At 38.3% G+C, this 144179-nt stretch overlaps 4 protein-coding genes and 2 pseudogenes across 6 annotated transcripts in view; 3 read left to right on the forward strand and 3 right to left on the reverse strand.

The window, feature by feature from the left end:
* Positions 1-7299: 7299 nt before the first annotated feature.
* On the reverse strand, positions 7300-9510 carry LOC308427360 (mitochondrial glutamate carrier 1-like; annotated as a pseudogene). The gene is made up of 2 exons: positions 9485-9510; positions 7300-8407 (listed from the first exon to the last, which is right to left on the reverse strand). The product of its transcript is annotated as a mitochondrial glutamate carrier 1-like (transcript).
* Positions 9511-14718: 5208 nt separating this feature from the next.
* Positions 14719-106479, reverse strand: CCDC18 (coiled-coil domain containing 18; the record flags this gene model as incomplete). Its single annotated transcript, XM_080925512.1, has 27 exons — positions 14719-15207; positions 20588-20788; positions 24734-24871; positions 26582-26785; positions 30094-30237; positions 37961-38077; positions 39316-39415; positions 45569-45782; positions 47452-47615; positions 49353-49495; positions 50846-51013; positions 53976-54092; positions 61354-61431; positions 61531-61665; positions 65141-65272; positions 68167-68277; positions 71444-71664; positions 73818-73972; positions 74529-74650; positions 76475-76766; positions 79218-79339; positions 84231-84327; positions 95934-96062; positions 99889-99995; positions 103517-103675; positions 105733-105904; positions 106340-106479. The coding sequence occupies 27 exons, from the start codon at positions 106477-106479 to the stop codon at positions 14719-14721; spliced, it is 4371 nt and encodes a 1456-aa protein (XP_080781638.1).
* LOC308427058 (huntingtin-interacting protein K-like) lies at positions 52943-53678 on the forward strand (the record flags this gene model as incomplete). The annotated part of the gene is made up of 2 exons (XM_080925097.1): positions 52943-53032; positions 53234-53678. 2 exons carry the CDS (start codon positions 52943-52945, stop codon positions 53615-53617), a joined length of 474 nt encoding a protein of 157 aa, XP_080781223.1. The 3' UTR covers positions 53618-53678.
* LOC308427059 (large ribosomal subunit protein eL6-like) lies at positions 84923-85772 on the forward strand (annotated as a pseudogene). Its single transcript has one exon. The product of its transcript is annotated as a large ribosomal subunit protein eL6-like (transcript).
* Positions 106480-109059: 2580 nt separating the features above from the next.
* Positions 109060-121138, forward strand: TMED5 (transmembrane p24 trafficking protein 5). Its single transcript, XM_080924942.1, has 4 exons — positions 109060-109423; positions 111538-111635; positions 116998-117181; positions 118289-121138. Exons 1-4 carry the CDS (start codon positions 109235-109237, stop codon positions 118505-118507), a joined length of 690 nt encoding a protein of 229 aa, XP_080781068.1. The 5' UTR covers positions 109060-109234; the 3' UTR covers positions 118508-121138.
* Positions 121139-132717: 11579 nt separating this feature from the next.
* The window catches only part of MTF2 (metal response element binding transcription factor 2), a 20122-nt gene continuing 8660 nt past the window's right edge, over positions 132718-144179 (reverse strand). The window contains exons 6-11 of the mRNA XM_080924677.1: positions 140715-140782; positions 138951-139121; positions 136032-136137; positions 135849-135901; positions 135640-135744; positions 132718-134185 (exon numbers count right to left, since the gene is read on the reverse strand). Coding sequence (XP_080780803.1) covers positions 133828-134185; positions 135640-135744; positions 135849-135901; positions 136032-136137; positions 138951-139121; positions 140715-140782 — 861 coding nt within the window. The 3' untranslated portion in view covers positions 132718-133827. The remainder of the gene's footprint in view (positions 134186-135639; positions 135745-135848; positions 135902-136031; positions 136138-138950; positions 139122-140714; positions 140783-144179) is intronic.

The raw sequence follows: 144179 nt of genomic DNA on the forward strand, positions 1-144179 counted from the left end.
TATGCATCGAAGAACTTCTGGTGGTGTTTTGGCTGCCCTTTGCTGCTTCCACAGACTCTTGGCAGAACCTTGTGGTTTCTTCTGGATCGAGCTGCTACTGTTGATCTGTGTTTGGTGTTTTGTTAGTGGATAGGATTGCAGACAACAAAGATTGGAATCACCCTCCAAGGAACTACTTCTAAACAGGTCTATGTCCCTCTTATCTTATAAGCCATCTTCCTCCCCTACCTTTGGTTGGTAGGCTATAAGGGAGGTTGAAGCATTTAAGAACCCTTATTAAAGTAGGTTTTGAAAAATATATGTCTATAGCCCATTCTGTATTTCCTCCAAAATTTGCAAGTACCTCAGCAGGTCTTGGCTCTTTTCCTAGAGGAATGACCTATGAATATGTTTTTGTCATCCTGCTGGGATTAAGTTGTTGTAGTTTTCCACTGACTTTAATCACAGGACATGAGTAGTTCGAAGAGATGCCCTAGAGGATCTCCTGCACTCCAGACATAATCCTTCTTAGCTCCACTGTGGAGAGGGAATCCAATTTCCCCAAGGTAATCTGGATCTATCACCCTTCCTGACAGTTATTCTTTTCTTAGTCTGTTGGTTTAAGGGCATTAGAAGCCCAAAATGACCAAGGGGAAGCCTGAGCTTCCACTTCAATGGAATGTTTGTTGTGCTTCATAGCAGGAACACTCCCGGCTCTGGAGCCAACTTCTGGGCCAGCAACAGGAGGTTTCAGAAACAGGAGGCAGAAACTTTACTAGTGGGTCACTAAGAGTGATAGTAAATGGAACTATTCCCTTTCCACACCTTGATTCCTGAACCTGTGGATACTGGCTATAGTAGAAACTGTACCATATATCAGATGTCGATTCAAAGCACATACTGCCTTCTGTAGAACCCTGCCCCAGCCCTCCATTCTGCTGCCATGTAATTAGCACTGTAACTGTGTCTTCAAAAGATCATTCCATCTATTCAGCCAGCTGCTTCAGGATGGTGGGAAACAAGGTAAGACCTGTGGATTCCATGATCGTGGGCCTGTCACACTTCTCTGGATGTGAAATGAGTTCCTTGGTCAGAAGCAATACTGTGTGGAATACCATGACAATGGATAAGGCATTTCTGTAAGTCCATGGATGGTGGTTTTGGCAGAAGCACTATGTACAGGGAAGGCAAATCCATAACCAGAATAAGTATCTACTCCAGTAAGAACAAAATGCTGTCTTTTCCATGCAGAAAGTGGTCCAATGTAGTCAACCTGCCACCTTGAGGAGTGGTGCCGTATCTGGGGCTCAGTGCTGGTCTCTGCTGTTGGCAGATCTGGCATTCAGCAACCGCTGTATAATCAGGCCAGCCTTGGTGAGTGGAAGTCCATACTGCTGAGCCCAAGCATAATAACTTCAACTTCTGCCACAATGACCACTTTGTTTATGTGCCCACCGGGCAATGACAAGGATGGCTGGGGAAAGAGGCCTACTGTCCACAGAATGAGTCATCCGATTTCCTTCATTATTTTACTCCTCCTTGGCTTAAGTCGTTTTTTTACACTGGACACAAATATCTTCAAATTCTTTGCTCTCTTGGAGAGATCTATCCACATACTTCTTCCCCAGAGGTCTTCTTATCAATTTTCCAATCATGATCTTTCCAAGTTCCTTTCATCAAGACTTAAGAAATGTATTCTTGGCTGGCCTTTTAATAGCTGAGTCATTTCTCCTCCCCTCACCCAAAATCCCAAAACAAACAAACAAAAAACCCAGGTATGACGTTATGAGACAAGAAACCTCCAAATAAGTCAATGACTTCAGTTTATCTATTCTGATGTGCTGATTTTGTCTTAAATCTTTTTATATTATGTTTGTCAGTATTCCTTTAGAAGCTTGTTTTCTAATGAGAGACAGGAAGGGATGGCTGTGAATGTGGAGGCACTGGGAAAAGTAGAGAGAAGGAAAATCTTAATCAGTATGCATTGTGTGACAAAGTTCCTTCAGTCCTGCATTGAGGGGGGAACAGGATGTTGTGGGAGGTGGAGGGAGAGGGGTACCTGGGAGGAAAAGAGGAGGGGAGGAAATAAGGGGGCAGTATCAGGAACTGGAGATGTGAGAGGACAGAGGGTCAGGAAATCAAACAAGGATATGTAGCAGGGGGACCTGAGGAACTGGGGATAGCCACTGAAGGGTTCCAGACACCAGGGAAATGTGAGGCTACCAGAACCCAATGGGGATGACTTTAGTCAAAATGTGCAAAGAAGGGGGAGATAGAACCTATAGGGACTACCTCCAGTATATAGGCACAACCCTTGGTTGAGGGATGGGGCTATCTACCCATCTCAAAGTTTTTAACCTAGAAATGTTCCTGTTTGAAGAAAGAACAGGGACAAAAAAAAAAAAAAAAAAAAAAAAAGGAATAGAGACAGAAGGAAGGGTCAGTTGGGGACTGCCCCACTTGGGGATCTAGCATGTCTACAGACACCAAACCCAACACGGTTGCCATGGTCAAGAGGTGCTTGATAACAGGAACCTGGTGTGGTGGTTCCTTGGGAGGTGTGGCCAGCAACTGACCAATGCAGATGTGGATGCTTGGAGCATCAGACTGAGCTCAGGGAACCTGGTGGGGGAGCTGGAGGAAGCACTGGAGGAGCAGAGGGGGATTGCAACCCCACTGGAAGAACAACATAGGCTGGCCTGACCACCCAGTTCTCCAAGAGACTAGACCACCAACCAAGGAGTGTACCTGGAGGGACCCATGGCTCTAGATACACATGTGGCAGAAGATGGCCTTGCCTGACAACAATGGGAAGGGAGGCTCTTGGTCCTAGAGATGTTTGGTGCCCCAGCCTAGGGGGATGCTGGAGCAGTGGGACGGGAGAATGTAGGTGGGTGGGGGAGCACCCTCATACAAGCAAAGGGGATGGGGAAAGAAGGGATGTGCAATGCGGGGTTGGTGGAAGGGTAATCAGGAAGTGGGATATCATTTGAGATGTAAATGAATGGAATGATTCATAAAAAAATAAAGTATAAAAGGAGAGTATGGGGGATTAATTTTCAATAAAAGGAAAATCAGAGAATTCTTATGTATTTTGCTTACAAAATTTGTGAAGTCATTTTAATAGCTGAGTAGTATTTTGTGTGAATGTACCACATTTACCCTATCCATTCCTCTACTGTAGGACATCTGGGTTGTTTCCATCTTCTGGCTATTATAAATAAGTCTGCTATGAACATAGTGGAGCACATGTACTTGTGATATGGTAGAGCATCTTTTGGGTATATGGCCAGTAGTTGTATAGCTGGGTCTCTAGGTAGAACTATTTCCAATTTTTGGAAGAACTGCCAGATTGATTTCCAAAGTGGTTGTACCAGCTTGCAATCCCACCAGCAATGGACGAGTGTTCCTCTTTCTCCACATCCCCACCAGCATCACTGTTGCCTGAGTTTTTGATATTAACCATTCTGATTGGTGTAAGGTAAATCTTGGGGTCACTTTGATTTGCATTTCATTGATGACTAAGAATGTTGAACATTTCTTTACAGAGACAAACTGTAGAGAGAATAAGCTAAGACACGGGTGAAGGCAAAACGAGCCAGAGAATGAGAAGGAGCCAGAAGATTAGAACATATTGTAAAAGGTGGTATGAGGCCCAGAAGCTTCTAACCTCTGTACCATCTAGTTTTTCCAAGATGACTGATTCAATCCAGCTTCTCCTGGGGAGGATAGCACTTTATGAGTACATATAACAGCAAACTTCACATTTCAGACTGTGAAGCAGAGAAAGGAGAACAGGAATACTACAATTTCTCTCAAGGGCACACCTCCTGTCTCAGCTAGTCTGGCTGTCCAGAGAGATCCTGCAATCTGTTCTCACCCAACCTGCGGTGGAAGTTAAGGATAGCCACACCAAGCCTCCTGAAATGGGCACAAGGGACTCCGTAACCACTTGATGTATTTTGAATGACAGAGTAGAGTGAATGTTCCTGTTTCTATTGCAACATTTGTTTTCAGCTTGATTAAATATCTCCCTTACTTCTGAAGTTTGTTTTCTTTCAAACCTTGCTTAATTTCTTACAGAGTTGAGCTTATGAACACATTTTGTTTTCCATTACTGAGTAATAATAGGTATAGGTCTTTAAATTGTATCATTCCTTTCTGATAATAGCCATCAATTTAAAAATAAAAATTTAAAACATTTAAAAATATTTTTAAAAATTTTATGTACATGAGTACACTGTCACTCTCTTTAGACACACCAGAAGGGGACATCAAATTCTTTTACAGATGGTTGTGAGCCATTATGTGGTTGCTGGGAATTGAACTCAGGACCTCTGGAAGAGCAGTCAGTAGTCTTAACCACTGAGCCATCTCTTCAGTCCCAAATAAAATTGTTTTATAAATAAAAATTCATATTGGTCCATTGCTACTCTATTAGGTACATTTCTACTGCTGTGATAAAACACCAAAACCAAGACAACATATAGAAGAGTGAATCTGGGTCCAGTGGGGTAACAGTCAATCATGGCAGGGAGTTCTCGCAGCAAGAAGTAGACACGGTGGCAGGAACGAACATCTGAGAGCAAACTGAACAGCACATGGCTATTGAAATGTGACATCCTTCCTCTTGTACCTACCCAAACAATGCCACCAACTGGGGACTAAGAATTCAAGTGCCCAAGACTGGGGAACATCTTACTAAAGCCACCATGTTTACATTCTCACTTTGCAAACACAAAAGTTGTATTCCTACAAGTATACAATCATATGGCAATCATAAAATAAGAACAAGGTGAAATAATTAAAAATTCACCAAAAACACAACATATTCTCATTCATCATGTATGCAACCCAAGTGAAACAAGACTGACCGGGGAATTACAAAGCTCTTCTGAGGACCCTGGAAAAGAACCACCCAGAGAACTGGAATGGAAAAGGCAGAAGAGAATGGCAGCTAGAACTGGTTTTGTTATTAAAATGAAAGGTAAGGGGGAAATGGCAGATTAAACTGTAAAAAACAGACACAAAACCAAAAAAAAAAAAAAAAAAAAAAAAACCTTCATATGTGCCAGTTAGCTTCTTAAGTCCCAGCACCTGGGAGGCAGAGGCAGGCAGATACCTAAGTTCAAGGCCAGCCTGGACTACACAGGACAGCCAGGGCCATATAGAGAAACCCCGTCTCCAAAAAGGAAAAAAAAAAAAAGGAGGATGAGGAGAAAGGGAGAAGGAGGAAAAGGGGAGAGAGAGGGAGAAAGGCCAGGGTAAGTTGTAAAATAAGCCTTTATCTGTGCCAGCTAGCTTCCTTCTTTGGTTATGTATCCCTGCCTGCTTACTATTTCCCCCACTTCTTACACACCACACAGTCACTCTCCTCATCCTTTTAGTCCTCCCAGATCTTTGTCCTTTGCCCATTTTTTTCCACAGTGCTGGGGATTGAAAAAGCGAAGGCACCGGCACCGGCAGATTGGTATCTGGTGAATGTATACTTTCTGGTTCACAGACAATAACTTCTTACTGTGCCTTCACAGTGAGGGCCAGTGCTTTTCCTTAAGTCTCTTGTCTTTAGAAGAAACAAAGGGGGGTTAGGAACACAGATTATGTATAGGGGAGAGTTACTCCCTGGAGAGCCGATTCTCTTTCTCTGATTTAGGCCCTTCTTCTAGGGGTGGTGCTTTTTTAATTTCCGTATCCATCCTCTCTCCCAAGATGTTTCCTGAGTTTGAGGTGTAAGAGATACATTGCAGATACCCATGGTCACTTACTCCTTGCATTTTACCAGCTGTGGATCTCTTTAACAGGCTCTATCTGATGCAAAAAAAAAAAAAAAAAAAAAAAAAAAAAAAAAAAAAAAAAAAAAAAAAAACCTTCTTTGCTGAGCAGTGACAGCTACATTTATCTGTGGGCATGGTCAGCATTGAACACATAGAACTATGAACAACACTAAATGGATTCAGTAGGTTGTGTGTATGTATGCATGCATGTATGCCTAAGCATATATACCTAGATACACAGGTAGATTAGATATATGATAAATGATATAGATAGATAGACAGACAGACAGACAGCAATAGTAAAGAAGTCATAAATTTGAGGGGGAGTGGCACATATAGGAGAAATTGGAAGCAGGAAAAGAATGGACAGAAATTATATACAGTGTTTATGTATGAATTTCTTTTAAATTTTTTTTCTATTTAGAATATTTATCTTTTATGTGCAAAGATACAAAAAGTTACAGCTTCTTAGAACTCTCAAAAGAAAAAATATATAATTCTGTAAGCAGCAGCAGGAGCAGCAGCAGCTTTCAAGGTACAGACATAAGAGGAGGGGTGGCTCCCAGGGGCAATGGTGAACTAGGGGCAGCCCAGAATTGAGTCCTAGGCAGTGTCACCAGGAAGGGGCCTCTACAGAGGGGGTTGGGCTGGAGGGACACAGCACTAGCACCACAGTCAGTCACCAAATACCATCACATGGCCAGGGCTTTGATTCAGAAAAAAGTACTCAGGGCTGGAAGGGTGGGGTTTTCCAAACATGGACAAAGGCCCAGAGAGCTGGAAGACCTGAGCTCCATACTGGCCTTCATGCCCGCCCTTCCCCCACAAGCAATCTCTGTTCAGGAGAAGGGCTCTATCAGAAGAGAAGTGACCAGGCTGGAGAGCTAAATTATTGGACAGGATCAGCAGAAGAGTCCTCAGGTACAAACAGCACACAAGCACAGGGTGCCTGACTCCATGGGGAAAGGCCCTTAGGGGCCCATCTGCAAGTTGCCTGGTCAGCTGACTTCTGGGGATGGTGGAGCAAACTGCCCACCACAGGCACACAAAGACCTCAAGCAATCTGGGTCCCACATGTGTGGGGTGCCTGGGATAATACTTGAATGTGGCAGTACACTCAGCCTAGGAATCCTAAGACACTCCAAGCCTCCTGTAAGGCTGGCTGGGGAGGCAGAGTGGGGTCCTGGTTGAAGTGGGTAGATCAGCAGGAGCAAGAGTGATGGATAGAAGACAGGCAGAGCCACATGGACACAGCAAATTCAATAAATAATTCTGTGGGGGGGGGGGTGTCGTCCCTCTGTAGACTAGAAGAGTCTCAGATACGGGAACCAGTGGATTACAGGGCAGGGTCAGCCTGCCCAGCCCAGGCCTGGGAGCCCAGAAACCAGCTCTGTCTCATGGGGTGTTCAGGCCAGGTGGGACTGGGTTGAGGTATAAGGATGGGACAGAACTGGCTCGACAGGACTGACTTATACAAATTTCTGCCTTTTCTACATAAATAAGACCTTGATCCAAAATTTTTGTCCCTTCAGGACCACATAGGGGCCTATGTGTGCACCACCCATGTGGACCCTGCACCCTTCCCTTGCCTTCCTGTTTGATGATGAGGACTAGGGAGAGACCACTCTTCTTCAGGCTTGTGCTGGTCACTCTCTTCTGGACATAGCTCATAGGCTCTGGCCTGGGGTTCTTGCAGCAGCCCCAGCAGGGACTCAATGCCCAGAAAGTAGACCACCTGGGCAATGCCAAACAGTGGGGCAATGACCAGTGCACGGCAGTACGCGCCTTTCAGGAAGGCCAAGGGACCCTCATGTCTCCAGATTTTCCTTGCATAGTCCTGAAACCTGGAATAAGTGTCCTCATTGACTGAAGCCCAGTCTTCCCCACATCACAAGGGTTGACAGCGACAGCAGCTGCACTCCCAGCCATGCAGCCTGACAGGGAGGACACACAGAAAGGCGACTTCTCAGATGGGCAGCACAGCTGACTCAGATTGGCAAACAGAGAAGCAGACAATGGAGAAGGGGCATGGCCCCCAGTAGAGGCCACAGTGCTATGATTCCACAGCAGGTCCAGGGTCTGCTGGGTGGCTGTGAGCCGAGGAGTGGCTGGAGCCTCGATTGAGGACTGGGCACCTCCCGGGGCAGCCAGAATCTTCTGAGCAGCAATGCGGCCTACATCTTGCAAATGGATTTTCAGCATCTCCACGGGAATGGTCACAATCACTTGGCAGGTGCCAGCCCTGCAGCCTGCCAACATCTCCTTAGGCAAGGTCGGCTTCTGTTCATCCTTAGGGAGCTGACGTCTGAAGAAATCATTAGCTGCCAACTTGGTGGCTTCCTCAGGGGTGACCAGGGTCAGGTTTCCTACTGCTCTCCTGTACATGCCAACACAGCCCTCGGAGCAGATGGTCTTGATGAGGCGGTCAGACATGCTGGCATACACGCCGGCATACACACACTAGCCATTCTGCTGGTTCTGCAGCCCTGTCTTAGCCAGGTCGCTGGGAAACATGCAGGTGACCCCAATTAACCCAGAAATGCCACCATTGATGATGCTCAGCCGGCAGGCTGATCTGCTTATCAGTATTTGCACCAAGTGAAGCAGGAGGCTGACTCAGTGGAGGCACTGACAGGGAGGGGCTGATGTGCTGGCTGATGGTGGGGAAGGGGATGTTCTCACCTTCAGAACAATTTCAAGACTTCTGCCACCTCAGGCCCTGAAGCCGGGAGAGACTGAGGATAGGTAGTAGGAAGTACAGGGGTGGGACCCTTTTTAGATAAAACAGTTACTCAGAAGTAAATCTAGCTTTCAATGAGGTAACAGATAAAATGAATTCAGATTATGTTTATAGTTACTGGGCAGGAAATCATGGGAGTTTTCTGGTTGCCCACTCTTTAAAGCAGGAAGCTCAGTCATCTGCAAAATATGTATACAACTGTGAGGGAGTGTCAAAATGAACTTAGGTTTGACAGAGCAATAAAATACACAGACCACAAAACTTCAAGGTAACAGTGAATAACGCTTATATTAAGGTGAGGTTATGGTACTTTACAAGGAGACCATCAAGATTCACTGGCTTTCATAAAACAGAAATGTATTCTCATGGATACAGTAATCTAAGAATGCTCTAGGTCATATGAGCACCCAGGTTCCTTTTGTTTTCCATCTATGATATTGTCTGTATCTTTAAGACTGGAGTTTGGTTTCACCAATTTATGGCTTGAGGGGAAAGGAAAGACCTTGGGGAATGTATACATAGCATTCTGATATCACTGCCTGAAGTGGTAATACTGTCCTACTCTTATTCTAAGTGTAAGGATTTACTGGAGTGGCAAGAGAAATATAAAACCTGACCTGACCACTGGCCCAGAAAACACTTATGATGAAGGTGAAGTGACTTTAGTGACACTTTTGCAGTCTTTACTCAAGTGTGGCTGAAATGCTCTAATTCACCCACCTCTCTTTTCCTGAAATGGTCTCATTGTGTACCTAGGCTAGTCCAGAACTCGGTATCTCTTTGCCTAAACTCTTCAACAATGGGATTGCAAGTATATGCCAACACACATAATGTTTTCTTTACCAAAAAGCAACAGCTTCAGTATTGAAGGGGGAGGGAAACCAGGGCAGTTGATAGGTTCATCAGTTTCTTCAATTAACTAAAGAACCAGGAATCTTAGCACAAAGGAAGATATTTCCTGTTCACTTATTAAATAGTGTGGTGACCTCACGTTGTGGTGACACCAATGAGAGTCATTTTTGCTGCTACTTCATAACTGTAATTGTGCTACTGTTATGAAACATGATGTAAAATCTGTGCTGATGACCTAAGGCAACCCTGGTGGCAGGGTCATTCACCCCAAAGGGTCGAGACCCACAGGCTGAGAACTGCTGTTCTAAATGTTCAAAGTATAATGATTTACTTAATACCCATAACAAGCATTGAAGGTAAGCACCATCTTTATATTATACAGCTGCAGGGTGGAAAAACACAGAATTAAATAACTTATCCAAAGTGACTGAGAAACTTAATGGCCAGGCTCCAAATTGGTCAGAATTAACCTGGTTCCAGAGCCCACACTCTTGACTCAGGTTTAGAAACCTCAGTGGTAACATGCAATGTCTGTTGAGATCTTGCTCTCTAGTACTAGCATACTGGTCTTTCACATGTGCCACCTTATCTAGTCCTCACTAGACATATCTAAAATAGAGAACTGCTTTTATTTTACATCTAAAGAAACTGAAGTTTAGAGCTCAAAGTCATGTAAAATAAATAAGAAGCTGAAATCAAACCTCTGTGTGTATTTTAAATGTATAAAACTTTTCATTGAAGTAGAATTTATGAGGAGTGAAATTTGTCTATTTTAAGCCAATAACTCAAGAGTCCTGACAAATAAATAACCTGTGTGGCCAACGAATTAATCAAGGCATAGAATATCTCTGTCATCCTAAAGTGTACTTCAAGTTCTTCCTATTCAGTTTTTAACCAGTGGCAACCACTTTTATGTTTTAGTTTAGTTTTTGAGACAGGGTTTCTCTGTGTAGCCCTGGCTGTTCACAAGCTATGTAGTCCAGGCTGACTTTGAACTCAGAGATTCACCTACCTCTGCTTCCTGAGTGCTGGGATTACAGGCATGCACCACCACCTGGCTAGCTGTTCTTGTTTTTATCATACATGTTTTGTCTATTTTTGATATTCTTACCAATGAAATAATATATGGTTTACTATGATTTACTTTATATATGGTTTTCTTCTTTTAGTATAATTTTGAGATTTATCCATGCTATCAAGTATAAAGTTCACTTTTTACAGTGGTTTGTGTTATACCAGTAACATGTGAGTTTGTGTCCACAGGTGTGCTGAGATTAAAACAGTTGTACTAAATGCCTAATTTATACTGAGGTATGGGAATTCATACTCATCCTTCTGAGCCATCTGCCCAGCAAGTGACCTAGACTTTATATGTAATACAGAGTAAATAGTGATGCTCTTATTTTTTTCTTATTTGTCAAACAAATCAAAAACCTTAGTATCTTGTAATAACCAATTAAATGGCTGGAGATACAGATCAATATTCCTTACTTATTAGGTATGAGGTTCTGGGTTTGAATCCCGAAATAATACAGGAGGGAAGGAAGGAAAGAAAGAAGGAAAAAAGAAAGAAGAAAGGAGAAAAGGAGAGATGCAAGTAATAGAGAGGAAGGAAGGGAGGGAAAGGAGAGAGAAAATCAGATGCCTCCGTGGTTTGGCTCTTCCAGAGGACTTGGTTTTAATACCCAGTACCTACATGGCTACTCACAATCATCTGTAACTTCAGTCCCAGGGATCTGATGCTTGATTTTGGCCTCCATCAGCCCCACATGCATATGGGGCAAACATATAGTTAGACAAACATTCATACACATATAAAAATTAAAAAAAACCCAAATCAAATAGTCAAGCATAGTAGTGCACGTCTGTAATCTCATTACTTGGGGAGGCTTATTGTTTGATCAGACTTGATTGGGCAGGCTTATTTATTATTCTGTTTGTAGCATATTAGTGTTTTTATATTTAAAATGTCAAATTGCTGGGCATGGTGGCACGTATCTTTAATCTCAGTACTACAGAGGCAGAGGCAGGTGAATTTCTGTGAGTTCAAGGCCAACATGGTCTACATGGCAAGTTCCAGCCTGCCAGGATTACATAATAAAATTGTGTCCAAAAAATAAAAATAAAGTCAAATCATTTACAATTAATAATTAGAAATCAGCCTTCTTTTGGATGCTGTCTTCCTACATAAGTCTTTTAAAATGTGCTTCTAAGATATTCTTTATATTTTTGGTTTTCAGGATTTTACTACTATATGAATAAGTAGGATGTGTGTGTGTGTGTGTGTGTGTATTTGTCCTACTTAGACTTGACTGAACTACAGGTTCTAGTTCTTTAAGTTTGATGTACTTTCTGCTATAACTCTAAATACTTTTTCTACCCTGTTTTTCTTCTCACCTTTAATGGTCTCCATTTATCTGTATGTTGTTTCCATATGTATCCTATCATTTTTCTTCTTATTCTTCAGACTGAATTTTTTTTTAATTTAAAAATTGGATATATTTTATTCACACTTCAAATGCTATCCCCTTTCTCGGTTTCCCCCTCCATAAACCCCCATCCCATCCCCCATCCACCTGCTTCTATAAGGGTGCTCCCCCACCCCTTCCCGCCTCCCTGCCCTGACATTCCCCTACACTGGGGCATTAAGCCTTGGCAGGACCAAGGGCTTCTCCTCCCATTGATGCCCAACAAGACTATCCTCTGCTACATATGCAGCTGTAGCCATGGGTCCCTCCATGTGTACTCTTTGGATAGTGGTTTAATACCTGGGAGCTCTGGTTGGTTGGTATTGTTGTTCTAATGAGGTTGTAAACCCCTTCAACTCCTTCAATTCTTTCTCTAACTCCTCCATTGGGGACCCTGTTCTCAGTTCAATGATTGGCTCTGAGTATCCACCTCTGTATTTGTCACGATCTGGCAGAGCCTTTCAGGAGAGAGCTATATCAGGCTCCTGTCAGCATGCACTTCTTGGCATCAGCAATATTGTCTGGGTTTGGTGGCTGTATATGGGCTAGATATCCAGGTGGGGCGGTCTCTGGATGGCCTTTCCTTCAGTCTCTGCTCCAAGCTTTGTCTCCGTATTTCCTCCTGTGAGCATTTTTGTTCCCCCTTCTAAGAAAGACTGAAGCATCTGTGCTTTGTTTTTCCTTTTTCTTGAGCTTCATGTGGTCTCTGAGTTGTATCTTGGATAATCCGAGCTTTTGGGCTAATATTCACTTACCAGTGAGTGCATACTGTGTGTGTGTGTGTGTGTGTGTGTGTGTGTGTGTGTCTGTCTGTCTCTGTGTATGTGTGTGTGTGTCTGTCTGTCTGTGTCTCTCTCTGTGTATGTATGTATGTGTGTGTGTGTGTGTGTGTGTGTGTGTGTGTGTGTGTGTATTTGTGATTGGGTTACCTCACTCAGGATATTTTCTAGTTCCATCCATTTGCCTAAGAATTTATGAAGTCATTGTTTTTAATAGCTGAGTAGTACTCCATCGTGTAAATGTACCACATTTTCTGCATCCATTCCTCTGTTGAAGGACATCTGGGTTCTTTCCAGCTTCTGGCTATTATAAATAAGGCTGCTATCAACACAGTGGAGCATGTGTCCTTGGCATATGTTGTGACATCTTTTAGGTATACAGGTAGTACTATGTCCAATTTTCTGAGGAACCTCCAGATTGATTTCCAGAGTGGTTTGAATATTTTCTATTCATCTGTCTTTAAGTCAACTAATATTTCTGTCATTATCAATTGCCATTGCTTTTGTTAAGCTCACACTGGGTATTTAAGCTGTCAAATATATGTTTTGGTTCTAGAATTTCTAAATCGGTGTCACTCGGATAGTACTACTGACATGTGAATGGATAGGGCTGCTGAGACAGTTCCATGGTTATGAGCAATGGCTCCTCTTCCAGAGGATCTTGGTTTGACTCTTAGCACTACATTGTGACTAGTAACTTATTAAGGGCTTAAATGTTCAATGCTTAGTGCTAACAATGTATAAGTGGAGTCACTATTCCAAAACTATCATTTAATACTTGCAGTGATTAACTTTCTTTAGAACATAGAATTCTACCATGTTAAATAATTCTATTTAAAAACAGATATAGGGCTGGAGAGATGGCTCAGTGGTTAAGAGCACTGACTCTTCTTCCAGAGGTCCTGAGCTCAATTCCCAGCAACCACATGGTGGCTCACAACCATCTGTAATGGGATCCAGTGTGTCTTCTGGTGTGACTAAAGACAATGAAAGTGTACTCATATAAAATAAATAAATCTTAAAAAACAAAACCAGAAACTATACCATATCTACTTTATCAGGCTGTCTAGAGGAGCAAAATATAAAAAAATCTAAAATAGTAAATGATAAACAGCAAACACCCAATAAGTAAAGAACTTATTGCAGAATGATTTGTAAATTCATAAAAGTATTATTATAAGCAAATATTTCAAAAATAGCAGAAAATATAATAGCATGACTAAAAATGCAAATACTAAATGTACTTTCAGATATTTCAGATTATTGTTATGTAAGACAAAGATAAAAAAACAGTAATTTTTACCAAAAAATAATCAATAAATTGACTTAATTTTCACTACAAATATAATTATATTTTAAAAGGGTTTCTTTAAATTATTAAAATATAAAATTTATTCAAAAAATAAAATAACAGCTTCTATGAAATATTCACTACATATATATAACAAACAGCACAGTACCAACAATTCCACTTTTCATGACATAGACATCTTCTTTTAATTATAATTTTCCTCCCTAGAATAATATAAAATAATAGATTAATATTAGGAATATTAAAATCATATTGATTTATCATTAAAATCTACCATAACATTCAAGCACAAAATTTAAAGATAAAGTGGGAAATATTTAACCAACTAGAAAAAAAATAAGAAAATGTCAATAATATGGCTACAAAAATGCAAGTTTGGAGATTATATAGAAGCAGACAGTTAAACCAGATTTTAAGCTCCCAGCAAGAGACATAAGAAGAGCGGGCTAAGCAGTTGAAAGACCCGGGTTTGACTACCAGCACTCATGTCTGATGGCTCACAAGGGTCTGTAACTCCACCTCCAGGAGATTCTATGCTTTCTTCTGGACTCTGAAGGCACACGAACGAACACACACACACACACACACACACACTCACTGATAAAATAAATATGAAGAAGTAACATTCAGACATCAATGTCACATTATGGTTTACACTAATATAATCTATATAGCTCCACCCCCCAAAGTAATAAAATTATATTTACTGAATAAGAAATATTACTTTGGGGGGAGAAGGATAAGGATATCCAACTTACAATCATCCTGTTTCCAACTCCTCAGTGCTGAGATTGCAAGTATACAGTAAGTTAATTTATCTGGAAATATGTAAGGCACACACCTGACTTAAACCAGACTGCAGCGAAGGCTTCTTCAGCAGTCTCACTTCTCTGTTTATGTATTTCAGCATTCCACTGAGAGTGCTGAAGTCATTACTTTCAGAGCTATCATCTTCCAGGTTATACGGGAGAGCTTTAAATGACTCTGAGTGGGTTAAAGGTAGGTCCTTATGACCACTTTCTAACGCTGAAGGCTGCTCTAATTGCATTTTCTTTAAGTCCTGTAGCAATTCTTCAGAGAGGTCATCATTACCATGACTTTTTAAACTAAGGTCACTGGCACTGATAGAACGACGTAGTTTTCTGCATTTGAAAAATGATATCTGAGGAATTTTGGCAAACTTTGGATCTTGAGTACTAGGTATAATTTCTGTTAGAGTTGCAAATGGAGCTGGTAGAAACTTGGGGTCTTTTGTCTTCTCATGTCCCAACATTTTGGCTTGCAATCTGGTTAATTCTGATTCCTGTAGAAAAATTAGTACACAGTGCATGCTCAATATATTTCTGCTTAATAAACTACTTTTAGAATCATAGACTCTTAGAAGTCATTTTTGATAGCCTTTGTCTCAATATGAGAACTTTTTTAAAAATTACTTTTATTTACAGTCCAGTTGTTACCCCCTCTGGGTCTGGGAAGTATGAGAACTTTTAAAATAATAGTTCTTGAGAATTTTACAAGTGTTGTTCAAATCTTCTTCTACAGATAATTCCATTTTGTGAAAATTAAATATTTTTATTTGAAAATTGCCCCCAATATGCTAAGGAATTTCACAAAACCTGGATTTTTCTTAGACAATAATTAAATGTTAAAGATTTCAATCTTATATCTTAATCTAACATGGACATACATAAAAGGACTACTTTTAGAATTTACAATAGGAAGTAGTACACATTAGTTATTGTCTTAGTTATTTTTCTACTGCTGTGACAAAGCACCATGACCAAGGCAGTTTATAGAAGAAAGCATTCAATGGAGCTTACATTTCAGAGGTAAGTCTATCACCATCACAGTGAGAAAGTCTAACAGTAGGCAGGTAGGCATGCTACTGAAGAAGTAGCTGAGAGCTTACATTTGATCCACAAACATGAGGCAAAAAAAGAGAGCTAATTGGAAATGGTGTGCACTTTTGAAATCTCAGAGCCCAATCCCAGTGACATATTTCCTCCAAAATGGCCACATCTCTTAATCCTTCCCAATAGTTCCACTAACCTGGAACCAAATATTCAGACATATGAGTCTATAGGGACCCTTCTCATTCAAACCACTTCCACTTCCTGGCTCCCAAAGGCTTATATAAGGCAATATCACAAAGCAAAAGTCCAAATTCAAATGATCTCAGTGTCTTGACAATTTTAAAGTCAAAAGTCTCTTCTGAAACTAAAGGCAATAGTTTACTTAAGTTGCGCTCCTTATAAAATCATAAAGCAAATTATACTTCTAATATACAATGGCATAGGAAATATGTTACCATTCTAAAAGAAAGGAATGAGGGCACAGTGAGGAAATAGTGGACCAAAGGAATACCAAAATCCAACAGGGCAAACTCTAAATCCTGTCAAAAGGCTTAGATGGCTTCACTCTTCACAATGGAGCAAGGACTCCCATGCCACATGCCTAGCCTCTGAGGTTTCCTTAACATGGAGGGAGATTCCTAACCCCTTTATTCCTGTATTCTTCATGACTCTACAGACAGAACCATATGACTGAAGCTGGTTCCCTCCTCCAATTCTATTTGCATAAGCTTTGATTTGTTATTGTTCATTAGAAACGGATAATTCCTAAGCCTCTTTCTTTCCTTTCACAAGCTGCAGGATTACCTGGGTGGGGTTTCACCTCAAGGCAACAATCTGTTTCATTTCTTCTTATGTCTTTCAGTATAAACTTTGACTGCAACATTAAATTTCCTGGTGCTCATTTTCTCCTCTAACTACATTATTCTTGTTCTTGTAGATCAGTATTAAGAGTGGTCACTAATAAACAACATGACAAAGTCAACACCTGGTAGTCTTGAAATCTCTGCCAACAAAGTTAGTTTCAAACTCTTCAATATAGCTTCAGGTAGATTTTTAGGACAAGAGCAAAAAGGAGCCACATTTTTTGCCAACATCTCACAAGAATGATCTCTAGCCCAACTGCTAATATTATTCCTCTCTGAAACCTCTTGAACTGGGCCTCCACAGTCCAGTTGTCAGTGCTACGGTTGTTAAAGCTCATTCTAGGATGACAGATTAAACCCTGCTTATAAGTTCAACCACTTTTCCAGTCCAAAGTCTCAAATTCTTCAACAGACCAACCAACCAACCAACCAACCAACCAACCAACCAACCAACCAACCAACCAGTATTTTCAGGCCTGTTACAGTAGTAGCACTCCCTGGCACAAACTTCTGTTTTAGCTACTTTTCTATTGCTGTGACACAGTACCATGACCAAGACTATTTACAGAAGAAAGGAGTTAGTGGGAGCTTAGTTTCAGAGGGTGAGTCTATAACAATCTTTTTTTTTTTTTTTTTTTTTTTTTTTTTTTGGCATAAGTCTATGCACTTTCTCTTTTATTTAGATCGGACAAGGCAACCCAGTAGAAGGAAAAGGTCCCAAAGGCAGGCAACAGAGTCAGAACAATCTCTGTTTCCACTGTTGTGAGTCCCACAAGACTAAGCTACACAACTATTAGATATGCGTAGAGGGCTTAGGCGAGTCTCATATATGCTCCCTGGTTGCCAGTTCAGTCTCAGCCTCTGTGAGGCCAGGGTACTTGATTCTGTGGGCTTTCTTGTAGTATCCTTGACGCCTCTGGCTCCTACCATCATTCCTCCTCTCTTACACAGGATTCTCCAAGCTCCTCATAGTATTTGGCTGATTTTAAGCTGTACTATAGAGCAACAGTAATAAAAACTGTATGGTATTCATATACAAACAGATAGGTTGATCAGTGAAATTGAATGAAGCCCTTGAAGTAAATCCACACACCTTGGACACTTGATTTTTCACAAAGAAGCCAAAATTATACAATGGAAGAAAGAAAGCATCTTCAACAAATGATGCTGGTCTAACTAGATGTAGGCATGTAGAAAAATGCAAATAAATACACAACACCCTATATAAGTGGATCAAAGATTTCAACATAAAGCTGAATACGCTGAACCTCATAAGAGAAGGTGGGGAATAGTCTTGAATTCATAGTACAGGAAACAACTTCCCAAACAGAACTCCAACAGCCCAGGCACTAAGATCAACAATTAATAAATGGGGCTCATGAAACCATACAGCTTCTGTGAGGCAAAGGACACTACTAATTGGACAACATTCCAGTCTTTGGAATGGTAAAGTATTTTTACCAATTCCAAAACTGATTGAGGACTAATATCCAAAATATATAAAGAACTCAAGATATTGGATAGCAAAAAAAAAAAAAAAAAAAAAAAAACCAAAAACCCAAATAATCTAATTAAAATGAACTATAGCTCTAAACAGAGAATTATCAATAGAAGAATCTCAAATGGCTGAGAAACAAAAAAAATATTCAAAACAACTCTGAGACTCCATCTTAAACCTGTTAGAATGGCAAAGATAAAATTACAAGTGGCAGCTCATGCTGGCAAAGATATGGAACAAGGGAACACTCCTTGTTTGCTGGTGGTAGTGTAAACTTGTATAACTACTTTGAAAATCAATATGGCAGTTCCCTCAAAAATTGGGAATCGACCAACCTCAAGACCCAGCTCTACTACTCTTGGGCATATACTCAAGGCACACTCCATGCTACTGCAAGGACACTTCCTCAAATATGTTTATAGCAGCTTTATCTGTAGTAGCCAGAAATTGGAAACAATTTAGATGTCTTTTGCCTTAACAGTAGATAGCTGCAAAAAAAACAATGACATCATAAAATTTGCAGGCAAGTAGATGGAATTAGAAAAGATCATCCTGAATGAGGTAACTGAAACCCAGAAAGAGAAACAGGATATGTACGCACTTATAAGTATATTATTGACCTTAAAGTAAAGGATAATCATGCTGCAATCCACAGAGGCAGAGAGGCTAAGTAACAAGGAGGGTTCAAAAGGAGGGGGGAGGATGCATAAATGTCACTGTAAAGGGGAGGGGAGGATGCATAAATGTCACTGTAAAGGGGAGGGGAGGATGCATGAATGTCACTGTAAAGGGGAGGGGAAAATGCATAAATGTCACTGTAAAGGAGAGGGGAGGATGCATGAATGTCACTGTAAAGGGGAGGGGAGGATGCATAAATGTCACTGTAAAGGAGAGGGGAGGATGCATGAATGTCACTGTAAAGGGGAGGGGAGGATGCATAAATGTCACTGTAAAGGGGAGGGGAAAATGCATAAATGTCACTGTAAAGGAGAGGGGAGGATGCATGAATGTCACTGTAAAGGGGAGGGGAGGATGCATAAATGTCACTGTAAAGGGGAAATAGAAGTCTCAGGTGTCTGGGGGTTGGAGGGGTCGGGATTGGAGGATGGGAATGGGAACAGAGAGGTCAGGTGGAGAAAGGAAGGAGGAAGAGAGTAGCAGGAGAGACAACAGAAATCAGGAGAGGGAACATTTCTGGGACACGCTAGAAATCTAGGGCAATGAAACTCTCAGAAATCTATATGAGTGACCCTAGCTAAGACTTCTATCAATGGCGGGAGTGGGGTGGGTGGGCTGGAGGGATATGGAGACTGAACTGACCAGATCTTATAACTAGGCAACACTTTCAAAGGAAGGATTGGAATACCAATCCAGCCATAAAACCTTTAACCTACAATTTGTCCTGCTTACAAGACGTGCTGGACAAATGTGGCAAGAACATATGGAAGTAGCCAACTGGTCTATCTTGAGACCCATGCCATGAGCGGAAGCCCAACCCTGACACTACTTGGAAGGCCAGGACCCAGAGGCTGAATAGCCCAGAGACCTAGGATAGAACAAACCACGACTGGACAAAAAAAGTCAATGAGATGATTCCTACTGATATTCTGCTGTACTCATAGATTGGTGCCTGGCCTAATGGTCATCAGAGAGGCTTCATCCAGCAACTGATGGAACACTAGCATGTTCATATGTTCATTCTTAACATACATACACAGTGGTCAGCCTAAATATTCTATTAATGCAAAAGACTAAATCTACAGCATTCTGTATGGTAAACACAACTCAGTCACTGACCTATATTACCAGCTCCTAAATATAATTTTAGATTATATCTATTCACACGTATATAAAAGTAATATAAAAGTTAATTGTATTGCTGAAAAAGAGTGAGTTACTAAGTTAAGCACAAAACTGGAAATATGGAGAAGACATTAGTTGATTTTATGTCTTTTTCAATGACTTCTATCTTGCTACTACTCTGTTCTTTTTAAAGGTCTTCACCAATAACTTTACCTTATATATCAGCAGTTTTAAATGAGGACTGATGCATCCATACTGTTAATTTCAAACTCCATACAAACTGCTATAATCAAAAGAGATGAACAGAGAGCCTAAGCCATTTAAAACCCATATACATTTAAATCCAATTTTTAAAAGTTCTAAATATAATCTTATATTTTACCTCACAATTTTCAAAGTAGCTTTATTGATTTTGAAAACACTTCAACTTTTTTAAGGCTCATCAGGCATAAAACTCAAGAGTAAATATTATAAATAGAAAAAATTTATATTTAAACATATAAATTATTTTGTGGTAATAATATATTAATTATGCCTCATATTTCTTTTCTAAAAAAAGATGTACTTTATTTCAAGTCAATAATTTGTCATGAAGGTTTCTATAAATGAGAGAAGGAAAATATATTTTTCACAGTCTTATTTCATTATTTTTATCTGTTTACTTACTTTAATAAGTAATGCTTCATTTGCAGCTTCAATGACTTCGTTCCTGTCTTGAACCTGTTGATGCAAATTGCTCACAGTATCCTGAGCTTCTTCTAATTCTTGTTTTGCTTTCTCTAGTTGTTCATTTAGTTGTTGAACAGAAGTCTTATGAGAGTCAGCAGAAATTTTCCACTTTGTATGGCTCTCTTGATGTGAAATCATCTTTATAATCCCAAAATTATAAAAAAAACATGATGTAATTGTTTTCAAGAACATTCTAATACCTGCTACTATTATTTTTTCTTAAAAGAGACTATATAGACATAAACATCTGATTTCGCACTAAATACAATACTCAAAGAAAAAAGCTAAGAACACACATTTATATGCACTTAATAGTTAGCTATATATCATACTTGGATTCAAATATATCATACTTGGATTCAAATTTATATAAATAAATTTGAAAGAAATCTTTGAGATTACTGGAGAAATATGAGAAATGACTATATACGTAATACAAAGAAAATCCTCTCATAGTTGGGTGTGGTAGTACATGTCTTTCATCCCGGCACTCCAGGGGCAGAGGCAGGTGGATCTCTTCAAGATCCAGAACAGCCTGGTCTACATAGTGAGTTCCAGGACAGCAGGACTTATATAGAAAGGCCGTCTCAAAAAAGAAAAACCTAATTAAACAACAGCAAAAAACAAAGAACAATGTTGGTGGTGCTGAGCAGCAGGTAACAAACTAAAGATGGATAATGTTGAGAGCACCACCCAGGCCTTGTATTGTGGGTTGGAGGCACCACTACAATAAACACATATGTGACAGAGAGGTAGGAAAGAGAAACACTGAGCAGTGTGTGCTGTAGAGAGAGGCAGAGCTGGGAACTGGAGACGGGATAGCAGTGACAAGATGAGAGGCTGAGGCTGATATGCTGGCATCGCTCAGTAGGGCCCACAGAATTGTGTACAATAGCCTTAAGCTCGTGCAGATGCAGACTCAGCCCCCAAACCTGCCTTCCAGACGGGGAATCCCCCTGGCTCTGGGCAATGAGATTCACTTTCTGGATTGGACCTCTTTGAAGGAACACCACGGTGTGTGATGCCACTGGAAGCCAAGTTGGTGTCTGTGGTCCATGTTGCTTTCCCAGTCAACAATAAAACCGAGATTTACATGAATACTTGTAGTCTGTGCCACCGACTGAGGCCTTAGTGATGTCCTTTGGCTTTGCTGCCAGAGTGAGAGTAGGGATGGGGTGGGTGGGTATCCATCCTGAAGTGAGTGGTATGTGTCACCACCAAGGACATATTGAGGTCCACGATCTGTGAATCTGCTGAGTCATGACTGGGTCAGTGGTCCTGATACAGCCAGGGGCCATGTTGATGTCTGTGATGTGGACTACCACTAAAGCCTTGCTGATGTCTGTGGGTACAGGAGAGCTGGTCCTGCCCCTCACTAACTCATAGCACATTTAGGTAGGCAGTAGAGTAAGCACAAGAACGCTGGCCCTACTCCACGGTGCAGGTTGTAGTGTGGGCACAGGAAAACTGGCTCTGCCTCTCTCCAGCCATATCACAGCTCTCCTCAGTTGAAGGCTTCTGGCATGGATGCAGCCAGAGACTCATCATCCCTTTAGGGGCTGGCCACTAAGAATTTGACCATTGCTGCAAATTTCATGATGTCATTTTTATAACAGCCGAGTAATACTTTATTGTATAAGTATATCACATTTTCTTTACCCATTATTTGGCTGCTGTATCGAGGTTGTTTCTAGTTTCTGACTCCTAAGAATAAAGTTGCTATGAACATAGATGAGCAAGTGTCCTTGGGGTATATGTCTAGGAGGTAGATTCCAGTTTTCTGAGAAACTGCCACCCTGATTTACAAAGTAGCTATATACGTTTGCACTCCCAACAGTAAGGAGGAGTGTTCTCCTTGCTCTGTCTTCTGATCTGCAAGGAGCAGGAAGAGACTATGATATTTCCTAACTGCTGCTCCCTATTGGCTGATAGGGACCTTTTGTTTGGTTTGGGTTTGTTTGTTTTTTGTGAAAAGGTTCCTCTGTGTAGCTCTGGCTAACCTATTTCACTTTGTTGACTAGGCTAGGGAAGCCATTTTTATTCAAACCACCACACAGGGCGTCCAACACCCTCTTCTGACATCCTCAAGCACTGTACACATGTGGGACACAGACATTCAGACAAAACACCCATATACATAAAATTAAAATAAAACCTGGAAATTCCCTTTTAAACTGTACCTATAATGCTATATCTTTTTGTTTGATTTATATGTATACTTATTTTTAGGGTTTTTAAAGACATGGGCACATATAGCTATGTGGCCTTAAAACACTGCTATGTAGCCAAGGATGAGCCGAAACTTCTGATTCTCAAATGCTGAGATTATAGGCATGTGCGAGTGTGCCTGGCTCAGTCCAATCATTGTATATAGAAATAATACACACATCTTAAAAATAAATCTTTGTTAACAGAAAAAATATTTTATATAAATTATATAAATTTGTTGTCATATTTAAAAATATCCCTATCCCCATTTACTAAAAACACTAAAACTTCTTTTTAAAGTATTCATTTTATTTTTAACTGTGTGTGTAATTATGTTAGTAAACTTCTAAATAAGCCAGAGGCATAGAGATACTAGAGCTAGAGTTGTAGGTAGTTGTCAACCAGTGATGTAGGTGCTGGGAATCAAACCAGGGTCCTCTGGAAGATCAATTATGTTCCTAATTGCTGAACTGTCTCTCCAACCTTAAAGGTTATTTCATTTTTTAAGTTTATGTGTATGAGTATTTTGCTGCATGTATGCCTGGTACCCATGGAGGTCAGAAGAGGATGTCAGATCCCTTCAGAACTGATGTTACAGTCGGTGGTGAGCTGCTATATGTAGGTGCTGGGAAATGAACCTGAAACCTCTACAAGATCATCATTCTAGGAGCTCCAGCTCCTGGAACCATTTAAAAAAATTATGAACTATCTGCTTAGAATTAATTTTAGGTAATTTATAAAATTAATAGCTTAAAATAGCTTAAAATGGGTAACTATAGACAATAAATTAGAAAATATGAACAGTTAATGGCAAATACTTGAGATAGACTATAGTTGCCCTTAAAGATTACAAAACATATAAAAAGTGGATTCAGCTTGACAATGTGTTTTATTTTGCAGACACTATGTTTTAAAAGAATCTAAATGCATTTAAATAAGATATAGTTACAAGTCCCCTTTTCCCATCCCCAGTGTCTCACAAATTGTTACTAAACTCTCAATAGGAGTTTAATACAAAGGTAGGAATAGTAGCTAGTGCACACACATTTTTACTCCCAGCACTCAGGAGGCAGAGACAGGTGGGTGTCAGTGAGTTTGAGGCCAGCCTGGTCTATAGAGAGTTCCACAATAGCCAGAGCTGCACAGAGAGACACTGTTCTAAGGGGGAAGTGCAATACAAATGCCCTTTTAACCTTTGTTTTACAGAAAAAAAATACTTTCTTAGCACCAAACACAATATTATTTAGAACATATACAGTGGTTTTTGGTAATGTTTTCAAATGTTTTAAAAGAAAGAAAAAATTCTAATTAGTAATACTGTTCATTTTAATAAAGGTTCAGAATATATTGATAAAATGGCTCTAGTGTTGCTTCTCTAACTATCAGAACAGATGTTAGAAATTACCAAGTGCTGTACTGTATTTTCATATGATATAAAATGGTTTGTGTCTATAATAAGTATTTCAAATTTGTTTTTCACAAGTTCTTCATCAATTATGAGTCAGGCTCTAATCCCAGAACTTACCAGAGTAATTAATTGATTCCTTATGACAGGCTTATGAAATAACTAGTATCATCATATACATCTTGGAGAGATTAAATAACTTATTCAATTATTTAGTTATGAAACAGAATTTGGATTCAGGATGCCTGCCTCAGGAACTACCTCTAGCATAACCAGAGAGTCTTTTAAGTTCAAGGACATTAAGGGTAGGGGATGTATTTAGCTTAAAATGAAGATCAAAATGTATTATAATTACATTACGAATGCATCAAAGATTACAGTGAGCACTTCAGAAACTAGACTCATACTTTCATCCTAGTAAGTCAATTCATTTTAGCAGGAGCTGCTGACACAAATTTAATTTTCTTTACCTCCAAATTATAAGCTTCTTTCAGAGACTCTACTTCGGAAGATAATTTCTTTATTTCTACTTGCATTCTTGCTTCTAAATGAGCTTCACGTACTTGGGAAGCCCCTAGTTCTTCAGCCAAACGATTTCCATGAGCTTCCTTAAAAATGACACATTAAATAAAAGTAATGTAGGTAGCTTATTTGGTTTATCTAGCTAAATCAGCTCAGTGCCTTAACAGAAGCAAGCTAGTCCTCTTGTAAAAACATGTGCTTATTATACAGTATACTTTCGAATACAAACATTTCAGAGATGACCAAAAGAAGTACATTATATTCTACATAAGCTGATGAGTGAATCCTTTCTTGAAACAACAACAACAAAGAAAAAGCATGAAATGCTGAACTTTGGCAAATAATTATCTCCACTTTGGCAAATAAGAGCCTGCTCTCTGGTGTGTCTGTTCATTTTTCTCACCATATAAATTATTTGCTTTTACAAGAATGATTTGTATTTTTTTAATCTGTAGGAATGTTCTGTTCTGAATATATATACACACATAAACGTACACATACACATATGCGCAATTTGTGTGCCTGGTACCCACACATGTTGGATCTCCTGGAACAGTTTTTAATTTTGACAATGGCTTAAACACTTGAACGTCTAAAGTGTTATGTAACTCAATTTATTGAGAACTAGTATGGCCAGAGTTCATTTTTGAAGGTTTTTATAAAATATTATATTATAAGAATTTAAAACCTAACTACAATACTATTAACTTTTTATTTAAAAAATCATAGCAAAATGTACACAACATAAAAGTGACTATTTTTAAAATAGTATCCCACAATGCAGGCCATGTTAGCGTCAACCTAGAGCCTCCCCTTTTTTGGTCAACTAGGTGCTAGGATTATAAATGAGGCTACCTCACTTGGTTCTATTTTAACCATTTCTAAGTGGACAGTCTGGTAACATGAAATATATTATGATATATCTTCACCGTGACTGAAAAGTAACTAAGACAACTGTAGTGGGGACTAGAAAACATATTTCATTAAAAAGTTAATCATGATGGTTTACTACAGAGTAATTAATTATACCAAATATATACTTCTATTTTATTATCACTGTGGTATTTGTCTTAGTTTGGGTTTTGCTGCTGTGAAGAAACACCATGAGAAAGCAACTCTTATAAAGGATATTTTTAAAAGGTTTTTTTAAAAAAAAACTTTTAAAATGTAATTTTAATTTAAAAAGGTTGGTTTACAGTGTCATCAGAGCAGGAAGCATGGCAGTGAGCAGGCATGATGGGAGAGAAGGACCTAAGAATTAGTTCTACATCTTGATCAAAGGCAGCCAGGAGAAGACCGACTTCCAGGCAGCTAAGAGGAGGGTCCCAGAGCCCATGACCTCCATGACATACGTCCTCCAATGGGACCACACCCCTCCAGGGCTACATCTCCTATTAGTGCCACTCGCTGGACCACGCATATTCGAGCCACCACAGTAATGTGAAAGTACAAAGTTATAAAAAGTCCTTGAATTTCTAAAATGTCAAAATAATGTATATATAAATCATTTCTATCACATATTGTGTCAAACCCACCCCAACACCAATTAATTCTCTTACTTCTTTCCCTTCCCCAGCCCCCCTCTTCCCTACTTGTCTCTTTTTCTCCAAGACGCCACATATTAGAATGAATATATGATAATTAAAAAAATATGTTCAAACTATAGTACAACACAGTACAACACAAAAAGGTTAAGTACTGGTGGTTAGTAATGAGCATTATTGTCTGCCTTCTTTTAAGAAGGAATTAAAATTTTAAAATTCTTCAGTAATAGAACATTATTTAGATGGGTTCACCTTCTCTTTAGTGAGTTGCTTTATGTCCTCCAGTTCATCAGCGAGCCTTTCTATTTCTCTCTGTGCTTGGACTTCTTGGCGACGAGCTTCCACCAGTTCTGAATGAGTGTTTTGCATTTGCTCCTGGGTTAGCCTCAATTCTTGCCCCAAATCAATGACCTCCTTGTACTGGGTAGCAATATACTCTTCCTGTTCTTTCATAACCTGAAAAGCATACGACATTTGTGGGTTTCAAAATGAAAATTATAGTTATAAAATATATACTTATGATTTACTATTTTGTTTTCATAAGAGAATTCCCCTAAAAATTATATCTTTATAAAGTCTACAATAAAATGAATATGTACCACTATAAGTTAATGTAGAAAGAGGTGCTGATTCCCTAATTGGTTCTTGAATGTGTCAATAAAGAAGGCCCAGAACCAATTGCTGGATGGAAGAAACAGGTGGGACTTCCAGTTCCCAGGAGAAGAAAAAAAGAGACCCAGAGAAAGAGTGGGATCTTTTGCAAGGCTTTGGCAAAGCTAGCTGGGAGGAGCAAAAGAGAGCAGAGAGGGAGCAGAGAAGAGCAGACAGTAGCTCCCAGCTTTCCAGGATTAGGGGTGAAAGACCAGGATAAAGCCTAACTCCCTAACAGGTAAAGTAGAAGACCCCTAGCAGGTAGAGTAGAGCCAAAAATGTAGGCTAGCCAGTTCTGCAATACTATCCTTCTATTCCAGGAACTGGCTGACCATAAAGAATTTATGACCTTAAGGTCAGGGTGACTCTGTTTCAGAAACTGACTGACCATAAAAACATAAAAGTTAAATAACACATCATAAACAATCTTGAGAAACCGGGTATTTCCCTTACGATTCTTGACTGGTATTTTCGGTATTCTCCAATGACATACTCCCCCCACCCCCATCAAGGTTGTGGTTTTTTACTTTAAAATCCCCTTCTCCCAGTCACTCGGGGTCAAACTCCTCTACCCCTACGTGGGATATGAGTTTCAACCCCAGCGCTGGATTTCAATAAACCTTGTGTGATTGCAGCAAGGACGGTTTCTCATGAGTTCTTGGGGGTTTGGTATCCCGAGACTAGACTGAGGGTCTCCTCTCTGAGGGGGTCTTTCAGGGGTAGTTGATTCCAGGGTTGTAATTGATCCTAATCTAAGCTAGGATAGATCTAAGGGAACCTAGAGAGGTCAGACCACAGGCCAAGCCCCGGGAAGGCAGTAGCGTATTTTTTAAAATTACATGCAACAAGTTAATATTTTAAAAAGCTTTAATCATAATAAAATAACAAATCTCTAACAAAGTGGGAACTTTTTTAGTCTAGGGATTAAATCCAGAGCTTCAACATACTGAGCAAGTGCTCTGCCACTGAGACACATCCCCAGCTGCTTTTTAAAAACTGCATTTGGTATTTGAGAAACAGTTACCCAGACTGGTCTCAAGCTGTAGCCTTCCTGTCTCAACATTCTGATTAGCTAGAAAAACAAGCATGCACACCCACTGCAAGAACTTCATTTACTCATCTATCTTGGGCGATCTTGCCCAGGCTACCTTAAAAGACAGAGAGTAGTCTGGGCTAACCTTCAACTCGAGATCCTTCTTTTTGAGCCTCCAGATTAGAGATATATGTTACCAACTTAGAAGTCTTACTTAAATATTGACTTTAATATATGTAAGTTCTATAACCCTTTACCATAAGGTATATAACATTTATGAAACAATATCAAATACTATGGCCAGAAAGACACACACACACACAAACAAATACCCCAAATCCTAACACTTGACTCTCCAAAGTAACTGGGCTGCACAGAAAAAAGGTGAGAGGAGTTGAGTGTGCAGCTCCTGTGGTAACGCGCTTGACTGGCATACTCACAAGTTGGGTTCTCTCCTCAGCACCACATTAAACCAAGCACAGTAGAGTACACAGTGCAATCCCAGGAGGTGGGGGGAGGAAGAGTCGGGAAGACAGTTTAAGGTCATCTTTTACCACAGAGTTCAAAACTAGTCTGGGCTATGTAAAAACTTGTAAACAAAACAACAACAAAAACCAACAAGTGGATTCTTGAGAATCCTGAGAAATGACCTCTTGAGGTTGTTTAGAGGTTTTACATACATGAGTACATACTCCAAAGATGATTGATAGATAAATAGATAGATAGATAGACAGACAGACAGACAGACAGACAGACAGATAGACAGACAGATGATAGAGAGAGAGACAGGCAGATAAATATTGGTATAGAATATAGAATTACAATTCACTATTCAATTCACTATTTAATTCAAAATTAAAATTCAATCTACACAGCTGGATTGTGAATTCTCTATGAAGGAAACTTGTCACTCCAGTTATTATTCCCTCTGAAATATTATTAAATTGATTGTTAAAATTCCTAGTAAAAGACAGGTAAAGCTTTTCTCATCTCGAATACTAAAAAAACAAAAAAGCAAGAAACAATTTTGTGAGTTTTATTTAATTTGACAGAGGTAGAAAGTTGCACACTGTAAAAGTGTTTGGTAAACTTACTTAAAAGTCTGTAAATTATCTTCCGATAAGATATATATGATAAGTAATGAAACAGTAATTAACTCAGAAACTCAAAATACTAGCTAAAAACCTTTTGGATAATCAACTTGTACTGCTTCTTAGGAAAAAAAACAATACAAAGTCAGTTCTAATTCAGCACAACAAGGCAGGTTAGGGGTGATGGCATTTGACTTCAAGGAGGAAGAGGAGAAAAAGGCAGTGGTATTGGGCATGGAGCCAGGATATAAATGAGCATAATTACCTACGCCATACTTTCAGGTGCTCACTGGCAGGGAACCAACTTGACAGGGCATTAATCACTTCCACCTCACTAGTTTCCATACTTGCTCTTAAGAGTCTCTGCTTGAGTTATGTTTATAGTTGACTCAATACATGCTAGCTTATGCTTACTATATAACAGACAGCTCTGGGTGTTTAGAAAACAGGAATGAAAAGGAGACAAAGTGTCCACCCTAAATCCTATGGGGAGAGGTATAATTAATCAAACCCAATAATTACTGTGAAATTACAACAATTGAGTTTTTGACAATGGAAAAGTTATGTGTATTAGAGATCACAGAAACAGATTCACATTTTAAAAAGACATGGTTTTGAATAGATTCAACAATTAATATACATGAAACTAATATAAAGTCATCAATCACTATGTTCCTCTAGCAACACGGTGCACTTGGCTGAAATAATGCTGTTCTCGTTTTTTTGGTGCTGTGTCTCCAGTTCCACTGCATGGCATGTTTAAACTGAATAAGCATTCAACTGATACTAAAGCAGGTTCTGTGGATTTACTATGTCCTTGCCTATATCAAAGCCAGAAAAATCAAAAAATTTAAAGGTCAAAAGAACTAGTAACATCTGACATAAATAGTTTTAAAAACTTAGAGCACAGTTTCTTTGTTCTCAAACCAAGGTGTTTAATGCACATTCATTGCATTACTTTTCTCTTATGTGGAAAATACTTTACTTACTCTTTCCATTTCTTTCATCCTTTGCTGTGTTCTTTCAATTTCCTTTTTTAGTTGTGATATCTCCTGCTCATTCTGGAGCACTGTAAACTCCTTTTCTCTAAGCTGTTCTTTGGCGTTTTGCAACTTTTCATTTAAACTTTCAACCTGAATTTCAAACAGATGGCCATTATTAACACAACTAAGAAAATATTATTTACTCATATTTGTGTTCTAAATTAAATTTTAACACTTATCTCTAAAATGTCTAAAAAGAGACAGAACATAGCTGTATCCCAGCATTTTAGAGATTGAGGGAGAAGAGTAAGGAGTTCAAAGCCAAGTTAGACAATACAGAGATCCTGTCACAAAAACAACAAGAATAACAACAAAAAGCCAAAATTAAAATAGAAAAATATTTATTTTTCTGGGGCTAGAGAGATGGCTCAATAGTTAAAGTACTTACTGATTTTGCCAGGGACCTAGGTTCAGTTCCCAGCACCCATGTGGCATCTCACAAATGCATGAAAGTCCTGTTCTAGGGGATCTGGTGCCTTCTTCTGGCCTCATGAGGACACATGATGCACAAACATACACGTAAGCAAAACACTCTCTCACATAAACTAAAACTAAATGTCTAGGTTAAACTACTTTTTTTAGCTGGGTGTGATGGTGTACACCTTTAATCCCAGCACCTGGGAGACACAGTAAAATAGATATATATGTACTTTTGAACCCAGCCTGATCTGCCAAGCAAGTTCCAGAACAGCCAAGTATACACAGAGAAATCCTATCTCAAAAAACCAAAAAAAGGTATTTTTTAAGACAAGCATAAATTATAAGTATATAAATTATACTTAATAAGATGATTATACATTTTTCTGCACACTTAAAAATTCACTAAAAGATAAAAATCTAAATTATAATCCTTCCTTTAGTTAGCATACAAAATAATGGGTTCATATGTCATTTTAATAGAAACAGTTCTGTACTTTGCTAATTCATATTCAGTCTGAATTACCTTCTCTTAATATTCCTGGTAACTCTAGTTTGGCTACTTTCTATTCTAAATTTTGTCTTTAGATTTATTTTATATGTATGAGTATTTGGATGCCTTTATATATGTGTACCACATGCAGGCCAGGTACCCACAGAGGCCAGATCCTCTGAAACTAGTATTAAGAATGTTTGTGAGCCACCATGTGGGTGCTGAGACCAGTGAGCACACTATCCACTGAGTCACCTCTCTAGTGTCATAATTCCTCTTTGAAATGATTCCTTCTACAAAAGTAAACAAGCAACAGTTGCTTTTCTGTTTGTGGCTTATTTCCCTTTATATAACAATTTCCATCCATTTTCCTACTGATGACCATAGAATAAAAAATAAATAAATATTCCCACCCGGCGACTCTGAGGCATAGAACAGGGCTGGGCCCATCTGCCACCTGGACCAGTGGAGATCCAGGGACAAAGACCAGATACAAGGGAAAGGCGAGAACATATCACTGACAACAAAATGGCAAGAGGAAAGCGAAAGAGTATATCCCAAGGAAACCAAGAGAACCTGGCAACACCAGAACCCAGCTCTCCCATAAGAGCAAACATCGGAATGCCAAACACTCCAGAAAAAGAAGACGCAGGCCTGAAATCATACCTCAAGATGCTGATAGAGATGCTTAAACAAGAACGGGAGGAAAAGCAAAAAGATTCAGAAGCTTTTAAAGAGGAAACAAGAAAAACACTCAAAGAACTCAAAGAACTAGAGGAAAACAGAATCAAAGAGATGAAGGAATGGAAGAGGGAATTTTAAACGGAAATTGACACAATAAAGAAAACACTAAAAGAGACAACCCTAGAGGCAGAACACCTAAAAAAGAAATCAGGAGTCACAGAAGCAAGCATTTCCAATAGATTACAAGAGATGGAAGAGAGAATCTCGGGGGCGGAAGACAACATTGTAAACATAGACAAAACAGCCAGAGAAGATGCAAAAAACAAAAAGCTCCTAACCCAAAATATCCAGGAAATCCAGGACACAATGAGAAGACCTAACCTAAGGATAATATGAATAGAAGAGGGAGAAGAGTATCAACTAAGAGGCACAGTAAATATCTTCAACAAAATCGTAGAAGAAAACTTCCCTACCCTCAAGAATGAGATGACCACGAGCATAAAAGAAGCCTTCAGAACTCCAAATAGGTTGGACCAGAAAAGAAATACCTCCCGACACATAATAGTCAAAACACCAAGTGCGCAAAGCAAAGAAAGAATACTAAAAGCAGTAAGGGAAAAAGGTCAGGTAACATATAAAGGCAGGCCAATCAGAATCACACCCGATTTCTCAACACAGACTATGAAAGCTAGAAGAGCCTGGACAGACATTATGCACACCCTAAGAGAGCACAAGTGCCAGCCCAAGCTGCTATACCCAGCAAAACTATCAATCACCATAGATGGAGAGACGAAGATATTTCAAGACAAATCAAAATTCACACAATATCTGACCACAAACCCAGCACTACAACGAATTATAGGTGGAAAACCCAATACAATGAGGGAAAATACAGCCTAGTAAAAACAAGAAAACTCCTAAACAAGAAAACTAAAAGAAGAAAAAGACACAGACACAACTCAACCCACAAAAGCAATAATGGCAGGAAACAGAAACAACTATTCCTTGATATCTATTAACATAAATGGACTCAACTCCACAATAAAGAGACATAGGCTATCAGACTGGATACATAAACAAAATCCAGCCTTTTGCTGCATACAGGAAACTTATCTCAGAGACAAAGACAGACACTATCTCAGAGTAAAAGGGTGGGAAAAAAACTTCCAAGCAAACAGCCCCAAGAAGCAAGCTGGAGTGGCTATTCTAATATCCAATAAAGTAAATTTCCAACCAAAAGTTATCAGAAAAGATAAGGAAGGACACTTTTTACTCATTACCGGAGAAATCTGTCAGGAGGAACTCTCAATCCTTAACATATATGCTCCAAATAAAAAAAGCACCTACATTCATAAAAGAAACCCTACTAAAGCTCAAAAAATAGATTTCACCCCACACAATAATAGTGGGAGACTTTAACACCCCAGTCTCACCAAAGGACAGATCGTGGAAACAGAAACTGAACAAGGACATTGCAAAACTAGCAGAGACTTTGAACCAACTAGAATTAATAGATATATACAGAACATATTATCCTAAAGTAAAAGAATACACCTTCTTCTCACCACCCCATGGCACCTTCTCAAAAATTGACCACATAATTGGACACAGAACGAGCCTCACTTGATATAAGAAGATTGAAATACTCCCATGCATCCTCTCAGATCACCATGGTCTAAGGCTGGTCTTTAACAACAACAAAGACAACAAAAAGCCCACATACATATGGAAACTAAACAACGCTCTATTAAACGATAGGAGGGTCAAAGAAGAAATAAAGAAAGAAATTAAGGATTTTCTAGAATTCAATAAAAACGAAAACACAACATACCCAAACCTATGGGATGCAATGAAAGCAGTACTGAGAGGAAAACTCATAGCCCTAAGAGCTTCCAAAAAGAATCTGGTGAGAGCATACATCAGCAACTTGACAGCACAGCTAAAAGCCCTAGAACAAAAGGAAGCAGATATACCCAAGAAGAGTAGACGGCAAGAAATAATCAAAATTAGGGCAGAAATAGACCAAATAGAAACAAAAAGAACCATTGAAAAAAAATCAACCAAACCAAGAGTTGGTTCTTTGAGAAAATCAACAAGATTGATAAACCCCTAGCCAGACTAACTAGAGGGCAAAGAGAGAGTATACAAATTAACAAAATCAGAAAGGAAAGTGGAGACATAACAACTGAAACTGAGGAAATTCAAGAAATCATCAGATCCTACTACAAAAACTTATACTCCACAAAATTGGAAAATCTGGAGGAAATGGACGAATTCCTAGACAGATACAAGATCCCAAAGTTAAACCAGGACCAAGTAAACCATCTAAATAACCCTATAACACCTAAAGAAATAGAAGAAGTCATCAAAAGCCTCCCAACCAAAAAAAGCCCAGGTCCAGATGGGTTCAGTGCAGAATTTTATTAGACATTTATTGCGGACATAACACCAATACTCTCCAAACTATTCCAAAAGATAGAATCAGATGGAATAGTACCCAACTCATTTTTTGAGGCTACAATAACCCTCGTACCTAAACTACACAAAGACCCTACAAGGAAAGAGAACTTCAGACCAATCTCACTTATGAACATTGACACAAAAATACTCAACAAAATCCTTGCAAACCGAATCCAAGAACACATCAAAACGATCATTCATCATGACCGAGTAGGCTTCATCCCTGGGATGCAGGGACGGTTTAATATAAGGAAATCCACCAACGTAATCCACCATATAAACAAACTCAAAGAACAAAATCACATGGTCATCTCACTAGATGCTGAGAAAGCATTTGACAAAATTCAATACCCCTTCATGTTAAAACTCCTGGAAAGAACAGGAATCCAAGGTCCATACTTAAACATAATAAAAGCAATATACAGCAAACCAACAGCCAACATCAAACTTAATGGTGGGAAACTTGAAGCAATCCCACTAAAATCAGGGACTCGACAAGGCTGCCCACTCTCCCCCTACCTATTCAACATAGTACTGGAAGTCCTGGCTGGAGCAATTAGACAGCAAAAGGAGATCAAGGGGATACAAATAGGAAAGGAAGAGATAAAAACATCACTCTTTGCCGATGACATGATATTGTACTTAAGTGGCCCCAAAAACTCCACCAGAGAACTCCTACAGCTGATAAACAAGTTCAGCAAAGTGGCTGGATACAAAATTAACTCAAAAAAATCAGTAGCCTTCCTATACTCAAAGGACAAACATGTGGAGAAAGAAATTAGGAAAAAGGTACCCTTCACAATTGTCACAAAAACTATGAAATACCTTGGTGTGACTCTAACTAAGCAAGTGAAGGACCTGTACGACAAGAACTTCAAACCTCTAAAGAAGGAAATTGAGGAGGATCTCAGAAAATGGAAAGATCTACCATGCTCATGGATTGGAAAGATCAACATTTTAAAAATGGCCATCTTACCAAAAGCAATCTACAGATTCAATGCAATCCCCATCAAAATTCCAACACAGTTCTTCATGGAATTGGAAAGATCAATGTGCAATTTCATATGGAACAACAAAAGACCTAGAATAGCGAAATCCATCCTCAACAACAAGAAAACATCTGCGGGAATCACTATCCCTGACCTCAAGCTATATTACAAGGCAATTGTGCTGAAAACTGCATGGTACTGGTACAGAAATAGGCATGTGGATCAATGGAATAGAATAGAAGATCCAGAAATGAGTCCTCACATATATGGTCACCTGATTTTTGTCAAAGGAGCCGTAAACATTCAATGGCAAAAAGACAGCCTATTCAACAAATGGTGCTGGTCCAACTGGCACTCAACATGCAAAAGAATGAAAATAGACGCTTTCTTATCTCCTTGTACAAAGCTCAAATGTAAGTGGATCAAAGATCTCCACATTAAACCAGATACACTGAAACTATTAGATGAGAAAGTAGGGAAAACTTTAGAACATATAGGCACAAGAGAAAATTTTCTGAACAAAACACCAATGGCTCAAGCTCTAAGGTCAAAGATTAACAAATGGGACTTAATGAGATTGCAAAGTTTCTGTAAGGCTAAGGACATTGTCAAGAAAACAAAACGGCAGCCAACAGAATGGGAAAAGATTTTTACCAACTCCACATCAGATAGAGGCCTAATATCTAAGGTATACAAAGAACTCAAAAAGCTAGACACCAGAGAATCAAATAACCCTATTAAAAAATGGGGTACAGAGCTAAACAAAACGTTCTCAGTTGAGGACTATCGAATGGCTGAGAAATATCTGAGGAAGTGCTCGACATCCTTAGCCATCAGGGAAATGCAAATCAAAACAGCCCTGAGATTCCACCTCACACCAGTCAGATTGGCCAAGATCCAAAAATCAGATGACAGCTGATGCTGGCGAGGCTGCAGAGAAAGAGGAACACTTCTTCACTGTTGGTGGGGTTGTAAACTAATACAACCACTCTGGAAATCACTCTGGCAAAATCTCAGAAAATTGGACATAATACTACCTGAAGACCCAGCTATTCCACTTCTGGGCATATACCCCAGAGACACCTTAGTACACAACAAAGATATATGCACCACAATGTTCATAGCAGCTCTATTTATAATAGCCAGAAACTGGAAAGAACCCAGATGTCCTTCAGAAGATGAATGGATACAAAAATTGTGGTACATTTACACAATGGAATACTACTCAGCCACCAGAAACAATGACTTGACCAAATTCTTAAGAAAATGGCTGCATCTAGAGAATATCATTCTGAGTGAGATAACCCAGTCACAAAAGAACAGACATAATATGCAGTCACTGATAGTGGGATGCTAACCCCAGAGGCTCGCACTGCCCCAGAAACAACTCACAGACTGTATGAAGTCTAAGAAATAAAGAAAAGAAAACAAAACAAAAAAAATCTTTATACAACAAGAAAACTTTGACTATTTCCATGTTACATTTTGTTTTACATGTACTTTATGCTCATTGTAACTATTAAATTTTCAATGCATACTATCAAACCTTTAAAAAAAAATCAAGTACTGACTAAAAAACATATTCATACAGTTTTATGTAAAAATTATTTTAAAATCTGAAAAAAAAGTACTGACAAAAATGTATTGTATAATTTTATGCAAAAAATGCTTAAAATCTGTACATTTATCTTTTTTTGTAAAATAAAGTTGTTTAAAATAAATAAATAAATAAATAAAAGCAAAAACAAAAAAGACAAAAATCATGTAAACTCTGAAGTTAAAAACTGAACAAAGACAGAAATAATAACTAAGTTAAATAAAAGAAAGAGGAACAGGGAGAAAAGAAAGAAGCTATCTTAAAAGGTAAAAATATTAGAAACAATGTGAAGAGCAAGCGATACAAATGCTAATCATACAGCAAAAATTGCTAATCATACAGCAAAAATGTAAACAGAATTAGAGAATAATCTAGTGTAAAAATTAAAAAACTGTATGAGCTGTTCTTAAAATTACATGTTAAAAGTATTGTTTTTTTTTTAATAGAAAATACAGGCACAGAAAAGGGAGGTGTAGAAAGCATTTTTGTTGTTGTTGTTTTTAGAGCCTTGCCCTGTCTTTGATTCACTCTGTAGTCCAGGCTGACTTTGAACTCACAGAGATCCACCTGCCCCTTGCCTCCCAAGTGCTGTGATCAAAGGCATGAGCCACCACACCCAGTCCAGAAAAGCATTTTTAGTTAAATAAAATACAAGCATTGGAATAGGTTTTTTGGGGTCCTCTAGTATTGAAGTTTACCAGGCAGAAAGTTACTCAGTTGAAGTTTGATCTCTTATCTTTTATACTATTGAAGCTGATTCTTGGACTAGCAGTCAGTTGTACAATAAGGCTTCCTTTACTCCAGGGATTTCCCCTTTTTGTATACCAAAAGTTTTACAGCGTGTAGACCAGGCAGAGTCACAGACTCCAAAGACTTCCCTCTGTGGTGGAATAGCTACTACTTTTTCTGGAAGCATTTGCCTAATCCAAGTTTCAAACCCTGCTCAACATTAAACATCCCCCAGGAGGAAAGATTCTCTGAAAACTGTGAGTGTACCAACGGGATCTGAACTTCAGGTTCTGCTGGTAAAAATCCACATGGCAAGGAATTCAAGGCCAACTTGGGTAGCACGGCAACATGCATCATCACAAACAACAAAAACAGTGTGGGGGTGTACATGGTCATGGTGTTATTTTTTAAACAATATAAGATATAAAATTTAAAAATAATTACCTGTTTGTTGTATTCTTTAAGTTCTAATTCTGATTTTTCCAGGGTACCCTCTAATTTGATTATTTTTTGCTCCATTTCTCCTCTGTGTTCACGAATGGTCATATCCAAATGTGTAACCTGAATACAAAAGTAATATCATGCTGGTTGCTCAATTTTATTACAATGCAAACACTTGTGTGGTTAGAATATACATTTACTACAGAAATCAGTAAGTGATAAGCTTATTCCAAATGAAGTATTTTTCAAGTAGGGACTTAAATTCCCATATGTATAGTTATAGAAACTTAAGATGTAAAATAAAATAAAAGGATTCAGGTATCAATTTATATTGATATAAAAACTGCTAAATAATGCCTTGTTCCTCAACATTTAGCTCACAGTAATATGTTCAAACCCATGTTCTTTTGATATACAATAAAAAAAATATACAGGGTTGCAAGTGAACACTTACTCTCAAAAGGTACTCACTAGTTGAGCTAAGTTGTATTTTAATCGTAAAGAATTTACCTCCCAATGCAGGGACAAAGAGTGGAGGAGAGACTGAAGGAAAGGCCATCCAGAGACTGCCCTATGGGTGATTCATCCCATATGCAGCCAACAAACCCAGTTACTACTGATGATGCCAAGAAGTGCTTGCTGACAGGAGCCTGATATGGATGTCTCCTGAGAGGCTCTGCCAGAGTGTTACTGATACAGATGAGGATGCTTGCAGCTAACCATCGGACTGATGCAACCAGGGACCCTGATGTTAGGGGAAGAACTGAAGGAACTGAAAGGGACCCCCATAGAAACAACAATATCAACCAACCAGAACCCCCAGAGCACCCAGGGAGTAAATCACCAACCAAAGAGTACACATGGAGGGACCCATGGCTCCAGCTGCATATGTAGAAGAGGATGACATTGTCTGGCATCAATGAGAGGAGAAGCCCTTGGTCCTGTGAAGACTCAATGCCCCAGTGTAGGGGAATGCCGGGGCAGGGAGGTGGAAGTGGGTGGATAGGAGGGGGCGCATTTTCATAGAAGCAGGGGATGATGGGGGGACCGAGAAAGAAGATAACATTTGAAATGTAAATACATAAAATATCTTATTAAAAAAAAAAGAATTTAGCTTCCTATTCAGTTCCCAGGAGGACAAGTCTTGCAGCCAAGTATCTATATTCCCAGCATTTGGAACTTTGAGGCAAGAGAATTATAAACTCATGGCCAAACTGGTCAAACAGCAATTTGTCTTAAAAAATTAGTTGTATTTCTAACCTTAAATATTTACATCCAGAAAAAACTGGCAATTAAAAAACCCTTTATGATTATCCCACGGGAGAAAACTTCTACAAATATGAGGAGAGAAGAACAACCTGAGCTGCTCTCTGCTTTAGCTCCCAGTTTCTCTCCTTCAGTGCCTGGTCCATTTCAAGAAGTTCTTGTTTTTTGTCTTCGATCTCCATCTTACATTCTCTAAAATTGGTCAAAAGAAAAAGATCAAAATAGATTACATGAATACTATAACTTCTAAAAGAGAAATAATTGTTATTGTTTCCCATAAGTGAAAGCTAAAGACTGTGTGTAATTCAGTACTTAAACCAAAGGAATGATGTATAAAGAAAATGACTGACAACAAAAGTTAACTCACACAGAGATGGTTCTCTGGAACAATTTGGCTAGTTTACTCAGGGTTAGATCTAGGCAGGTCTTACCCTAACATATAAGGTACAGAGAAACTGAGGAAGACACCAGCATCACTCTCTGACCATACAGACCATGTGCTGCTCCCACATATAGGACAATGCGAATGTACACACATGCACACACACACACACACACACACGCACCCCTCAAAACAAAACAGAGCAAGAACAGTATGAAATGAGGCTAGGAAAATAAAACATGATCATACAGGGTTGGTATTTTAAAAACCTGTATTATCCTTTTGAACATTTTAATTCAACTAAATTAACTACATTCACAGTGTCATGTAGCAACCCCATTATCTGTTTCCAGTACTGTTTTGTATATCATTTAGGGGTTATTTTTCTGCTATCTCTTCCCTTAGTTCCTGGCAAACACCAATAATTCATATAAACAGAATTATTCCACATGTGCTTGGCTTCTCTGACTTAGCATAAGTTTGCAGGGTTCATCTACTTTGTAGCATAGATTATCACTATTTTATTGCTTTTCTGTCTAAACTATACTCCTTGGATGTATACACCATATTTTCTTTACCCATTTGCAAATGGTGACAACTTGCCACATTTTTAAAAAAGATTTATTTATTTATGTGAGTACACTGTCTCTGTCATCAGAAACACCAGAAGACGGCATCGGATCCTATTACAGATGGTTAGGAGCCACCATGTGGTTACTGGTAATTGAACTCAGGACCTCTGGAAGAGCGTTCAGTGCTCTTAACTGCTGAGCCACCTCTCCAGCCCCAATTGACACATTTTTTATTACTGTGAAGAGAGGTGCTATAAACACTTGTGTATAATTCTTATTCAAAGAACCATTCTCAATGCTTTTAGATATATGACTAGGAGAATTATTATTATAAATGATAATTTTATGTTTCAGTTATCAAGAAATTGTAATTATTTCCACAGTGGCTATCATTTTGGTTTTCTACTAGCAATAAATGGGAATTATATTTCTCTACATACTTCCTAATACTTGGTATTTTCTGTTTTTTGATTTTTTTGTTTTGGTAAGGACCAATCTACTTAGAAATGAAGTTGTATCTCTATGTTTCCATTTGAAAGGAATTAAGATTTCACTGGGGATGTTTTAGGAAGTCATTAAAAATCAATATAATCTGATTTATATTTATAATCAGAAACATAATAATCTATGAAAATAGATTAGTAATAAAAACAAGAACACAAGGAGCCCATTAGGAAGATCCAGCCAAATACCATGAAAGAAACTATAATGGTCTGTGCATAGTGGTAACGCAAAGTCAATGTGGACTTTATAATATATTTTAGAAATAAGGTGCAAATAAGAAAGAGGAAGCCTGCAAATAAAATGGATTAAAAAGCATAGGATAAGTCTACACATTTCTTGTTTCAGCAATTGTAGAGAGCTGTAAGGCGCCGCGATGGTGCTGGTTTCCGCCTTCTACCTCCTTGATGGTGAGTGCTCTCAGTAGCAAACAAGACCTTATTTGGCTGTGCCTGTTCAGCTTGCCTGCTTCCCCATTGAAGCAGCCTATCTGCAGGGCCCACGTGGCTTACGGGGGGCTGGTAGGTGCAAGGGGATTTAAGCCTGTGCCGGCCTTCCCTCGGGGGTGGAGCCAGAAGCAGAAGCTGAAGAAGAAGCTTGTGCAAGGCTCCTGAATAAACTGCTTGAAGAAGATCTTCCCCGGGTCGTGTCTTCCTTGCTGGTCAAGGTTGGGCGCAACAAACAATCATATAAGGAAGATGGGCAGGGCAGAGTTATTAAAAAAAAAAAAAAAAAAACGAGTGTTTTTGAGATGCCTCTTAAAATATCCATTACAGAAGGCTGACAAGATGGTTCAGGAGCTAACACACTTGATATTAAGACTGATAATCTAAACTTAATCCCTGAGACCAATACGGTGAAAGGAAAAAATGCTCACAATTTGTCCTTTAACCTCAACATGTACATCATGACACATGTCACACCTCCATCTATGTGAACACAAAATAAATGAGTAAACCTTTGGTAAGATCCAGCTTAGTTGTTCCCCTGTGGATCTTCCCAGCCTTCCTTTCCTGCCCAACTCTATTGCTTTGTGTCATTCACTGGTACCTAGGAAGGCAACTCTCATGATCCTCCCTGTCCTCTATTACGGTCTCTCCATTCTCACCCTCAGCACTGTATCAGCCTGCTCATCCCTTCTGGACACCCAGACATAAATCAACACACCTATGGTCACCTGAATTTTGGTAAAAACAAAACAGAAATACATATTAGAAAAAAGAAAGCGTCTTCAACAAAGGGTGCTGGTCAGACTAAATGGCGGTGTACAGAAGAATGCAAAGAGATCTGTGTTTATCACCCCAAACAAAACTCAACTCCAAATGGATCTTAGAATAAGGCCAGATACCCCAAGTCTGACAAAAGAGAAAGTGGGGACTAGGCCTAAATTCATTGGCAGAGGAAATGACTTTCTGAACAGAACGGGGATAGCACAGGCACTAAGAACAATTAATTAATGGGACCCCATGAAACTGAAAAGTTTCTGCATGACAACGGCTACATCTGAGGCAAAGCACCAGGCTACAGACAGGAAAAGATTGTTAACTTCTACACTTCCAATAGAAGACTAATATCCAAAACATATAAAGAACTAAAAAACTGGACATCAAGTAATCAAGTAGCCAATTAAAACTGTAACATGGAACTAAGCAGAGATCTCAAAGGATGAAAACGGGATGACTGAGAAACATGAAAAGAATTATTCAACACCTTAGTCATCAGGAAAATGCAAATCCAAACTACTGTGAGATTTCATCTTACCAGTGAAACAAATAACAGCTCATGCTGGTGAGGATGTGAGAAAAGGGGAGCAGTTGAACATTTGTGGAAGTGCAACTTGTACAATCACTAGGCAAATCTGTATGGTGGTTCCTCAGAAAGCTAAGAATAGATCTATGCCCTAAGATACTACTCTTGGACATATACCCAAAGGACTACATCCTACTACCAAAATACTTGCTCATCCATGTTCACTGGTGCTCTATTCAAAACAGTAAGAAACCAGGAACAGCCAAGATGAATGGATAATGAAACTGTGGTATGTTTACACAATGGAATATTATTCAGCTATTAAAATCTGATATAAATTTGCAGGTAAATGGATAGAGCTAAAAAAAAGAAACATCCTGAGTGCAGTAACACAGACCCCAAAAAATAAATGTCTTCTATTTTATGTAGATGTTAGCTTTTTTTAAAAAAAGATTTATTTTATGTATGTGAGTACACTGTCCCTGTCTTCAGACACACCAGAAGAGGGCATCAGATCCCATTATAGATGGTTGTGAGCCACCATGTGGCTGCTGGGAATTGAAATCAGGACCTCTGGAAGAGCAGCCAGTGCTCTTAACTAATTGAGCCATCTCCCCAGCCCAGATGTTAGCTTTTAGCTTTTAAGCAACAGGTGTGCTCCAATCAATATAACCACAAAGTTTGGGTAACTTGTAAACAACTAGTGAGGAGAAAAGGCTGTCCCAAGAAAGAGGAAATAGAATAGATAGTTATAGAGGATAAGGGGAGACTGGAGTGAGAGTATTAATTTGGAAGAGGGATGGAAGATGGGTAAGAGAAGGATATGGGGAGGGGCAACTAACACTAAAGTCATTTCAGGGGTCAAAGAGAATGTAATTTAGATAGAACACACACACATACACACACGAGAAACATAAATGGAGTCACAATAAACGGGGAGACAATGCCTCAAACATCTCAGGCTACTGCCAAGGCTCCTGGTTCCTCACCATAAACTGATGGCAAAGCCCTATTACTGAAGACAACACCTATGTATCTCATTGAACATGGAGTTGAGCTGGTGCCTAACTAGAGCCTCTTGCATCCCTTCTGACTGGTTTTCATGAACTGGAAGGTACTCTGCATCCTACTAGAGGAAATGGTAACCATCAACCTAGCTAAAATCCCTGCAATCTAAAAGTGACCCGTTGGCAAGAAATGCTGGTGTCATAGTGGCGCAAATGTAGAAGTAACCAACCCCTCTCTGATTGGATTGAAGGCCTTCTCTGTAAGATGGAACCCATGCCTGACACTGTTGGGGTGGCCAAGAACCTGAATAGGACTAGATAGGCCATGGCCCTAGGGAAAAAACAAATACCATTGTTCTGCGAAAGAACAGAGCAATAAAATGAGTCCTAATGGCATTCTGGTATACTTGTAGATGAGTGCTTCATTCATCCATTATCAGAGAAGTTTCCTCTTGTATTAGATAAAAACTAACAAAGAGACCCACAACTGAACAAGGTGTAGAGACTGAGAGATTTTGGAACTCTCAGTCCTAATGGGGTGCCTTTATTAAACCTCTTTCCTCAGAGCTCAGGGAGCTATGCAGAAGAGGAAGGAAAAATTTGTAAGATCCAGAGGCAATAAATGACTCTAGACTTAACATTACTGGTACACATATGAACTCACAGAGCCTATGGTACCACACACAGGGCTTACACAGGTTCAAGATATATGGATCTCAGTACAGAAAGGGGAAAGTGGACATAGACTCACAATTCATTAGATATGGGTCGGCCCCATTACTGACAGTAGATAGCCAACACAAAATGAACTCAATGGTATTTTTGTCAACTTTTGTCTAATAATGCTTTGTTTGGCTAGCTTTTGGCCTGCTGGTCTTTTATTTGTATATATGGTTTCTGGTTGTGGTTTTGTGGAGTTTTCTGTGTATATGTGTTTCTTATGGGTTTTGCTTGTTTGCTTGTTTATGTTGTTATTTTGCTGGTTCAATTTCTATAGAGAGAGAGGGAAGGAAAGGGAGTAGAATGGAATGGGTATGGGTTGGAGTGGTATGGATCTGAAAGAAGTTGGGCGAAGGGGAAACCATAATCAGATCCATTGAATAAGGAAAATTCTTTCATAAAAATTTAAAAAATATTTAATAAAACTAAAATTAAAAATGTAATGATTGGTATGTTTTGTTGTGTTTGTTTCACTTTGGGAGGTTTTGTTGTTTTTTGATACAGGGTTTCTTTATATATCTCTGGCTGTCTTGGAACTCACTCTATAGACTCAGAGATCTGCCTGCCTCTGTCTACATAGTGCTGGGATTAAAGGTGTGAGCCACCAATGACAAACTATAATAACTGAATAGTTTTTTAAATCCACATGGAGACAAAAGGTAAGTAGTTGGGCATTAATTAATTAGAGATAAGAAGTCAAAACTGGAGAAATAAATTCAAAATTATTTTTGATAGAGTTTTTAAAAGTATATGAAATCTACTAAGGATGCGGTCATAGAGCATGGAGTCCTGTACTAAATCCTGGGGTATTAATTCTAATTTTCTGGGTCATCTTGCAGCTCTTGCTTAACCATAAAAAAAACAAAATACATATAAATTTGTTTTAACGAAATAAGACTATATATTACATCCCTGGTATAATCCTAGTTTAAGTAAGGGTTTAATATATCCAGTATATATATTTTAATCACAGAACTTGGTCAGCAGATGTAGGGGGATCTCTGAGTTTAAGGCCAGATTGGTCTACAAAGTGAGGCCCTATCTCCTAAAAGACAAAGAAAGGTCAGTACGTACAGAGTTACTATTAACAATATATGGCTCTTAGTCACTTCTGTACGCTTGCCTAATTTTTCTTTAATTTTCACTTTTTCCTTAAAAGCTACTTGGACAGTGTGAAGCTGATCACAGAATGAGAACAGGAGTATCAGCAGCCACAGCAACTTCTCTTACTTGCTTAGATGGATCATAGGATGGTCAAAAGGCAAAGCAAGCTTCTAAAACAGAGTGAAAGAAACGCAGTTGAGAAGTTGGGCCATTTATAGTTCAATGATAAATTTTGTGGTATGATCCAGTGACTCAAAATAATCAAAGAAATATATGTAATTATGGTCTCTTTTCTTATTATTTGACTCACCTCAGCTCAGCAGTGAGATCCTTTATTGTAGTGTATTTTTCCTCTAATGATAACTGAGCCTTTTGTAGTACATCTCTCAGCTCCTGTAGTTGTCTTAAGGTACTTTTCAATTCTCCATGAGCATTCTGTAGTTCATTTTCGAGAGCTTCCCGTTTCTGCGTGGTTTCTGTTAGTTCAGTTTCTGTTTGGTGGTGTAACCTTTCTAACTCCTTCACTATTAAGAAGATAAAATCATTTAAAAATAATTGTAAAGCATTTTTATTAAGAACTTTATGAATAAGTATAACTAATAATATTCAAAGGGCAGAGAAGATACTTTAATTATTAAAGTGCCAGTTGTTTATCATAAAGATCTGAGTTTAGTTACCAAACACACATACATAGGGCTGTATTTTTAACCCTATTCAGTACTAGTGTAGACAGACAGATTGCTGGAGCTCATTAGCCCTGCCAATCAGTCAGAATCCCTGTCTCAGAAAATAAGATAGACAGCAGTCCAGGAATATACTCAATTTCAAACTCTGTCCTCCACATGCACATAGACCAAAATGCACATAATCACACGAACATGTAAATAAAACACACACATATGCATGCATATACAAACATAAGAATATTCAACCTGAGAGCTGGAATCTATGAAACTCAGTTTGAAGACTACTTGCCCAGCATTCACAAGGCCCTGGATTTAATCTCCAGTACTGATAAACTGGACATGTCGGTACCCGTATATTACTCTTAGCACTAGAGAGGTGGGAAGGAGGAGGAGCAGAAGTTCACTGTTCTGTGGCCTCCAGTGGGCCATCATGCCACCATCTTCAGGAAGAGAAAGTTGATCATGACTCTGAAAGCACACAACTTGAAGGAGAGGGACCAGCTTGGAACCTCGAGGCCAGTGTGAGGCCCTCACAACACTGGGAAGCATACTGCATCATTACTGCCATAAAAGGCAACACTAGAGTTTTATTGTAGAACCTGTGTCTGCATAAAAGAACCTGACAGGCAGATCAATAAACAAAGAAATTGCTTGTTGGAAAAAAAAAGTTCATTGTTGTTCTTCACTACATATGTAGTTCTGGTGCCAGCCAGATTCTATCTAAACAAAAACAAACCAATCTGATAGAACTTTATAGATAAGAATATCTACTTTAATTTATCTAGAAGAGGCAAAATACTGAACATGGTCCCTTGTAGCCCCATCACCACAACTGTTCAATTTATTCCACTTAAATATAATGTCAATGTTCTATTACTATCAAGAGATATCTCAACTAAGGCAACTCCTAAGAAAGAAAATGTTTGGGCTGGAGAGATGGCTCTGCAATGGAGAGCACTGGCTGCTTTTTCAGAGGACCAGGTTCAATTCCCAGCACCCACATGGTGGCTCACAACTGTCTGTAACTCCAGTTCCTGGGGACCTGACACACTCACACAGACATGCAGTCAGGCAAAACACCAATGCACATAAAATAAAAAGAAATATTTCTTAGAAAAAAAAAGAAAAACATATAGCTGGGGGCTTGCTTACAGTTTTAGAAGTTTGGTTAGTTGTCACTGTGGTAGGGACTATGATGACAGGCAAGCAGAAAATGAAGTAGCAACAGAGACCTATATCCTGATCCAAAAATGTCAGAAGAAAGCCAAACTGGGTCTGGCTTGGACTTTTGAAGCTTTAAGGCCCACCACTAGTAGCATACTTCCTCAAACCAGGCCATACCTATGCCAACAAGGCCACAGCCTGTAATCTTCACAAGTAGTGCCACTCCTGATGACTAAGCACTCAAATGTATGGGCCTATAGAGAGGCCATTCTTATCCAAACCACCACACATACATACCCACAGATACTGTATTTAACCTAAATCCAGCTAACTATTTGCTTACCTGAATTTGTTTTCTTTTCTAGTTCTGTTTTTGTCTGATCTAAAATCATATCTAACTGAGAAAGATGTATGGATTTATTTTCTCCATCTCGTTTCAAATGAATGATTTCTTTTTCCATTTTAGACAGTTCCTCTTTGTACTGATCTATCTCAAGTTTGGCTTGCCTAAATAAAAAAACAAACAATAGAACATGTAATTGGATACTTTAAACCAAGACTTGTCTCTTACTTTAAGTATGCACATTTTATTAGGTTAAACATTAGCAAAATTTCCACTTAGATTTTTAAGTCACATACTATACTTTTAAATTTTTCATTCTAACTATATATAACTTTATAAAATTTCTTACAGATTGAGAGCATGCGAAGATAAGCACATAATAGTTCCATTATCTGAAACAGTAATGAAGAGGCAAAATAAATTATAAAGACCATATTAATCATACAGAATCAGTGATTTTTACTTAAGAATTATTATCAAGATGCTTTTTTTTTTTAGTTTTAAAAATGATTAGAAATTCTTAGATTGATCAGTATAAACCAAAGAGAAGGCCAACAGAGTGATTTTAATGACTAACTTGATTTTTAGGTCAGTAAAGAAGAGTAATAGCTACAATCTCAGCTCAAGTGGGGAGGGAATAAGAGGAACAAGTTTGTAAATTTGAAGTAGACCAAACTACATACCAAGGCCCTGTCTCAAAAACAAAACAGGAAAAAAAGCAAAAAGGGTATTGGAATAGAAATATATTAGAAATAATAGTAAATATTAGAAACCGTGAGCTCTAGGGTAAACTATGGGGATGTGTGACATATGATAAAAATATAATAATCAGAGAAGAAAGCTTTTAAAAAAGAAAACTCAAGTCATAACATGAACCAGTTAAATGAATACTGACTAACCAGAGCTGAAATTGGAGAGAACAGTAAGTCAGGTGAACATTTCCTGATGACATTAGTTCAGATTACAACTTTGACTCTTTGGTACAAGAACCTGGGGAAAAGTTTCTTTTTTTAGAGGCCTGCAAGAGAACTAGTAATGTCGCCATGGTAATGTCAGAGATGTATTGTAGTAAGAGAAATGAGAAAGGGCAGCAGATGTGTGAGCTCCAAGGGGCACAGCAGAGGTTTTCAGTTAGGAGAAAACAGTGATGGCCTGATTGGAAATTTAACATTTCTTGTGTTTCTTGTGTTTTGTATCCTTGTGTTTCAAGGATAACTCGAGTGTGACAAGTCTTCACGGCCTCACAACTGTCACTAGTGGAAAAATCTTGAAGGAACAATATGTCACTGGCACTGTATCTGGTTGTGCAAGTACTACTCTAAGCCCAGAGGCCCTGTCTTAGTACTTAATCCGTGCCAAGGAGAAAGGAAATCTGGGGACAGAAGGTTTTAGTTCCCACATGTAAGTTCACATTTGACTGCTACTGGTATAAATGGGGTAGAATTATGCCGGTTTACTAAGATAATTTTGAATGTCTAGTCAAGGCTGAGACTATTTTATTTATCCCACATACAATTAAGTCCCTGGCTGGGTGGTGATGGCACAGACCTTTAACCTCGTCCTCAGAGTGAGTTACAGGACAGCTAGGGCTACACAGAGAAACCGTCTTGAAAAACCAAATGAAACAAAACAACAAGACCTAAAACATCCAGTTAGGTCCCCTGAGAGTCTAAACCCTAAAATAAACTAAATAGGGTCCATATTTTAAGATAAGAAAGCAAAAAATGTAGTATAATAAAGATAAAATGAAGAATATGAGGGAGATACAAGAAACTGCTACAGGAACTTAGGCTATGAAGAAGCTAATTCCTCAGAAAAATACCTCAGTGCAATTACCACATCTGAAACTAAAACCAACAAAAAATTGAGAAGGTCAATAAACTACTATATTCAAATGTTACCTGGCAGTACCAGTTAGCTCGATAATTTTTTGCCTTTTCAAATCTACATCACGTACGGCTGTTTCATATTTCTCTTCCATTATTCTCAGCTTTTCTGTTGAACTTTCCCTTTGTTTCTGAAGCTCTTGTTCTTGCTTTGATACCTAGTAAGTATTTTTCAGTTTAGTGCTTAAATTTAATTACAAGCCAACATTATTCAGAAAAAAAATACTTTCTTTGTAGTCTAACCTATAATTTAGTTTTAGATGTAATCCTAAAAATCCAGGTAAACTGTGGTGTGGTGGAACATAACTACAGCTCAAACACTGGAAAGATGGAGGCTGGAAGAGGGCCAATCTCAGCAACATAAAAATTAACTTTAATAATAATAAAATTAAAATATAAATGCGGATGCTTTGAAACAGTAACAGCAAAGTGAACTTTTAAGAGAAGTTATTCATTGTCTCCTGACAGTGGTGGCACATCTGCAAGAGTAAAGGGAATGGTAAGAATTGAGGAGTCCAGGTGACAAAAAGTGCACGCCTGCCCCACATGAGAGGCCTGGATTCATTCCTTAGCACAAGTAAGAAAAAGGAAAAAATGTAAACAAGGAGAAGGGAAAGAAATACACAAAATAGTATATCTTTCTCTTTTCATTTTTTAAAATAATTTATTTTCATTTTATGTGCACTGGTGTTTTGCCTGCATGTGTGTCTATGTGAAGTTGTCAGAACCCCTGAAGCTGGAGTTACATACAAACAGCTGTGAACTGCCATGTAGTTGCTGGGAGCTCAACCCAGGTCCTCTGGAAGAGCAGCAGCCAGAGCTCTCAACTACTGAACCATCTCTCAGTTTTTCCTCTCAAAATCAAAAAAGGAGGACAGTAGCTGAGGATGTATATATACACACACATACATATATATATACATGTATACATATAATATATATTTAATCATACATATCATTAAAAATCTATGATGTGGGCTGGAGAAATGGCTCAGTGATTAAGAGCACTGACTGCTCTTCCAGAGGTCCTGAGTTCAATTCCCAGTACTCACATGGTGGCTCACAACCATCTGTAATGAGATCTGATGCCCTCTTATGGTGTATCTAAAGATAACAACAGTGTACTCATAACATAAAATAATTTTTTAAAAAATTATGATGTACTAAGATAAAATCAGAAAAATCTCTAATTTTTATGTATTTTATTTCTTTTTTTAAAAGATCTATTTATTTTATGTATGTGAGCATATACCATACCATATGTGTTATTCAAAGAGGAGACATCAGAAGACATAATAATCCAGATAGGTATTAACTTTAGATTCAAGAAAAAAAACTCAGTTAAGAAGTTTAAATTATAACAAAATTTTGTAGCATGAGAAATCTGATCATAGTAGTAAGAGATCTGGGTCTGACTACATCAGAAAATTATGTTTACTAATCAAAAATCTGCAAATGATTTTTAAATGATCTCATAAAGATCAAACTACTTTAATGCGTGATAGAACCTGCTTCTCAAGTTTGCTCTGAATGTCTTCTAGCTCTCCATTTCTAATGGTCTCTTGCTGTAGCATCTGCTGCTGCTGCTGAAGAGTGTGCTGCAGAACGGCGTTCTGTTCACTAGTCTCTTCAAGACTGTGAGTCTTTATCTTCAGCTCTTTCTGCAGACAATACACCTAACAAAGATACACACTTCTTGTTACAATGTTTCAAATAAAAACCAAGGAATGTAAAAGGTGTCTTCCTTAATTATCCCATAGTTGGTCAGGGATGGAGAAGAACAGGGTTCATTATTCTGACTGGGGAGATGAATCAGACATGCTTATAGGGTTGGCTCTTGTTTGGTAATGCTCCTATGTAATACACTGCTTTGGCTAGCTAGGATGCTGAAACATGCTTCCTTTCAGAAAAGGAAGAAATTTTTCATACTTATGGGCTGGTAAACTGTTCTTATGTGACCTTGTACTCTGAAGTGATAAACAGTTTTCTCTGGGTAGGAAGAGTACATATCATGTCACATTTTAATGTTATAGGAAGAGTGCTTTCTACAACTCATCTCGGAATGGGAAGAACAAAGGGAACCCTGAATTGATCTACAATTCCTCTATTTGATGACCTTTCCCCTTTACAGATTTAAAACCAAAATCATTATATAATAAAATTAGGTGATATTTATAATATTAAATACTGTTATTGTAATAGTTTGTATAATATTGCAGTAAATCAATCCAGAATATTCACATTCTAACACATAAAGAAACAACAATATCAGCTACAAAATTTTAATAACTTACTTTGAATATTTAAGGTTTCAGTACATTGGTCTCCAACATTTCTTTAAGAAATATCTTTATGGTAGGTATGGTGGTATACACTTAAAACCCCAATGCTTGGGAGTCTGGAGCAGAATTATTAGTAATTAGAAATATTAGTAATTAGAGAATATTATATTAGTAATTAGAGGCTATTATATTAGTAATTAGAGCTAGAGCTATAGCAAGGCCTTCTCTGTCTCAAAATACAAAATATGTGAACAGAAGCTGAGGTTATGATTTGACTTAACAATTCTGGTTCATGTGTAGAGGCAAGAGGACAACCTGGGGAGTCAGTTCTCTTTCCTGCCACGTGGGTTCTAGGATAGAGTGCAGGTCAGCATCAGACGTCTCTTCAGCACATCAAAAAGGGTCTTTAATCTAGTAACTTCAAATTTTATCTCAATAAAGTTTAGTTGCTAAACCTGATTTTTAAAAAAGTATCTCACTATGTAGCCATGGATAGCTTAAAACTAGGTAGTTCAGGGTCACCTAAAACTCATGATCCACCTGAATCAGCCATCAAGGTCCTGAGATTATAAGTATGCACCACCATGGCCAGCTTCTAAACCTGATTCTTAATCCTCAAATGACAAAAAGAAACAAAAACAAAAATTTCTATTTTGCCAAGCAGTGATATGCACATCTTTAATCCCAACACTCAGGAGAGAAGCAGATCTCTGATTTTGAGGGCAGCCTGGCTTAGAGTGAGTTCAGGACAGCCAGGGTTACACAGAGAAACACTGTCTTGAAAAACAAAAAAACAAAAAAATCAAATTTTTGAAGAATTTTATACTCCTACATCTAAAACAATGCTTTAGATACTGTTTAATTTATATTAAAATTATCCTGTATACTTGTAATTTATTACTGATTCTAAAAAATAAGTCAATTTGAATTTTAAGGTATTATATTTTATGTTGTAATGAAACAGTCTGTTCTTTAAAGAATACAGAATCTAGAATTTGCTTTTAATGTCACATGTCATATATAAAGACATACTTTGTAAGCATACTAAGGAGATGAGGATGGAACTCAGTTGTTAAAGATTCTGCCTAGTCTGAAAGTAAACAGCTCCCAAAGGCATAAATGATTGGATACTTGGTGGGTGAGACTGTTTGGGAAAGATTAGGAGGTGTGGCCGTGTTAGAAGAAGTGTGTCACTGGGGGGAGGATTTGAGGTTGCAGAAGACTTACCCATTTGCAATTAACTCTCTACTTCATGGCTGTGTCTCAACATATAAGGTCTTAGCTGTTGCTCCAGCGCCACTGCCTGCTGCTATTCTCCCTGCCATGTTGGCCATAAATTCTAACCCTCTGAAGCTGGAAGCCCCAGATAAACTCTTTCTTCTCTATGTTGCCTTAGTCATGGAGCCTTACCATGTACAGAAAAGCAACTTGGGGTACCTAGCATGCCATGGGTGCCATCCCCAGCAGCACATAAAGCAGGTCTGGTTATACACATCTGTAATCTCAGCACCTGAAGAGTAGAAGCAGGTGGATCATAACTGAGGTATAGGATCTATACCATTGGCGAGTCTGAAGTTACCATTGGATACCTTAGACCAATCCTGTCTTTAAAAGCAAAATAAACGGCGGCGCGGTGAGGCCGAAATGGCGACCGAGCTAGAGTTGGCGACGGAGACCAGTGGCCCGGAGCGGCCTCCCGAGAAGCCAAGGAAACATGACAGTGGTGCTGCTGACCTAGAGCGGGTTACTGACTGTGCGGAAGAGAAGGAGATCCAGAGTTCGAATCTTGAGACGGCTATGTCCGTCATTGGAGACAGACGGTCCAGGGAGCAAAAGGCCAAACAGGAGCGGGAGAAGGAACTGGCAAAGGTCACTATCAAGAAGGAAGATCTGGAGTTGATAATGACAGAAATGGAGATATCTCGAGCAGCAGCAGAAAGGAGCTTGAGGGAACACATGGGCAATGTGGTGGAGGCTCTCACTGCCCTAACCAACTGAACTGTGCTCTCGTAGACATTCTGGACTCATTTACTGAAATAAAGTGTTCCGTTTTGCTGGGAAAAAATAAAAATAAAAAAAATAAAAATAAAAGCAAAATAAAATATGTTGAAAATACTATTTAAAAATAAACAAAACAACAATAAGAGCAAAAACTTGTAAATTCTCAGTGTAAGAGCATTGGCTGCTCTTCCAGAGGTTCTGAATTCAATTTCCAACAACCATATAGTGGCTCATGACCATCTAGAAAGGGTTCTAATGCCCTCTTCTGGTGTGCAGGTATATGTGCAGACAGAGAACTCATACATTTACAAAGAAAAGAAAAGCTTGTAAATTTTCTAAATAAAAAGTAACTTACCTCTTCAGATTTCTTCTTCAGCTGTCTTTCAAATTTTTCCTTATTTCCTTCCAGTTGATTCAAATGCAAAGCAAGTTCTTCCTTACAGATTTCTAATGCTGAATCCAGTTGTCTGACCTAAAGTCAAACCAAGCAAAATATAACATCAAAAACCAAGAAAAACCAAGGCTGGGTGTGGAGGCACATGCCTTCATCCCAGTACTCAGGATGCAGAGGAAGGCAAATCTGAGTTCCAAGCCAGCCTGGTCTACAGAGTGAGATGCAAGAAATCCAGGGCTATGTAAAAAGTCTCAAAAATAAATAAATAAGAGCTTTGAAAATAAACAAACAAATAAATAGAAACAAATAAATATTAATTGAATTAATTAGCATTAATGGGTATTTATTATATGTACAATGTTTTACAGATTTGTCTCCTAATGTTACTTTATTGCTTCACACACTGAAACAAGGCCAATAAGGTGACTAAGCCACAAAAGCACTTGCTGCACAAGCCTGATGTCCTGAGTTTGATTTCTGAAACTGTAGTGGAAAGAGACAATCAACTCAGAAAAGTTATTTTGATTTCCACCAACCATATACTGCAACATACACACACACGTGCAGTGTTGCAAGCAATCTCAATACACACACAAAGTAATCAGAAATATAGGTAAAATTTACACCTCTAAAATAGGATCCAGGATATAAAATCGCATGACATAAGATTCACTGAATAAGCTCATTCTTCAGGGCAAACCAGGGAACCAAAGAAGAGTCACATAATAGACTCCTGAACAGAGTAAGCTCAGGCCAGGCACTATGAAGGACAGCGGTGAGATGACGGGAGGGTTCAAACCTGTAGAGTGGTTATTTGAAAGAATAACAAGTAGACACCCAAAAGCACTGTCCTAGCAAGGTAAACATATTGCTTATTTCTTAAGTAAACACAAATATCCTATGAATGTTGCTAAGATGATACCATTTGGAAATTCTGGTTTATTAAGAAGATAAAAAATTTATTAGAGAAAAAGACAAATGCTTTGCTTAGTATCTGTGAAAGTGTTTTTTAAAGACAGCAATAACTGACTCAAGTGTTTATAAATAAATGCTTTGTGCTATATAAATATAAAAGAGCAAATCCAATTTAATAACTTTTTAAAAAACTAACTCAAGCTGGGCAGTGGTGGCACACATCTTTAATTCCAGCACTTTGTAAGCAGAAGCAGGTGGATCTCTGTGAGTTCAAGGCCAGCCTTGTCTACCGAGTGAGTTCCAGGACAGCCAGGGCCACACATGAAACCCTGGGGGTTGGGGGTAGAGACAAGAAAACAAGGTCCTTGGTTTCTACATACATAATCACACCCATCTATCCCATCTATTCATAAAATTTTTATCTTGCTTTTTCCTTTCCTTTCAATTTTGAGCTTTTATTTTGCAAGGGAAGATTCCTTTCCTCTGAATAATAATGTCAACAAAAATGTCAAAGAAATTTCAGCAAAAATAGGGAAAAAAGGAGCAAATTTCTCAGACACCATTCAACATTATGAAATCGCCCTTGTAATTCTTTCTAAAAGGTATTTCTTCTTTCTAAAAGGGCATTCTGAAGCCAGCATTATGAAAGACTATCTATGATAGACTGTTTCAGCTTGATTATGTAACTACTGACAGTCCAAAGTATGCCACTGTAAATGACTATCTTTGTTTAAAAATTGCCCTATTAACAACAATGTTTATTATGTGTGTGCATGTGTGGATTTATTCAGGTGTCCAGAGTCCAAAAGAGAGTATCAGACCTCCTGGAGCTAGAGTTAAGAGGTAGTTGCAAAGCTACCGGATGTGGGTACTAAGAACCAAAATTAAGTCCTCTAAGAGCAGTTCATCTGCAGAAGAGAACCAGAACCACCTCTCTAGCCCCTAATTTTAAAAAAATTTAAATTAACAATTGCTTTATGAAAAACAAAACCCACCTGTATGCATACATATTTATCAACCTGCTTTAATAAATGTTCAACCTCCCACTACCCACCAGGGTAGAAAAGAAAAGTTATTAGGAAAGTAGACCCATTTAGAAATAGTTCGTTGTGGGTGAGCCCAATCTCTGTTGTCGGGATAACAGCAGCTCAGTCCAGTAGCAAACACCAAATACAAATCCGCAGCTGCAGTCAAGTCCACTTGGCCGTCATCACACACGAACCAACAAGGGCAGTTCAATCCAGAAGAAACTGCAAGGCTCACCAACCCACCCAAGGCTGTGGTAGTGGCAAGATGCAGGAAGAACCTCGCAAGAAGTTCTCTGGTGAGTTTCTCTCAATGGTGTCACCACAAGCAGAGCTCAACAATATAAAGTAAGTCAAACCCACACAAGTGTGTCCTCAGCAAAGAATAGCGAGGCAGACCAAAGCAAACCAATGCTCAAGCTCCCACTGTCTATGGGGTCGCATTCATATTCCTTCTGAACATCACTAGTCCTTTCACACGTCTGCTTTAGCAAAATCACCTTTCATCTGTTCCAGCAAAACATCATTTGACATAACTGATTTTCCAAAGAAACCAGAAGTTTCCACTTCACTCACCCAAGCTTGCTGATATACACCTTTAATCCCAACACTCAGAAAACAGAAGCAGGCAGATCTTTTGAGTTTAAGGACAGCCTGATCTACAGAGAGAGTTCCAGGACAGCCAAGGCTACACAGCTAAACCCTGTCTAAATAAAAGAAAAGTAAAAACATGTGTACATTCTCATCTCAAACAAGATAATAAGCATTAACACCTGATAATAATACAACAAATTACTCAGATAAGATTAATTACAAGATGATAAAACCGAGATGATAAGGTTACTGAGGAATCAGACATTCATGTGGGATCATCCACTCCAAAGACAGTCCATTAACTGTTCCTCTTTAATGAGATCTGAGGTTAGACTGTGGCTCAGTGATAGAACAGCATACATAAGGTCCTTGTTGGATCTTAGAGAAATATGTCTAAGTTACTACACCTTCAGGAAGATGTAAAGACTAGCACAGAATAAGGCAAGTCTAACTAGTTCCCAGGTATTACAGATGCCTTCAGCACCAAGACTATAAAAAATATTTTCAGATTATTGGGAAACTGTAAAGCACACCTTCTCTTAAGTGGTTGCCAAAAGGGAAAATGTATATAAGAGGTGTGTATGTGTGTGTGGTGGGGAGAGGAAGGTATGAGTGCAGTTTCAAGGACAGTGTGTCTAGGTGAGAGATACACAGGTATTCCTTGTACTATTTGAATTATTTTGTGGGCTTCACATTTTTAAAACACTATTAAATAAAATTTAACAAATCAAGCAAACCCAATGAATAAGAAAGATTATTTTACAGAATTTGAGTCTGAATCACATATAAGGAATCACATGTACTGTATACAAACTACTTGTATATGAATAAAGTAAAAACAAAAATTAACTGTTCTACTGAGCCAGAGAGCCTCTTCAGGTACATGAAGCAGAAATAATCAAGCAAGGATCAGAGGCCATACAGCCACAATAAATGCTTGGTTATCTGTCCACTTTCTTTGTTGGGGGCACAGAATCCAGAAGAGAAAATAATAGAAAAGAAACAAGGATCATCTCAAAACCTAAGGAGCACCCTTTCAACAATTTATTTTATAAGTAAGAAAGACATTTGTTTGCTTCATGTGATTTGTGTTACCTATTCAGAATGTATCTCTGTATGTTGGTGGTACATAATCAAATGCAGGGTTTTGCTCATACTTGGCAAGGGTCTGAACACCGAGGAATGTCCATAGACTCATCAACCTTTTAGTTCTCACTGATTATCCTCTTAAAATACAACTTTAAACTGATAGTTTTAACTGTTCTAGACACAGTTCATGTTAGTCTCAAAATTAGCAAATTGAGTCATGCTAAAGCATTTGTATAAGTTATGGGAAAAAGAAGGTATAATGGCATAATCACAAATGGAGGGTCCAAGACTTTATTTTATGGCTACCAATACTCATCATTAGAATTATTCATTATATTTGAACAAAGGAATTTTGCTTCTACATTCCTTTATTCCCCCCCCCCCAAATGAAAAACCCTTTAAAAGTGACAAAGGGCCTAGAAGCCTTGCAGGTGCCTGCTGTGTCACATGTGTGTCAGTAGGTAGCAGAGAGGATCCACCAGTTCATCCCAGATGGGCTCCCAGGGCAGGAGTGAGTCAGAGCCTGGAGACACTTGGCTAGGCAGGAGCAAACCAGAGAGATTAAAAGAATGCAGAGATTAGAACAATATAAAGGTCCTAGGCAGCGGTAAGCCCAGTACATGACCCTGGCATGGGGCCATGCAGGTGAGCCTGAGCAAGAAATGACCACCAGCCCAGTGCTTTGCAGGCCTTGGGAGACTATGCCCAAGATGACCCCTGTCTGGTGCCATAACGCATTGGTTGGGCATAGCACTCCTGAGAACACTCCTGAGATAACCCCAGACACTCAGAAACTCTGAGTGCAACTAAGATGAGCAAATAAGTGGGGGAAGAAATAAACAGAAACAGAAGGATGTGGGAACAATGAGAAGAAGCGGAACCGGAGACTCGAAGGTACTGAGGAACAGCCTGATGTGAGTAGCCAGTGATGCCACCTGGGACCATGGTAGGATCGTAGCCTGTGATGCCAATGGGTGCTAAATCTGGGTCCATGGCCAGATGTCCGTCGTCTCGGCTACTGCCCAGGGACATGCTGATGTCTGAGGAGGTGTGCAGAACTGGCCCCGCCCATCACCTTGGCATTGTTGGAGAGGTGACCTGGGGCATGAGATCAAGTGAGCTGACCCCATTCCTAGCCAGCTGCAGTAATCTGGTGAATGGGCCTGCACAACACCCAGAAGCACAGGGAGCTGGCCCTAGTTACAGGGTTTGCAGGTAAACCGGCCCTGAGAGTATGACTGTGGGAGAGCTGGCCCCTCCACTCATCTTCCGTGCAGTGGCATGGATGAGGGAGAGATACCCACTTCACCCCTCTCCCCCTGCATCAGGCAGGAGACTTGGCACTGTGGTCATGATAGCAGGAGAGATGGTCCTACCTTTCACCTTCTACAATACCCCAGAGAGTGGGCCCACGCACCTAGCTTGGGCAACAGAATAGAGTTGGCTCTAGTTATGGGGGTGGTGGGTAAGGCAGCCTAAGGGCATGAGAGCAGGAAAGCCTGCCCACCCCCTATGGTAGCACTTTGGAGAGCAGGTCCTGCAAATCACCTGGGTAGCACAGTAGAGATGGCCCAGATAGCATGGAACCCAAGGGAAAGAGCGTAGGAGAGCTGACTCTGCTCTCTGCTGGCTGTGGCATTGGATAGGTCAGTCAGGAACAGGACAGGAGAGCTCACCCCAGTAGTATGGGTGCAGGACAGCTGGTGGGCTGACGAGCTCAGATTCCTCTCAGGTCCAGAATCGGCCCTCTCCAACATCTACCCTGTTATGAATTGCTGGAGTGTGTAAAGAGGCCAGTCTTCAGATCCAAAACTACAGGATATCCATGACACAGGACATGAGGTTCCAGTATCGATAGTGTAACAGTAGTCAGAGGTCTCATACCAGAACATAAACCCATAACAACAAACATTTAAAAGCAAAGAAGTATGGACAAAAGGGAACGACACACTACAGCTTCCACAATGAGATTCTTTTTCCCTCTGTTGAGGGAGAGGTTACAAGGGTGGAGCTCAGGGACAAGGAAGAGGGGAGGGAGGAGAAGACTGAAATTGCAGTGAATGAGATGAAATTCACCAAGAACCAATAACAAGTTTTTTAAAAAGTGCCAAGGAAAAAATATTCAATGTATGACTTATACATTTTCTGAGTTTGTATCTCTTATCTGGCCATTAACATATGAAACACTGCTTAGATGTTTTAGGTGACTGAATAAGAACCAGGAGTTTAACTGCTATGGAATATTATTTAATGAAATAGTTTTGTGCCTACAACCTTACATACAAAGTTATTTACCTTTTAAAACAAGGTACTACTCTGGAGCCCTAGCTGGCCCGGAACCCATGATACAGACCAGGTTAGCCTTAATCTTTTAGCAATCCTCTAGACTCTTCTCCCAAGAGCTAAAATTAAAGGCAGGGCCACTACACTTTACCTGCATACTAATTTTTAAAACTAAGTTTACTATTACATCTGCAATGAACTGACATGACAGTCAATGTTGAAGAACTAACTGTTGAATGCTATAGGAATACCTATGGTGTGATGGTTAATATTACACTTAAAGTTTAGCCTTACTATGCTTGAGAGACCAAATAGCAAAAAATGCCTCTAACTTATAAGCCCCTAACTTTAATAGGCTGTACCCTAGCAACCCATTTCCCAGACACTGAAAACTATTTTTAAATTAACTACTCTTATACAATTTGCTGTTCTAGCAAAATGGTGAGTAGTAAGTCATAACACTAACTGCTATTTCAACTGTTCTGATCAAAGCTGATTCTTGTTTACTCTGCTCAAAAAGCCGACTAGGACAATTGCAAGACATACACATTAAAATGTGACCCTGCTACACATAGACAGAAGACATGCAATCTGTGGCTTTTGCTTTTATAAACCTCGAGCTGATATGGCTAGGTGCTACATCTTAGAGCACTCTCAGGTGCAGTTCTGGACCCACAATGGATGCCAATATCTAAAAGAAAGAGCCTCTTCTTGCTAAAATTTATTTATGGTCATGGTGAATCTGAGTGAGCCCAGACCCATAACAATAAATACAGGTATACCTGTTGGCTGGGGAGACAGCTTGTTCAGTAGAGTGCCTGTACTGAGGTCACAGGCCAGAGTCTAGCACTAGGTAGAAGTCAGCGGTGTCAGTGTGTGTGTGTAATTCTAGTATCGGGAAGGCAGAGACAGGCACATCACTGAAGCTCGCATGCCAAGCAAAATAGCTCAAGTGGCAAGCTCCAGGTCTGGTAAGATAGCCTATCTCAAAAAATAAGACTGAGGAATTTAAGGTTGCTTAAATTATATTTGTGTCTGTGGGGGAAGATGTGTGTACATATGAGCCCTGCTCCCATGTTAGTTCTCATTGGTAACACTAATGAGCTGCAACTATAGATAAAGAATAAAATATTTAAAAATACTTTTGTGTGTACTCTGAGACCAAAAAGGGGTGGGATACCCTGAAGCTGGAGCTACAGGCAATTGTCACTGCCCAACAGGCTGCTGGAACTGAATTCAGGTCCTATTCAAGAAAAGTACACTCTCTTAACCACTAAGCCATTTTCCCAGCCCTTTAATTGACTTTTATACATTACAATAATTCACCAGAAGGAGAGGCATACATGCATGAGCACTCACACATACACACACACACACACACACTCATGCATGCACACACACACACAAGAACACAAAAGTATACATATACTAGCCTTGATTGTTTCTTCAGACACATGAATCTGCAACGCCTTTAAAGCTTCATCTTTCTTCATATTTTCTTTTTCCATTTCCTGTAAATAAAATTTGGTAAGAAAATATATAGTTAGGATTGCAAATAAATATTGAGAATTTCTGTTACAGAAACATGAACTTAAGATGTAAGCTCTTACCACTTTACTTTCCGTCAAGAGCCTATCTAGTGATTCAAGGTAATGTTGTTTACACAGTATATCTTGCTGCAAAATGGACATAGTCTTTTCTTGTTCTTTAAATTGTTGGTCTTTTTTCTCTAGTTGAGTTTCAAGCTAAATATAAAAAACAGGGTTTCCATATCACACTTTAAAAAACACTGGGAACACTTTATACATAAATATATTTCAAAGTATGTAAATTTTTGCATTTTAGAAATTTTTATTAGTTTTTTTTTGTTTATTAATTCAATATTTATTAAACATCCACAGTGTACCAGATGGTTGTCTAGTCATTTGTGATGAAAGTAATAGAGAGCAAAACCTCTGTATGAATAAAATGTAGGCATTAATGAGTGTCAACTTGACAAGATCTAGGATCAACTAGAAAACTAGCCTGTAGGAATACCTGTAAGGGCCCATCTAAATTAGGTGAGTCTCTGGGCATTGCTGAGGGATTGTCTTGAATATGTTACCTGACACTGGAAGAGCCATTCTAACTGTAGCTAGTATTCCCTGGGCTGGGGTCCTAGACTGAGTGAGAAAGATAAAATGAACTGACATGAAGCATCCATTGCTCTTTGTTTGCTGGTTGCAGACACACTATCACCAGCTGTCTCATGCTCCTGTTATCCTTTATTAGTTTTTCTAATTTAAAAAATTAAATCACATACCTACTTCTTTCTCCTTTCTTCCATTGGTCTTTATAATTGGCTGGCTGACCAATTTTTGTGTTTTCATTAAATATATATCATCATAAACAATAATGGAATACAATTTTCTGTCTTGAAATTTAATTAATCCTTGTATTTGACAACTTGCTTTTTCTTTTACTGCATATAGTTTCAGATGGTTACTTGTGCTGACATATGTGAGTCTGGTTCATTTACTTTAGGAAGTACTGTAGTCTTTGCTTTGATCTCTTGCTTTGATTACTGCAACAATGTTAGGATAGCATTCTTCATGCATGTCTGTGTATGCACACATATATAAGAGTACCTAGAACAAGTCACCTAGAAATTGACTTCCTGTTTGTAGGATAGGGTTATTTTCATTTCAGTAGGTATTCTCTTACAAGGACATAACACTTTCTCTCTCTCCCTTCACCCTTCATCAGTTTTAGCTTTGGGGACTGGGTCCACTCTGCAGCATAGGCTATGTTTAGACTGATAGCAAACTTGCTTCAGCATTCCAACTGGAGAGATGGCCCAGAGATCCAGAGCATTTATTGCTCCTGCAGAGAACCCAGGCTTGTGGCTCAGAATCATCTGACCCCATTTCAGGGGATCTGAAACCCAATTTTGAACTGTGGGCACCAGGCATACTCACGGTGCATACAGAGAAAACAGGCAAAACATATAATGTAAGATAAATATATATAAATCTTTTTTAAAAATTAAAGTGGGTTAATTCTGCCTTTATCAGAAATCTAATGATGTGCATCTGTTGAGACATGGGTTTTAGTCTTACTTTAGGTTAGCCTGAACCCTCCAAGTAAACCAGACTGGTCTAGAGCTCATTACAATCCTCTCTTAGCCTCTCAAGTGCTAGGGATCACAGATGTACACCCCTATAGTAAGTTAAAATTTACATTTTCATGAGAAGTAAAAGTTCTCTTTTTAAAAATATTATTATTTATACAGTATTCTGCCTGCATGTATGCCTTTATGCCAGAAGAAGGGATCAGATCCCATTACAGATGGTTATGAGCCACCATGTGGTTGCTGGAAATTGAACCCAGAATCTCTGAAAGAGCAGCCAAGCACTCTTAATCTCTGAGCCATTTTTCTGTCCCAAAGTAAAAATTCTTATTCTCCACAATTTAACCAAAAACTGGTAAAAACAAAGTTTAAAAAAATATATTATTTATGTGTGCCCATGTGTGCATGTGTGTATGTGTATGAGTGTGTATTTACACATGTATACAAACAAACAAATAGGCCAGAGGTCTACATCAGTGGTCTTCCCAGTTTATTTTTTGAGAAAGAAAACTTTCTCTTTCGTTGAACCCAGTTTATGGATGCACTAGGCTGGGTAGCCGCACTGGAATTACTGATGTGTGGCCTTCTATGTGGGTGATAGAGACCCATACTGGGGACCTCACGCTGCAGCAGCTGCACTTTAATCCTAAACCATCTCAAATCAAAATAAAGCAATATCCTAAAGTGGAAAAAATCCACAAAAAAAGTTTACAAATTAGTCATGATTCTGTACGTCAATAATTCAAAAACAACCCATTTAGTGAAATGCAGTTCCTTAAAATTATGTTTGCTTTAAGCGTGTGCATACATAAATTATTCAGTCATCCCCTATTATAAATATACATTTGGTTCTCCATATCAAAGGTTCTGCAATCTGTGTATGTAAACATTACACAATGAAAATATTTGAAAACATTTATCTATACTGACTATTGTGATTATTTCCTAAACTATAAAGCACAGAAGCTATTTATACAGTACTTCCGTTGAATTTGCTATCATAAGTATACTCTACAGGTATTTAAAGAATATAGAGAGAAGTTATATACAAATTTATGTTATTTTACATGAAGATTTTGAACATTCTCAGAGTTAGGTATTTGTGGGTTGAATTTCCCAAGAAAATAAAGGGATGATTATATTACATATAGGCAAGTTTACAAACATGGAAGGAAAAACAGTCTAGAAGACATAAGATCTTAACAATTCTAGATTGTTATTTATCCATTTGTTCCCTTGTTTGTTTGCTTGTTTATTTATTTATTGGCAGGGACTCTATATACAGTTCTGGCTAGCCTAGAACTTACTATGTATGCCATAGCCTCATAACTCACCCTGCTTCTGCCTACTGAGTGCTAGGATTAAAAGTATGTGCCACCACACCCAGGCTAGATGACAGATGCTTTTTAAGGTTTATTTAATTTTTGTGTATGTTTGTGTGCTTGAGTGTATGTCTGCTTATCATATGTAGCTGCCTATAGAGAATAGAGTGGAGTATCAGATCTATGGAACTAGAGTTGTAAGAGGTTGCAAACGAACAAGAAATGATCAGTGGGAAGTAAATCTAGGCACTCTCAAAGAGCAGCAAGTAACCTTACCTACCCTTCAACCCATAGGCTTTAAATAGTATCGTAGTTAGACTTTTACTTCTGCCAACAGGCACCATAACCAAGACAAGTCTTATAAATGACAACATTTAATTGAGGCTGGCTTAAGGGTTCAGAGGTTCAGTCCATTATCATCAAGGTGGGAGCATGGAATCAGATATGGATGTCTCCTCAAAGGCTCTCCCAGAGTCATACAGATACAGAGGAGGATGCTTGCAGCTAAACATCAGACTGAACACAGGGACCTCAATGAAAGAGCTAGAGAAAGGACTGAAAGAGCTGAAAGGTTTGCAACCTCATGGGAACAACATCACCAATCAGCCAATGCACTGAGGTGGAGAGGATTATTGGGAGAGGGAGCACCTTCATGGAAGCAAGTTGAAGGGGAGAATGGAGGGGTGTGGGGGTAAAAAGTGTAACATTTGCAATATAAACACAGACTATCCAATAAATTGAGAAAAACAAAAGAATTTTATGTTAGAAATGTACTAAAGAATACATTACTTGTTCAATCTGTTTTTCCATTTCTTTATGCTGTTCAAGATGAATTTTCTTTGCTTTTTCAAAAGCAAAACAAATTTTCTCATGTTCTGTGTTGATATTGGATTCTAGGCTTCTAATTTTTTCATTTTTTTCCTAGAAATAAAAATTATGGAAAGAATATGAGTAAAAGCCAAATTTAGATAAAACTATATGAATATAACAATAAACTGGATTTTTGGACCTTCCATTCATAGGCAGCCAGTGTTGGACTGGCTGGAACACAGCCTGTAAGTCATTCTAATAAATTATCTTTCTGTCTCTCTGTCTCTCTATATATAAACAGATAAGGGGGGGGGGAGAAAGAGAGGAAGGGAGTGAGGGAAAGAGAGAGATTTCTTCTAAAATTCTGTAATTCTAAAGAACCCTAACTGAGGATAGCTACACTTAAAAGAACAACAACAAAAACCAGGGGATAAATAATCCTAGACAAGCAAATCAAAAGAAGGGAAACACAGGGTCTGGATTTGGTTCATCAGTGAAGAGCACTGACTGCTCTTCCAGAGGTCCTGAGTTCAATTCCAAGCAAACACCTGGTGGCTCACAACCCTCTGTAATGGCATTTGATGCCCTCTTCTGGTGTGTCTCAAGACAGTGACAGTGTACTCATATACATAGAAAAAAATCTTAAAAAACAAAGAGGGGAAACACACACACACAACAACGACAACAACAAAATAACAGGAATCAACAAACACAGCTCATTTAAAAAACAAAAAGCGCTCAAGATCAGTGGTCTCAATTCCCCGAATAAAAAGAATAACAGACTGGATTTGAAAATTGTGCTGCCCTTGTGCTGTGAGCAAGAAAATTGTTGCTCTATACATACTAATGGTAAGGCCCTATTGTTGAAGACAGAACCTACACAACTCCCTGAACAAGGAGAAGTTGAGTTGGTTCCTACATAGAGCCTTCACCCCTACATCCATGGTACTGGAATGTACTCTGAACGCCACTAAAGGAGAAAGGTAAAACACCAAATCAGCTACAAACCCTTCCATCTCAAAAAATGGCTTGCCTTAAAGACACTCTAGTGCAAGAGTGGAGCAAAGCTTGTGGGAGTAACCAACCAATAACTGATCTGACCTAACACCCGCTCCATGAGATGGAATCAATCCATATCTGACACTGTCTGTGTGACCGTGAACCTGAGACTAGATAGCCCAGGAACCTAGGGCAAAGTCAAGTACTACTGTTCTTCGAAAGAAGCATAGAAATAAAATGATTCATTTGCATTTCTTATGCCTCTTCTTTGGCTCTTTTTCTTGTTTGGTTGTTTACTCATAGTCCAATTTGTCTGGTTTTCAATTAATCTCATTTTATAATATTATTATAGGTACAGATGGGATAAGAGGTGAGGAAGAAATTGAGAAGAGGAGGGAGAAGAGTAACTGAATTTAGATTATATTATATAAAAAAATCTATTTTCAATGAAAGAAAAAATTAAAAATAAATCAGTGATCTCAAAGAGGATATAAACAAGCAAATGTATAAATTAATGACATCAATCCAAGGCTTGTATAAGCTTATAAACTATACAACAAACAAACTAGCAGAACAGGTGAGGAAACAACGTGTAAAATGAGGCAACATTGTAAGTTAAAATGAAACGCAGAGAGATCTGGAGATACAGACAGAAATGTTGGAGATAAAAAACACAATGGGTCAAATTCAAAAATACAGTTATAGACTGGGACAAGTAGAAGAGAAATATTAGATATAAAGGGAAGGTAAAAAGAAAAGCAGGAGGACAAGGGAGGAGAGAAGGGAGAGGAAGGAAGAACAAGGACAGAGGAAGATGAAGCAGCAGAAGCACAGCTACAACTTCCAGAAATCTGGTACGCTATTGATCTGGTACACTATTGATCCGGTACACTATTGATCCAGTACGCTATTGATCTGGTACACTACTTATCTGGTACACTACTTATCTGGTACGCTACTGATCCGGTACACTATTGATCTGGTACGCTATTGATCTGGTACACTACTGATCTGGTACACTATTGATCTGGTACGCTACTGATCTGGTACACTATTGATCTGGTACACTATTGATCTGGTACACTATTGATCTGGTATACTATTGATCTGGTACACTACTGATCCGGTACGCTACTGATCTAGTACACTATTGATCTGGTACACTATTGATCTGGTACACTACTGATCTGGCATACTATTGAGATACCAGATCTAAGAATCCACTGGGTAGGAGAAGGAGCTAAGGTAAAAACTAGGCATTGAGAACAATCTATTCCCTGAAGTTATAGCAAAAACTTAACCAATTTTTAAAAATAGATACCCAAATGCAAGAGCACAAATGACTGGAGAAGACTTTCTACAACTTATTCTAGCCAATGTTTCAAATATACAAAGCAGAGACAGGACAGTATAATGGTTCAGGGGCAAAGACACTTAGCACCAAGTCTGATGACTTGAATTTAATTCCTGGGATTCACAGAGAAAGAAGAGAAAACTGTCTTTAGAAAACTGTCCTCTGATCTCCACATGCACAGGAAGATACTCAGTGTTAGTTTGGCGTAGTGGCAGATGCCTTCAATCCCAGTTCTCAGGAGTAAAGGCAGGAGGATCTCTGTGAGTTTAGGACTAGCTAGGGCTACATAGTGGGATCCTGTTTTAAACACACAAACTTTAAAAAACAACAACAATAACAACAACAACATAAAACATCCAGTGTTGATATCTAGATGCTATGCATGCACTCATGGATGAGGGCACCTTAATACATAAAGAAGATATATTTATTGTAAATGTACATACAATAAATGTTAAGGCTACAATTTCAAACACTAAAAGGAAAAAAAGGTTAGATAGGTCCTGACAGAGTAATGGTGGGTAACTTCAACATTGTACTATTATCTTTAAATCAGTAATCAACTAGAAACTAACAAAGTAACTTCAAGGTGAAACTATATCATAAATCAAATAGATGTAACAACTTTAAAAAACAAAAGGGTAAATTTTACCATGAGTTCCTGTTCAAGTTCTGCATTTTTTGCAGCAATAGAAGAATATGCATTAATTTTTTCTTCTAGCTGTTTCTCTAGAGTTAACAGCTGAGAACATTTCTTTGTCATCTGAAAAAAACAAAACAAAACACAGCTTTAAAAGCACTGACATGCATCTTAAAATCAAATATCTGTTCCTCATTCCAAACCCTAACTTAACCACACTGTACTAATAACCTAAAGATTTTTATATTAATAGATACTTAGACTATATAGTGAGTAATCTCTTAGTTTAAATTACTTGAAAACTAGGCTGGTGATGCAACTCACCAGTAGAGTGCCTACCTAACATGAGCTAAGCTCTCTGTTCAGTCCCAAATATAGACAAAAAAAAAAAAAAGTAGAGATAAGTATTTCTTTTTCACTGTATGTTCAAGACTATGTTATATTTGTTTAGCGTTTCTATGTTTTATTCAATTCATAATGTTTTAAAAGTTATTTTAGTATCTGCCTCTGTATTTGTCAAGCTCTGGCAGAGCCTCTCAGAAAACAACTATATCAGGCTCCTGTCAGCATGCACTTTTTGGCATCAGCAATATTGTCTGGGTTTGCTGGCTGCATATGGGATGGTTCCCCAGGTGGGACAGTCTCTGGATGCCTTTCCTTCATTCTCTGTGCCATACTTTGTCTCCGTATTTCCTCCTATGAGGATTTTTTGCTCCCCCTTCTAAGAAGGACTGAAGCATCCACACTTTGGTCTTTGATCTTCTTGATCTTCACTTAGTCTGTGAACTGTATCTGGGGTATTCCAACCTTTTGGACTAATATCCCCTTATCAGTGAGTGCATACCATGTATGTTCTTTTGTGATTGGGTTACCTAACTCAGGATGCTATTTTCTAGTTCTATCTATTTGCCTAAGGATTTCATGAAGTCACTGTTTTTAATAGTTGAGTAGTACTCCATTGTGTAAATGTACCACATTTTCTGTATCCATTCTTCTGTTGAAGGACATCTTTCCAGCTTCTGGCTATTATAAATAATAGCTATGAACATAGTGGAGCATGTGTCCTTGTTATATGTTGGAACATTTTTTGGGTATATATCCAGGAGTTGTATAGCTGGGTCCTCAGGTGGTGAGGAACCACCAGACTGATTTCCAGATAGAGGAGTAAGAGAAAGGACTAAAGGACCTGAAAGGGTTTGCAACCTCATAGGAAGAACAACAATATCAACCAACTAGACCCCCCAGAGCTCTGAGGGACTAATCGACCATCCAAAAAATGCACATGGAGGGACCTATGGTTCCAGCTGCTTATGTAGCAGAGGATGGCCTTGTCAGACATCAGTGGAAAGAGAGACCATTGGTCCTGTCAAAGTTCAATGCCCCAGTGTAGGGGAATGCTAGGTCAGAGAGGAAGGAGGAAGTGGGTGGTAGGTGGAGGAGCACCCTCATAGAAGCAGGGGGAAGGGGGATGGGATAAGGGGTTTCTGGAAGGGAAACGGTAAAAAGAGATGACATTTGAAATGTAAATTTTAAAAAATCCAATAAAAGGAAAAAAATGTTTCCCAGCCAACAAACCCTAAACCAGATGGGTTTGGTGCAGAATTCTATCAGACCTTCAAAAAAGACCTAATACCAATACTATTCAAACTATTCCACAAACTAGAAACAGAAGGAACACTATGAAGCCACAGTTTTGCTTATACCTAAACCACACAAAGTCCCCCCCCCAAAAAAATTATTATAATCAGCACTTCCTTAGTTTCACAAGTAGTTCTAATTATAAGCTAACTAAATCTCCTTTCCATAGCTGTAAGTTTCTATATAAAAGGTATTTTCATTCGAATTGGTTTTAACCTGAAAATATAAAGTCAAAGCTGGAAACTTGGTTCAGTGGTTGAGAATACTAGCTGCTCTTGCAGAAAGTCCGAATTCAATTACCAAACATCTCAGGCCACTGCCAAGGCTCCTGGTTCCTCAGCATAAACTGATGGAAAAGCCCTATTACTGAAGACAACACCTATGTATCTCATTCAACATGGAGTTGAGCCGGTGCCTAACTAGAGCCTCTTGCATCCCTTCTGACTGGTTGGTTTTCATGAACTGGAAGGTACTCTGCATCTTACTAGAGGAAATGGTAACTATCAACCTAGCTAAAATTCCTGAAATCTATGGCAAGAAATGCTGGTATCATACTGGCACAAATGTAGAAGTAACCAACTTCTCTCTGATTGGATTGAAGACCCTCTCTGTAAGATGGAACCCGTGCCTGACACTGTTGGAGTGGCCAAGAACCTGAATAGGACTAGAAAGGCCATGGCCCTAGGGAAAAAACAAATACCATTGTTCTGCGAAAGAACAGAGCAATAAAATGAGTCCTAATGGCATTCTGGTATACTTGTAGATGAGTGCTTCATTCATCCATTATCAAATGGTGGCATATGTCTTTAATCCCAGTATTTGGAAGGCAGAGGCAGATCTCTGTGAGTTCAAGGATAGCCTAGTTTACAGATAGATAATTCCAGGACAGCCAGAGCTTAAGACATAGAGTTTGGTGGATTGGGAGGTGGGGAAGATCTAGGAGGAATTGGGGAAAAGGAAAAGTATGATCAAAATATATTGTAATAAAATTCCAACTTAAAAATGTTCACAATGAAAAGGAAAGTTTTCTCAGACAAAAATTGTAAGAACTTTACTAGTAGTATATTTGTACCAGAAAACTTTTTAGAAAGTGTACAGGCAGAAAAAATATGCCCTATAGAAATTAATAAGATAAATAAATATATAACTTTTTCTAAAAGTAAATGATGAAACAATGAAAACATACATTGTTATCTTTTAAGATTATAACCACAGTATCAAAATCACATGTAATGTTTTAAAATGGAATTCATGAGTTATACCAACTGCTAGAATCTCAGAAATCTAGAGGTTAACAAATTTTCTGGGTGGTTCTGATGTTAGCTAAAATTCGAAATCCTATATTACCACTCCTTCCAATCATGATCTAAGACCTACAAACATGTATTATGGTTATGATTATGATTATTATATTAACTTGTATTTTGTTAGTTTCATCAAATATGAGAACTTTTAGTTTTGAGGTAGTATTTCCTACTTTTAATATAAATTAAACATACATTTCCAATATGATTTTGAAATAATTTATTACTTATACGGTACCATTTTCCAATGCCTTATAAATATAGATTTCAAAGCAACAAATCCCATAGCAATGCTATGTTTCCATCTCAGACTTTAGCATTTACAACCCAGGAAAATACAAACTTACTTCACTTTCTAGTCTGCTAGCATTTGAAGCTTTCTCTAGCAGCTCCTCTTGAATTAGCTGAAACTGACTTGTTCTGTGTGCCATGTTAACCTTCAAGTCAGAGTTCTCAGCTTCTATCTGTGTCAGTTTAGCACGCAGCTCGTCTATTCCAGCAGCAAGTCGCTGCTTCTCTCTTTCATACTGCTGGTCCACAGTCTGCTGATCTCCATCCTTTATACTTTCTGAAATTATACACAAAAGAAAAACTGCTCTTAAAAAAAGTTCAAGAGTCAAAAGCCAACTTTAATGGTTGAAGATTTAATCATAAAGTTCAGTTTATAATATAAACAACTATAGAATATGCAAATTAGTAGGTGTAATATAGCATATAAAAAAACTTAAGGACAAAAACCATATGATCATCTCAATTAATGCACAAAAGGACTTCAATAAAGTTCAACATTTTCATAATGAAAAAAACCTGAAGAAACTAAGCATAAAGGCACTATATGTTACCATAATAAAAGCTGTATACAACAAAACTGTTGGCCACTATTATACTAAAGGGGAAAAACTGAACATTTCATCAAAAACCTGGAATAAGACAAGAGGGATCACTATCTTATCTCTTGACAGTGCTTGAAGTTTTGGCTAGAGCAATAAGACAAAAAGAACAAAAACAGGGAGGGGAAAATACAGATAGAAAAGAAATAAGTTAAATCATCCCAATTTGTAGTAAATGTGATCTAATATTTAAAGTACCTAAAATTAACCTAATGTGATGAAATACCTCTATAATGAAAAGTTAAGAGAAAGTAGAAAGAAACTGAAGAGAGTATTAGTTGGAAAGTTCTCCTATGCTCATGGATTGACAGAATTAATATTGTGAAAATTACCATAGTACTCAAAGCAAACTGAAGATTCAAATTAATAAATATCAATCAAAATTCCAATGAGCTTTTTCAGAATTAGAAAACTATTTTAATAATTATATGGAATCATAAATGATTATGAATAACCAAGGCAATCCTCAGCAGAAACAATACTAGAGGTATCATAACACTTGATCTCAAATTAAAAGACAGAACTGTAGTGTTAAAAACAGCATGGTAGTGCTAAGCATGGTATCCCACACCATGGATCTTAGTAAGCACAAGGCCTTCATAAACACAAGGTGTTTAATTTCATACCTTAGTAAACACAAGGTGTTTAATTTCATAGTCTACATAGGCAGATCCTGTCTTAAAAAACAAAACAAAACAAAAACAGACAACAACAAAACATCACAGTACTGGCACAAAAACAGGGGCAGGCTAATGAAACGGAGAACCCATAGAGAAGCCCACACAGGTACAGCCACTTAATTTTTGATGAGTGTCAAAAACTCATATGCACTCATATGCACAAACTTCCACAGAATGAGATGCAGATGAGTTCAAGGCTAGACTGGTCTACTTAGCAAGTCCAGGCCAGCAAGGCCTACATGAAGTCTTGGGCTGAATAACAACTACTAAAAAAGTAATTAAGAAAATTACATAAAATGTGTCCCTGACTACTACTAACAATTTAAAGATATTTTGAAAAATCTCTGAATACTAAACAAAGTACATTAGACTTAGAAATCCAAAGCCCAAGATTCAATTACTAAAGAAGCAATCAATTTGTTTAAACTGTTTAAAATGATAATACAACATCAAAACTAGAGGGAATCAAAGTATTTTTTTAAAGAAAAGTTTATTCTTTTAAGCACTTATATCTGAAAAGAACATCTTTCACTTTTTTCGACAACTTTCACTTTTAAGAGAAATTCATAAAGGGCTGACAATACAGTTCAGTCCCTGGTTCAGTACCCAGCACTGAAAAGCAACAACAGAAAATTAAAACTAAAGAAAACTGAAAAGGACCATAAAGGATCCTGATAAAAATGTCACATGCTTTGGCTGTGGTAATGGTAACAACTGCATGAACATACTTAAAAGCAAACATGCAAACCAATTGCATGTAAGCAAATATATATTTGGTTTTTTTTTTTTTTTCAAGACAGGGTTATACTATGTAGCTCTGACTGTCCTTGGGCTATGTACACATTTAATTCACAGAGATCCACCTGCTTCTGCCTCCAAAGTGCTGGAATTAAAGGTGTGTGCCACCACCCTCCACAACCCAATTGCTTATTTGAAAGAAGTACACTTTATTGGATAAATTTTGCTGCAGCAATATTATTTTTGTAAACAATGCAAAGTTTAAGAATATAATAATTCTTTTCTTTACAAACCATAGGTATTAATAGAAGACTAAGTGTTTTTAATATTATAATTAATAATCTTTTTCTTTAAAATACTATCAGTAAAAAGTAATTGCCATTTATTAAAGTAATTCAATGTGATATACTCACCAACTTGACTACCACCTAGTTTTACAGGCTCTATTTCTAAGGTATTTACTTGACCACCTTCGTAACTATCATTCACAACATTTTGAGACAACTGGTTCACAGTCAGATTTGCATGAAGCTTTTGAATTTCAGCCTCTTTTACTGCAAGCTTAATCCTAGCACAAAAGAAAAGAAACCAAGTTATTACTTAAGATTCCTTTTTTGTTTTTCGAGTAGTGTTTTTCTATAGCCCTTGTCCTGGAACTTGCTCTGTAGACCAGGCTGGCCTTGAACTCAGAGATCTGCTTGCCTTGCCTCCCAAATTCTGGGATTAAGGCATGCATCACCATGCCCTAGCTAAGACAGTGAACTTCTCAAGAGCCACTAGTTGAACTATAAACTGCTTCAGCCACTTTAAAAACATAATAAAAGCTAGTAAAATTGAAAATATAAATACTCTGCAACCTATAAATTTCACTTCAAAAAATTCCTATCAAAGAAACCTTCACATATGGGACTGGCAAAGGGTCAAAGGATTTAAAACTTGTAATTTTTTAAATAGATTTGAAACAACCATGCCCCTACCCCAAGAATCTATTTTAACTTGGGTAGCCAGTATTTTTATAAGATGCTCTGTAATTTCCTATTTTTTTAACTAATTAACTAATCACCTTATTTTAAAGACCAACAAAACATTCTATTCACTGTAACTTTAACGACTAAAAAGTATACCTCAATTCAGAAATCATCAGCTTATTTGCCTCGCAGCAGCCAATGCTCTTGTCCTCATTAGAAACACTATTCATCTGGTGCTTAAAAAGAGAGGACTTAAAGCCAACTATTTCTCTTCTTAACTGCAAGTGTAAAAACAAACATTTATAAACTTAAAATACCATGTGATACAACTGTTTCCTTCTTAACACTCTGCTGGAAAAACTATAAATTTCATGGCAATAACCTGGTATTTATCAATAGAATATATAAGCATGTTTGAGTTATATAAATCAATATGAATATATTTCAAAACACAATTATTAAGAAAAATTATATTATGTACACAGTGTTTTCATTAACTCATTAGTCAAAATAATTCTAGATTCATTTATATGTAGCAATATTTAAGATATGGATAGAAAGAATACAAATAAATTTTAAAGTAATACAGAATTTTAAAAATTGCTTATGACAAAGAATAAAACACCCCATGACTAAAAACTTAACAATAATCATCTCATGCTTTCTAAAAATAAAAAAAAGATTCACATTTTCAAATCAGACTTAGCACTTTATGAAACAAAGGATCAAACATGTATAGAAGTTACTTTTAGAATCATAATTCTTGACACTGAACACAAATAAGGATTTCAATTTAAAATGAGTATATTAAAATGAATATATATTATGATTCAGTCTTAAAAGGGAATAAATAGTATACTAAAATCTTGGTAAATAACATCTAAGAAAAGCAGATAAAACAAAGGCAAGGAGCTTAGAACCTGTTCCTAATAACTGATTGTTAGGCTAGTATTTCCCTGCACCCACATTTTTTCACTAGTCAAATAGCACAATCAAATCTGATGATTTCCAACTTCATACTTCCATGGCTGACAATACCTAAAAACTTGTTAGTCTGCCATGCAGTCTAACATCCATTCCTAAGTGAAACAAACCATGGCATATGTGTGTCAGTTTCTCATTCATATTTCATACTTGTCAATGTCAAAGTTCTTCATGTATCTAATCTCACTGACATACATAAATATTTAAAATTCCACACTATTCTAGTAATATATAAAACTGTTCAACATTAGCAATCAAAAAAAAAAAAACCATAATGAAACACCAGTTCACACAGACTAAGATGGATATAATGAGAAATACAACAAATTTCAGCAAGGATGCAGAGAAAGAATTCTAAACATTTTGACATAAATTTACTGTACTTCTAAGAAATTTTACTAGTAGTATCTATCCAAGAGAAATTAGAACATGTTAACAAAAAGACTTCTATGCCAATATTCACAGCAGCGTTATTTATATAGACTAAAAGCAAAAATAACCCAAATGTTCACCAACTGGTGCTTAAATAAGACACAATACATGCACACAACTGAATACCATTCAAAACTAAAAAGAAGTAACATACAAATGACCCTCAAAATATAAAAACAGATGCAGAAAAATCCACATCTTTATATATGCTGCTATAACTATATTCATATGAAATGTCCAGAAAAGGCAAATCCATAGAAATACAACCTGTTATGGTTTCTCAGAGTGGGGTGGGCTAACTGTAAAGAGACACAGGAAAATTCTGGGTATAATAGCAATCAACATGTGAGACTGGACAGTGGTGACTGATACAAACTTATAACTTACCTAAAACTCAGCTCAATTGTATACTTTAAAGGAATGAGTTTTCAACACAAAAATAATACTTCAATAAAACTCTTTAAAATTTTGTGTGGTTCCTATATCTGCATCTCAGAGAGCAAGAAAGGTGAAAGAGTAGAAAGGTGTGAGGGAAATAGGAACTAGACAAAAGAACGGCTGGGGAAACAAGGACAAGAACAAAAGCTGGGGTCGCAACCTCGGTGACAGTGACGGTGACACTGTACCGCAGCAGGTTCCTTTCCCACTGCAGTCAGGCTGCTACATTCCTTTCCAAACATACTTACTGGCATCTGGGATATCAGGTTTTCTAAACTCCTCAGTTCCACCCTTGAATTATCAATGTCCTGCTGACACAACTCTAGTCGTTCATTCTGTGTTGCAACACGAACCTTCAATTCTCGATTTTCATTTATTAAAGAAAATTTTTCTTGTAATAATTCATCTTTGTCCTCTAACTCACTCTCTAGCTTCAGAATATATTGTCTAGATTCATTTAACTGTGACATGACTTCTGAGTTTTTCATTGCCATAATCCTTAATTTTTCTTTTCCACTGTAATGTTCTTCTCTTAACTCCCTATAAAGAAAAAAGCATTAAAGTGAAATATACACACATTTTCAATAATCACCTTCATATACTCTCACTTTAAACCAAGGACACAACAACAAAAAGTGGAAAAGTAGAGGCCAATATCCTACACAAAAATAGCAAACTCCTCAACAAAATGCCAGTACACTCAATACAGTCCATCCTGAAGACTAGTCACAATGACCCAATGGCATTTATCCTACAGACACAAGGATGAGAGAACAGGCATAGTAGCTCACGTGTTACCAGCAACCACAAAATGAAGGCAAAACAACTCTCTCAACTTTGAGCAGAGCCTGAGCTATACAGTGCCTCTAGACTAGCCTGGGCTACAGTGTGGGAAGGAAAAGAGGAAAGGATGGGAACAACTGGTAGATGAGGAGTAGCTCTGAGGTGAGCAGGGGACTGAGAGCTATGTCCTGATTATAAGATTGCGTTATTGTGGTTAAACATCCTTAAAGCTGCAGATGAATTCTTCCCACTAATGAGAAACTGAGGCGCCAGGGCACTTTCCTAACTGCATACATGCATACTGACAAAACAAAGGATCTTTACAACATTGTGGTTGTAATAAAACCCCTCTCATCGTTGTCAATTTCAAGAGGATTGTGGGAAGATCTTGTTCACCATGATCTGGCAGGGGAAAAGAGATCACTACATCCACATGAATATGCCACCCACTACAAAACTATTTGTAAGTATCCACACAGAGAACTAAGGGTTACTATCCTGCCGCCTCAGGACAACCCACTCCAATCTCTCTGTGGTGTGTGTTTTGCTTTGCTTTGCTAAGTAAACTTCTGTTTAAACTGTATGTCTCTAGACTGAGTTTCCTCTGAGAACAAACTGCAAAGAGAGACATTTATGCTGGGCATGGTGCTATGCATGTTTAACCTCAGGAGAACAAACAGGTAGATCTGAGGGCAACCTGATCTACAGAGTAGGTTCTAGTACAGCCAGGGCTACACAGAGAAACCTGTCTTGAAAAGTCTGAAAAAACAAACCAAATTCATAAAAAGATAGGAATAAATAATTAAAACCAGACAGAAATTACTGGGAACAGAGGTGCTAGCCTTTAATCGCAGAATTTGGAAGGCAGAGGCAGACAGATCACTGAGTTAAAGGCCACCCTAGTGCACAGAGAGAGTTCCAGAACACCCAGGGCTGCTACACATAGAAATCATCTTGAAAAAGAAGGCAGAAAATCACTGAAATGGAGACAGACAATATAAAGAATCAATTAGACTAAGAGTCAGGACTTTAAAAAGACAAACAGAGGCTGGGGTGACAACTCAGAAATTAAAAGCCTCTGCTACTCTAACATGGGGACTTAAGTTCTAATCCCAGCACCCACGTCAGGTAGCTAGCTCACAACTGTCTGCAACTCCAGCTTTAGAAACCCCACACCCGCTTCTGACCACCAAAGACACTGTACTCACAAGCACAACACCCCATCCCCCAAAACAGATACACATACTTTAAAATAAAAACAAAATCCTTTCAAAAGCTATTTTATAAAATATAAAACAAAAATGTTAGTGGTCAAGCATTTTATCAGAATATAATTAGTAGAATTTCATTTCTCAAAGTATATGTTCTAATTGATAGCATGAGGTCCCAGGGATTACTCTAGTAACTTTATCTCTTCTACCAAAATACTAAATGTATCCACCTTAAGGAAAATGTGCTATAATTATACAATTAGACAAAAAAAAATGATTGTTCTCTACACCTTAAGTCTGAGATAATAAAAATGGATTAATATTACCTTCTGAAAGTTGACCAAAATTATAAGTTAAAAAAATTATATTGTATAGAGCACCAGAGTCAGAAGACCCAGTTAACATCTTTAATGTAATTTAACTTAAATGTTTTTAAATTCATTCAACATCATTATTAGTGTGTGTAAGGGAGGAAAGAACAGAGAGAGACAGAGACTGAGGGAGCATGTGCCACGGCACTATGTAAATGTTCAAGCACTAATATGGAATTGGTTCTCTCCTTCTCCTTTTATGGGGTGCCAGCAATCAAACTCGGATCAGTGGATTTATGCAATAAGTACCTTTATCTGTTAAGACACCTTGCCAGTCCCTAATCTACCTTCTTGACTATAAAAAATAATGGCAACTCTTTGAGCCTATTTTTTTCTTTTATAAATGAAAAAATTGCACAGAATGATTTTCTTCCTATTTGAGCATCTTTACTAGCTAGCTAATATAATTACACTCTAAAACAGTTTTGTCTGTATTGCTCAGCACTGTTCTATATTTACAAATGTGTTAGAATTAAGACATCTTATATTAAAATTAGTTTTATACCTGGAAAATTTCAGTTACAAATCTTAGCCTTCTACATTACTAAAAAGTACATATTTACAATTAAAAAATGTTTTAAAATGTTTCCCTTTTTCCCACTAAAATATTTTCTATAATAAAGTACCTGAATTTCTCTTTCAAAATTTCAAGTTCACTTTTATACAGATTACACTTTTCTTGAAGCCTTTTATTTTCCTTTTCACAGTTACTAAGATTTCTCTCTAATACTTCTTCTTCAACTTGAACCTAAAACAAAAAAATTGTTTTAAGTGAATATACTACTATAATCATAAGTGTTACATTGTTTCAAGCTAAAACCATGAGTAGTGATTTTGGAAAGAAACAGGAACAGGCTAAGCATTTCTTATGTAAGTCCCTGGTACTATAGTGAAAAGAAACAACATAACACAAAGACAAGAAGGAAGATGTTACTACTCACTCAGAAATGCTTAAGGGCCAGTAACAGATTGGCAAGAACAATGTCACAAAATGCTCAAGCCAAACATGAACAAGGAAAATGATTCAAATAGGGATTGCACATCCAAGTAATTCAATGCATGTGTTTCAGAAATGTAATTTTGAAAATTTAAAATACTCCCAATAAAATAGCAATCCAAGTGGCAAACAAGGTAGCTCAGTGGGTATGGGTACTTTTCTTTTAACAATGCATGCCTGACAACCTAAGTTTCTTCCCTGGAACCCATATGCATTGGTTTAAAAGAGACTAGCGCCCACAGACTTGGTTCCTGGTTGATGGAATTGTTTGGGAAGGATTGCGAAGTGTGGCCTTATTGAAAGAAGTGTATTACTGGGATTGGGTTTGGAGCTTCAAAAGACTGCCATAATTTCCAATGTGTTCTCTGCTTCTTGCTTGTAGATCCAGATATGAGCTCCACCTTTGCTCTGCTATCATGGACTCTTAACCATTTGGAATTATCAGCTCCAAATGAAAAGCTTTCTTCTAAAAATTGCCTTTGGTGATGTTATTTTGTCATAGCGCCTGAAAAGAACTAAGACACCATATGTGATGGCTTGAATATGCTTGGCCCAAGGAGTGGTACTATTAGGATGTTTGGCCTTTGTTGGAGTAGGTGTGGCCTTGTTGGAGGAAGTGTGTCATTGTGGGTGTGGGCTTAAAAACCCTCATCCTAGCTTCCTAGAAGCCAGTCTTCGCCTAGAAGCCTTCAGATGAAGATGTTAAAGTCTCAGTTCCTCCTGCACCATGCCTGCCTGGATGCTGCCATGTTCCCATATTGATGATAATGGACGGAACCTCTGACACTATAAGTTTGTCCCAATTAAATGTCCTTATAAGAGTTACCTTGGTTGTGTTGTCTGTTCACAGTAGTAAAACCCTAAGACGGCATATGAAGGTGGTATAACAATTTTTCTCTGACTCTCTTGTGTACACTGTTATGCACACACACTAACACACATACACACAAATAATGTCAAATAAATTACAACAGTGCTCAGGTTGGAGTAAGAGTGGAGGACTGAGCCTATTCTGTTTCATATGTTATCCTTTGTTATATCAATGTAACTACAGTTTTACTTAGCAAGATTAAAAACTACAAACACTAAGTTAATTTTTAAAAATCGACTTTTTCATTAAAGACATTCTTCCTAAGAGAAGTTTTCCTCTAATACCAACTTGCTAAAAGTCCCTTCAAGATATACATTCCCAGCTCTCTTCTCTTCCCTGTTCCAGAGACAGCTGCATCTTTTCGTGCAGTGCCAGCCTCGTCCCTTAGACAAGATGGTGAAGGTCGGTGTGAATGGATTTGGCCATATTTGGGCGCCTGGTTACCAAGGTTGCCTTCTGCTGTGGATCTGGCAAAGTAGAGATTGTTGCCATTAAGGACGTTTTCATTCACCTCAACTACATGGTCTACAGGTTCCAGTGTGGCTCTACCCATGGCAAATTCAATGGCACAGTCAAGGCTGAGACTGGGAAGTTTGTCATCAATGGGAATCCCATCACCATCTTCCAGGAGCGAGATCCCACTAATATCAAGTGGGGTGATGCTGGTGATGGAGTCTATTGGCATCTTCACCACCATGGAGAAGACTGGGGCCCACTTTGAGGGTGGGGCCAAAAGAGTCATCATCTCTGCCCCTTCAGCCAATGCCCCCATGTTTGTGATGGGTGTGAACCATGAGAAATATGTCAACACATTCAAGATTGTGAGCAATGTATCCTGCACCACCAACTGCTTAGCCCCCCTAACTAAGGTTATCCATAACAACTTTGGCATCATGGAAGGGTTCATGACCATAGTCTATGCCATCACTGCCACTCAGAAGACTGTGGATGGCATCTCTGAAAAGCTGTGGCGTGATGGCCATGGGGCATCCCAGAACATCATCCCTGCATTCACTGGTGCTGCCAAGGCTGTGGGCAAGGTCATCCCAGAGCTGAATGGGAAACTCACTGGCATGGCTTTCCTTGTTCCTACCCCCAATGTATCTGTTGTGAATCTGACATGCCACCTGAAGAAGCCTGCCAAGTATGATAATATCAAGAAGGTGGTGAAGCAGGCAGCTGAGGGCCCACTAAAGGGCATCCTGGGCTACACTGAGGACCAGGTTGTCTCCTGTGACTTCAACAGCAACTCTCACTCTTCCACCCTTGATGCTGGAGCTGGCATTGCTCTCAATGACAACTTTGTTAAGTCCTGGTATGACAATGAATATGGCTACAGCAATAGGGTGGTGGACCTCATGGCCTACATGCCCTCCAAAGAATAAGAAACACTGGACCACCCACCCCCAGCAAGGACACTGAGAACAAAAGAGAGGCCCCCAACACTGAGCATCTCCCTCACAATTTCTACCCCCATAATAACAGGAGGGGCCTAGGGAGCCCTTGTTACTCTCCTGAATACCATCAATAAAGTTCCACTGTAGCCCTCCAAAAAGATATACATTCCCATAAGTACCTTCACAAAGACTTTCAAAAGTATTTTTATGATTATTTCATATGTAAATTTGCAATATCTAGTAATATATTAATGCCTTATATAATTTAATAGTATTTACAGGCCAGCAAGTTGTCTTAGTGAGAAAGTCAATTACAGTGAGACCTGATGGCCTGATTTTTCTCTTAGGACTCACAGTGTACAAGGAAAAAACCAAGTCTCATAAGTTGTCCTCTAATCTCCACGTGGGAATTATGGACAGTGCACATACATACACACACAGACACAGACACACATATGCACAGAGAAAGAGAGACAGAAAGAGAAAGATAGGAACAGAGAGACAGGGACAGAGACAGACAGAACAAGAAAGAGGGAGAAAGACAGTGTTATTTACAGCTTTACTGCAAATAAATGGCAAACGCAATCATTCTCCTTTAGACCCGAATGACCGACAACTTGTTGAACTCTCCTCATACAGCAGTAGTACACTAGACTTCCAAGAAGAGTCTAGCCACTCTTGCTTTCTTTTGTCAGTTGTTCTTTTGTATTATGTTCTTGTCTTTTGTTTATTCCCACTGAAAACTTTGGCTCTGACTACTTTCCTTCTCATCTCAATTTTCTATGAGAAATGCTCACCATATGTATCTCCAAAGTTCCTCCCATCTTGCACTCCACATGTTATACAAATCATTTCAGCAACACCTTCAATAAACCAAAACTATATAACATAAAATCCTTCAACTTTCCTATGGAAAACATTTTTTTAAACATTTTCATCTATATAGTTCCATTATGAGACAAAAATGTCTGTACTTGGTTGAAAGGAGGCTCTTGGGCAGGTATGGGTGATACGTGCACTTAGGAAGCTCAGAAAGAAAAGTCATGAACCCTAAGCAGTCTGGACAATACAGTGATAGAGGGATCACAAACAAAATAAGCATGTTCTCTAAAATTACAACATCTTGAACAACCTTACCAGTGCCAAGTTCCACTCTCATCCCTGCTCCCTATTCCCTCCTCACTTAATCACCAGAATAGTCACGACCTTTCTGATGTTTCTTTTCTCCATTGCAGCTGTCTCCTTCTTCACTACTCTTGACAAATCTGAAACATCTGATACTGGCAACCTTCTCAATGATCTTGTTAAAACTAGCACATATTAATAATACAAAATAATCTGTTCCATTATAACAATGTTATATATTTATATATTTTAGATAACTTTTTTAATGCTTAATTGCCTCAGCTTTTCTATATGTACCTATTCCCTAACTTTAGATCATTTGTCAGTATATTTCAGAAGCTGTCCTATTTATCATCTTCTACAGTTGTACCTTTCATCTTCCCCTCACTCTGTACAAATCTGTTAGTGCCCAAGATTTCCACCATTAAATATGGCCAATAATTTCCTGCTTCTGCTTTTCTAACTCCAACTTCTACTACCTGCTCCTTCTTTCTCTATATATTTTTATTTCTTGTACTTACTCTTCCTTCAATAAAAGTTTCTTCTGATAATAAACATAAAAGTATTGTTAAGCATCTTCCTTAACTAATATTCTCGAACCTTTTTTATTGTTGGACATGATGTTCCAAGTAGCTACAATCCAGCTACTTCAAAGGTTGAGGGAGAGCCCTGTGGACTTCATGAAAGGTCATCTCAAAACATAAACAGGGCTGGAGAGAATGCAGTGGTAAAGAACAGGTACTGCTACTGTAGAGGACCCAAGTTCAGTTCCCAGCTGTCTGTAATCTGAGTGCAAGAGGATCCAAAACTTTCTTCTGACCTCCATGGAAACCTACATTCTTGTGCATGTAGCTCCCCACCTCCCAAATTTTAAAACCTAAATGATTTTTTTAAAAACCACAAAATAAAAACCTATTTGAAATAAAAGTTTGGGAGTTTTGTTTGTTTTTTCAAAACAGGGTTGTGTGTGTGTGTGTGTGTGTGTGTGTGTGTGTGTGTGTGTGTGTGTATCCTTGGCTGTCTGTCCTAGAACTGTACACAAGTACTCACAGAGATCCACCTGCCTATGCCTCCTGAGTGCTGGGAATTTGAAGTGTACCACCACCTCCCAACTGAAATCAAAATTTTATGTTATTATGAATAAAATCTTTATGGTTATTATTCCATAGGTAAAAACATTCTATGTATTATCTACTCTTAAATATGGACAGTAATCCAAGACACCGACTTGAACAAAGACTTCTCTCACCTTTTCCAGTTTTTCAGCCACCTTTTCTTTATACAGCTGGAACGCTTTACTCAGCTCTTCTGCGTTGTACAGTGCTTCGTTCCTCTGTCGTTCCGCCCTACCGTTTAAAAAGAAATAATAAAAGGAATTCTCTGCACTGACAAATTAATCTTTAAGCAGATTTATGCACATGTGGGTATGCACATGGGTGTGTGTCGTGTATGTGTATGGACATATATGGCGTACATACTTGTATGTATGTGTACATGGCTACCTATTCATGTGTTTGCACATGGGTCTGGAAGCCAAAGGTCAACATCAGCTCTCTGTCAACTGTTCCCCACTTCATTTTCTGGAGCAGGGTCTCCCTGAACCAGGACTCATCGTTTTGGCTGGACTGGCTAGACAATGAGTTCCAAGACTCCACAGGTGCCAACTTCCCAGTGCTGAGATTACAGATATGTGGATGCAATAGTGCCTAGTGGGAGCTAGAAATCCAAACTCAGGTCCCCACGTTTTCATAGCAGATTTTACCAAGTGACTCTTCTTTCCTAATATAGAAGTAGAGTTTTTAAAACCAAAATAGAGTACCAGGATTTACTGTGAGATAATGGGTTGGTTTTTACAAAAAAAAAAAAAAAAAAAAAAAAAAAAAAAAAAAAAAAAGGTTAATTTTTACAAGTTACTTAGAAAGCTCTTTCCCATCTTGCAAGATGGCAGGCAAAAAACCCAAGAAGCCTGATACAAAGGAGAAGAAACCTCCAGCCAAGAAGGCTGGTGGCAATGCAGCCATCGCTGATGCTCCAGCCATTGGTGCAGCCAGAAAAAGGGTAAAAAAAGCCCAGGAAAGGGAAGGCCCATTATAGCTGAAACCCTGCCCTAGGTAGACTGGCAAGTACTCCGGATCTGGATCTGCTATGTATTCCAGAAAGGCCTTGTACAAAAGGAAATACTCAGCTGCCAATTCAAAGGTTGAATAGAAGAAAAATGGTCCTTGCTACTGTCACAAAAACAGTTGGTGGTGACAAGAATGGTGGCACCTGGGTGGTGAAGCTTTGAAAAATGCCTCAGGTATTATCCTACCAAAGATGTGCCTCGGAAGCTACTGAGCCATGGCAAGAAGCCCTCAGTCAGCACATGTGAACGCTGCACTCCAGTATCATTCTTGGGACTGTCCTGATCATCCTCACTGGGGCCACAGGGGCAAGAGAGTGGTTTTCCTGAAGCAGCCGGGCAGTGGCTTGCTACCTATGACTGGCCCTCTTGCCCTCATCCAAGTTCCTCTGCCCAAAACACACAGAAGTTTGTCATTGCCGCCTCTACTAAAGGTAGTATCAGCAAGGTTAAAATCCCAAAACACCTGGCTGATGCTTTCTTCAAAAGAACCAGCTGTGCAAGCCCAGGGACCAGGAGGGTGAGATCTTCAAAACTGAGGAGAAATATGAGATTACAATGCAGCACAAAGCTGATCAGAACTATGAACTTTTGAACCTGCAACCTCAGTTCTTTCTGACAAAAGGGACACATCCTCACAAACTGGTTTCTAAACTGCTAACAATGTAACTAAACAACTTTGTTTAAAACAAACAAAAAACAGTAACCTTCATAAGACAAAGGCAGCCTAATCAACATAGTAAGTTCTAAGTCATCCAGAGTTACATTATGAGACCCTATCAGAAAACAAAAAAACAAAACAACTGTAATGTTTACTAATACAAAACTAAACAATAAGAATCCACTCATTACCGCTGTTTAAGCCTGCTCCTTACCTCCTGGGTAAGCCTGACTTTCTTCGTACTTCTTATACTTAGCTGAGAACACTAAGTTTCATTAACCAATATCATCCCCATACAAGAACACTTTTTGATTTTTTTAATATTTAAAATCACACCATCACATCAGGGAAAGTTGTGACTCTTCTATTACCCAAAGTCAATTTTACCATTTATAGTCTTAACCTTTCCCTTCGGGATTTTACTTTCTATTTTTCAGCTTCTTTAACTATAAACAAATTTCAAGTGAAAGTTGAAATTTGAATACCTAAATCTACATTTGAATACCTAAATCTACAAGATTCTTTTGTTCTGGTTTGGTTTTGTAAGACAGTGTCCCTTTACCCCAACATCCCTTTATGTAGCTCTGGTTGTCCTGAAACTCCCTATGGAAATAGACCAGGCTGGCCTGGAACACACAGAGATCCTCCTGCCTCTGCATCCCTAGTGCTGAAATTAAAAATGTGTGCCACTATGCCTGGCCCTGGATAAACATTTTTACTTGTGATGTTCGACTCTTCAAGCTGTTATTTTTTTAAGTTTTTTTCTTTATTTATTTAATTTTACTTTTAAGTTCACATATGTGTCATCATCTGTATGTGCCCCCAATTGTTTCCCTTACAAAAGGAAGGAAGGAAGGAAGAAAGGAAGAACAAGAAGAAGGGAGGGGAGAGAAGGGAAAAGCAGACAAAAGTAAAGGGTTAGGACTGTGACCCTCTTACCCAAGTCGTACAGAGGAAAACGAGCAGCTCTCCTTCACATTTTTTTAGCTGTTATTTTCTAAATCTGGTTTTCCCATATTATTATCTCTTTAAATACTCAAGTACAAAGATTATCTGAGTAAATGTAAATTTTAAGATATTAAACCACATATTTTATATAATAATTAACGTTTGTTAGTACTTTAGCATCTAACAAGCATCTTACATGTTTCTTTTTCTTGTGCCTGCCAAGGAAATATCAACTTAATAGATAAAAAGTTGAAGTTTTATAAATTTAATGGTTTTCCAAGGTAATAAAGACAAGATGTAAAATCTAACTGACTCCCAAACCTAAACATTTTCCACTATAAAATGCTACCTAACAAACAACAAATGTTTCTGTAAAAGCGTCTAACAGACTTAAATATGACTCCCATGTTTATAGTAGTATACAGGAGTGTAAATGCGTACGAAAGCAAAAACCTAACCTACAGAAGACAATGCTACCTACTTATTTCTGTGTTGTGCACTGAGGACTGAATCTAGTTGTACATTCTAATAATGTTCTGAGGTATATCACCAGCTCTCTTTAAACTACTTTATTTTAAAAGATGAGCTCCCTAAGTTGTCAAGGCTAAAGGAGAATTCACTCTGGAGCTCAGCTAAGCCCTGAATTTGTGGACTTTCTTTCTCAGGCTCCTGAGTATCTGAGATTACTTTCTTTATAATATAACATATATCAGAGTATAAATCTGTAAGATGTTTTATTGTCAAGTATAAAAATGTAGATTATGGGGGCTGGAGAGATGGCTCAGCAGTTAAAAGCATTGACTGCTCTTCTAGGGGTCCCGAGTTCAATTCCCAGCAACCACATGGTGGCCCTCTTCTGGTGTGTCTGAAGAGAGCTACCGTGTACTCATATACATAAAATAAATAAATCTCTTAAAAAACGTAGATTATGGGGGCTACAGCAATAGATTAGCAGTTAAAAGTACATGCTCTTCAGAAGACCCAGTTTTAGTTCCCAGCATGCACATGGCAGCTCACAACTATCTAGAACTCCAGTTCCAGATCTGATGTCCTCTTTTGACTTCCATGGGTACCAAGCACCACATGTAAGTGATGTACATACACATATGCAGACATAACACTCATATACATTAAATAAACCTCTAGAAAGTTTTTGTGGGGGCTGAAGAGATGGCTCAGTGGTTAAGAGCATACTGGCTGCTCTTCCAAAAGTCCTGGCTCATGACCATCTATAAATGGATCTGATGCCCTCTTCTGGCATACAGGTATACATGCAGCAGAGCACTCATACATAAAAAATAAATAAATAAAAACTGAAAGGTTTTTACATGTAGATTATGATTTTATCCTATACAAAAGCTGTAGTAGGCTAAAGATGCAGCTCAGTCAGTACAACGCTGGCTTAATCTGCATGAGCAGTAACTCTGAGCCCAACACAGAACACAAAATCAAACAAAAACACCTAAATCATATTTTCTATAAAATCTCATTAGTTTACAATTGAAACTATTAAATATTTATTAATGTAAAAATTTAATAGTATTTAAAGTTAATCATTCCAGCAAGACCTAGCGTCTTTGACCTGTAATCCCAGGATTTGTAAAGAGGGGGCAGGAGGGTTACATACAAGTTCAAGGTCTGCCTGGGTGACCTAAGAAAACTCTGTGTTAGATACATTAATAAATAATAGCTCCGAGTGAGCCAGCGGTGAGCCAGCGGTGAGCCAGGGACACAGGACTGTCAAGGAGACATTCCTACTAGCCAGGGTGCAGAGAGATCTCTGCCGAGTGCGCAAAAAAGTGCGGTCCCCCGGTTTCCCCTCCCCACCCCAGCTTACTCCAGGGAACTAGTAACCCTGCATCTGGCTATTCCCAGCCAGACAACAGGGAGTGAGGAACGCGCACTCAGACCACCCGCCACCAGGATCAGCAGTGAGCCAGTGCCAGACAACACGGGAGTGAGGAACCATACTCAGACCACCCGCCACCAGGAACAGCAGTGAGCCAGCAGTGAGCCAGCAGTGAGCCAGCGGTGATCCAGCAGAGATCCAGGGACACAAGACTGACAACAAGATGGCAAGAGGAAAGGGAAAAAACGTACCCCAGGGAAACCAAGACAACCTGGCAACACCAGTACCCAGCTCTCCCATCACAGCAAACAGCGGAACGCCGAACCCACCAGAAAAGGAAGACACAGACCTTAAATCATACCTCAAGATAATGATAGAGATCCTTAAACAAGAACGGGAGGAAAAGCATAAAGAATTAGAAGCTTTTAAAGAGGAAACAAGGAAAACACTCAAAGAACTCAAAGAACTAGAGGAAAACAGAACCAAAGAGATGAAGGAATGGAAGAAGGAATTTAAAATGGAAACTGACACAATAAGGAAAAAAACTAAAAGAGACAACCCTAGAGGTAGAACACCTAAAAAAGAAATCAGGAGTCACAGATGCAAGCATTTCCAATAGACTACCAGAGATGGAAGAGAGAATCTCGGGGCCGAAGGCAACATTGAAAACATAAACAAAACAGTCAGAGAAGATACAAAAACCAAAAAGCTCCTAACCCAAAATATCCAGGAGATCCAGGACACAATGAGAATACCAAACCTAAGGATGATAGGAATAGAAGAGGGAGAAGAATATCAACTAAGAGGCACAGTAAATATCTTCAACAAAATCATAGAAGAAAACTTCCCTACCCTCAAGAATGAGATGACCATGAGCATAAAACAAGCCTACTGAACTCCAAATAGATTGGATCAGAAAAGAAATTCCTCCTGACACATAATAGTCAAAATGCCAAGTGCCCAAAGTAAAGAAAAAATATTAAAAGCAGTAAGGGAAAAAGGCCATGTAACATATAAAGGCAGACCAATCAGAATAACACCCGATTTCTCAACAGAGACTATGAAAGCTAGAAGAGCCTGGACAGACATCATGCAGACCCTAAGAGAGCACAGGTACCAGCCAAAGCTGCTATACCCAGCAAAACTCTCAATCACCATAGATGGAGAGACTAAGATATTCCAAGACAAAACTAAATTTACACAATATCTGACAACAAACCCAACACTACAACGAATTATAGGTGGAAAACCGATTACAACAAAAGGAACTACATCCTAATAGAAACAAGAAAACTGCTAAGCAAGAAAACCAAAAGAAGAAAGACATACAGGCACAATTCAACCTCCAAAAGCAAAAATAGCAGGAAACAGCAACCACTATTCCTTGATATCTGTTAACATAAATGGACTCAATTTCCCAATAAAAAGACATAGGCTATCAGACTGGATACATAAACAAAACCCAGCAATTTGTTGCATACAAGAAACTCATCTCAGATACAAAGACAGACACTATCTCAGAGTAAAAGGGTGGGAAAACCCTTCCAAGCAAATGGCCCCAAGAAGCAAGCTGGAGTGGCCATTCTAATATCAAATAAAGTAGATTTTCAACCAAAAGTTATCAAAAAAGATAAGGAAGGACACTTTTTACTCATTACAGGGGAAATTTGTCAGGAGGAACTCTCAATCCTTAACATATATGCTCTAGATGCAAAAGCACCGATATTCATAAAAGAAACCGTACTAAAGCTCAAAAAATACATTGCGCCCCACACAATAATAGTGGGAGACCTCAATACCCCACTCTTACCAATGGAGAGATCAGTGAAACAAAAACTGAACAAGGATACTGTAAAACTAGCAGAGGTTATAAACCAACTGGAATTAATAGATTTCTACAGAACATATCATCCTAAAAAAAAAAAAAAAAAAAAATACACCTTCTTCTCAGCACCTCATGGCACCTTCTCAAAAATTGACCACATAATTGGTCACAAAACGAGCCTCAATAGATATAAGAAGATTGAAATACTCCCATGCATCCTCTCAGATCACCATGGTCTAAGGCTGGTCTTTAACAACAACAAAGAAAACAAAAAGCCCACATACACATGGAAACTAAACAACGCTCTGTTAAACAATAGCAGGGTCAAAGAAGAAATAAAGAAAGAAATTAAGGATTTTCTAGAATTCAATAAAAACGAAAACACAACATACCCAAACCTATGGGATGCAATGAAAGCAGTACTGAGAGGAAAACTCATAGCCCTAAGTGCTTCCAAAAAGAAACTGGAGAGAGCATACATCAGCAACTTGACAGCACAGCTGAAAGCTCTAAAACAAAAGGAAGCAGATACACCCAAGAGGAGAAGAAGGCAAGAAATAATCAAACTTAAGGCAGAAATAGAGCAAATAGAAACAAAAAGAACAATTGAAAGAATCAACAAAACCAAGAGCTGGTTCTTTGAGAAAATCAACAAGATTGATAAACCCTTAGCCAGATTAACTAGAGAGCAAAGAGAGAGTATCCAAATTAACAAAATCAGAAAGGAAAGTGGAGAAATAACAACTGAAACTGAGGAAATTCAAGAAATCAAAAGCCTATACTCAACAAAGCTGGAAAATCTGGAGGAAATGGATGAATTCCTAGACAGATACAAGATACTAAAGTTAAATCAGGACCAGGTAACCCATCTAAATAATCCCATAACACCTAAAGAAATAGAGGCAGTCATCAAAAGCCTCCCAACCAAATAAAAGCCCAGGTCCAGATGGGTTTAGTGCAGAATTTTATCAGACATTTATTGACAACATAATACCAATACTCTCCAAATTATTCCACAAAATAGAATCAGATGGAAAACTACCTAACTCATTTTTTGAGGATACAATAACCCTCATTCCTAAACCACACAGAGACCCTACAAGGAAAGAGAATCTCAGACCAATCTCACTTATGAACATTGATGGAAAAATACTCAACAAAATCCTTGCAAACCAAATCCAAGAACACATCAAAATGATCATTCACCATGATCAAGTAGGCTTCATCCCTGGCATGCAGGGATGGTTTAACATACGGAAATCCATCAATGTAATCTACAATATAAACAAACTCAAAGAAAAAAACGACGAGGTCATCTCACTAGATGCTGAGAAAGCATTTCATAAAATTCAACACCCTTTCATGTTACAAGTCTTGGAAAGAACAGAAATCTAACATAATAAAAGCAATATATAGCAAACCAACAGCCAACATCAAACTTAACGTTGGTAAACTTGAAGCAATCCCACTAAAATCAGGGACTCGACAAGGCTGCCCACTCTCCCCCTACCTATTCAACATAGTACTGGAAGTCCTGGCTGAAGCAATTAGACAGCAAAAGGAAATCAAAGGGATACAAATTGGAAAGGAAGAAGTAAAAACATCACTATTTACAGATGACATGATAGTGTACTTAAGCGACCCCACAAATTCCACCTGAGAACTCCTACAGCTGGTAAAAAAGTTCAGCAAAGTGGCCGGATATAAAATTAACTCAAACAAATCAGTACCCTTCCTATATTCAAAGGACAAACATGCAGAGAAAGAAATTAGGGAAAAGATACCCTTCACAATAGTCACAAAAACTATGAAATACCTTGGTGTGACTCTAACTAAGAAACTGAAGGACCTCTATGACAAGAACTTCAAACCTCTAAAGAAGGAAATCGAGGAAGACCTCAGAAAATGGAAAGATCTCCCATGCTCATGGATTGGAAGGATCAACATTTTAAAAATGGCCATCTTACCAAAAGCAATCTACAGATTCAATGCAATCCCCATCAAAATTCCAACCCAGTTCTTCACTGAGTTGGAAAGAGCAATGTGCAATTTCATTTGGAATAACAAAAGACCTAGAATAGCGAAATCCATCCTCAACAACAAGAAAACATCTGTGGGAATCACTATCCCTGACCGCAAGCTATATTACAAGGCAATTGTGCTGAAAACTGCATGGTACTGGTACAGAAATAGGCACGTGGATCAGTGGAATAGAATAGAAGATCCAGAAATGAGCCTTCACGTATATGGTCACCTGATTTTTGACAAAGGAGCTGTAAACATTCAATGGAAAAGGGACAGCCTATTCAACAAATGGTGTTGGTCCAACTGGCACTCAGCATGCAGAAGAATGAAAATAGACCCTTTCTTATCTCCTTGTACAAAGCTCAAGTGCAAGTGGATCAAAGATCTCCACATTAAACCAGGTACACTGAAACTATTAGATGAGAAAGTAGGGAAAACCTTAGAACTCATAGGCACATGAGAAAATTTCCTAAACAGAACACCAATAGCTCGAGCTCTAAGGTCAAAGATTGACAAATGGGACTTAATGAGATTGCAAAATTTCTGTAAGGCTAAAGACACTATCATGAAAACAAAACGGCAGCCAACAGATTGGGAAAAGATCTTTACCAACCCCACATCAGATAGAGGCCTAATATCCAAGGTATACAAAGAACTCAAAAAGCTAGACACCAGAGAATCAAACAACCCTATTAAAAAATGGGGTACAGACTTAAACAAAAAGTTCTCAATCGAGGACTATCGAATGGCTGAGAAACATCTAAGGAAGTGCTCAACATCCTTAGTTATCAGGGAAATGCAAATAAAAACAACCCTGAGATTCCACCTCACACCAGTCAGATTGGCCAAGATCCAAAACTCAGATGACAACAGATGCTGGCGAGGATGTGGAGAAAGAGGAACACTTCTCCAATGCTGGTGGGGTTGTAAACTGATACAACCACTCTGAAAATCAGTCTGGTGGTTCCTCAGAAAAATGGACATAGTACTACCTGAAGACCCAGTTATTCCACTTCTGGGCATTTACCCCAGAGACACTCCAACATACAACAAAGACACATGCACCACAATGTTCATAGCAGCTCTATTTATAATAGCCAGAAGCTGGAAAGAACCCAGATGTCCTGCAGTAGATGGATGGATACAAAATTTGTGGTACATTTACACAATGGAATACTACTCAGCTATCAGAAACAATGGCTTAATGAAATTCTTAAGAAAATGGATGCATCTAGAGAATATCATCCTGAGTGAGATAAACCAATCACAAAAGAACAGACATAATATGCAATCACTGATAATGGGATACTAACCCCAGAAAGCTCTGAACACCCCAGAAACAATTCACAGACTGTGTGAAGTTCAAGAAAAAAGAAAAAAAAAGAATATATTTTAATTAAAATAGACCTGTATCACATCCCCCTTTCCTTCCTACAGCCCCTCCCAGTTTCTCTCCTATCCCCTCAAATTAATAACCTCTTTTCCTATATTATTGTTACATATATACATATGTGTATGTATGTGTACCCACAAATACTTAATTACAACCTTATAAAAATGTATTTGTATACTTTTATGCAAAAATGCTTAAAAATTTGTACATTTATCTTTGTTTTTTAAGATAAAGTTATAAATAAATAAATAAATAAATAAATAAATAAATAAATAATAGCTCCTTAGTTAGGACTAATTACAAAATTTCATCTCAAAAGGCAATATGCATAAAATGGACTTTTTTGTTATTATACATTTCTAAAGTAAAATGATCATGTTTTCATGAGTTGACATTTTCTATAATATTTATAAATCAATTTTTTAAAAGTGTATGCAGCAGTTTATTAGATGAAATAGTAAATACTTTCTCAGCACAAGTAAAAAAAATATTTGTTAATTTTAAGTAAGAACTTAATTTCAAAAATAAATATCATTATGACAATAATCATTACTGACATCTAAAAAATAATCCTAGTAATACCAGTATAATAATACTAGTAACAAAATCAACACATGAAAATTTTAAGGAGGGCAGGAGATGACTTGGTAGGTAAAGGCACTTACCACTAAACATAGGGTTCAGAGTTTAATCTCACAAGGTCAACAGAGAAAAATGACTCCTATAAGTTGTCCTATATATGCCCCCCCACACACATATAAATGTAAAAAAGTTTTTACTTTGAAAATCTTAGAGGCATATTCAGGTATGGGAAGAGACAGAAGTACAGAGGGTCTGGAAATGGGTCAGAAATATGTAGTAGTGGCGGATGGCGAAGTGGGGTAGCCACTAGAAAGTCCCAGATGCCAGGGAAGCAAGGGGTTCCCAGGACCCAGCAGGGATGACATTAGCCAGAAACATTAACAAATGGAGAGATAGAACCTGTAGAGACCACCTCCAGTAGATATGCCCAGCCCCCAGCTGAGGGATGGGGTCACCCAACCATCTCAGAAATTTTAACCCAGAATTGTTCCTATCTAAAGGAAATGCAGGGACGAAAAATGAAGCAGAGACTGAAGACCATCCAGAGACAACACCACTGAGGGATCAATCCACCCCATCTGCAGACACCAAACCCCAGCACTACTGCTGATGCCAAGAAGTGCTGCTGACAGGAGCCTGGTATAAATGTTTTGCCAACACCTGACCAATACAGATGCAGATTCTCACAGCCAACCATCAGACTGAGTCCAGGGACCCCAATGGAAGAGTTGGGGGAAAAACTGAAGGAGCTGAAGGGGATTGCAACCCCTTAAGAACAACACTAACTGGACCTCCCCCGCCCCCAGAGGTTAACCAGGCACTAAACCATCAACCAAAGAGTACACATGGCTCCAGCAACATATGTAATAAGGATGGCCTTATCTGGGATTAATGAAATAGGAGGCGCTTGGTCCTGCACAGGCTCAATACCCGAGTAAGAGCTGTGAAGTGGGAATGGGTGGGTGAGGGAGCACCCTCATAGAGTCAAAAGGAAGGGGAGATGGGTTTGTGGAGGGGAAACTGGGAAGGGGGATAACATTTGAAACGTAAATAAATAAAATAAGCAACAAAGAATATTAATGAAAAATGAAAAAATAGACACAATAAAGGATATTAAGTTATTCTACTGCCAAATGTCTAAAACATTGGCACTTCAGACTTTTCTTTAGAGCTAGGACAAATGATTAAGCAAAAACACTACCAAGTTTATAATACCAGCCCTCAAGAAACGAAGGCACACACCCACAAGTGGGTCTCTGAGTTCAAGGCCAACCTGGTCTACAGAGCAAGTTCCAGGACAGCCAGAGCTACACAGAGAAACCCTGTCTTGGAAAACCAAATCAAGAAAAAGAAAAAGAGACAGAAAGACTCCAGCAAACTGGAGGCCAGCCTGGGCTGTCCTGTGAGTACCAGGCCAGGCAAGATCACATAGCAGCCTATCAGAAGAAAGTCATTACCGTAGAAGAGACATGGTTCAGTGGTACAGCAGCTGTTCAGCATGCACAGGGCCAGCTCTACAGATGAGCAAACCCCACAGTCCCACATACCTTTTCCCTTGTTTACTCTGTTCAAGTAAGTCCACCTTCAATTTTATACACTCTTCTTTGGCCGCTTGTAAACTGTGCTCCTTTTCAATCACCATTTTCTGACTCTGCTCTAATTTATCTTCTGCTTCTCTATAAACAGAATAAACGTAAAGAACTGGTAAGATGACTACTGGAGAAGTGTAAGAATAATGGGACATAATGACTTTAAGAAACGTTAAGTCAGTGAGTTACAAAGGCAAACATGAGAGAGAGGCATACATAAATCAACAGAAGACTATGGCTTACGATCCTTTCACCGAGTGAGAAGCTAAAGTAAAAGCTCACATCGGATTTCACATTCAACAACAGAACATGGTGGCACAGTTACATCCACAGCACTTGTGAATACTTGTAAGGCAGGGGCATTAGGGTCAGGAATTCAAAGTCACTCTGAGCTACAGTTTCTACAAAGCAAACATATTTCATACAAACTAGAAGCACTACTATATACCTCAGATGCAAAGCAAATATAACTGTTATCAATTCTACACCCAAAGGTCTCTTTGTTCTACCCATGAAAAGCACAAAAATGGAAAAGGAGCAAGAAGTACAAACTCTGAGAAAGAAATTTCCTTGTTATTTGTTGATAGTTATCATTTAGTTACCTAGAATATGGAGGAAAATCAAAATAAAAAAATATATAGTTTAACTTTGTATAAGGAGTAAATATTTTAAAAAATAAAATTTAAATAAAAAAATTTTTTAATTATTAGAATAGCAGGGGCTGGAAGATGGTTGAGTGGTTAAGAGCACTTGCTTTTCCAGGAGATTAAGTTTTAATTCCCAGCACCCATATGGCAGTTCACAAACATCCTTAACTCAGGTCCAAGGAATCTGACGGCCTCTTCTAGCCCCCATAAGCAGCCAACATGCATATGGTGCACAGATATACATGCAGACAAAATGCCTGTACACATAAAACAGAGTAAATAGGAGTACAAGGAATGGTCCAGGAACGCCTTTACCACCCAGGAGGCAGATCTCTGTAAATCAGCAAGCCTAGTTTACACAGTGAAACTATCATAACTAATACAAAGAAGAGTCAGCAAGATTGCTAAGAGGTGAAGGTTCTTGCTACCAACACTAATGACTGGAGTTCAATCCCTAGAACTCACATCGTGTGAGTAAAGTTACTCCAGCAGGTTGCCCTAACCTTCACATGTGTGCCATGGCATGTTCACACCACCACCCACCCCAGTGAAGAAATAAATGTAATAAAACTATTTCTAAAAAAGAAATATCCAATTATAAATAACTATTATATGTGATATAAGTATCAAGCCACACAATTATATGTGCCTATAGTTCAACCACTCGGGACACTGAGGCATGATGATAACTCAAGGCCTGAATAGCACAGCAAGGCCTCATCTTTTAAACTCAAAGAGGGTAGGCTAACTAGTAAGAGCACACAGGAATGATCTTTCAAAAAGGGGGATAAAAAATAAAGCATTATAAAAGAGAAAGGTGGAAAACTGAGACAGGAAGAATTAAGTGATGTAGGAGATGGGAAGACAAGGTAGACAATATGAGGAAGTAAAACTAATACTAGAGGCCTTTAGATAAAGCCTAATCTATATAGTTATAACTATATATATATATATAGTTATATAGTTATGTAGCTATATATCGTTATATATGTATAGTTACATCCATATAGTTCTATCTATACAAAAGTTTAAATGGAGTTATTCTATAACAGGGGGGAGGGGATCCCCAAAAAGATACCACAATATAAAAAAAATATATCAGCCCACCATGCCACCAACAGATTACCTCTTTTTGAGTCCTGTGAACCCCAAATTTAGAGGCTATTACCATTGTTCAATTGCCCTCCAGAATTTGATTGTGAAGACACTACACACTTGAGTAACTGAACATGAAGAAATCTACATAGTACTTAACTGAAAACTTATCCCTGACTAGCTTTCATAGTACAAAAAAGTTCTAGCATGCTACTGGAGAAGAAAAGTTATTATCAATCTCAGCAACCTCAACTCTTTTAGCTACAACAATGTCCTGTCTTACTAGATATGCCTACTGATGAATAGTGGCACAAATGTTAAGGGAGTAACCAACGACTTTCTCCTTGGATATAAGGCCTGTTCCATGAAATAGAACCTGTCTGTACCTGGCACTGTCAACAAGGCTAGGTGAGAATCTACTGCTATTATTCTGATAAATGAACAATAACTACTAAATTACAAACAATTCCTAATGACTTGTTATATGTGTTTGGTTTCAGACCCAGCACAAGGTGTGTATTTTATGTATGTAAGTACACTGTAGCTCTCTTCAGGCATACCAGAAGAGGGTATTGGATCCCATTAAAGATGTTTGTGAGCTACCAGTTAGTTGCTGGGAATTGAACTCAGGACCTCTACAAGAGCAGGCAGTGCTTAGGAAACCAACATGGAGAAAGCAGGGTTAGGGGAGGGAGAAAGAAAGAAAGAAAAGGGGGTGCTCTCACAGAAAGAGGAGGATAAGAAAAGAGAGACTGTGATGGTTTGCATATGCTTGACCCAGGGAGTGGCACTAGAAGGTGTGGCCTTGTTGGAGGAAGTGTGTCACTCTGGGGGTGGGGTTGGAGACACTCCTCCTAGCTGCCTGTAGATGCTCAGTCTGTTCCTGGCTTCCTTCAGCTGAAGATGTAGAAGTCTCAGCTCTTCCTGCACCATGCCTGCCTGAATGCTGCCATGCTCTTGTCTTGATGATAATGGACTGCACCTCTGAACTTGTAAGCTAGCTTCAATTAAATGTTATTTATAAGACTTACCTTGATCATGGTGTCTGTTCACAGCAATTAAAACCCTAACTAAGACAGAGACCAAAATGTCTGATTATATAGAGAGGAACCTCTGGTGGAAGGTCAGCCCAGCCCCTGGGCTGGAAAGTTCAGGGTTAGGACCAGGGTATGCCAAATAGGGACTGAGGGATGCTGGGAGAACCTGGAAGCAAGGTCTGCTTTGATATGTAAAATATGCACTTCAGTCAGAAAGTTGGATGCATGAAGATAAGGGTGGATCAGTGAAGAGTTCAAAGAGGGAAATTAATAAGATCAAAATACATTCTATGAAATTCTCAAAGAATTAATAAAAAACACTGATCAGAAAAAATCCATAGAACACAGAATACACTTAAGCTAATATATGTATTACAAAGAAAGCTCTAAAACTAATAAACTTAAAAGACATTTCAACATACATCAGACTCACCTGGGGTACTTGTTAAAATTTAGCTAGGTATGGTGGTGGTACAAGCCTTTAATCCCAGAACTCTAGAGGAAAAGGTAGGTGAATCTCTGAGTTCAAAGCCAGCCTGGTTTACAGAGAAAGTTCCAGGACTGCCAGAACTACACAGAAAAACTTTGTATCAAAAAACAATATACATATATACATACACACACACACACACACACACACACACACACACACACATGAGAGAGAGATAAGGGCTCAATAATCCACATTTCTTCTAAATTCCCAAATAGTGCTAATACTACAAGTCCCAGAACAGTAATGAGAATAACTCAAACGTAACATGATATTCAGTACACATTATATTTAAAATAGAAGATAAAAATAAATGATAAAATACCCCTTTCCTGTACTTAAACTCCATTGAAGCAATGAGTTTGCCTTTAGGGCAAAATTGCATTATAAGGCAAAAAATAAACTAATTCATATTAGATAAAAGCATGTAAGTAAACATCTCACCTGAAAATAATCCATCTTCAGTCCTTGCACACTGCATGTAAGCTACAACTATGAGATGCTATACCTGACTGAAAAAGACTTAATCATGTGATAAGACCTTATTAGGACACCAAAAACTTACTACAATAGGGATAAGAGATAATCCTTAATAACAAACAGAAGTACAAAATAAAAATTTTCAGGCTTTACAGTGTAATTACCTCAAAACTTTATCTTGAGCGGAAACTTCTGCTTCCAAATTTATAATCTGTTCTTCTAAGATTGGGATGTTGGCTGCCTGCTCTTGTGCAGACTCAAGCATAGCAATCTAAAACATAAAGACAACTTTTAAACATGTCTTTCCTTATCAGATGAGGTGTCTCATTAGCACTCCTCGATCACTGGCTAAGTTCTTTATTCCTTTGATCAGCTCTTATTTGCACACACCATCATAAGACAGGTGCAGTATATGACCTGTCAGGACTCTCAAATATCTCAGTATACTTGAAGGGAACGGCATACAATAATTCCTAACATCACCTAGGAAGATTAGTTTTATGTGTTAGATTATACGTGTGTGTTAATTATAGACATATATTATATGACCACAATGAAAAATTAGGTAAAATATATATATATATTAAAACTTTATGAAATTATTAAAAAGTAATTTCAGGGTCTGGAATGATGGCTCAACAGTTAAGAGCACTGACTGCTCTTCCAGAGGTTCTGAGTTCAATTCCCAGCAACCACATGGTGGCTCACAACCATCTGTAATGGGATCTGATACCCTCTTTGGGTGTGTCTGAAGATAACAACCATGTACTCATATAAATAAATATATTAATAAATAAATCTTTTTCTTAAAAAAACAAATAATCAAATTTTTTAAAAGAGCGAAGAACTGAGGAAGATCATTTTTTTAAAAAATGTCAAAATGATGATCTAAGGGCATCAGATCCCATTAGAGATGGTTGTGAGCCACCATGTGGTTCCTGAGAATTGAACTCAGGACCATTGGAAGAACAGTCAGGGCTCTGAACCTCTGAGTCACATCTCCAGCCTCCAGTGTGTGTAGTTTTTTTGTTTTTATTGAGACAGGTTTCTCTGTATAGTCCGAGCTATTATAGAACACATTCTGTAGATCAAGCTGGCCTCCAACTCAGAGATTCAACTGCCTCTGCCTCCCGAGTGCTGGGATTAAAGGTGTTACAACACCTCCACCCAGCAACATGAAAATGTAAAAACCAGGGAGAAAGAAGAAATCTTAAAATGTGAAATATGAAAAACACAAATTGACGAAAAATTTCATGCTAAGCAGAGTGAGTCACAGTAACGTCGGACTTTGGTGGGTTAATTTGAGGTCTGTTGGTTTCTTTGCTTTATCAGATTTCAAAGCAGTACTGGAGAACATACAACAGGAAAGCAATGCTCTGAAATATTTGAGATAAGATTTTATCCTAGAATTTAATCATAAATTAGGAAGAATTCATGTTTTCAGATAGGCCACAAGCAACTAGAAGAGAAACTACAATTACAAAGAGTGCAAAAGAATGGGGATTAAAACACAGAAATTTCAAGTTAGAGATGTTAGAATGGCAACTAGTTAGCTGGCCTGACACTCAGGAGTTATGCTGGGCACCAGAAATACAAACCATTATCAATGTACACACATTCACTCTTTCCCTACACACATTACAAACGCATTCTCCCCCTCGCTTTCCTACATTGGCTCTGCATACAACATACACACTCACACAGAGGCAGTAGATTTTACAAAAAGAAAAACTGAGGGGCTGGGCATGACGGCATGTTCCTATAACCCCAGAACTTCAGAAGGCAGGAGGTCCAGGAGTTCAAGGTCATCCTCAGCTTTAAGATGAGTTCAAGACCAATACAGGATACATAAAAATCTCAAAAACACAAACAAAACAAGGGCAAAAGACTTAGCTCAATTTGTAGAGTTCTTGTCTACTATGCAAGAGACTCTGAGTTCTATCCTGAACATCTCATTAACTGAATACAGTAATAACTGCCTATAATCCTAACCCTTGGGAGGTGAAGGGAGGTTCAGAAGTTCAAGGTCATTTTTAACTATGAGTTAAGGATAGCCTGGAATACATAAAATCCTGCCTCAAAATCAAAATTAAGGAGGGAAGGAAGAAAGGAAGAGAGGGAAGAAGGGAGGGAGAGAAACTGAGACCTTTATATGTATATAGTTGGTGGTTGTTTTGGATTTTTGAAACTGACCATGGCAGATATAGAACTTCTTAAACAGACTGACTACCTTCAACCTCAAGGCTGGCCCTCATGTCTCAGTGCTGGGATCATAGACGTGATCCATCATGACCAGACACACAGTGTTTCTCTACACTTAAAATATTAGGCAACATGAAGCACCCACTGGCCTTGACATTGACATGTAACTGAGAATGACCCTGGATATCTGATTTCCTCCAACGCCCACATAGTAGGTATCATAAATGAGTGTATCATTTACCCTCAGTCTTTCATGTAAATCAAGCAACTGAATTTTAGTCCTGATATTTACCTTTTTTCTTTAAATAAAATGTTTATGTGTATAAGTGTTGTGTCTGCATATATATATATCTGTGCACATGTGTACAGTGCCCAAAAGAAGGCATGGGAGTTACAGACTGTTGTGAGATACCATGCAAATGTTGGGAACTGAACATGGATTCTCTACAAGAGCAACAGATGTCCTTAACCACTGAGCCTCTCTCCAGCCACAGCCACACTACTGTTAAAAAAAAGGTTTTTTTTGCAATCTATCTTATGGACACACCAGTTTACATTAGCACATCACTGTGAATAGATTTCTTGAGTTTTTCCATTTGGGGGTACTTTGTTAAAAGTTGAAGTGTTATTTATAAATGCCACCACAACCAGCTAGTTATTACTATTTTATGATACCAATAGTATAGTAAAATATATATGTGTATATGTGTATATATATATATATATATATATATATTCTAGATAAGATTAAGTTATGTATCACATAGTGAAATATACTACTAGCAGGAAGAAAAGAAAGAAAGAAAGAAAGGAAGGAAGGAAGGAAGGAAGGAAGGAAGAAAGAAAGAAAGAAAGAAAGAAAGAAAGAAGGAAAGAAAGAAAGAAAGAAAGAAAAATGAAGAAAGTCATGTAAAAGAATCAAAAAGGGCTGGAGAGATGGCTCAGTGGTTAAGAGCACTGACTGCTCTTCCAGAGGTCCTGAGTTCAATTCTCAGGAACCACATGGTGGCTCACAACCATCTATAATGAATCTGATGCCCTCTTCTGGTGTGTCTGAAGACAGCTACAGTGTACTCATATAAAAATAAATAAAATTTTTTTTAAAAAAAATAACCCAAAACTGCCTAAGAGTATATATGAAGTAAAAAAAACATTAAAAACTAGAAGCTGAAGAAAATGCTTGGCAGTTAAGAGCTCTGGATGCTTTTCCAAAAGGCCCAAGTTCAATTCTTAGCCTGAAAGGCAAAAGAGATCATGAGACCCCTGAGCTGTAGACACAGATATTTGTGAGCCCCTATGCAGGTACTAGAAAAAGGAGCAAGTGCTCTCTAACCTCTAAGACATCTTTCCAGAACCTTCTTTTTCCACTTTTTAAGTTTCCAATAATAAGAGTTTAAGAAGCTGATTTATCTAAATGCAAAAATTAATTGGGTTTCTTAAATTATCTTCAGATATAGTAATGATTCTATTCCTTGTCGATATTCAACTAGAGTATAAAACTTTTTACCTACTAGACAGGCAATATAAGTATTTTCCAATTATAAATCATAAAATATTGCAAATATTCTCTTAACACATCAAGAGACATACTTTTGCTTTTGACTGTGTCAATTCAAAGCGGAAAGATTCTATTTTAGTCATTAAAGAATGATTCTGTGTGACCAAACAAGCATTATGCTGCCTAAGTTTATGAAGTTTCTCTCGAAGGTTTTTAACCTCTAGGTCCACAGTAGCAGATGAAAAAGACACCTGAAAATAAAACAAAGAAAAAGAAAACAATGTACATTAAATTCTTTGACATGTATGTATAACTAATAGAAAATAGCAGTAACTGCCATTAAAATTTTTGAAAAGCTCGGGATAATGAGCATTAAGAAATATTATGTGAGACATTCTTTTCCATTCATAACAGTACAAACTAAGTACAAACTGGAAAGATTGGTTCACTTTATTAAACTAGGGTATTACTCAATAAGTCAACTCACAGTACCACTGCTGAATATAAATATAATAGAAACCTTTGTATTTCTACACCTAAAAAATTCACAATTATACTGTGCATAAAGGGTATGGACAGAAACCATAAGCCAAGCAACAATGAGACAAATATTCTTTAACTTATGCATATATTTTATGATGATGTTAATTTTATAACATAATACATAAAATAATATACCTTAATTTTGTGAATTAAAGAATGACTGTGAAATTCTACCTCTTCAATGCTGGGGCTATTGGACAAAGTCACTATGCCCAATTTATGAAGTGCTCAGAATCAAACCAAGGCCCACAATTACTCAGCAAGAACTCTACCCACTGAGCTAAATCTCCAGCCTTTTTGTTGGTTTGTTTGTTTGATATAAAGTTTCAAGCCAGGCTACCCTAAAATTCTCCTACCTCAGTTTCCCAAGTGTTAAGATTATAAGCATGAGCCACCACCATGCCTGACTTTTTACTGTAACTTTATAATTTGGTTTTCTAGTGATTCCTAATGCATATAAATACTCACTTGCATTTCTTCTTTATAAAAAAAACTAACATATTTTACTTTTTTAATTTATATAAAATATACTGGCAATTTTACATAATAAAGACATTGAAAAATTCATAGTATACCTCTTAACTGTGGAGTTTTCATTGCATAAAAAGTTAGAATATAAAAGGAACATGTCAGGAACCATCTAGGAAAAGCTAAAAACTAGCAAGTAATCTTCTTGAAATCGTTTCACCATGGACTGTAAAGCCATGATGGATTTGCTCTTTTAGGCAAGGCCAAAGAGATTACATTTGAGGAAAGATTCCTATTAGTATGTTTTTCCTGTTATTATTAAATATATACACTAATCACTAGGCATCAGCCAACCCTTTTGAGCAGATGTCTGCAGAACACTAAAGATGTACCATCTTGTAGTGATGTTACACAGATAAATAGATTATTTCTTAATTATGTGTGTGAGTATGTAATTATGACATAAGTATGTAGCTGGCCCCAACAGAATTGTATGAAGATGTATAAATATACATGCATGAATTTATGTATGAATTTATGTGAATTTATGCATATTTGCTTGTGTAAAAGTTTTTCCTTCTTGGGAGCATGACTTTCTTCTGGTTCAGTCAAAGTTTATTGCTCCAAACCTGTCTATAGCCTAATAAGCAGAGGCAAGAATTCTGGGCAAGAGAGAAAAATAGCCCAGCAATTAATCCTTTGCTTAATTCCCCACTGTTTTACTATGAAATGCTAAACTCCAGAGACTGCAGTTTCTCACCTCAGAGGAACTGAGACAGGCAGGTCAGCTACTACTATAAAGTAAGTTAGACTTAAAGGAGGTAAACGTTTTATTATTAGAAGACAACCTAAATATCTAGCATGACCAAGTCTTGCCCCCTGCCTACACTCTTCCCTGCCTCAGCTCTTCCCCGCCTCAGCTACCTTCAAGACAGACCCAGAAGAACCGCCAGAGCTGGCCTCAGACAGGATTAATTATGGAGTTGGAGAGGCAGCTCAGCAATTAAGATCCCTAGTTGTTTTTCTCAAGGACCTAGGTTCAATTTCTAACATCCACATAGTAACTTGAAAATGGAACTTACTGCCCAGAATTTGGGACATTAAGCTTAGATTTCAGGGGATCTAACACGCTTTTCTGACCTCTATGTCACAACTACAGGCAAAACACTGGTCCACATATATTTAAAAAGAACAATTATATTTCAAACGCAACAACTATAGTAAAAGACTATAATAATGTAAAAACAAGACATGCAAAGAAAAACTATTTTAAATAATCAGATCTAAAAATAATAACCTTATCTCTTGGTTTCTTTTGGTAATCAGTACTATCAGATGTTTTACAAACTTTCTTATAAGGTGGGTAAATCAAACGTCCCAGGTGGCTAGGTTGGTTGAGTTCTTCCAAAATATTCATTTTAGATCTTGAAGGATTACAGACAAAATCAGAATTTTCACTTGGACTAACACTACAGAAGAAAGAAAAACTACATTTCAGTTCTGACATAGTTTTTACCACAAATTTCTACATATAAAAATCAGAAATTAGATCCAAAGTTATGAACTTAAGACTGCGTTTCCAATACGCTTTTAGTAAATCATAATTATTTTACATTAGCTATATATTTCATGAATCTCTTTACTTCGGGAATAAAAAAAGCAGACACAATAATGAAATATAAGTAATCAGAATATACATTGCATACTGGTTCTCGATATATTAAAGATGTTTTCTTAATATGTAAATGTTTGTTAATATTTCCATTTTTACACACTGGATTGTAGAAAGTACAGAAAATTATGTCTTAGTCCAGGGGCATACTTAAACATAACATATAATGAAATCTAGTCATTTTACATTTATAAATACTTTACAATTTACACATGTGATTTTATTTTCTTGCCTGGATAACTCTTCCCCTAAACTGTGCAAACTCCATTCTGTTATTTTCAGTTCGTGTCTTAATGAAGCAACGTTTGTGAGCAAACTCTCCTCCTCGTTGTTGTTGTCTTTAGTGTAGTAGTCTGATGAACTAAATTCCATTTCCTTAACCAAAACAGAAAGAAACTTCTTGAAGTTTGCCTGAAGATTTTATGGTGTAAGTTAAAATAATCTCACAGCAATAAAACCGAAAAAAACTGTGCTTGGCACCAATTCTGAGAACTGAGTGTGTTCCTCAGGAGCAAAACAGATCAATGGAGAGAACAGACTCCCACACGCTGTGCAAGGATCTCCACAGTCATGACACCCATATGCACACACTCACACACACACACACAAATGAATAGATGTAACTTTTTTTTTTTTTAGAAGATGAATTTGCTCAAAGTCACAGAAATTTTAGAGGGTCAATCTGAGATTTGAATCAATGTATACTTTTCTAACTAACTTCAATATGAGATGTTAGAATTTAACTTTTCAAGCCCTGGGCATCTCATGTTACCACAGCAGTCTTCCATAAATTCTTAAGAGTGATTATTAAGGCTGGAGAGATGGCTCAGTGGTTAGGAATGTGGACATTCCAGAGTTCGGTTCCCAGCAACCACATGGTGACTCATAGCCATCTGTGGTGAAATCTAATGCCCTCTTCTGATGTGTCTGGGGACAGCAAGGGTGTACTCACATACATAAAATAAATAAATTAAAATTTTAAAAAAGCAATTATTACCAGGTAAGTTATCTCCTCCCATTCACAGTGGTTGTAAAATTTAACAACACTCACAAGTCATAATCATAGATCAAAATGACATGTAGAGTAGATATGGTTACCATGCCTTTAATACAACACTTGGGAAGTAGAGGCAAGTGAGCTCAAGGCCAGCCTGCTCTGCATAGTAAGATGTGGTCTCAAAAAAATACAAAACAAAAATGACATTTAGCAATCCAACTCATAGAACTATACGCAGTGAACTGTTGCATCAACTGGTAAGCAAGCATCTCTAGAGTTATGAAACTACTCGGCCATAAAAGAAAAATCAGGACAGGCCGGAGAGATGGCTCTGAGTTTAAAGGCATTGCTCTTTCAAAGGATTGCTACTGATATTCTCAGCCCCCACATGGTGGCTTTCACTGGTCTGTAACTCCAGTTTCAGAGGATCACAAACACCCACAGACACAGAGTAAAATGAAAACCACGGCAAAGGATGTTTCATTATTGTAATTACTAAAATAAAAACTAAAAAGTCTCAGAGTTTCTACTCCTATTATAGAATCTCCTGCATAATCTTACAATTCCATTTCTCTTTCATATTCCATTTAATTTTTTTCACTGTAGCATCTTTCATTGCACTTCTTAAATTTTGGGTTACAAATATTGTAATTCCCATGTATTATGTTCAAGAGTGTACTGTACTTAGGAAAGCTCAATATGTTGGGTGGATAAATGAATTAACTGCCTTCTCCCTCCCCCATTCAGGTAAAATCAGTTTGGGTACATTAATTTCCCACTAAAATCTCTCAGGAAAAAACTCTCACCTTATTGGAAAAAGTTGATTCCTAATATTAAATATCAAATGAGATGTTTTTGTAGATATAAATGTTTCTACCCTCTTTCTGGTTTTGTTTCCACAAATTCACTTCTGCTTAAGTTCGAAGACTTTCCCAGTCAGTTAGTGGCACAGGTCCCCATACTATTTCACATCTATTCACCATCTCTAGTTTCATACAGGATAATGAAGGGGAGGAAAAACAAAGAAGAAACTTGAGACTAAATAAAATGCTGTTCAGTACTGGAGGACACCATTTAAGTCAGGTTCCACATTTTCTAGCCGTTCTGAAAGAATACGTCTGGCATTTAAACATTCTCATTTTCTTGAGAGCCATTTGTTTACCTGTAATACGTGTACACAGAAAGGCTTACCTATAGGGCGGCCCTGACAACGGTATCTTCAAGTCTAGTGAAAAATACGTTCTAGATGTACACACGCACACACTCATCGAGTGAAGGGCAAGCACTTCATACTCTTAAAAATCCTGTGACAGGATTTTCCGCTTGAGAAAGAGTACATGGTTTTATACAGTATTTTTATTTCAAGAAAGAGGTCCTCCATCTGCCTGTAGGGAGTAGAGCAAAATCTGGCATCCTCCTTTCCGATTCTGCCTCAAATAAAACAAAACGCCTCGCAAGCGGGCCAGGCGCACGTCGCCTATCCCGAGAGAAACAGGCCCCTCAGGACAGCCCGTTTCCAACCAGGAGGCATTTGCTCACCACCCAGGTCGCAGCCAGGGTTAGCGTCCCCAGACCACGGCGCACCGCGAGGCTCCTCTGCGCTCCGAAGCCTGGGACACTCTCGCAGCTCACGACGTGGAAGCCTCTGACTCTCGGAGAGGAGACCCAGCGAACCTCTGCGGCGCCGCGTTCGAACCGCCGCGCCAGCCGTTGAGACCCGCCTCCCCGGCCGCAACCCCGCCCCCACGCGGGGCCCGCAGGAAAAAAAAAAAAACACAGACACGCTAGGCGCAGGGCATGCCGGGAAATGAGGCTGGACGCGCGGGTGGGCGACGCGCCGAGGTTACATCGGACTACATTTCCCATCGTTACCGCCGCCAACGTTGATTGGCGTGTGTGAGGGAAGCCAAAACCGACAAGTCCAGTGTGAGGGAAGGATGCGAAACCCAGAAGAGAGTAGAAAGGGGCCGCTGGCCCCGCCCTCGCCCGGCCCAGTGGAAGACTGTGCTTCCACCTTCCGAGACAGCCTGAGCCGCCTCGCTGCCCCAAGTTCCCTCGGATCGGGATTTCAAAGCGGAGGCGCCAGCATCCCGCACCTCCCTATACGCTTCCAGTCAGAGACCCACAGGGATGGGCGGCAGGATGTGGCTGCCATTCCCCGTGCTGCTCCTGTCTGCTCTGCCCGCGGCGTTGCTACGCGGGGCGGCGGGCTTCACACCCTCTTTGGACAGTGACTTCACCTTCACGCTGCCCGCCGGCCGGAAGGAGTGCTTCTACCAGCCCATGCCCCTGAAGGCGTCGTTGGAGATCGAGTACCAAGTAAGTGCGGGGGGGTGAGCTGGACTTCCTGGGGCCGGGCCTCACCACATGGTCGCCTCTCGACAGCTTGGAAAACTTGCGGACCGCGCCCGAGGTGAATCCGAGGAGGGTCTCCTGGGCAGCTGACCTGCTCGGCGCAGGCGTACTAGGGGCCCCTGGGAACCTGGAACTCAGCAGTTTGGCCAGTCCTAAAATTGACACCTACCCTCCCTGGTCTCTTTCCTCTAGTCGGAAAGAGGCCAGCACTGGTGACGTCAGTGGCGTTACTCTTTGTTTCTTAATTTCCCCATGCCATTTCGAGCTAGTTTACATACACTACAGTTCTGAGACGTTCACAGTAAGGGGGTCGGTACACTTTCTTCTCTATTATTGGACCCAGTGATGACACTTGTTTGAATCACTCTTACCACTTTCACCAAATTCCAATATTATAAAACCGTCTTAATGTTTTGAATTGTGGCTGGGCCGTAGTGGCACACGCCTTTAATCCCAGCAGAGGCAGGTGGGTCTCTGTACAGTCAAGTCTGCAAAGTGAAACCCTGTCTTGGGAGGGGACGGGGCAGTATTGAATTGTACCCATTCGAAGATCTCTAAGTCAGATTTTGAAATGTGTTGAAATGAACTGTTGCAGTATTTAGTGGTACATTATTATTCCGGGTGTATATCCATCACTTAGAAAACAAGACAGTCGTGTATTAAAACTTTGTGGCCTTTCTTCCATTGAACTTTGTCAGAACTTTGTCAGCTTTCTTCCCGTGTCATTGTTTTCTTTTTAGTATCAGCAGAATACGTTTATTATTAAATCTTTTTCAAATCTTATGTAGTATTGTTATATGAGGAACCCTTGGGATTATTTATAGAAGTTTGCAGTAAGTACAGGAAGTATCTAAAGTCATAATATACAAATCTCAGCAAAACTGAGATTACAGCTTAATATTCCTTGATTTCCACTTATGAGCAAAAGTTCAGCATTTGCTGGACAATTAATGTATGTAAGGAATTGTGCCCCGGGAGGAACAAACTAAAAGAAACCTGGTTCTCAGGAGTTTAGGGTCCATAGACAGGCTTTTTGGGGGGGGGGGGGTTGAGGGGTTTTGGTAGGTTGTGGTAGGTTTGATTGGTTTGTCTGTTTGTGAGACATAGTTTCACTATGTATCCCATGGCATTGAATTCAATATTTAGTCCCGGCTAGCCTCAGATCTTCACAGGTCTCCTCAATCCCCTGAGGATTGGTATTACAGCATCAACCATCATAGCCTATAGGTAATTTGAATAAAGCAGGATTACATATCACTAGAGTATGATCATTTATTGGTTTTCAGAGAACATGGTTGTTGGAGAAAATAAAAATCTGAAAATAAGATAAGAATACAAGTTTTAGAAAAGGGAAGAACTGAGTAGACATTGTGATTTTAGAATGTATAGTTAGAGTGTTCAGAAGTAGACTACAAGTACTGAGTTTTTATCAGCTTTGAAGACTGTAAGGTCTGAGGGTGGGAGTGACAAAGGAAGAAAAGACACCACACCTCTAGGCAACAGAGAAAGGGCCATAAATGTGTTTTTTGATAAATACCTTTTTTCCTTTTTTTCTTTTCACAAGGACATGTAAGATTTAAGCAGATAGATAGGTAGACTGTGAAAGGCAGATTTAAAGGAAGCAAAAATAGACACATGAAAGCCAGCTATATGTTTAGTCTAGATTATAAAGAAATTATTAATCAAAACTTTCTTTGCAAGCAAGCATGGTGCCATATGCTGTTAATTCTTAATACTCTGGAGGCTAAAGATGACAAGTTAAGGCCAACCTGGGCCATGTAACTCAACCCTGTCTCAAAAGTAAGTTCGTGCACAATACAGGATGTCAGCCTCTGGCCTCTTTTAAAGGAAGTGCATGAAGGTGCATGGCTTTAATCCCCAGCACTCTGAAGAAAGCAAAGGCTGCCCAAGCCTGGTCTGTATATAGTGAGTTCCAAGACAGCTGGCCACATAAAGAGACCCTGTGTCCAATAAGTACATCAATAGATAAAATCTTTTTAAAATCTTTACATCACATGCTTTATTTTATAGAACTTTCTGTTTTCAAAGTTTGTAATATATATTTTTCTCTTCTATAGGTTTTAGATGGAGGAGAATTAGATATTGATTTCCACCTTGCCTCTCCAGAGGGCAGAACCTTAGTTTCTGAACAAAGAAAATCAGATGGTGTTCATACGTAAGTTGATTGGATCGCTGGGGGGTGGGGCAGGCTGGCTTGGAACTCACGACAATTCTTTAACCTTGGACTCCTAAGTGCTGGTATGACAGGTGCATGCCACCATGCCCAGGTAATGTCCCTTGAGTTCGTTAAGCTGACTCTAGTGAAAGGAAGAGAGGGCCAGTATGTCAGCACATCCATAGCTGTGTGATTTTGAACAGGCTTTGATAGTGGGCCATGTTTCTTCATTTTCAGTGTGTTTGTCTATTGCTATACTTCATGGAGTTAAGGAATCCTCCTGCCTTAGCCTCCCCAGTGGCTGTGATCATAGGTTCCTCCCACCAAGAACACACACTCAGCTAGTTTTTCCCTTTGTTTTTTCCCTTTGCTCTAGTTCATCTGTTGTGGCATTTCATATCTGCCTTCTTGGCTTAAAAAAAAAAAAATGTTTTGTTTGATTTTGAGACAGGATGTCAATCATGTAGCTGATTGGACTGGGAACTCAAAGATCTGCTGCTTACCTCTGCCTCATGGATGCTAGAATTACAGGTGTTTGCCATGACGTCCAACTTTTTGGGGTGTTTGGGTTTTTGGTTTTGGTTGTTTTTGGAGATAGAGTTTTCCTATGCAGCTTTGGCTATCCTGGAACTTGAGCTCACAGAGACCCACCTGCTGTGTGTATATATGTCTTGCCCTTTATGGGTCAGTATCATACCCCATTAGAACACATTCAGGTGTGTCTAACCTTTTGACACTATAATACAATCTCCAGAGTTTACGCTCAAGAACTGCATAATCAAGTTATAAAAAAGAAATTATGAAATAAAATCTCATATTTTACTGTTTTGTGTTGAGCTACATTCATAACCATCCTCTGGCAGGAGCAGCCTGAGGTACAGACAGGTTAGACACTCTTGAAAGAATGCTGTCCTTCAGAAGAGTCATCAACTAGTTTCACAGTTACCATAAACATCAGTGTGTATGTTGATATACCTTGAGTATGATAGAAAGTTTTTCTCAGGAAATAATCATTTCTTTCTATCTTTTTAAAAGTGTTCCCTACTGTATTCACCAGTATTTATTTTTGGTATGATAAAGCACCTAAGAAAGTCAACTTAAAGGAAATAAGATTTATTTTTTGATGTCAGAGATTTCAGTTTATGGTTGCTGTCTTTAGGTTTTTAGTGCTGTGAAGAGATACCATGACCACGGCAACTCTTATAAAGGAAAATGTTTAATTGGGGCTAGCTTACAGGTTCAGAGGTTTAGTTCATTTATTGTCTTGGCAGGAAGCATAGGAGCATGCAGGCAGACTTGGTGCTGGAAGGTAGCTGAAAGATCTACATTTGGATCAGCAGGCAACAGGAAGAGAAAAACGGTGGGCATTTGAACATTTGAAAGTTCAAAGACTACCCCCACTAGCACACTCCCTCCAACAAGGACACACCTCTTAATAATGCCACTCCCTATGAACCTTTGGTGCCCATTTTCACTTAAACCAGCATAGTTACTATGTTCCATTCTATCCCAGGCACATAGTTGATGAGCAGAGAATATCATGGTAAGAACATTTAGAAGAGCAAAGTATCTCACTTCATGGCAGATGGAGCAGGAAAAAAAAATAGCTAGAGAAGGGGTCAGGTTTAAGGACATACACTACTACCACTCTGATCTGCTTTTTCCAAGTAGGCCTTACCTTCAAATAGTCCATACAACATTTGTAATCCAGCCACCACTAAACATCTTTTATGGGGCCAAGCCTTAGGAGAAATTTTCATATCCAAATTTTAAAAAAAAAAAGGAACTTGAAAAAAAATGCAGGTCAACTCTGAGCAATATTATAGAAAACTCTATTAATGTGAAAATCAGAAAACCAAGCTTTGGGTCTGTAACTCAGTGGTAGATGCTTACTTAGTGTATGCCAAGCCCTAGATTTAATTCCCAGTGCCAAAAGGAAGGGAGGCAGGCCAACCAAGCCTCATTTTGGCCCATAACAGACTATGTCATCATCTTTGTTCATTTTACCTAGAAAGACCAAGTACACTAACTTCCAATGTAATAAGGATCAAAAGAGGTTCACTATATGAAAATAGTGGCAGAATCATAGACAAGTGTACTGAGGGTTGACTAATCTGTTATGTAAAACTGTTCACAATGCTCAAAGAAAAAAACTAACTAGAAATAGTCAGATGAACATGAAACATGATCATCACAGGTTGTATTTAAGTTCCAGAAAATAATATTAACCTCCTGAGACTTAACTGTTGTATCAGTATGTTAGAAATGAGAAAACTTTAAGAATCCTCTTTAAGCCTCACACAAATAATCATAAGCAAAACTAAAATGCAGGTTCGACTTCTGTAGTTTTAAACTAGTGTTAACTTAAAGGGGGAGGGGGACAAGTCAGATCAATAGTTGTCGTTATATGGCAGTAATCATAAAACTGATTGGAAGAAAATGCAGAGAGTGGTTATTATGTCCAAAGTGCCCCCAAAAGTCCCAAACTGACAGTGTCATGGGTTGAAGTCTAGGCTGAGCTCAGGTTGGCCTCTGACTAGGCAAACAGGACTGCTATTTAAAAATGAGCATTCCTTACAAAAGTGGGTTTCTGTTTGTCAAGAAAAGCCATTACTTCCCTATCTGCACCCCCAGCGCCAACTAGGACTACAGCCAACTACTTTCTGAAAGGGCATCTAGTTCCCTTTTAAGTCAGACAAGCTCCACACTGTCCCTGGGCTGTTCCAGCCAACTCACCTACCTCCCACTTCAACATACCTCTTACAGCTGGCAAGACTCCTGCCATTCCGATTCTCTCTGCACCCTCTCCCCCCCCCCCCCACATACACGCTCACAAGAGAATCTTGGCAGTTTGAATAGACTTTTCCACGCATGGAATGATTGGTTCAGTATCATCACAGCCTTCCTTAATGTAGTGATTAGAAAGAGGCACAATGGTAAAACCTGAACATTATAAAGAAATACTGCTGGTCAAAGGGTCCATCACTGAGCAACATCCACTTAGCAGTTTTGGGACTTGTTTGTTGAGACAGGGTCTCTCTATGTATCCCTGGATGCCCTAGAGCTCACCGAGTTAACCATGCTAGTCGCTACTCCCCTGCCTCTACCTCCCAGGTGCTGGCTCTAACGGTGTCCTCCACTGTGCCCAGCTGTTTTAGGCCTTTTTAAATTGCAGTAAACACTCAGCATTCTTTTATATTATGACTCTTGCCCCAAAATTAACAGGTGCCAAATAGATCTGAGTTTTACTGAAGATCCTGCCTTGGTCAAGTATAACTATAGAATGCTGAATGTCAACCAAAGAGAAACATAGACAAAATATGCTGAGATATAAGGAAGTGCAGGTTAATGTCCAGTTTAATAAAGATGATGAATTAGAGATATTAGAAGGATGTAAAAAGGGCTGGAGAGATGGCTCAGTAGTTAAGAGCACTGACTGTTCTTCCAGAGGTCCTGAGTTCAATTCCCAGCACATGGTGGTAGCTCACAACCATCTGTAATGGGATCTGATGCCCTCTTCTGGTGTGTCTGAAGACAGCTACAGTGTACTCATATAAAATAAAATAAATCTTTAAAAAAAGGGGGGGGGATGTAAAAACTCTAGTGCTGAACAACAAAAAGAGCAGCTCTGACCCCCACTTTCCTGCTTAGATCTCTGATCCCAAGTGAAGTCTCTCTCGAGAAAGTGAAAGGAGAAAACTGGATGGCAGGCAATGTAAATGTATCCAGAAAGGCTTATCTTAGTGAGAAACTTTCTAGATATAACTGAGACCTTTATAGAAGTCTTACTAAAGATTATCTTTTGTGTGGAATAAAATTCATTCAGGTAATATACATGAGAGGTTCTTTGCAATTTAGTTTCTCTCTGGCTCAGTAAAAAGGACTATATAGAAAACTTTTACTTGAGTCTGCTGTAGATATTATTAATTCAGTGGGCATGTCTGTGCTGGTTTTAGATGTATTTGTTAAAGTGTTCTCCAGTCTCTTGTGGAGTAGTTAAACCGAGGAGGAGGTAGTACTTGGTCATTCTGTCAGAACTGGTACTTGTTTTATTTGGGGGCAACTGTAGTAAGTGCCATTAACATGTAGCATGCAGAGTTTTCCTTTGTAGTTTTCTTTACCAAAAATCACTTATCAGCCTTTAATCCCAACACATGGGAAGCAGATACAGATGGATCTCTGAGTTGGAGTCCAGCCTGGTTTACACAGATGAAGCCTGTTTCAAAAACAACAGCAAAAAAAGAAAGAAAGAAATCACTTCACTAAATTAACTCTGGCCAAGTCAACTGTTGTGGAGAAAATAAGGATTTGGGAGAGATGAGGAAGGATGGGGGCACCTTTAATCTCATTACTTAAGGGTCAGAGGCAGGTGGGTCTCTAAATCCAAGGCCAACTTGGTCTATATAGCAAGTTCCAAGCCACCCAGACCTACACATACTATGTGCTAGACTGGCCTCAAAGTTAGAGCAATCCTCCTACCTCAGACTCCTGAGTTCTGGAGTTATAAACATAAGACGCTATGGCCAGCAAGACCAAGATGAATCTGATGTAAATGGCAGTCTTCAGTACAGATAAGTGCGCAGAGGTTAAAGTTCCTTACCTCTGTAAACTGTCTTAGGAATACATTTGCTGTGTTGAGAACCTGAAAGAGCCTTTCACTGATTTACAAAAACAAACAAATGTGTGTACATGACCTGTAAGGTCAGAAAAAGATGTCAGATCCCTTAAAACTAGTTAGAGATGGGTGCTGGGAACTTAATTCTAGTCCTCTGCAAGAGTAGCAGGTACTCTTAACCACTGAGCCATTTCTCCAGCGGCTTTTGAAAACTAAACAAGACTCTAAATATATAGGAAAACAATTCAATTAAAGAGCAGGTATGACTCTTATCACCTAGAGAGCCCCCATGAGGTCATAAAAATAGTAAGGATAAATTTAAATTTCTTTAACAGAGGAATAAAGATACCAGGAATTGAAAAATACAAGATCGAAGTATTTGAGTAACAGAGCATCAGGACTTTCCTTGTTTTGTTTTTGTGATTTTTCTTTGCATCTGTGGCTGTTTAAAGAATAATCTCAACTGAAGGGTAGGTTGGTTTTTATAGTTGTATATGAATAGGACTTAATATAGAATTTCCTTAAATTTAAAACTATAAATATTAAGGCTGATTATGACTTATCATATATTTCAGCTGTGAATGGTATTTTTTCCAGACCCTACCCCCTCAAAAAATTAGATCAACATAACATAGTTGATCAAGTAAGTTCCAAGTGTGTGTAACTTGAAAATATTTGAATATATATGTCCAGGTTGCTTCCCAAACAGGAAGTCCAGAATACTAAAGTGTGCCCTTTTTAATTTAGTATTGAGACTGAAGATGGCGATTACATGTTCTGCTTCGATAATACATTCAGCACCATTTCTGAGAAGGTAATTTTCTTTGAATTGATCCTGGATAACATGGGAGAAGAAGTTCAAGGACAAGAAGACTGGAAAAAGTATATTACTAACACAGATGTCCTGGAGATGAAACTAGAAGATATTCTGGTTAGTAGGACCTTTTAATAAGTAATGACAATTCAGCAGCCATTGTTTCACTGTCTGTCAGGGATTGAACTAACCATTCTTCGCTATATTTTCCAGAAACTGTTGGTTTTGCCATATTTTTTATATCATTTCAAGTCTTGATATTCTGTTTACCCCTTTATTAGAGTTTTTCCAATCTGACGAGATCAGGCACGTTCAGGGTGGTATGGCCATAGACTCAAGTCAAATCTTAAGTAAATCCTAACATGAAAATACTTCTTTCAGAAGCAGTTCGATTTAAAAGTAAACAACAAAATGAACTTATTTTCTCACAAATCTAGAATGAATTTCACAGGTAGAGTCTTATAGGTGTTACTAGCATTCCATGGCTTGTGCCTCCTACAACACTCCAGACTTGTGTCTGTTACCATAATGTGTGTGTAATTACACACTGAACCTGCCTGGATGACATAACCAGCATTCAGACAGTAAAATATTACTGAAACAATGTATTAGGTAAAATATTATAGACACAAAAAATATATTAGTCAAATTATCATAGACACATTATATTAGGTAAAAGTTGCCAAATAATTAAAAGTATAATCAGTTAGTCCTTTAAAAACTTCATGATTTGAAAAAAAAATTTTTTTTACTGTTGTCAGAACTACAAAAGTGATAATATATATAAAAGTCCTGTTTCTGCTGGGCAGTGGTGGCCAGTGCCTATAATCTCAGCACTCAGGAGGCAGAGGCAGGCATATCTGTGTGAGTTCAAGGCTAGTCTGGCCCACAGAGCAAGTTCTAGGACAGCCACAGATGCACAGAAAAATCACAGAAACAAAACAAGGAAAGTCCTGGTGCTCTGCTACTCAAATACTTTGATCTTGTATTTTTTAATTCCTGGTATCTTTATTCCTCTGTTAAAGAATTTTAAATTTATCCTTACTATTTTTATGACCTCATGGGGGCTCTCTAGGTGATACAAGTCATACCTGCTCTTTAATTGAATTGTATTCCTATCTATTTAAAAAGTTGTTTTGATTTTTAAGAACTAGCATGAAGCATATTAGTAAAGGAATTTGTTCTTAGTATTTTTAGTAGTGAAATTATTGTATCTGTCTCCAGGAATCCATCAACAGCATCAAGTCCAGACTAAGTAAAAGTGGCCACATACAAACTCTGCTGAGAGCATTTGAAGCTCGGGATCGAAACATACAGGAGAGCAACTTTGACAGAGTTAATTTCTGGTCGGTGGTTAACTTGATGGTCATGGTGGTGGTGTCAGCTGTTCAAGTTTATACACTGAAAAGTCTATTTGAAGATAAGAGGAAAAGTAGGACTTAAAACTCCAGCACAGATCACTTAACGTGGAAAAAAAGAGGTAGAAAATTCTAATGCACTGTTACAGTCAAGATATTAGTCATATTTCCCGTAACATTTTCAGAAATGTATGTAGTATAAGATATGTAAAATTCAATATGAAAGAAAAATCATCACTTTAAGCCCAGATAACTTTATTGACCCACTTATACTTAAATATAAAACAAGATGTCATATAAATTTATATTTAATTGAATGAATTGATATTAACTATTTTCCTAAGGTTAAAAATTTTTCCCAGATATCATATCTGAATGAAATGAATTAACAATGTTCATAAACATGCCACCAGTTTGCTTTTACCTAGAATTTTCTCTACATGTGGCAGGTACAAACTAAAGAAGTTTCCAGTACATTACCTTATAAATCATTTGAGAATTCATAATCATGGACTGAATAGATCAGCTTTTCTCCAAAAGTAAATAGAAGCATACCCTTGAAAAGATAATTTCTAATGTTTTTAAAACCAAATATAATGTGAAATCTTATCCACAAGTATTAGTTTTTATATACTTACTCTATATTTCCAAAGCTAACATTTTGATAGTTAAAACTGGAAAGGCATTCTTTCCTCATAAAAATTAGGCAGTGTCTCTTTGTCTTTGATAAAAGATATATAAAGGGTAGTTGATGTTTATGAAGAAGATGCATTCTGTCTAGACATTAGTTAAAATTAGAGATGAGCGTATTTTTAAATTACCCATCAACAGTGTTATGTTGGTTTCTGCACAGCTGTTGATTTTGGTGATGCATTATCACAAGCAGGTGTGAGGGGCACACTACTGAAAGGATCTGACATTAGTGTAAATGAACAGCTCCTTTCTAAATTCTCAACATCATCAGAAACATGAAGAAAAAAGTTCAGCAACATTGATCCAATAAGTTTACTGAAGAGAAGTATGATATCTGCAATCAGATGGGCTCTTCTTGCCAACCCAATTATAATAGAGGTCACATCAAAGGAGGGGACCTAAAATTCCCTAGAAGAAATTATATCTGTTATAGTTTTTATTTTCTAGTTACTGTTTTTATAAATGTTCAGATAGGTGTATGAAATGTATGTACATCCTACCATAAGATTTAGCACTGGGTATACATATTTATTACAGTTTTTATTATAACTCACAAAGTTACCTCTGGTCACTTACTGACTTTGAAAGATTAGAACAATCCCAGATTATGAACACCTAATATAGAAATAAAACCAATAAAAAACACTTGGTGTTTCTGGTTTATCAGCCTGTAGTACAGTCTTATTCAAGTGCTAGTGATTTGATTTCACCATGAAGCAGAATTTAAGTTTCACTCATTTATAGTGTTATAACAAATGTATTATCAATTAGAGATAGTCAACAGTCAAATCTAGATATTGAACCCATATATGCATTATATATGAATTTCTGGAATTCTTATGCATTAATGATCTTGCAATACCCTGCTACCTCACACACAAGATTATGATACCCAGAGAAATACTAACTTTATTTACAATTTATGCTCAGAATAGTTCAGAGAGATATTTTTCTCCTTCTCAGGCCCTTGGGAGAAGACTAGACATTTATTTTTCTCTATTCAGAGTCTTTTCAAAATGTGAAGTAAGTACTATATATGATCAATAACTGACCAAGAAAATGCCCCAGTGTTCTAAGCCTAGCTCCTACAATAGATGCAGAACAGAGGTCAATGAGATCCTTGCCTAAAACTCCTCTGTTCCCTACTTTGTTTTAAGTACAAGAGAAGCAAGCTATAGGTACCATAACTGACGAGGCAGAATCCCCTGCGTCTTTTCTGTAAGACTGTGATGAAGAATTCTACCTCTTAGATACAGCTAACACTGTACTGTACTCTTAATGCTTACTTAACACTGTATGTTACACCATCTTGTATGTATGTGATTTGTGCCACTGAGATTTTTAATTTTTACTCAGTTACTCACTGCCATTTCAAATGGTAATAGTTGCTTTATTGGAAAAACAAATAACTTAGGAATGTTAAAGATTTTATTTTTATAGACAAAAGTAAAAAGAAATACTAAGAACCATGTTGCCTGTATTAATCATAAAAAAGTAAAATTGTAAGCAAAAATCAAAGTGTTTATTTTTAAATGTATTTTCTGCTTCATGAGTTTTTTTTACCCTACTGTCTCAATTATACTAAAATCAAGTAAGCCATCACAGATCTGATTTTTTTGTCTTTGTTCTTAATGGTATAAATTACTTCAGTAGTTTAACAGAACTTTAGAGATCATTGTTCTGCGTTGCATTTGGACTATGTGCTCTTTTACATGAATGTCAATAAACAGGCTAAATAAGTGTAAGAAAACATTGTTGGAATAGTATAAATCAAAATATACTTAGGAATATTTGCCATTAAACATTGTGATGTCTTAAAGTTAGTAAAAACAAACAAACAAAAACAAGCACCTGTAATTTTGTACCTACAGTTGAAATTCTTACCTGAAATTTTAAAATCTATTGATTTAGCATGTAATTTTTTTTCTTCTGGAGTATAATACAGTGTGGCTCAAATTATGCTATATTTGTGAGCAATCATCTTAAATGAGCAATAGACTGTACTGAGCTCTGTACAACTAATAAAGGGTACTATCAAAGAAATCTTACCGACCTATCGTAATTGTCTGTTCCTTAAAGCTTCTTTAAAATTTCAATATTGAGTAAATTTGTTTTCCCATTTTGGAAGCCCACAGCTCTCAGGTTTTTATACCATTGTACTCACTTGGTCTCTCCATTGCTCAAACATACATTTTACCTAAAAGGTCTTTAAGATTTAGAGAAGAAGAGACCATCGATTGTCCAGAGTCTGGGATGCTCAGCAAGCGCTCAGGGGCCGGGTTCACTCCTCTCTTCCAAGAAGTGAACTGGGTATAAAGCACTTGCTTCACAAGCCTGACAGCTTGTGTTTGACCCCCCAGGACCCACATGAAGGTTGAAGGAGCGATCAGACTCCACAAAGTTGTCTTCTGACCTCCATATGTAAATCACTACACACATCCACATGAATACATACAAAAGATAATTATATATAATGTTACCATTCTTTAGGTCTAGAATGTGACTCAGCAAACAATATCTATTCACACCAATATGGAAGTTATCTTTGACTATTAGCCAGCTAACTAATCTTGGGAAATCTAAACTCCTTTGTGGTTACTCTTACATTTGTATAAATAATTAACTGTTATGTGTGCAGATGTGGTGGGGCATGCCTCTAATCCCAGTACTCCAGTGATGGAGTGAGGATCTTCATAAATTGGAAGCCAGTCTGTGTCACGTGACACCCAAATTCAAAGAAACAATAAAGGCTAGGTGGTAGTGGTACACTCAGGAGACAGAGGGAGGTAGATCTCTGAGAGTTTGAGGCTAGCCTGGTCTACAGGGTGAGTATAGGACAGCCAGGGCTGATACACAAAGAAACCATGCCTCAAAAAAATAAATACAACAGCAAACCCACAAAATCTATATGAAAGTATACAATGATTAATGTAGGGTTCATATAAATGATTGTTTCCTTCATGGTGTCTATATATGCTCCACATATTGGCAGAAACCTTTGAGCTCCTTTCCATTTCTGTGGGTTTTGGTGTCTACATTGCTAAAATCTCATGTCATAAGCTAAAGCATGTTTAAGGCCTGCCCAGAAAAGGCACAGATTCAAAAGCTGAATATTATCTAAAAAAGGGGCACAGGAAGATGTATTCTGGATCCCTACATATGTGTATGTGGGTAAATATGTATCTCGTGTACAGGTTTCTACAGAAGCCAATGGGGATATCAGATTCCCTGTAGCTGGAGTTACACTTGTACACTGAGGACTGAGCCATCTCTGCAGCCCCTGATAACCCATGTCTAAAATGGACAAGACAATTCAGAGCAAGGAAAGACCATATTTATTTATTTATTTATTTATTTATTTATTTATCAAGAAACATCAGGAGCTGAGTTAAGTTAAGAGCACTTGTTGCTCACAAATTCAACAAGCTCCTGGGTTCAATTCCAGTACTTATTGGTAACTCATTACCATCTACAAATCCAGTTCCAACCACTTCTGACTTCCACAAACACCAGGCACACCTGCATTCAGGCAAAAACACAGCATCTTTTTAAAGTTTTTCAGAAGAATCAATAGTGTGATAATGTGAGAATCTTGCTATTTTACTAAATTGTGTGACCAACCTAGATGTATTGATGTGCCTTAGAGAAGAGAACCAGGGAAGCAGTAAGAGGAATGGTAGGAATCTATTACCCGACTCTGACACTGACTCCCTTACAGGAAAGGCTTCCATACCATGATCCTATAAGGTTTATTTTTGTTGCTTGGAGTGGTATGAGGTGGAGACAACGGTCTTTCACTGAACCTGGGAGTCAGTGATCTGCTACACTGACTAGCCAATGAATTCCAGAGAGCTGTTCCAACTGCCTGTCTCAAGATTCTGTGTTGGGATTTACCGGCACGTCCTACTATATCCAGCTTTTGATATGGGTGCTAAAGTCCCAAACTCGGATCCTGATTCTTACATAGCAAACACTTAGCCCACAGAGCCATTTCCCCGGCCCCTGGAAGTTTGAGTAACAATACTCATCGAATATAATCTCTGATCTAACAGTAAAGATTAGACTAAACCTTACCAGTGCTAGTACTTTTATTTTTGGTTGGTCGGTTTTGTTTGTTTTGGTTGAGATAGGATCTCTCTGCAGAGCTCTGGCTCTCCTGATGTTCACTATGTAGACCAGGGTAGTCTCAAACCTGCAGACATCTGCCTGCCTCTGTCTCTCAAGTGCTGGGGCTAAAGGCAGACAAAAGTTGCCTCCCCCTTCTCTATCTTCTCCTCCCTTCCTTCAATGTACTCTCTATCTAAACCCTCTCATTCCCCTCTATGGTCAGATTGATAGTCTGTATTAATAACACATGCACACACACCACACACACACACAAATATATAAATACTAGCTGTTAAATCTAAAACATTGTTTTGAATAACCAAAAAAGGGGGTTCGTCCCTGGGAGTGAGTGGTCAACTCTCAGTCTCCCAGCAGTCTATATGGTTCTTTGTCTGGTAGGGGTGGGAGTGGGGGGGAGATGTTGATTTGCTTTTTCTAAGGGTTTACTGGCTAGCCTAGAACTCAGATCTAACTGCTTCCACCTCAGGAGTGCTGGGATTAAAAGCGCATACCATTACACCCAGCAAAACCTAACCTTCCTACCTTTGATTAAAAAAAAAAAAAAAAAAAAACCCTAGTAATGAATGCCATTTGTATACACAGAACGGAAACCTGGCGCTTCAAAGATAGGTTTTAAAATGTATTTGATGATATGGGAGAGAAATTGGATCACTAACATATTGCTAGTGGGATTTAAACTGCAAACAATTTGGAAAATGTTCCTCAGCATGTTGTTTTGGTTTGGGGATTTTGGGTTTCGCTTTTTGTTTGTTCGGTTTTGGCCTTTCAAGACAGGATTTTTCTGTGTAGTCCTGGTTGTCCTGGAAATAGCTCTGCAGACCAGGCTGGTATGTCTGAGTCTAGGTTTACATGCCACATATATGCAATTTGAGCAGATAATAGAAAGGTACATTGGACCCCCTGAAACTGGAGCTGTACATGGTTGAGAACCACCAAGATGGTGCTGAGAACTAAGTCCAGGTATTCCGAAATAACCACCACAATACCTCTTAACAGCTGAGTCATCTCTCCAGGACCCCTAAATTTCTTAAGGAAAAAGGCGCGGGGTGGGGGCGGGGCTGACGTTTTTAATCTCAGCACTCAGGAGGCAGGATAGGCAGATCTCTGAGATCAAGGCCTGCCAGATTTACTTTTCAAGTTCCAGGACAGTCAGGATTACATAAAACCTATCTAAATCATAATTATTATTAACAACAGCAACAGAGAACTAGTAGGTGGCTCTGAGTTGGTAAAGTCCTCTGTTAGCAAACCTAACAATCCCTGTAAGAGACATTGTGGAAGGAGAGAACTAAGCAAAGTTGTCCCCTAGCCTCTACAAAAGCCAGATATATGTAAATATCCCAACGTTTGCCCTACTGAGCATTTTATTCAATATTTAGATAAAAACCTTACACAAATACACAAAGCCACATTGTAATAACAAAATATCAGATGTCTTCTTAACAAGTGAATAAATAACAATACTCTGTCTCATGAAGTTATTACTCAAGTTATTTTGTTAAGTGTAGGGAGAACTGCTCCCCCCCACCCCACTGTGGGGTAGAATCCACGGCCCTGCAGGTGTGAGACAGCACTTTCCAAACATCAGAGCCAGAAAACCCATCCTGACACTTGGCAACAACGCTGATGAGCCTTAAAGCACTTAACCTTGTGAAAAGCTTCCATGGGGTTTGTGTTTGTGTGAACTCTGGAAATAGAGTGAGCACGGGGTAAATGTGGCCGGCACATCGGTGGCATACAGCATCACCTAAAGATGCTCTTAAGTGATTAGAGCATGATAAGGGAAGAATGGCGTGTTTCCCAAATATTGTCGTTCTCATTCTGTGACTCCGAAGGTGTTACCTTCACTTTTCAGTTGTTGGCTTTTTTATTTACTTATTTTTATGTATGCTCATACACTGTCGCTGTCCTCAGACACACCAGAAGAGGGCGTGAGATCCCATTACAGGTGGTTGTGAGCCGCCATGTGGTTGCTGGGAATTGAACTCAGGACCTCTGGAAGAGCAGCCAATGCTCTTAACCGCTGAACCATCTCTCCAGTTTTTAAAAGGTCTGAATTTTTGGCAATTATGACGTAACAGGTAAAAGGCCATTTTAAAAAATAGGGATAAGTGACTCCTTCACCTGCAAATTTTTAGCCGAAAAGACCTCAGTTAAGATATATAAACATACGTACTTAATACCTAACATAATGTAAATCGTTTCATTATTGTGTAGGGAGGTGGGCCCCAGTGTTACACTGCACACGTGCATATTTGGAGGTTAGAACCCTGAAGTTGGTTCTCTCTTCCCACCATGTGAGTACCAGGCACTGACCGCCCTGGAAATTCCTTTTTAAAAACCGTGTGTACGAGTGTTGTGCTTGCATGAATTTCTGTGCACTACATATGTACAGTGTGTCCAATTCCCCAGAACTGAAGTTAGCAGTGGCTGTGTGCTACCTGTGTGTGCTGGGACCTGAACCCAGGATACTCTGAACAGCCAATGCTCTTAACCACTGAGCCATCTCCACGGCCCAAAGTCTTAAATTGAAAAAGAAGAGAATTTCTTTTTTAAATTTTTGGTTGTTATAACTCAGGCTACCAGGCCTATAAGCACTTCTCCCTGCTGAACTCTCTTGCTAACCCAGGACATTTTAGAGCTGCTGGCAAATATTACTTGGCCAAACAACAAAGGAGAAAACAGTAGTTTACCATGTGCCCAGCCTTTGTACCACAGACACTGTCTACAGCACTACACTTGACTGAGCTTACACCCACACACACACCAAAATTCAGGTTTTCAGTAGCTTTATTTTGGGTTGGACCGCATTTATAGCTACCCTCAGCACTAGGTTGGATATACCTCTTAGACAAGGAATTGAAAAGGCCTACAAAATGTGCAGGTGGCCATTTATGATATCAAATGCAATAATTTCCAAAGGGAAGACCAATGGCTAGCCTCTGCAGACATGATTTTGCCGGCATAAGCAAAGCAATAGTGATTTTAAAAAGCAAAGTACTAAGAATAATGCTCTGGAAAACATAAAAGCAAAATCTGCTTTTCATCAATTAGTAACAAAAAGAGGAAGTATTAACAACTTATTTTTAAGTATCAGCTCGCCATCTCTCATTTTACTAGAAGGGAAAGAATATACTCACTTGCCACACAATGTGACACCTTGTACATTAGTGCATTATATATAATTCTGTCTCCAGCCCCACCAGTATTAACATTACCACTACAGACCACTATACCCAGCACTGTTTAAGATTTATTCATTTTACTGTCATTGTCTTCAGACACACCAGAAGAGTGTCCAATCCCATTACAGATGGTTGTGAGGCAACAAGTAGTTCTAGAATTTGAACTCAGGACCTCTGGAAGAGAAGTCGGTTCTCTTAACCACTGAGCCATCTCTCCAGCCCCCACAGCACTGTTTCTAATTGAATTTTCATGTGATTTGCCACTAACCACACCTGCATCCCTGTGGAGCTGCTCTACCCCTCTGTCCTTTTTCTGCTGACTAAGGCATGACCATTTGGAGGTAACAGAGAAGTAACAAATTAACATTTCCTCCAAGTCAGGTTTAGATGGGAGAGTCCTTATCTTTGAGTAATATAAGAACATCTAGAATTAGACATTTTCATTTTTTAAAATTTATTGTATTGAATAAGAATGCATGTGAATATACACCATAGCATTCTTGAATTCGGGAGACCAGTATCACAGAGGACAACCTTCAGGCTTGGTGGTAAACATCTTTTTTTTACCTGGTCCGAGATCTGTATCCTTTGAAAGGGCCTCAATGTTTAATATGCAAGATTCTTTTTGACTAGACTGTAATAAATGCCTCTCATTTCTAGACAATTCCCAAATGTCAAAAATAAATTCTCTAACCCAGAAGGCATTTTTGAAAACTATAGTTTTAGCTTTTGCTGTCTTTTCCAATGTTGCCCCCCTCCCCCACACAAATAGGACATTTTACTCAGCATTCAAATGATGATTGTTTTTACATATAGGAGCACACTGTACCTGTCTTCAGATTCATCAGAAGAGGACCTTGAATCCCATTACAAATGGTTGTGAGTCACCGTGTAATTGCTGGGAACTAAACTCAGTACCTCTGGAAGAGCAGACTGCTCTTAACCCGAGCCATCGCTCCAGCCCCTAAATATTTAGTAAGTACATTATCCTTAATTTTTCTTTTCATTGCTCTAGTCCTCATTTAATTTGAAGCAAACATGGTGACTAAGGTGTTAATCAGTATGGCACATGCTTAACATACTTGAGGTTGGTGTTCAACCCCCAATACAACCAATGCCAGCTGGTGAAATGGCTTGGTGATAAGCTTACAGTGTAAACCTGACTGCCTAAATCCAGCCCCTGGGATCCAGGTGATGGTGGAAGGAATAAACTGACTCCATAACTCTGTCCTCTGACTTCCTAGCATACATGCACATACTTACACATATACAGGCCAGAGAAAACCTGGATAGGATGAATTGAAGACCTTCACAATGGGAACAGACTACTTCAATAAAGTAGAAAAACAGATAAACTAAGTCAACCAACCTATGACCTCCATATATGTAGGCATACAGGCACATACATGTGATATATGTGAATCCAATTCCACATCAATGATCCTGCTCATAAGAATCAATTTTCTTATGAGCAGTGGAGGCATGTACCTTTAATCTCAACACTCAGAAGACAGAGAGGCAGGCATTTGAATTCAAGGTCAGTCTGACCTAACCAGTGTAAATTCCATGACAGCCAGGAAACCCTGTCTCAAAAAACTCAAATAAATATGTGTATCTTGCTTTTACACACTGGACATCTTCTAACAAACTAAAACAAAAAGTCTTGGGGCTGTAGAGATAGTTAAGAACACATATAGTTTGCCAATTCCAGTTCTGGGATCCAATACCCTCTGCAGGCCTCAAGAATTGTTCTTAAAATAAGGTGCAAAGTTTTATTCACATAAAAACTTTCCCCAGAAACCTTGCTTTAAAAGGTTTCTAGCATGGGTTGAAGAGAAAACCACCCAGTGCTCTATGAATAAACATGACTCCCGCTAAAAAGGAGACAGCAAGTATTTGGAGATAGTGACAAGGATGCGGATATGATTTCTGTATCTCCTACAGGAAAGCCTCTCAAACAACAAACCTTAGGACTGAAAAAAGCTATCAAATGACCATAGTGGAACGAAAAGGTAGCTTACAGGTTAACAACACTGGTCTTGTAAAAGACCCGATTTCAGTCTCTCAAACCCATGCCAGAGGCTGTCATCTGTAACCCAGGCACTGGCAACACAAACATACATCCCCCCACATTCACACACGTACATAATTTAAGGCCAGGAGTTCAAGACTGTCTTCAACTACATAGCAATTTCATGGCTAGCCTGGACTATACAGGGCCTAAATAAATAAAGAAGAGAGAACAGAGACAGAACCTATAAAGTTATAATTCAAGTATTTCCTGCTATGGACTTATTACATGATCTTGAAATCTGGTAGTAACAGAAAAGGAGGAGATAAATCAAAATTGAGTCTTAATAACTCAAAAATTCCACAAGGTTTATTTTCAAGGATATTTCTAGAAAGATTGAGTTTGGAGAAATGGCTCAGCAGTTCAGAACACTTGCTGCTCTCCCAAAGGATCTAAATTCAGAACTCACCACCACCCACATCTCATGTCTGCCAGACCATCACTTTAAACATTTGTGCACCTGCTCCCAAATGGCGCACATACATGCACACAGGGATTCACACATAACACATTCCTCTTGAAGAAAAGGAGTTCAACACATTTCCAAACTAAAAGTAAACAAAACAAAACAAAAATGTTTAGTAGTTGTGTTGTTTCAAACTCTGTTCATTAAAACTTAAGTCTTCGGGCTGGAGAGATGGCTCAGTGGTTAAGAGCACTGACTGCTCTTCCAGAGGTTCAGAGTTTAATTCCCAGCAATCACATGATAGTTCACAACCTCTGTTCTGATGCCCTCTTCTGGTGTGTCTGAAGACAGCTATAATAGATAAATCTTTAAAAAAAAAAAAAAAAAAAAAAAAAAAAAAAAACCTCACTCTGCATTCCAGTAATGTTATTAAATGCCCCTGTTTTTGTAAACAGGGTTTCTCTGTATACCCCCTTTTGGTTACTCTGTAACCAAAGCTGGCCTCAGACTCAGAGATCTGCCTCCCAAACAATGGGATTAATGGGATAAAAGACTGTACTACCACTGTCCAGCCCAGTGGATACACTCAGACAGGGCGGAGGTGGTGGCGGCCAAAGCCTTTAATCCCAGCACTTGGGAGGCAGAGGCAGCAGATGTCTGAGTTTCAGGCCAGAATTCCAGGACACAGGAAGACCCTGTTTTAACCGCCCCTACCCCATAAAAGTTCAGATGGGCATCAACTTTTTTTTTTTAGTACAAGTAATAGAAGGTAGAATAACCACAACAATAACATAAATAAAACATAATAAAAACGATAATATAATATGGTATTAACTGTCCAAAGACTAGGTTATAAGAAGACGAAACCACATTACAAGAGAGGCCAGTGGCAGCCTGCAGCTTGTGCACATGACCCTTCAGACAATGATAGCGTACAACACTGCTGATGTTGTACACATGGAGTATGTTCCACAAGCTCCACAGAAATGCTGTTCAAAAGCCTGAGAAAATTCTAATCAATACTACAGAATAACACGGTTTTCTTTGGTTTTGTCAGGTGCAGTTGAACAAAATGTTACCAGGTCTCTACAATTGTTCTTTGCCCCACACACCAGTTTTTGTTCATCCAGGAACCTACATACATGTCAGCTTCTAGAGGAAGGCCTGTCACACAGTATGGGCAAAGGGACGACTGCCTATAAACAAAAGCTCAACAGAAGCTAGCAATAGAGACAGAATCTTACCGCTGGGCCACAGTCATGCTCCAAACTCCCCTTCGCAGCTTCAAGTATACTCAAGTATAATACTACAGGCCTGCATCCTGACCAATGGCTAGACTAGACAGGGTATCTGTTTTATCCAAACATACATATCACCTGTAAAGGTTTTGTTTGTTTAGATAAAATGGGGCATCTCTTAAGTGACCAAAAAAAAAAAAAAAAAAAAAAAAGAAAAGAAAAAAGAAAAAACTTAAGAAAAAGAATTACTAAGGATTCAATTTTTGTCTTCATCTCTGGAAACAGAAAATTCCAATAAACAAGGGAACTCTGCCAGGTACAGATGTGCAGTCATCTTTTTCATCTGCAATCTTCTTGTTCCTTTTTAATTACAGGGTCTCACTATGTAGCCCAGGCTAGCCTCCAAACTTGATCCTCTCATCTCAGCCTCTTAAAAGATACTAGAATACACCCACACTCTGACCTTATTATAATTTTAAAAATAAATTAATATTTCATGTAGCTTACTCTGGTATTATGATGTAGAAATGTTTATATATGCTCCATCTATTTGATTTACAGAGATTCTACATGTTTCTCCCATGTCAAAATGTACCAAAGATAGCTAGGCTTCCTAATTAACACCAGTTAGAAAAATACCCATGATTACATAAAGCTTTACCTTACATTCAACTGTCAAGCTTTCATTTCCCTGATCAAAAACTATGACATATCAACTGCCTTAAGAGAAACGGAATGGGACTCTTAAGTTTGAGTTTTGTACTCAAATATAATTCAGAGAAAAAAATTCCTCCATACAAAGGGCCTTAGGGTGGGGGGCTATCTGAAACTATTGCATGGGCATTTGTTAGCCTTACAAACACCCTCTATCAAACTCTAGTGTTTTAAGCCAACATACATTCTAACTGAAATCTAATAGTATCTGAAAGGAGGGCAAAGAAGCCAAAACCACAATTTTATCCCAACAATAACAAAACAGAAATCTAATTATATCCATGACAGAAACCAAATAATCAAGACATTAAACTGTTAACAAAAACCAGAGATGGGACAGCCTCAACTCTCACACATGCCTGACTTCCATTAACGATTTTCCCGTGGCATCAACATCAGAACTTACAAGACATGCCCTAACCCAACAGGCATGGCTTTGTCTTCATCGGCGTCTGCCTATTTCCGGCAGCTGCCGAGAGTCACAGCTTGTGTGCTCTTAAATGCTTAAGAGAAAGGAAGGTATATTACTTTTACAACGTTTCATTCTGTAGATTAGAGACAAAAACAAACAAACAAACAAAAAAAACACCCCAAAACATTTTTAGCAAAAATGGGCAATCTTTTTACATGTGCTCCAATACTTATGAAAAAGAGACAACTGTGAAGTCTGAATTTCTATCATACTCGGAAGAGGGAAGGACAGAAACACTGTCGTTCAAATACAAAGCATGTAAGCTGGCTACATATCCGTTTTTAAAAGATCACTCACAGTGAACATTCAATATTATCATTTGACAAAGGAAACAGGAGCAAAGTTCTTCAAAGACTAACTCAAGCACATAAAAAGCAGAATTGGAAAATTCGATCCTCCCTAACTAAATAAAAGCAGTTTACTACTGCACCAGTGTGTATTTTCAAGCAGATACAGAAGAGAAACTCATTAGCTCTTTTAAAAATACACACATTTAATGTTGGTCTGTTTTAATTCTACGTAAAGCAATTTCAAAAAATACAAACTGAACATCAGAGCCATGTGAACCACCATGATAAAAGAAAACAGACATTCACAATAATTATGTCTAGAGACAGTTCAGCTTGATAAATTGTTTTCTAAGTATCTTAAAGAATTACTAAAAATACTGCTGGTGTTCAGTTAAAATTAAAGGACTTTGGGAAAAATGAAATATGATACAGCTGGAGTGAATAAGGTTACACGGGAATTACATTTTCCATTACCCCTAGATATAAACAAACATTCAAAAATTAACACAATCTGTGTTATTCAAAATATTGCAGCTGCAGGAAAGGCAACTTTAAATTAATAGCTAGGGGAAATCAGGTTTTGGTGGAGGTGAAGAGTGACAGTTTGTAATTTGCACTTTGTAAAGCTCATTATACCTGGACAACCAGGAACCAAAAGCAGGACAAGCAGTTCTCTGCTCCTTTTGGCTACAATGTGACAAGAAAAGCCATCTTTTGAAGATGCTCAAAGAAATAAAGCATGTTTCTTTAAAAAACAGTCAAATAATCAATTAATGGAATAAATAAGCACTAACCACAGTCTTAGCATTGTCATCAATACACGTCACAGATTTTTCATTTTGGCAGAAGTTTCCCCAATTTTTAGTCTAAAATCCACCAATCATTATAAAAGTAAAATGAAGAGCTACCAAAATAATATTCTTCTGTTTACTCTTTGGCTAAGAAAGAAAACAACAAGAAAAAAACAAAACAAAACAAACAAACAAACAAAAAAAAAAACCAGAAGACAACTCTAACACTGGTGATAAAAGAAACTTTTTTAACATGTAAAATAAAGATATCAATTTAAAATCTTGGTACATTTTATAAAAACAAGAGGTAATGTTGTAATAAAACAGCAGTTAGCCTCAGCTAGCAACATACTGTTTGTTAACCCTGTGCAATAAAATACTTTGTTCATACTACGCTTACTCAAACATGACTAACAATTACTACAGACATTTCAGGAGTCTTCACCGGGCTCCTACAGACTTACTGTTAAAATTGAGACATTTACAATCATAATGTGCCACAATAACTTGAAAACATCACTTCTAATAATGTAGATATCACTTGAATTTGTTTTAGGTATTCAACAGCTGAGTTACAAGGACTGAAAAGCACTCTAAAAACCCATGAACACTGTTGTTCACACCCTTCTTCAGTACACACTAAACTTGACACATTTCTCTTCATACATAGCAAGCCACAGCACCCAATAAACGCCTGAGAAGAAATGCTGCTGTGTAAATACTGCAACTATTCCTGAAATAAGAATTATGGGATATATACTCCAAAGCTGCCCGTTCCCATAATTTGTATTGCATAGGTCACATAATCACACACATATATATACACATATGTGTATATACATGTACATGCAAAGAATATATTAAGACGACAATGAAGTCTAGTCACAGAGCAATTTACAGGCTCAATATATTTTTTACATTTTGCTTGAAATTTCAGTATTTTACAGTCAGTAGACATTATATACACTGCACTTTATGAAATCTAAAGGGTATTGAAATAAATCTTTCCAACATTTTGGTAACAAAACACACAATGTTTCTCCAAATACTTGTGCTATCTACATGATCTGTTTGCTCTGATAACCACTAATCACAAAAATTGACTCGATAGAATAATTATAAAAAGTATCTAACACCATGCATGGGTTTGAATCATGTTTAATATCCTAGCCTAGAAACAGTCTACAAATCTTAAGATTTAAAAAAATTAAGTCTCTCCTCTGATTTTTAAAAGATATCTTTTTATGACAATATCCGTAACATTGACAAGTACATGTTAAGGCCAGTATCATCTCCTTTTGTGAATATTTTTGTATTTTCTTTGTCTGTTTTTCTAAGAAAGATAATAAACCCCACACTCTTTTTGAACTGTACCAACAGAAAAGGAGTGCAGTGAAGGTAACGTTCAGTCCTACAGTCAGGATGCAGTCGCTCCTTCCCACTCCACAAGATACTGCACCTTCCCATCAAGCGTCACCCGACGAGCCAAAACTCTGTATTTTTCACCACACGCTATTCTACCTGCGGCACCAAAATAACTAGTGATAGAGTTTTTCAGGTGATTGAGCTGTAACTCCTGATCTGCTAAGTTATTCAGAATTTCCGTGTTAAGTTCTTCAAATTGATAATCTTCTTTGCCTTCATCATCTTTTACAACTTCTGAGTTCTGAGTCTGGAGGGCTCTTCGTGGAAGGCGACCTCTTCTTCTCCGCAAATGTGGTATTGTGGCAGGCCACGATCTTCCTGTGCGAGTTCTTTTTCTAGAGTCAGATAATCTAGGGTAGGGAAAAGAACACATGTTCTAAGATCTTTTTCACTTGGGCATTTTCCCCCCACAGGTTCTTATCTCATGGCCTAGGGTAGCATAGTCTCATGATCTCCCTAATGCTAAGATTAATGACTACCATCACCTGGCTATTGTATGTGTTTGCTGAAGACAAAATTCAGTCCAATTAAAACAAAGTCCTTAGCACCATATTGCTGCATTACTTCATACAGACATCATCACTTCCTTGGGGATGTGTACTACAGTGTACTTATATAAAATACATAAATCTTAAAAAAACAAGAGGACAAAAAAAGATTCCCAGAAAATGAGTTTGTACATTACTTGAATGTTTACATTGCTAGAACTGTAAAACAACAATTAAAAGATGAGAAAATCCTTAATACTAGTAGATGAGTCCAAATTAGCTATACATTTTGTCATGAATACAATATGAAAGTCCTAAAAGCAAGGCACACTTACATACCAAACTTGAGAGGCCAGACATGGTAGTAACACACACCTTAGTACCCAGAGATGAAGTACGCCTTTTTTTTTGGGGGGGGGGGCTTATTACTAAAATCTCATGCAAGGAAAAAAATGTTTTAATACATATTTCTATTTGTGTGTGTGTGTGTGTGTGTCTGTCTGTATGAAGGTAGGTAGGTAGGTATGATACATGTGTTCAGGTACCCAGGAAAGCCACAAGAGGGCACCAAACATCCTGAAATTAAAATTAGAGAAGGTTGTAAGCTGACTTGATGTGGTTGCTAGGAACCACACTGGAGTCTGTAAGAATAGTAAGCTCTTTTAACCATAGATCCAATGGTGTTTCTATTGTTCAGATGATTAACAACACAGACACCTCTAGGCTCACACACATCACTACCAATTGCTACATTATTCAATCAAAACAACACAATCTGAAAGGAAATAAGTAAATGAGAACAGATTGCCACACTCAGGGAGGCAATCCTAATGAAACGCAGTGGACCTAATAAGTAAATAAAATGTAGATGAACTTGTTGAAAAGTAGGAATTCAAGGAAAGAGGAAGTGAACAAGAGAAAATACAGGGTTGTTTTTATTGTGAAGGAATAAAAGTTTAAAAAGTTAGTAAGCTAAGGAAAGTCAATTTAGGAAACTTAAAAGACACCGCATAAAAGTTACAAGACTCAATATATTGAGAAAGAACACTGGGACAAAACTGTTTTTGGAGCTGTCAGGAAGTTATGCAGTAGGAGGGACACATCTGTGGCCGGAACTACAAGTAAAAACCCCTATATGCCCTGCCCCACAAAACTCAATGCTAAAAACTAAATTAAAATTAGAAAAATAAATAAACCAAGCTGTCCAGTGGTGGCATGTGCCTTTAATCCCAGAACTCCAGGGAGAGGAGCAGGTGGATCTTAGTTTGAGGCCAGCCTGGTCCAGCAGAGCTGAGGTTACAGGGTAGAATACCTACCCATAATGCCTGGAAATGCTAGACGAGGTAGTTTCTTTTGCACTAGAAGCACCCGTGAGGTCCACATCTGAGGTATTGGATGAATGTGCAATTCCCTCAGCTCTCCTGAGACAAAAGAATTTAAATGGCATAACTATATTACATAACAATAGAAATACGAATTCCTTCACAAAGAAAATTCCTAGGAAAGAAAAATAATGAATGTTTACCCTATAGAACAAGGTAAATCCAACGTAGGATTCTCTGAAACTGATTCTTTATCCTGAAAAATTATAAAAAAATAAATTTTAAAGGAAAAAATTCATACTTAAAAGACAATTCTAGTGTAACATTCACTTCTCAATTACAATTAAGAGTCTTTACTGAGAACATATGCAAACAAATTCTCTTACCAAAGGTAGCTCGGCCGTTTTTTGAATCATTTTTCTTGTATATGGGCCAGGAGGACGACCTACAGATTTTTTCTTTCCTTTTTTTTCTATCCCATTGCTTACTTCCCTGAAACAAAGACTATATTTAATCTTTGCATAAAAAAAAAATAGTTTTAATTAGATAATTTTAATTACATTTTTGAAAGTTTTAAGGAAAAGGGTGCTCTCCTTACTATAAATCTAATAATATTCTTATCACTTTAAGACTTTAAAAAATAACAAATCACCAAAAAGCCATACTAGCTAAACTATTTTAAAACTTTCTTACTACTTTGGAGGGGAAGGTTTCAAGAATTTACTACTCAAAGTGACTACAAATTAGCTAATCTTGTGAAAATACCTTTATTTAAAATTTCACTATCAACAGCTTGTTTCTCTTTAAATATAGTCTCAGACATAATATCACACACCTGAGTCTGTAAAGAAAGGAACACTTGAGTAATCAAGCCCAAGGCAGCAGAACAAGAATGAAATCCTCCATACTGAGACAGAGCATCTGACAGGCCAAACTGCAAACTAGAAAGTCATTCTTCAAGCATGTGTTCCAAGTAGTAAAAACTTGTATGGACAAGAATATAGCTAACAGAGAAGAACAAAAGAGCAAACAGGAACATGCAGAATACAGAGACTCTCCATAAACAAGGGCTGCTACAGAAAGGTGCAAAAGGGACACAAAGATGCTTCCTCTGAAGGACTCACATAGATGAGCACAAGTGAACACAAGCATGCACAACTAAACAAAGTGCCACAGGAATGCAGTAAGGAAAGTGAGATAAACCAGGGAAAACTCCCAGTAGGAGGACAAGGAGGGAGTAATGAGACCAAGGTCACAACTCTTAAGGACAAGGATGGGTGAGATATGCATCTTTTACAAAGTAACCCGACATGCAAAGAGGTCTGAACAAACACAGGGTCCACAAGGTGGGGGTGCTCTGAAGAAAGATGAGCCCTTCTCAGTAGTACAGGGTAATCTGAGAGCTGCCACCCCTAACATCACAGCAATGCCAGGTTTGTGGGATTCTCCTTTCTTGATTCATAATGGCAACTGAGAGTACAGGGTTAGATCTAACAAGAAAAATGCAGGAAGAAGCAATTTTTTTCTTCCTCAACAATACCTTAGGTATGTACTTATTAAAATGACTATATAGTATTATCAACGTTTTGTAAATACATTATCCCTCTCTTGTTTTCTCTAGAATTCCCCGCTGCATACAGCACTTTCAAGCAGGCTTACACCTCACACTTGAGAAAATAGACTACCAAACAATAACCTTAAACCTCTAATGTCTACAAGCATATGCTTTGCCTTTTTTCAAACCATTTCATCAGATGTTTCTCCTGCTACCATAAGTTATTCTCAGACTGAGACAACAGAGCCTTCCCTTTGCTTTCTCAATGAAGTTTGACTTACACTCATCTTGGGTACACAGAAAAAGATTCCAATTATCTCCTAACAACTAAGAGCTGTTCTGTTCTATTAATCCCGCCTACTGATCTGCTTCACTTTACTGACATTTCCTCTTCACCCTGCTAACTCACGTCCCTTCTGTACTCTCTTATGCACTCTTCCTGTCATGATCACCATTATTCTGAATGTTAGCATCCCTGACAAGCAGAAGCATAGTTCTTAATCCATGAATCATCCCAATCTTTACTGTTTTGTCAATATCACTAATAACAAAAGGTTACAGTAACCTCTCCTGTTTTACTAGCATCCAATATCACTTAATTTATCAAACTTTTGGTTTACATGACAACAATATGTGGTTGGAGAGATGGCTCAGCAATTAAGAACACTGACTACTTGTTCCCTAGATCATTTTATTCATTCTCCTGACTTCACAATTTATACCACCTGTCCTGACCTATGCAGTCCTTATCTACAAATCAAAGTCACCTACCCTTCACCATTCAGATGTGTCATAAGAATCTCAACTAAGAAAGAACAGGAGAAGCCCCCCACCTACCACACCATCACATTCTTAACTATCATAGCACGAAACCAGCATCTGTGAGTTGCTCAAGCTGGAAATTTGCAATGTCACCTTATTCCCCTTTTTTCCTAAATTTAATTCAGTAGCAAATTTGATCAATTCTGCCCTAAAAGAGATGTCAATCCCGTTCACTCCACTTGACTGTCCCCACAACCCCAGCCAGACAAAACCAAGTCTTCACCTTTTCCTATTTTTCTTACCTCTGTACTACCATGCAAAGAATTTTTAAAGATAATTAAAAGTGTTTAATTAAAATGGCTACCACTTTGTATAGAGACAGCAGGGTATCCATATCTGTAAGTTCCTGTATGATCAAGAGCCACCCAATCTATCAAGTATCGAATCCCTATTCTCTAATCCCCATTAATAGCAAGCTAGTCTTCTGTGAACTGAGACTATGCTGCATGGCCTCCACGTCTGCACCCTGGAGCACTCTGCTTGTTTATTTTTCATACTGCTGGAATATTCTTAAACGTTATCTTACACAGTCCTCCTTCCGTAAACCTTTGAGTTAAGTACAATGTTCCCTCCATACCTGCTGTCAGAATACTCAATTACTTTTAGTTATTACACATTTTCCTCACAATTATGCGACCCCATCAAGGACAAGGGGGACACCCATCTTGTCATTAAACCCTCAGCACTTAGAAGGCAAAGGCATTTGACGAAAGTGTTGAGTGTGAAAATGAATCAGAAAACCTAAGTAGTAAAGCCAAAACATGAACATAAGCGACCCTTTCCTTACCTTGTCTAAAGGGAGTTAAGCCTGCCATGTAGGTGAGGTCAGTGCAGGTCACCGCACCATTCACACTGTCATGCACACTGTCACATGCCACCTCATAACACACACATTCAGTGATAAATAAAGCTGCACCACAGACTTTACCTTGAGTCAGATATAGGTTTGGATGCCTTTCTGCCTTTAATTTTAAATTCATGGGATGTTCCTTCAGGTTCTTTCTCTGCTTTGAAAGCCACATTTGGTGGCACAGGAGGAACACGAATTCGCAACCCAAACAAATGCTTCTTCTTCTTTATTTCTTTCCCAGACATAAACCTAAATTTTTAAAAAAATTGACTAAAATTTTAAAAACTGCACACACATATGGAAGCCCCTAGCATAACTTTCATGGATAACTACCAGATACCACAAAATATTTCCCCCTTTCCTTTATTCTCATCTACCCCACAGCCAGCTACAAATTCTTATCTAAAGGCTACAGGCTATTATGAGTGGAAAGGACAGGACAAGAACAAAATTCCACATTCCCCTTCTTCCAAATATGGCTTCTAGATTAGGTGTGATAATAGGTAACTAATAATAGAGTATAGATCCCATTCATGGGAGCCAAGCTGGGAGCATTATTTGAATTCAGGTTTGTGGTTATTACTGTTATGAGACAGGTCTCATCATAAAGATGAATTGGCTTTAATTCACAATTCTCCTGCCTCAACTTCCCAAGTACTTGACATCACAGATGTGCCACTGTTTCTGGCTGAGGATCAGCCTAAGCTTATGTCAGTGATACCCTGTCTCTAGAGTAATTAAATAACCCCAGGAAACAAAGAGTATTGAGTCTCAACAACTCTATTTCAGAGTATCTTTATAGTACCAAAAAAAAAAAAAAAAAATCTGACCAGAGACACCTTCTAAGAAGGCCATCTCTAAAGATCCAGAAAGTAAAAGAGCATAAATGGTATGTACTTTCAGCCATGAGGTTGAAACAATTTAGACCCAAGAGGGTTGGTTTAGACTTTAGGCGCCTGGAAAACATTCTTTAGAATTTTTTATAACCAAACATTTCCGTGTACGTTAACTCTACTAGTACATTTCTGGTCATAAAAACCTCTACAGTCAGTTGCACAAAATGTATTTCCATTTTTATGTACCTAAAGAATGTACACCTCTCATTTCTACCATTAACAGTAACATGTATTTCTGGTATTTTAAGGTAGAATTAAGAATTTATTCCAACAATACTTATCAGTATAATAACTCAACTATCTTATACATTTTTAAAATAACTTAAAGATCTAGTGAAAACTAAATTATCTAATAAGAAAATACTGTCAGGTTCAAAACATAATCTTCTCAAATTTTATAATACAATTTAAAATACTGTCTGAGAGTCTGTATACATACATTTATAAGAATTTCCTTGTCATTTTAAAACTATCTTCAAGACATGCTGGATTTAAAGAAGAGCAGTCTATACAATAAAAAGATTTTCTCTGTGAATTACTTAAGACCATTCAGATCAATAATACTTAGGACTATTTACTCAGTACTTACTGTTCTATGGTATGGCAATAACTAATCTTAAAACACAAGAGTCTCCATTTTTTACATAACCCACCAGTTAACAAGACTTCACTCTGTCTTCAGTAAATATGCTTCTTTAAGAGAGTAGACTAAATCTGCATCCCCATCAGGGTACTGATATGCCTCCCACCCACCCATTGTCTGAAGTATTACTCTTTTCTTTTGCAGCCTTCTAGAATCCCTATCTTACTCTGACCAAAAGAAAGCAGGGCATTAAAACATTTAAAATAGTATGTACTTCTTCCTTATACAATCCCACAATTCTTAATGCCCTTATTCTTTTCTTACTATCTCCTTTACAGGGATATGTAAAATAAATCCACTTACATGGTCTTGTAATCATTTAATGCCTCCAGAACATGCTCATATCTTTCAGATTTGGGTGTGTCTGCCAGCTGTGAAGTATCAAGAAACAATTTAATACACTATAAGTTCATTCATTAATAATATACAGGTGCTATAGGTAGACCTATATTCAGAAGACCTAGCATCAACCTATTCTGGGTCCTCACTGAATTACTGTGTCCCACCTAGTGCCACAGAACTTTCCAAGACTTACTGTTTGTGTTACACCCATGTTGTTATTGGTAGAACTATGTACTTTAAACACTACAAAACTTACATAGTAGTGATATTCAATTTCTTATAGCTTTGACTCAGGGAAATAATACCTCTAATATTATACACAATCTCTACAACAATAAAAACAAAACTGTGAAATTGGAAGGGCTATTTCCATAATTATACACTTTAGTTGGTCCCGAATAACTCAGCACCAAGTAACTTCACAAACCACTAGGGGTTTTTTGGATCTTTTGTTTGCTTTTTTTTCCCCTCTCTTGGCTTTTCAAGACAGTGTTTCCCTGTGTGCCCTGGCTATCCTGAAATTCACTCTGTAGTCCTGACTGGCCTCAACATCAGAGATCCAACTCTCTCTGCCTGCCAAGTGCTGAGATAGAAGGCAGGAACCACCACAGCCCAGCTTACAAAACACTTTTAAAACCTATGCATTCACTTGGCAGTGGTAGCACAACTTTGATCCCATCACTTGGAAGGCAGAGGCAGATACAACTCTTGTGAGTTCAAGGCCACTCTGGTCTACAGAGTGAGTTCCAAGACAGCTAGTTACTCACAAAAACACTGTATTTAAACAAAAGTTTAAAATTTGGCCCCACTGACATACATGGACAGACAGACAAGGAGAGACAGAGAGTTCTATATAATCGGATACAAAGAATGTTCTTCACTAATTGAAATTCCCAAGTGCAAGGACACATCAAGTGAAAGAAAACTCAATCTGCCAAAAAAAAAAAAAAAAAAAAAGTAGGAGCTAGAAGAGACTCACAAGTCATTATTCCAATTCTGTTCTACAGATGAGTTGATATAAGTGAAACCTTCAGGAGCCTGCCACCATAGTTTGGAGCTAACAGGTCTACCCTAAGCTCTGATATATTAATGAACCAGGCAGGAGACACTCAGAGGGAAGCTGATCTTAAAGACATCCTTGATATGCTAACAAGCTAACCTTAAGGTGGCATAGATATGTTAGTGAACCAGCCCCAAGTATCGAACCCTGAAAACTAAAGTCCAATAAATAATAAAAACTAGAACTTTAAAAGCAGTTCCTAGAACTGCACAACAATGCTCCTGAGATGTGTTTTCTCAAGTCTCTGCCTTAATATCTTAGCAAGAGGACCTCACGACCGGCCTGTGTGTGGGCCTAACTTCAGTGACCACTGAACTTCTCACACTGTTGCTGAGCTCACACTGAGTAATGTTCTTGAGGACCTCTCTACCAGTGCCCCTCTCCAGCCTGCCCTTGATGAAAGGCTTTCACAGTGGACGTGGTTCAAGCCTAAAGCTTCTTCACTGGACAAGACTACCTGGTGGAAGTCTGAACAGCATCCAGTTGGCCTTTTGGTAAAAAGTCTATTTTATATTATCGTGGTATTACATGGAATGCTTGGGTGAATAAACCAAGTATAATTCAAAAGACAAATCTTGTGTGGACATCCTAAGTGCCAAGCACCTCACAGGTAAAATGAGCTGCTCAATTCTCCTTGAGGTGGTTATTTTTTCAGCACATCTGGTGCTAAGTCAAGGTCAAGCATGCTAGCCACTATCAGACTGTGCTGCTAATCTGAGATGCCACGGTTTGGAGGGAGTTTTGAGGATTGAGCATAGGGCCTCACACGCACATGCCTATAGGGCTTGGTGGCACATACCTGTAATTCCAGCACTTGGGAGGCTTTGAGTTCAAGGCCAGTCAGGTCTAAACAGTAAGTTCCAAGAAAGCCAGAAATGTATAGAGAGACTTGTCTTAAAATAACAAAGGGGCTGGAAAGATGGCTCAGAAGTTAAAAGCACTGACTGCTCTTCCAGAGGTTCAATTCCCAGCAACCACATGGTGGCTCACAAACATCTATAATGGGATCTGATGCCCTCCCTCTTCTGGTGTATCTGAAGACAGCAACAGTGTACTCATATACATAAAATAAATCTCTAAAAACAAAAAAGCAGTACATACTCAACCCTCAAAAGTACAATCTCAGACACAGAATTTCTATTAAGAATAAATAAGCAGATTTTGAAGTCAACAAGAAAATAAGCAAACTCTGGATCTAATTCAACCTTTCATCAAGACCAAAAGACCCAGTTATCTACCCTTAGCTTAATATTACTAGTGGTAAAAGTGAAATCATTTACTGAACCCCACTTCAAAGCATTATAGTTGAGCAAAAACTCTTAAATTCTTCTCTTCCATTTTATAAGACAATTCTGAAAATACAACTTTCATAAGCTAGAAACCAGGTTCAAGTTTCTAATAGGTCACATCATGTGATACTTTATGTAAACTGTCTTAACTGGTCTTCCTGTTTCCCCTCTTATTGTCCAAATCTGAAGTCTTATCAGTTATAGTTAAATAAAAAAATCCCTACTTTATATCTGTATTATTGTTCCTAAATTTAAAAGAAAAAAGTAGGGCATAGTGGCACACACTTTTAATCCCAGCACTTGGGAGACAGAGGTAGAAGTACATCTCTGTGAGTTTGAGCCCAGCCCGAACTACATAGTGAGTTCCAAGATAGCCACAGATACAGTGAGACCCTGTGTCTGGGGAAAATCAACAACAGCAGCCGCAAGACTTTTCAAAGATCTGTATAAATGGTCCATCCCCTTGACCCCTGCTTTGTAGTACTAATGATTAAACTAAGAGCCTCAATATACACCATCCAAGTGTTTTATCACTGAACAACTTCCTGGGTCCTCTATTTTTTCTTTTTTTGAGCAGAAGGTTCATGTATTCCAGGCTGGCCTTCAACATCCCATCTTTATCCATCTCTTGAGTTCTGGATGTAAGCCATGTGCCGAGCTTTATCTGGTATTAGAGACTAACCTCAGGACTTCATCATGCTAGGCAAGAACTCTACTATTTAAGCTACATCTACATCTTTGGAAGACAAAGTTTTGCTTTATAGTCCATGTAGTTCCAAACTTGTAACAATAGGTGTCTGCAACCATATTTAGCTTACTACCTCTCAGTGTCTCACTCAATTGTAGGCTGGCTTTGAACCTGTGGTCCTACTGAGTATTTGGGATTATAGCACCAATAGGTTTTATTTTTATTTTATGTTCTTACAGATAAATATTCACTATGTAGCCCTGGCTGGCCTAGAACACCCTATACAGACTAGGCTGGAATCAAATTCAGTGTTCTCCCTGCCTCTGCCTTCTAAATGCTGTCATCAAAGGTGTGTGCCAATTCTTGTTTTCAGCTCAATTTTCAGGTAT

The sequence above is a fragment of the Micromys minutus genome (assembly GCF_963924665.1).
Source record: "Micromys minutus genome assembly, chromosome: 11".
NCBI classification, from domain to species: domain Eukaryota; kingdom Metazoa; phylum Chordata; class Mammalia; order Rodentia; family Muridae; genus Micromys; species Micromys minutus.

Excerpts from the sequence above, each read along its gene's own strand:
- TMED5 (XM_080924942.1), top strand. The coding sequence starts at position 109,235 with ATGGGCGGCAGGATGTGGCTGCCATTCCCCGTGCTGCTCCTGTCTGCT. Across the intron at positions 111,636-116,997 it reads AAATCAGATGGTGTTCATAC|TATTGAGACTGAAGATGGCG; the intron begins GTAAGTTGATTG and ends TTTTTAATTTAG. Across the intron at positions 117,182-118,288 it reads TGAAACTAGAAGATATTCTG|GAATCCATCAACAGCATCAA; the intron begins GTTAGTAGGACC and ends ATCTGTCTCCAG.